The sequence below is a fragment of the Taudactylus pleione genome, unplaced genomic scaffold, assembly GCF_031769625.1.
Source record: "Taudactylus pleione unplaced genomic scaffold, aTauple2 ptg000026l, whole genome shotgun sequence".
NCBI classification, from domain to species: Eukaryota; Metazoa; Chordata; class Amphibia; order Anura; family Myobatrachidae; genus Taudactylus; species Taudactylus pleione.
In genome coordinates, this window is record NW_028284428.1 from 1755775 (window position 1) to 1877670 (window position 121896).

Consider the following 121896-nt stretch of genomic DNA (forward strand, 5'->3'; position numbering starts at 1 on the left):
TTTACCGGGACCCGGCGTGGCTCTCTACGCCCCTGAGTGTATGGCTATGATGTCCTCTGTATTTTGTGGTGGTCGTTGGTGTGCTCTGTATTATATGGCACTCATGGCAATGTTCTTTGTAGTGTATGGTGGTCGCTTGGATGCTTAGGGGAATATCCAATTAGCCGCGGGGTTTCACCCGCGTTTAATTGCCGGGCAAAAGTCCCGCGACGCTGGGATTAGCTATTCAATGAAATAGCTTTTTCCCCGCGTCATTAAAACGGGAGTCAAGCGTGAGAACACACTGATTCCGTGAGAACTGTGGAATCAGTGTGTTATACCCTCTCGCACGAGCCCGAATAGGCCGGCTTCACATGGATTTTACCTCGTAGCTACATGAGGTGCGAGGTAAAGTCTGACAGCGAGGACTCGCGTACCAGATCTAGGGGACACCCGCGTGTGGAATCCCCACTAATTGAATCCCGACCAACGCAATAATTAGCCGCGGGTGATACCCCACGGCTAATTGGATATGCCCCTTAGTGTATTATATGATGGGCAATGATGCACTGTATTATATGGCACTCACCGCGATGCTCTCTGTATTATATGGTGGTCTACTGTAATGCTCTGTATTATATGGTGGTCACTGTAATGCTCTGTATTATATGGCACTCACCGCGATGCTCTCTGTATTATATGGTGGTCTACTGTAATGCTCTGTATTATATGGTGGTCACTGTAATGCTCTGTATTATATGGCACTCACCGCGATGCTCTCTGTATTATATGGTGGTCTACTGTAATGCTCTGTATTATATGGTGGTCACTGTAATGCTCTGTATTATATGGCACTCACCGCGATGCTCTCTGTATTATATGGTGGTCTACTGTAATTCTCTGTATTATATGGTGGTCACTGTGATGCTCTGTATTATATGGCTGTCACTGTGATGCTCTGTATTATATGGCTGTCACTGTGATAGTCTTTGTAACAGAGGCCATGAATTATGAGTTATGACCGATCTGTGTGTAGTTTATATGTCCCCCATTTTCGTTTGTATGGGTTTCGGCCCAGCACTTGTCACCCCCTGCAGCGGCACACAATAGGCCCTTCCTAAATTTCAGCTCCAGGCCCATGTGGACCTTAATCTGGCACTGCAGGGGGGTAGTAGTAAGCATGGAGGAGTCAGAGAGGTAGTGAGTCGCCCAGTAACCCTTGCAATGCTGGCCAGTTGTGGGTAAATGAGACCACGACATATTGTACTAATATATTCATCAGGTCTAACCTTGATGCAGCTGTTGACTTCCTTATGCCTCTTATCTTTCCTCAGGCTCTTCCACAACCAGACATTTTAACAACCTGGACAGGAGAGATCACCGTCATACGCCCTCAACCATTTTATGTGCCATATTCTCTGCTCCGCATATTTTATTTTTTATTATTGATTTTCAGTGATATTTCTCTCCTACACCCTTTCTTCATATATATTCTCTATCCCACCTTTTTTTTAATATAATATTTTAAATGTTTTTACTACACAAAATTGCTTTAGTTTTCAAAGGGAGTTCAATGTTCAACTACTATACATAGACCCATTAATTGCACTGTGTATTTCCTGTGTAAACACACTCCTGATGATTACAGAACATTTTTTACAATTATCTTCCTCGGCCAGTGGTTTGCTCCTGGCCCCCAGCGTGGAGCGCAGAGCGTCCCCCTGCACTCTGTCCCCCCCCCGGTGTGGCACATCGGGGGTTCATCTCCGGCAGCTGCGGCGCTTAATAACAGTCTCCCGGGGTAAGGGAGATGGCACAACGGGCTGTCGCGGCCACCGGCAGAGGGCCCGACCCGCAGCAGCTAAGGCAGGAAAAACTATTCATTTAAAACAATCGGCGCCTAGCGCCACTAATACATTTTAAATATAGCGCCCGTTGTCCATTTAAAAATGGCGCCACAGCACAGGGGTTAACCCCTTCAGTGCCGCGGCCGCCATTCCACACGTGGGGCCGGCCTCCGGCCACACTTCTCCCCCCCACCTCAAGTGGGCCACCAGAGGGCCATGTCCCAACGATTTGGCTCCTGGTCCCGCAGTCTCTTGGGGGGTTAAGGGAAGCTACCTGGGGGGCTTCGGCTCCGGCCTAGACAGTTCATCCATGCTGCAGTGGGCCTCTCCTTGATGGTACACAATGTCCACAAAGTCACACTGAAGTCCAAGGCTCCACCACAACAGTCTGTCCATTTCCCTTTTGTGGGGCCAGTCGCACACTTAGTGCTGAAGGTGGTCCAATGCCCAAAAATTGCCAACCACTGTGTTCCAATTGTGGCATACCCCACCTCCCACCGTAGCAGTAACCTGCTCAAACAAGCCAATGGGTGCTCCTGCCCATATGACTCCTCCTGGCTCTGTACTGCTCCCAGTCCGTGCAATGACACATTAGTTTATACCACAATATCCTGGTTCTGAAATTGCACCATCTGCACTGGAGCTAGTATCAGAGCCTCCTTCAATGACTGGAATGCCAACTCACAAGCGGGTATCCAGTAGACTGACTTGGGAAGTCCCTCCCTGGTCAACTCTGTAAGGGTTGTCACTACAGTACTAAAGTCAGGGACAACTCGTCCGTAGGGCCTTACAGTTACTAAGGTCAGTACCTGTGTTGGGGTTGTGAGCAGACAGTCTCTGGTTGCCTCCACCCCCACTGGTCTGGGCCTACCACCTCTTTCATCTCCACCTGGCATCTGTCTGTACTGTACCTGTCAGACCTGCTCTACAATCCTCCTCCAATGATCTATGACTAGGGGAACCTACCCTGTCACCTAGGTCTTCTCTCAACACCTCGTCCGCTACCTGTTCCACAGTGATGGCGAACTGATCACCAGCCTCTGAGCTCCGTGTGGCATCCACCACGGATAGGCTGCGTGTCTTCCCCGATCTGCTTGGCACAAGCAGGGGACCTTGCTCCCTAACTGGCCTATCCCCTTCTACCTTCCTGGCTAACCTGTATCTTAACCCTTCCCGCCAGGTCACACTCACTGCCGCTATCCCTGAAAGGCCGCTGCCAGCTTGGCACGATATGCCTTCCAGATATCAGTCAGCAAGCTGAGCTTCCCGTTTAATATGTGATGGTAATAAGCCATCACATCCAAAGTTTTAAATAAAAAGAACATTGCAATGATTGGCGCATGCACAAAAAAAAAAGGTCAGCACAAGCTCAAAAGCAAACCACGGCCATTCTCTAGTTAAACAGCTGAAATCAGCTGTATTTAACAAACGAATGGCAATCACTTCCACACCATTTGAAGGTGGCTGCCATCGGAAAGCCAATATGGAATGGAAAAAACACTAACATAAAATATCGATGGTGTTAATCCATTGACATTTAATGTCCATCCCTAGTTAGCTCTATTGTCTCGCTGTGTCGGTCAGAGGATTGGAGCTCAATGCCTGGAGTTCAAGTACTACACGTCCTTCTGTGATCGCGTCCAGGTCAAGCCCCTGACTTCCACTTCTTAAAGCAATCAATCACTGCCGCTATGTGCTGGGTAGGGCCAGTGGCGGTACCCATGAGCGCAGAGAGGGGGGGAGCGGGTACAGTTTACCTGGGCCCGGGCTTGTTAGAGGGGCCCGGCGTCGCCCCTCCCTCACAGCAGCTCAGCACACACTTGTGCTGTTCTGCAGTGCGAGACTGTTCGTGGCTGCTGCAGCAGCCAAAGCAGTCCCCTATGGCTGTGGGGGGGAGCGATCACACTGATCGCACCCCCCCTCCGTTTAGCGCAGGGCTGGGGGGCTTTACAGCACCCCCCTCCCCAGCGCGCAGCACCTCTATGCGGCGCTGTAAAAGTTGTTTTTTTAAGGGGGCGTGGTCATGCCTCCCGCAATTAGGCCACGCCCCCTCCTTTACCCGAGCCCGGTCGGGCTCTCTACTGCCCTGGCGGTACCAGTAGGAAATAGCCGGACTCTGGGTACAGCGAGTGACAGATTCAAATCTGTGTCCACTTTCTATCAATTATTAAAACCTATACTTCCAAGATGTGAATTCTTTCTGTGTATCTAATGTAAATGTGATAGTGTGATTTGATGTGTCTTTATACATCTAATTATGGTATCAATGCTCTTTCATATGATTTCCAAATTACCAAATATATCATCCAGAAGTGGGTAAATTTATAGCAAGATGTGCATTTTTATAGACACAAGGATTTCCCTATAGAACTGAACGTTAATGAATATTGTTGAAATATTTGCATAACTTGGCACCATTTTGGTCTCATACTTGTGTCTTGTTTCTGAATCTAGATATCATTTTGCAATCTAAAAAAATCCATGTCAAACATTTGTAATAATTGTATCAATAAACAAACTTTGATGACAATTATTCTCCTAATAATGCCAGTTTAACACATTTAATCCCCTCTTCATGAAGTATTGATGTATATAAACTCTCCACATCAATACTACTAAATAGTAATTCCAGTCTACTTAATTATTCATTATTTTCCAATTTAACAAAAAAATCTAGTACATCTCTATAACGAGATAGAAGTTTCTGTACAATTGTCTGCACATAATAGTCAATACATTTTGCTCAAGGTTGTAGTAATTAATTATGTCCAGACATAAATGGTTGCCCTAGAGGGTTATGTAAATTTTTATTGAGCTATGGCAAAAAGCATATAATAGGAATTAAAGGATTATCATTAATCAAAAAAACTCTGAGTTTTTGTAATTACACCTTACAACATAGAAAATTCAATATAGTCAATGATTGAGTTTTTTAAAGGTGACAATAAAATCTCTTGTGCATGTGCTAAGTTTAATTTTTAAAGTTGCTAACATAAATAATTTAAATCATGACAGACAGGGACCATTCATGGGAGGCACCTTAAAACAGAGAAAATTCAGTATAGTCATCGATAGTTTTATAAAGGTGACAATAGGATCTCCTATTAACTTTAAAAATAATCTTCTATATTGGAACTCAGGGCCTGATTCAGAGATGGACGCAATGCCTATGTTTATGCAGTTTGAGCGATTATCGTTAATTTGCACATATCTCAAGTTTAATTTTCGGAGTTGCTCACAGAGAGGAGTTATCCGCAAAATGATTGACAGGCAGGAATGTTTGTGGGCGGCAATGGGGAGGTGGCGACTCAAACGTAGACATGTCACAATCGTTTTTGGGGTATGTGTCTGCCTGCAACCCCGTACGCAGTGAAAATGGCTCCGGCACCTTAGTTCCCTAGACCATTCTGCGTGACCATAGGTATTAAAGAAAACAGAATTACCTGCACAGATAAATATATATACACCGTATTGAAGGTCCTTCCTTGTAGTTATCACATCAACATAAATAAATATGGTAGTTTATTAAAAAGAGGTGCACCCTGGAATAAATAAACTTTATATGTAACACCAGAAGAAAAAGTATTCCTAAGTGGGGCACTCTTGAACCAATATTTATACAATGATACAATGGGTGAATGTCTACTGAATTGAGGAATGTTGATATGAAGTAAAAAATAACCTTTATTAGTATTTCTCTAAAATATGTTGCCCGCAAAATATAAAATGTACAATAATATGATCAAAATAAAAAATTGTGTTACAACCTCAAACTATTTGTGTGCTCAATTTAATATTCTCATGATATATCAATAATTCATGATTAATGTGTCTAAGACATTAATCATTAATTATTTATATATCATGAGAATATTAAATTGTATAAATATTGGTTCAAGTCAAGAGTGCCCCACTTAGGAATACTTTTTCTACTGGTGACCATAGGTTTACTCGGAAGATTTATATTCAACTGATCTTTGACCAAGCTGCTTCTTTATATGCAGTCGGTTAGATTTGCAAAGCCGCTGTTGGGCGCCTCAATACAAATCACGGCTGCTGTGGCATTTGCATATTTTCACACAGTTGCTGAATACAAATTTGCAGCTGTGGCAGCATTAGCGTACCTCTCTGAAATAAGCCCTCAGTGCGGATACTAGTGGGATCATAAAGGTGATTTTTAGAGTTTTTAAGTATGATGATATTCTTTTGCGTTCTAACCAATTTGATTCTGGAGGCCAAGGAGTAAATTTACTAAGAATCGTGTCTGGCTGAGTTTTGTACACACTTTGCATCGCAGGGACACAAGTGAGTTTTTCTCAAACATGCTCACAAATTTACAAAATAATCGTGTTTGCCGATAGTGTATGGAATCGTGTTTGATAGTTAGTTCAGTCGTACTGACTGTATAGAACTGCCTGTGAGTTGCGTGGTTAGCAGAGGCACTGCACAGATCACTGTGATCTGTGCAATGCTTCTGTGTGCTATAGGCAGGACTGCCATCAGAAATTGTGGGGCCCAGGACAGACAAAACAGACGGGCCCCCCCCCTCCCCGTGTTTCTGCAACTCCAACCCCAAAATGTCTCCCCAGCCAGCACCCCTTCCGTCTCTCTAGATAGCACCCCTTCTGCCTCTTCAGCCAGCCCCTGCATCCAGCCCCATACAGCCCACAGACACTTACCTTCTCCTGTGTCTTCTGGCTCCTCCTCTTCACACTGCAGCTGGTTCCTCTGTCAGTGGTGTGGCGAACGTGATATCATGACATCACATGTGCCTTGTCTCAATAAGAATCAAAATAAATTTATTGTACCAGGCAGCCACAATCGCCCCGCCTCATTTTTCTCTATGATTCCCCAACATTCCCCTCTCTCAGCATACCACCCATATTCCCCCGTCTCAGTGACACCCCCATACATTTCCCTCTCTCTCTCAACAATCCCCTCATGATTCTCTTCTCTCTCTCTCAGCAATCTCCTCACCCATATTCCCCTCTCTCTCTCAGTGATCCCCTCCACATTCCCTTCTCTCTCTCTCTCTCTCTCTCAGCAATTCCCAGCCACATTCCCCCTCTCTCTCAGCGATCCCCTCTACATTCCCCTCTCTCTCTCAGTGGTCCCCCTTCACATTCCCCTTCTTTCTCAATGATATCCTCCACATTTCCCTGTCTCTCAGCAATCCCCTCCACATTCCCCCTCTCTCTCAGTGATCCCCTCCACATTCCCCTCTCTCTCAGTTATCCCCTCTACATTCCCCTCTCTCTCAGTGATCCCCTCTACATTCCCCTCTCTCACAGTGGTCCCCCTCCACATTTCCCATTCTTTCTCAATGATATCCTCCACATTCCCCTCTCTCTCAGCAATCCCCTCAAAAATTCTGCACTCTCTCATCGATACCCTCCATAATACCCTCTCTCTCAGTGATCCCTCTTTCTCAGTGATCCCCCCACATTACCATTTCTCTCTTTAGCAATCCCCCCAAATTCAACTCTGTGTGTAAGTGACCCTCCACATTCCCCTCTATATGACAGTGACCCCCACACACACACACACATTCCCCCGACGTCTCTCTGTGATCCTCACACACATTGTCCTCTGCCTGTCAGTGACCCCCTACATACACACACATTCCTCTCTACCTGTCAGTGGCAATGCACACACACACATTCCCCTCTGCCTGCCAGTGACCCCTCCCCCACACTATACTTGCCTACTCTCCCAGGAGTCGCGGTAGGCTTCCAATTTTTCTGGTAGCCCCACGCACCCCCGAAAGAGTAGGCAGATCTCCAGCATCCTGCCTACTTCCTAGTGAAGTGGGCAGGATAGGGAGATTTTATGACAAATTTGGGGGTACGTAGGGAGGGGGCAGGGCTAAATTACGCAAATAACAGAGCCGCGAATCACAGGCTTTACCTGTAAATGGAACGGGGCCTAATGATGCCTATAGTCTGGCCCCACCCTCCAAAGCTGTGAGCAGCATCTCATCTTTGGGTTGCTCCCGAAAAGAATTTGTGAAAAGTCAGTAGGTATGCCCCACACGTACACATTGCCTGTCAGTGCCTAGATTACAGAGTAATACAATTACTAAAAATGGGATGACATGGGGATTAGGGGGCTATTTAATAAACATAATTATCAAATTTTTCCAGCATAATAGCTGGAAAATGTGATATTTATGTTTTCTCCATATTTAAGTGTAGTTAAAAGTATGGAGAAATCACTGATGTCACAGACTTTTCACTGTTTCCTGAACACGCTGCCTCCCCATAGAATCTAATAGGGGTTTTATCCTGGTGATATTTATATAAACTGGAGAAAATAAGTAGCCTTTGCCCTTCAGTACCTGCACTGTCGGCTCTACATTCCCATACACATATAATGGGCCTGACTCAGAGGTGCATGTAGCACCCCCGATGTTTTACATCTGCATGTGCATCTGAATCACAATGCGCATATATCCCGATTGTTACTGCCGGTGGACGCAGAACGAATTTGGATGCAGAGGCAATTTTGGGGACATCCTGGGGTGTAACAGGGAGGTGGCTAGTCAGTTGCACTGGCATCAGCGGGCATGATCCAACGGACATTGTGAGCCTCAAAAGGGCTGCTCATGTCCAATATTGCGACAAATAGTACATCGATGCGGATTCTGTGATGCAGCCGGTGGGTGTCTCAGTAGGAAGCTCATTGGCTGTGGCATTAGCATAAAGTCACAGTCACACTGCCGCAAAAGACGCAGCCGGGGTGTTAATGGCACAGCAGGGAGACACAAAGCATGGGGTCTCCCTTCCAAACCATTCTCCAGCCCCAAACTGGTCAGCCCAGGGCTGCCAATCCTCTGAAAGTGGGGCTCCAACCAAAAAAATGGGGTCCCCCCTCTCTAGGATCAACCAGGGCTTCTCCCTGCACCCCTGGTGGCGGTGGTTGCAGGGGTAATGGGTTAAATCAAGGTCTAATATCATTCTCCATAGTGGGGTACAGGTCCCAGCCAGCCTGCCCTGCAACACTTGTAGATCCACAAGTGTCAGCAGGCCACTGGTACCTGTACCCCCATTGTGAAAAAAATATTTTCAAAAACAGTACACACGCACCGAATGTTTTATTATTTTATTATACATTCACTCACTCACTCACTCACTCACACACTCACTCACTCACTCACACTCAACTGGAAGAAGCGTCAGGACAGCCCAGGTTAGTAATGATAAGGAGGAAATGTGGTAGAAGACAAAAGAGTGGCCAGGGACAATCTGTATTCAGGGTCACAAACAGGATATACGTAATATTGGAAAACAATCCAGAGGACTGGCACATGAGAAACCAATTAGGAATAACTCTGAAAGCACTGGAGTAAAGAAGATCTAATACTCTGGCATCAGAGCTGTGCAAATAACTAATTTAAATAGATGAAGCTATTTGAAAAAAATATTGAATATTTGTTTTTATTCACTGACAAATTCTCCATTGTGTCGGCATAAGGTAGGAATCCTTGATACAGAGAGTCCCATTGGTATTCCCTACACTTTTAAATATTCCACCAAATGGAAATATGTAGTGACCATTGTAAGGTTATTTTAGACAATGGGGCTGATGCACATGTTCCTGCACAATGCACATAATTTGCAACTGAAATTGTAAGTAAAATATTATGTTTTTCAGCACATACTGTATATAGAGTGTGAGCTGTATTCTGGTCAGCAACAGGCATACTTACATCCCACTACTGCCCATGTGCTAAGTCTTTTCTTTTTTTTTTAGACATCAATTAGATGACAAAAACATCTCTAATACAGCAGAAACAACTTCCCATCTAGCATATGCAAAAGAAAAAAATAAATATACGCATTTTGCTTCAACATATTCACAAAGGCATAATATATACCTGAGTGAAGAAGAGGAAGAAGAAAGCACCAATCAGCATCAGTGGAGCATTCGTAAAAAGCCAATCACAAGTGATTTGCTAGTCCCAGTGACCATTAATTAATCACCATCGCTATGTGCACCTGCCCTGATCACCTCAAGGTAACACATTTTATGCTGGGCATACTTTTTTACTAGTCTGCATGTGGTCGCAAGTACTTAAACATATAATTTCTGTATATGTTAGAAAGCCCCATTTCACCCATCAAGGTGCAGACATTTGTAATTGGCAGATTCATGCAAAACTATATAGGCACATATTTAAATTTAAAAAGTGATTTTGTACCTCCAATTATAAACCCTGTATTAAACATACATTGCTAGAAGTGGAATTGTTCTGACATTTTGTGAAGTTTTGGTAGAATGTTTTCAGTTTGTGCTTGAAATTAATTATTTTAAATTCCAAAATGACTCCATCTTCATAAATAAAGCACGAGTATGGGACAAAAATAGCCCCAAGTTATGAAAATATTTTTACGTACAACAGAGGAATTTCTAATGTATGTGAACAGAAATAATTAACTTTTTGTATATACAGGTTGTAATAGCTGATAATAAAACGTAATCAGATCAGCATCTTAAACCTACAAATAAAAATAAAGTGTCACGACCAGGGTTTCTCGGCATGGCAGTCGGCAGGTGATACCTGTGAGGACGCTATGGCGAGGGGCATCTGGCGGTGGCGCTGGTGCCTGGTGGGGAGCATTGGCTATGCGTGGTTCTGTGTGGGCATACTGTCACTCTGGTCTGGTTAGGCCTGGTGGTGCTTCCGTTCCATTCTGGCATGAGTGCCACCATCTCGCGTCTGGACATGTGACCTAGTTGCCCTATCCTGGTGTGTCACGTGTTCCTCTCTGACCAGTCACGGCCAGTGCAACGTGTTTCTCAGCTGCGGCTGAGAGAGAGAGTACCTGTGCCTTACCTGCCTGTTTGTATATGCTCCTAGCCTGAACCTTGCCTGCTCCAACCTGCTGGACTTACCCTGCACCCTCCATATACCTTCTTACATGCCTGAGTACCTGAACCTGCTGTTTCCCTGCACCTTGCTTCATTTCACTCCCAGCTGGACTTCACTACCTCTGCCTGCATCAGTTACAGCTCACCAAAACTGCATTCAGTTACAGCTTATCATACCTGCATTCTGTTTTCAGCTCACCATACTTATTTACTGGACTGTTCCTGCCTGTCACTATCTGGACATTTCCCCATTAACCCCCACTACAGTTATCAAGTGCACTTTAGTGCTATACCTGGACTTTTTATTTGCCATTCCCATGTCTTCTAAGTCACTTATTAAAAACTCCACTTTTTCATTTAAGTCTGCTTCTGTGTCTGCTCCTATCACCACCCCGGGTCCACAACAAAATCAGAACCTCATAGTTTGCACTGGCCATGCAAGGGAGCTTTGAACTCCCTTAAATCCCCAGTGCTCAGCCGTGACTGGTCAGAGAGGAGCACGTGACACACCAGGATAGGGCAATAGGTCACATGTCTGGAGGCAAGATGGTGGCGCCCATGCCAGAATGGAACGGAAGCACCACCAGGCCTAACCAGACCAGAGTGACATAAAGATTTGCATCATGATAGCTTTTACCCTCCATAATATTTAAATATTATCTGTTACTGAAATAGGTTACATTTTATGGGAACTTATGTATAGAAACACCATTATTATCATATAAAAGATCTAGTAATATATGTGACATGCTGATTAAAACTGATTTCATTTTCACTGAACCAGCCACTAAAGCAAGATTTTTATCTGCTCCATAATAAGGAACATTTCCATATAGAAACTCTAGACATTTTAATAGTGTTATTAGTGGGAATCGGTATGTATTACCGTCGTCTGCATGGCGGTGGTTCAAATCCCGACGGGTGAAGATCCCGACAGTGGTTTTTGGTAAGTACTTCTAACCCTGCCCCTCCAACCCTCCCTTAGGGATGCCTAACCCTAACCTCCTCCCCTAGTGCCTAGCCCAAAAACTCCCTAAACCTAACCCCCGTCCCCGCAGCCTCAACCTAAGACTCCGGGGGGGGTGAGCCTAACCCTAACCTCCTCCCTTAGTGCCTAACCCAAAAACCCCCTAAGTGCCTAAACCTAACCCCCCCGTCCCCGCAGCCTAAACCTAAGTCTCCGGGAGGGGGGGCTGTGATTGTACTCGATGTTACTGATGGTTTCGCAGTCTTGCTAAACATTACAGATTTTATTAAGTAAGGTGGGGCGTCCTTATGTTGTGCTGCGACGGCATAACGATCACAATGGATTAGCAAATCATCGTAGTCAGACTGCGTGCGTGATTGCTATTGCAATCACAGTTGCGATCTGTAGTGAATCAGGCCCTAGGGTTCTTAGACCCAAGATGCCTGAATAACCAAATTAGCATTAGGCCTTTATGTATTTTTATATAAATACATGCATTATGTAACTCTCATTAATGTATTTACCTGGCGATTACTTGTCGGGCAGAAATGTATTTATTGTATAGATGCATAATAAAAAAATATTTGTTCAAATAAAAAGATACATATGCAATAATTATAACTTTGAATTGGCTATGTCACATGTGGTGGTGTGTTCAGCTATGGCAGCTGGCCTATTTTGAACTTTTACTTTGACAATTTGATCCAGCATTATGGGTCCTGGGTATTTGCAGCCCATGTCCACAGGAGTAGAGGAAAGGATAGAAATGGGTGGAGAGCTGTCAGCACAGGTACAGTGGCTAGTGGTGCTCTTACTCAAAGCTCCACCTTCTGGAATGGGATCTGCATCTGGTGTTCTTTGCTAGGTGATTAATCTTTAGTTCCTGAGAAAATGCTGCGCCATGCTACTCTGTTTGTCTAATGGACAACTTGTGTAACAGATCTCTAGACTTGCTAAATGGACTTGTCTCTGCCTTTTCCTTTGCCTGGCTGCTGACAATCTGTGTAACAGAGACAGTTGCAATTATTAAACACACTTGCTGCTGTTTGACCATATCTGACCTCTACAGTACCATTATATACCGGGGTCCGGCCCTGCTGACAATAACAGTGACTACTTCACACAGGTGGGCAAATAATTACTATTATTGCTTACCATTGTTGTTGCACTGTTGAATATCACTGAAATTGAAAGCAAAACTCATATCATTGCGACAAGCGATATATATGAGGTCATATTCAATGTATCTCATATAAAGGAAAACCAGCACTGCTCTCCCAGAGACAGTCCTGATTTTAAAATAGGGGAAAAAATTGTGTGGGGTTCCCCCTTTTTTTTTTAAAAACCAGCACCGACTCAAATCTAGCCGGGGTGAAATGCCACAGCCAGGGGACTTTATCACTGGGTCTCCCCGGCAAAGCATTAACACTCCAGGCTTACGCTGATGCCCAGGGCTCTTCCCTGCACCTCTGGCCAGTGAGTGCAGGGGTAATAGTGTGAAAATTGTTATTATATTATTGTTTTTTACTACAGGTGCTAGCGTGCCTGCCCGTTGGCACTTGTACCCCCACTGTAAAAAAATAGTAAAAAAAAGGCAGTGCACAGACACCGTAGAATTTTAAAGTTTATTATATACCTAACACACTTATACATACTTACCTTCTACCAGATGTTCACGTCCCCTTCTCCAGTAGAATTCCCATGGGTTTACCTGTGAAAAAAAGAAAAGACTCACCTACCTCCTGGCGTAGCTTCGGTCCCCTTCTCCTGTACGCTTCACGGGACTTGGTACCCGATCCATGATATATGTGTGTTAACGCATACATCTCTACCGTGCTCTCACCCATAATGACAAGCTAAATAGATTTATTAAGGTTTTACCATAATAGTGCCTTCCATTATGCAGTCTGAGAATACAAGAATTCCATGCTGATTAAAAACACCCAGGAAAGGTGGGAGCGCTGCTAATCCAGGTTGAAGGGGTCTCTACCTTAAGTGTACATTCTTATAAACATAATAGGATATATAGGGATATATAGGGCCCTAGACTGCACACCCTAACTTTAATATCTAGTGCGGTTCTACCATGCTGAAGACTTACATTGTCCTACTGTACACAGAAAAAGAAGAAAAGTGCAGGTGCATGTGGTGGGCAGGCTTATATATTTGGTACCTCAGTTTGACTTGAATTGCAGAATTTATTAAAAAAGTGTGCACCTGAACTTTTATTCTTTTTTTGTGTGTGCCAATGTAAGTTTCAAGCATGATAGCACCTCGCTAAATATTAAAGTTAGGATTTCAGTCTATGGCCCCTCCCTATATTGACTAAGGTATTAGCCATTCAGTTAATGCCAAGTCCCACTCCCATTTATCTCACAGCAGTGAATGGCAGTCGCATCCATGGGGTTCCACTTCTGAACAGACTATCCTGGTGACACTCAAGGTGGGAGTATTCATTCAGAGACTTTGTCCTTCCTAATTATTCCCAAGGCCTCCAGAGTGTCCTTAGGTTGCTATGGCTGCAGCAACACAACCCACACATCTACTGGACCATTCCACAGATTCAGGCATGGAGTCCTACTTGCATGGAAAAGTGCCTTCAATATATCTTTCTGCATCGCTCCACCACAACTTTAGATGCTTCTGCCATTTCTTCTCTCTATAAAGAATTCCTGAATGTGTTTAATAAAAAGGCCACAGAGATTTTACTATCTCATAGAGATTGGGACTGTCCTATCGATATTATTCCTTAGAAGACTCTACCATGATGAAGAATGTATTCTCTATCAGTACCTGAAACCCAAGCAATGTCTAATTATATCAAGGAATACCTTAAGAAGGGTTTCTTTCACCCATATTCTTCACCTGCAGGAGCAGTTTATTTTTTCGTAAAGAAAAAAGATGAGAGGATTGCATCCTTGCATTGACTTCTGGGACATCAATGACATCATGGTCAAGCATAGAGATCCATTGCCTCTGATATCCAAACAGAGTGAAGGGCGCAACCATATTCACTAAGTTAGATCCCAGAGGGGCCTACAATCTGATCAGAATTCATGAAATAGACGTATGGAAAAAGGTTTTTAATACTCAGGATGGACTTTGTATTTATCAATGCCATTTGGTCTGAGCAATGCCCCAGCTGTATTCCAGAACTTTGTCGACAAGATTTTCTTCCAATATCTACTGTACATCAATGTTGTGGTGCATTTAGATGACATTCTCATCTTTTCTACTGATGCTCAGGACTTATCATCATCATGTTAAAGAAGTCCTAAAACAGCTCAGAAATAATAAACTGTACTACAAACTATAAAAAGTGCATATTTGAGGTGGAATCCATTCCTTTTTTGGGATGCATCATCTTAGGTCTGGCATGCGTATGGACCCAAATAAAGTTCAAGTTATGTTCAATTAGCCTTAGCCAACTATCTTAAAATCACCCAAGCGATTTTTCAATTATTATCGTAAATTAATTTGGGGGTACTCCATAGTGGTTGCACCACTCACTGCTCTCATGTGAAAAGGGGCCAAACCAGCTAAGTGGTCTAAAAAGTTCGAACCGCTTTCCAGTAGCTAAAACAGGCCTTCATTTTAGCACCCAATCTCAATCAGCTAGATATTGCCAAGCCAATCTTCCTTGAGGTACATGACTCATTTGTTGGTGTATGGATGATGCTTTCACAAAGAACATTGGGTGGACAGCTACAGTATATCTTTGTGGATTCTTCTCATGAAAGCATCTGCCTGCCATCTGAGATAAAGAATTATTAGCTATGAAACTAGCACTTGAGGAGTGGAGGCACCTACTGGAAGGGGCTCGCTATCCAGTGGCCATTTATACCGACCATAAGAACCTACTTTACTTCAGATCAGCACAATGTATGAACCCACATCAAGCCCAATGGCCTTTATTCTTTTCACAATTTGACATTCAAGTAACAATTTGTCCGGATCTAAAGATCAGAAAACTGACACTTTACCTTGTTCCATGGAGTAGGTTAACTGTTCCACAGCACTCGAGCAACATCCCATCATTATCCTTTGTGTATTGCTGCCACTATTCCAGTCATCACCACTTTTCAGAGGAAAACTCTGGTACCTGAAAGTATGCGGAAAAAGTTGCTTTAACTGGCATATTACCCTAGGTTTGCGAGGCATGCAGGTGTCCGGAAGACACAAATGTTAATTCTCAGGAATTACTGGAGGCCCACACTGCTTCAAGATGTGAAACAATTCATTGCAGCCTGTTCTAGATGTGCTCAGCACAAAAGCTCCAGACAAGCTACAACGGGTCAACTTCTGCCACTGCCAGTTCCAAATGCTCCTTGGGCTCATGTTTCAATGGATTTCAATGGATTTTGTGACATCTTCTAATAAATTCACTACAATATGGGTCATAATTTTCAAAAATTACTCACCTTGTTCCTCTTTGTGACCTGCCATCAACTCCAGTATTAGAGATGTTCCATCTTCATAGGCGTACAGTAGCAATGGTATCTGATCGTGTTGTCTAGTTTGTGACCAAGTTCTGGCATTCGTTGTGCAAAGCACTACAGATTAAAGTCAACTTCCCATCAGCCTACCATCCACAGTCCCACGGCCAGAATAAACCAGTTAATCAAGACACTTGCCTTCATCTTTCACTCTGAATTCATCATCTGGGAAGTCCTCCACCACGAACACAATCCAGCAGGTGTCCTATTATATTCTGGAGCTTCATCTACGTCCTACCTTTAGTAATGTTCAGCACATCATGATTCTTTATACTACAGGCTGCCAATGGTACTACACTCCATTGTGGTCACTTCTACTACCTGTCCTGCTTGGCAGTTCCGAGTACTGTACTAATTAAGCTTCATACTTAGTACCAACAGTCTTATTAAGGCCTCAAGTTTCTGTTGGATAAAGCTCATCAAACTTAGTCCACAGGTCCTGATCCAAACCCACGAAACCCTAGGGCCATGACAAAGACCTGACTTTCCACAACACACAGGAGGAAGATAGTGAAGAAGGAAAATAGGGATGCGGTTGGCCAGGTTACTAGAACATGAGAGAGAGTCAAGAGAGGGGCAAGAAGACTGTGAAAGGATGAAAGCTAGAGCTAGTAGAAGAGGGACGACCACCTCTTCTTTTTATGCCTGGTCTCTGCTTCTTCTCTAGAGACTATAAAAAGTAGCCAAGGATGCACTAAAATTACTTGTTCACTATAGGATTTTTTTAGGGCAGGGTGCTGATTACGTAGGAAGGCACACCTACACGCTTCCAAAAAGGGGTGTGGCCTCGCTGGGAGGGACCATAGTCTTGTGACAGCCCCCCTTCACATTTTACTGGGGGCATGCCTAGCCTAGCGGTAACGCTATAGTTCACAGTGGAACATGCTCATGATTAATAAGGGCAATGAGCATCTCCTGCAGTGAGTAGGAGTATTGTAATAGGACATTGTGAGGGGAACAGTAGAGGGTGTGAAGGCAACTTCTGTGCTGGTACATAGCGGGAACAGCCAGGACACATGATGTTGCACTGTGGGCAGGGGTGAGTATAGCCAGGCACCATACACAGAGACCTCATTCCCTATTAGTTTGCAGCAGTGGCTCCCACACCTGGTGTTCACCTCCCTCTAGCAGCTCATGTGTCACAACCCTGGCTAGTTTTTCACCTTTCTGCCTTGAGACTTACCCCTGCCAACTGTCCCATGGATCTGTGTGTAATTCGCCTGGGAGATCTGCTCTAGTCATGCTGGGTGTAACACGTCTGTGTATACATTTGGACTATGCTCTCCTTTCTACAGTGATTATTCACCTGGGTCCTCTTCTGTCTGTGAACACTGCTAGCCTTGATTGAAATCGCAGGTGTAGTTCTGACTCTCAGTACTGCAGATATGATTGCTCCCTCTGTATGTTGTGCTCTCCACCACTCACAGTGCTACTGCCAGACCACCTGATCGTATCCACCAATTCCTAAAAAGACCCAGAGTATATGCATCCTCCTCTGATAGCATTCTGGGCCTGAGTATCTCGTTACTTCCCATGATGTACAGATTGTGCTACTTCTGTCTCCCTGTGTACAAGTGTATCCCAGGCTAATGCTAGTTTCCAGACCAGTTCATCCAGTAATCCTGCTCACAGCTATACCTGGCACATCCGGAAATCCTGCTGGTTCCCAGACCAGTTCATCCAGTAATCCTGCTGACAGCTATACCTGGCACATCCGGAAATCCTGCTGGTTCCCAGACCAGTTCATCCAGTAATCCTGCTGACAGCTATACCTGGCGCATCCGGAAATCCTGCTGGTTCCCAGACCAGTTCATCCAGTTATCCTGCTGACAGCTATACCTGGCGCATCCAGAAATTCTGCTGGTTCTCAGACCAGTTCATTCAGTAATCCTGCTGATAGCTATACCTAGCACATCCGGAAATCCTACTGGTTTCTCAGTCCAATTCTGCAAGCCCACCTACTGGTATCCCGTTCAGCTCAGCAATCCTTTCTGCTGGTCCCAGTCTGCTTAATCCAAGTTATCTACTGGTTCCCAGTCCAGTTCTGCAAGCCTCCCTACTGGTACCCTGTCCAGCTCAGTAGCCTTTCTGCCGGTCCCAGTCCGGTTCCTCCAAGTTTTCTACTGGTTCCACTCCAACGTTACAAGTTTCCTGTTCTTGTCATTTATCATCAAAGGCAGTTCTCACTGCCATACAATTCATATGCAAATAGAGCCATTTACATCAACCATGGTTCCAGTCAAGCCGGTCTCCGCTGAATCCAGTTCAACACCTGAGTCAGGTAAGTCTCAAACACCAACCGTGACATCATGTTCTTGGAATTTCAGAAAGATATGGCGCTGCTCTCATACAATAAACAAATGGTCAGGGATTTCCGACAATGTAATTTTCAACACATTCACAAACGTATTCAGTTTTTTATTATACTTTTCGTATCCAAAACTGAGTAAGTTGTACACACCAGAGGCAGGTGAGAGTAGAGCATTGAATGGTACCTTTAAATCTTATCTTTCGCCTATGATGAATCTCCACTCTGATACTCCCAGATTAGATAGGCGGTGAGTCTGGAGAGATATATCTAAACCTTCACCTTATTTTTTATAATGGACAATATTTTTATACAATATATTGCCATAAGAGAGAAGAATATCCAACAGGATTGTATCCTGGTGGAATCAGTTTTTAATATGAAGAAATTATAATAACATGTAAAGTAACATGTAGCAATACACCTTCCTACTATCCTATATGAATTCTGAGAAATAGGGAATATATAACTTGTACCTGTACCAGAGGGATGTAGTAGGAAAGGAACAGCTGGCGGGCGGTGTACACCACACACAGTAATGCCTCCAATTCCTCTTATTACTAGTCCCAAGTCTCGCTGCACACAGTCAGAGTCAACACATTTCTGTCCTATCTGGACCTTTAAATAGGATTCCCACCTGTAAAGAAAGCCAGGTTGAGAGAAAAAAACTGCTTTGAGGGGCACTTCTATGAATATAGATTCAAACTTAACTTTTAATACTTATTAATGTACACAGACTTACAAGGAAGATAAAACACTTATAGGACCTTTTTCAAGACTAGAGGACAAACAGAAGAGCAACCATGTCCACCACTACCACTGACCCAAAGCAGGGCCAGATTAATGTCCACATGGGCCTGGAGCTGAAATTCATGAAGGGCCTATTGTGTGTCACTGTTAGGGGTGTGACAAGTGCTGCAGTAGTGTGACTGGTGATGTGGGGTCGTGACCAGTGTGGTGTAGGTGTGGTTTACATAGTTGTGTGCCCTGTGCTGTGGGTATGTTTAGTTCCATGGAAGGTATTGCTGGTGCCTACCTTCAACCTAAGTGGCTACTGTTGGAAATCCGCCACTCTCTGTCCTTCCCTCCAAACACCACTCTCAAAATATATATATATATATTATATATATACACACATACATAAAAACTCAGGGGCTAGACATTACACTGACATATGGGAAATTAAGCTGGACCTGCTGGGCTGTGCCTTCTGTCCCGATTCCTGAGCTAGGCGACAGGATGGCGGGCACATCTTTAGAGCAGGACAGTCAGGGGGGAACGGAGCTTCAGACAAGTCGGGGGCGGAGCTTAGGCAGGTCGGAGGTGGGAAGGGCTTCTGTCGGCCGGTCCACCAGCCGAGGGGGGGGGAGGTGGCTAAGGGGGTGTGGGAAAGGGCTAAACTTAGTTATGGGCGGCTGGCGGGAAGAGTTAGCTGGGCTGGTGGTGACAGGAAAAATAAGTATTTTTCCTGTCTGCACCACTGTGTATTTGGGCCTATTTTCAATGGGAGGGCCTGGAGCTGTAGCTCCATCCACCCCATTGTTAATCCGGCCCTGACCCTAAGGATGACAGTTAAGCACAATTTGGAATTAAATAATTTTTGCTGCTTTACTCAATAAAATAAACTTTTGGCCTAGGAGTGTTGTAAAAAACAAATTCTGATACTCTAGGGCGCCGTGATTCAAGAAAGTTTGGAAAGCACTGGATTGCAGCATTACTTAAACAAAATGTATATAGCCTAACATTATTGTTATACATTTTTAATTATCGGTTACACTGTATGCAGATTTATAACATACATGTTAATCCATATGAAACATTTCAAGATGGCTGATTAACCTTTTTTCGGATAGATCACTGTTCAAACAAAATGTGAACAACCTAAAGAATCTATTAAAAATACTCCTTTTACATCTAAGCCCTGGGTCTGACCTAGGATTTGGAACATAGGACCTTATTCAGAGGCGGCCGTACGGTCTACGACCGCCTCGATGTTTTGCCAGTGCGCATGCGCACGAGGGAGCCGGCTCCCTCGTGCACATGCGTGAGACCCGCTACGACCGACAGCGCCGGTCGTAGCGGGTCTCTTTCCAAAGGGGGCGAGCTGTCGATGTTGATTGACAGCTCGCTCCGTTTGGAAGGCGGGCCGGGGGGGTGGCAGACCAAACGGAGGCGTTCCCATGGGAACGCCTGCCGTTTGGGGGAGGCCCCACTGTCATCACTAGTGATGTCAGTGGAGAGCTTCCGGCTCTGACAGAGCCAGAAGCTCTCCGGGGCTTACGACAAGTGAGACCCTACCCTAGGGTCTCGTCGTAAGCCCCGATGGTCTATGACCATCGCGACCATCACCCTAGCTGTCGTTAGAGCTGTGGGTGTTAACCCACAGCCTAACGACCGCAGCAGAGGCGGGCGGTCAGGATGCAAGCGGCCACCCAGTTTCTGAGCGACCGCTTGCATCCTCCGACCGCCTCTGAATGAGGCCCATAGTTCCAAATTTGGTCAAACCCAGGACAGACCCCTTTCACACTGGCACCGACCCGGGTACTGCACTTGAATGTAGTAGAACTCTTCTGCCAGCGCTTGGAGATTACATCATCTCCAAGCGCCGTTAAATCCGGATCTCCTATGCTGCAAACGGATGATTTGTTCCTGTGTTAAACCCTGAAAGTTACTCTGGTTGGGTTGCAGGGTCACTTGATCCGGGAATCCAACCCTGGCCACTTTTACACCTAACAGCAACTGGGTTTTAGCTGCATTGTAAAAGGGGTATTATTTTAAATTATTGAATACATTCTGAGCGACTTTAAATATTCACATAACTCTATATAAAACATAGTTTGTTTCAACAAAACACACCAGCTCTAAGACAGCTGTTTAACTCTTTTTCGGATTGATGAATCATCAAAATGAATCTGCCTGTTTCAAATGACAGAGCCCCTTAGTGCTTATGGTCTGGTGATCACCAGACAAGGCTACCAGGTGCTACAGAAAACATACTTTGTCATATATAGGTGGGAGTGAACTACATGCTCTATCATGCCCATAATTTTGCCTGTACACACGCGGGCACCCACATAAGAAAAAGGGGCATTCCCTCATTCAAATGATGTGTCCCTTTAGCAGGTATTGGCTGGTAATCACCAGAGAGCACCCAGAGCTACAGAAACATTTTGTTTTCAACAGAAATGGGGGGGGGCACATTGTGCTCTGTCTTTTCCGTACTGGCCCTGGGATTTCTATTCCACCTGTAATAAACAATGTTATTTATTATTTTATTACTATTAACCCCACAACCACCGCTACCTTGGTTGAGGGGAATAGCCCTGGGTGTAGTTCCTCAGGAAGGGTAACCCCATTTTCCTAAGAACTCAAGCTCTGGACTGACACGTTTGTGGCTGGTTAATGTGATGACGGGGGACCCCCCTCTCTGTGTCTCCCTGCTATGGCATTAGCCTCCTAGAAACCGCTATTTTCCCATACAAGCCCAGGCTGAGAGGTACTGATTTTGGGAGGAGAGAGGACAGGAACAACACAATTTTGTATTAAATCTTACCCTTTCTTTGGTTTACAGTAACGAAGAATGTGCAGATCATAGCGATCTGTGCCGTGTTTCTATTTGGGTAGATTTGCTGTAATTTTTAACTTTTATTTTCCTTCCGTTTTGAACTAAAGATCAAAACCAACGGCATTTAGAGCTGCAAAAACCGAGTGACATCGACGTCGGGTATCAATTGAAGCTGAAACCCGATGGATGATAGTCGTTTTTTGACAGCAACCCAACGTCAATAACAGTTGGTTTTGGTTTAGAAACAAAACTGACTTTTAGTAAATTTAGCCCTCTGTGTCAATAGTGTAAAGATCAGCTCTTTGGATTTGAATTTAACTTTATGAACAGGTGAAAGCGCTCCAGAATGTCATGCACACAGCATTCTGAGGCGCCAAATAGCAGTGATATCGGCGATCAGAAGGCCTGATTCAGAGATGCACATTCATCCGATAATGAACATACATCTCCCATGGTTAGGGGTCTGTGTCTGTGCAGGACTGTCCTGTGCATGTGCAGAACGGGTCCTGCAATTACGCTCGCAGGTCCCCCCAAGACGCAGCATGTCGTTTCCAGGGCGGAGCTGGGGTGTGGCTGGTGATACATGTCGCCACCGTTCTCCTTGAGGGACTCGTGTGCAGCTCTCCAATTTCATCCATCTCTGAATCAGGGCCAGAGACCACTACATAACTGTCAGGGGACCAGAGGTGAAGGTAGTAATTCATACTACACATGTGCAGAAGGGATTTCCTTTTTTTCAATTTCTTGAAAAAACCCTTTCCTTTGGCCATTTTACTTATTTTTCTTTTTATTTGACGTGTTACAATGAGAAAAAAGACTAATAGGGGTCTATTTATCAAGCAGTGAAAAGTGTGGAGAAGTGAACCAGTGGAGAAGTTGCCCATAGCAACCAATCAGCTTTCAAGTAGCATTAATCAAGTTTAGTCTATAAAATAATAGGTAGGAGCTGATTGGTTGCTATGGGCAACTTCTCCACTGGTACACTTCTTCACAGATCAAAACCAACGGCATTTAGAGCTGCAAAAACCGAGTGACATCGACATCGGGTTTCAATTGAAGCTGAAACCCGATGGGTGATAGTCGTTTTTTGACAGCAACCCAACGTCAATAACAGTTGCACAGGACAGTCCTGCACAGACACAGACCCCTAACCATGGGAGATGTATGTTCATTATCGGATGAATGTGCATCTCTGAATCAGGCCTCCTGATCGCCGATATCACTGCTATTTGGCGCCTCAGAATGCTGTGTGCATGACATTCTGGAGCGCTTTCACCTGTTCATAAAGTTAAATTGAAATCCAAAGAGCTGATCTTTACACTATTGACACAAAGGGGTACATTTATTAAAAGTCAGTTTTGTTTCTAAACCAAAACCAACTGTTATTGACGTTGGGTTGCTGTCAAAAAACGACTATCATCCATCGGGTTTCAGCTTCAATTGAAACCCGATGTCGATGTCACTCGGTTTTTGCAGCTCTAAATGCCGTTGGTTTTGATCTGTGAAGAAGTGTACCAGTGGAGAAGTTGCCCATAGCAACCAATCAGCTCCTACCTATTATTTTATAGACTATACTTGATTAATGCTACTTGAAAGCTGATTGGTTGCTATGGGCAACTTCTCCACTGGTTCACTTCTTCACACTTTTCACTGCTTGATAAATAGACCCCTATTAGTCTTTTTTCTCATTGTAACACGTCAAATAAAAAGAAAAATAAGTAAAATGGCCAAAGGAAAGGGTTTTTTCAAGAAAGTATTTGCCAAAAGTACAAAGTCTGTTACAAAAAGAAATATGCTACTGATGTTGGAATATGATGAGCACAAAATGTCCAAAGCACAGGGGTAAGAAAACCCTCAGTAGAAAAGGGGTTAACATCCGCTTTATGGCAGTGGTTCTCAAAGTTTTTTGAATCTTGGCTCCCTAGAGTATCAGTATTGTTTTCATGGTACCCCATGGCAAAAATTTGTTATTGTTATTGATAAATTCAGAAAAATGTGGTAAGTAGCAAAGTGAAGTAAATTGTGCTTATCTGTTATCCTTACGCTCAGTTATGTGGTGGTGGACAAGTTTGAGCTTCTGTTTATCCACATATTTACATTACATTGACCATAAATAATGTTATTTGGTGCTGGACCACCAACATGAGGAACCCCTGCAAGTGTCCCGAGGCACCAAAGGATGACACAGCGCACAGTTTGGGAACCACTGCTTTATGGTAATTCATATTAACAAAAAAATATATAAAGAAATAACATTGCGAAATATAAAAAAATACATCTACAAGCTTAAATGTAAACATACAGTATACATGGATATGCAAACACTATTTTATAGTGACCCCCAAACACTCAAGTGCACGTTGTCACTGCACACACTGAGAGACTAATGTAAGACAGGGCCGCAACTAGGGGGGGGGCTAGAGGTGCCGGAATGCAGGGGGTGAAAAAAGGCTGACTCACGGTGGCTTGGCTGCAGATTCAGATAACGGCCATCAAAAAATGGCCACCGCCTAGGAGGAGACAGATGCTAGAGGTCCTTTCTGGACCTCTAGTGTCTGTCTCCTCTTTGGCGGCGGCCATTTTCAGCAGATTCCATGCGTACTAAGCATCCGCATGGACTCTGCTGAAAATGGCCATCCAAAAATGACCGCCGCCGAGGAGACAGACACTAGAGGTCCTACTGGACCTCTAGTGTCTGTTAGGCCAGCGCAAGTGTCGGGAGAAGATGCTGAAAGCTGCATCTTCTCCTGTGAAACCCCCTGGCAACGAGCATAAACCCCATGGCAACAAGCGTGAAACCCCCTGGCAACGAGCATGGAACCCCTGACAATGAGCATGGAACCCCTGGCAATGAGCATGGAACCCCTGACAATGAGCATGGAACCCCTGACAATGAGCAGGTGATTTTAAAGTAATTAGAAGCCTTACTGTGGGGCATAAAATGGTGTCGGGCAAATATGTAAGTGGCGCTTTGGTAATAGGCATTACCGTGTGTGGCATAATGTGTAATGGGCATTACAGTGTGTGGTATAATGTGTAATAGGCATTACAGTGTGTGGCATAATGTGTAATGGGCATTACAGTGTGTGGTATAATGTGTAATGGGCATTACAGTGTGTGGTATAATGTGTAATAGGCATTACCGTGTGTGGCATAATGTGTAATGGGCATTACAGGGTGTGGTATAATGTGTAATAGGCATTACAGTGTGTGGCATAATGTGTAAAGGGCATTATGGTGTGTGGAATAATGTAAGTCACTATACCAGGGACGTCTGACTAGTGCACTGCCTTAGGGAGGAGCAAGGACAAAATCCAGGTGCAGGAAGGGAGGGGGCGCAAAATTGCTGCCTTGCACCGGGTGACAGATATCCTAGTTTCGGCCCTGTGTAAGACATATACAGGGGTATTCAATATGAAACGTAAACTTCGCAGTCTATGCGGGCCGTAGTGTTCGCCGCACATCGGAGCTTTTGCCGGCGAAAAAGTATCGGGCGCGCCCCCGATTATACCCGTATTCAATATGAAATTGTCAAAAACGGCACCCGGCGAATGTGAAATCAGCGAAAACTTCGCTGATTTTTGGGGAAATGACCCTAATACCCCCAAAAAGATGGTCTGACATGGGGGATCACTCTGGATACCCCCGATTAGCCCTGCTGAAGGTTTTTGGGGTCTTTAAACGGGTTTGATAGCTGCTATTTTGGGGATTTGGGAAGGTGGTGAAGAATAGTATTTAGAAGTGTTTTTTGCAGAAAATAAGTAGTCCCAGCACATTTTGGGTACTTGAAAATGGGGGTGAGCATATTTAAAAGTTGCTAAAGTGAGGTTTTAAAAAACGTGAAAAATCCACCTGCCGCAAACACCTGCAATGAAAAAAACACCTGGGGCATACTTAGGGACCCCCCTAGATTGTAGTTCGCTAGTTTTTAACTTTGTACCCCCCAATTTTTTTTTTCGATCCCAAAATGAAAGTGCTTTTTTTGGAGTCTTCTGAGGTATTTTTAAAAAATTTTTTGACACAGTTTACCTTTGGGGGACTGTCTGAAGGATGCAGGGTGGTTTCCGAAATGTTGCACCCCAAAACCCCAGTTCTGCACTTTTTTTCGCCACCCGTTCCTTGGTGATACTTTTTCGCAGGGTCGAATGCAATATACTTTTCGCACCGGCGAAGTTTTCAAATTGAATACGGTGTAAAAGTAAAAGCGGCGAAAATGACGTCATCCGAGCGGAAACCTGGCAGAAACTGTGTTTTCGCTCCATATTGAATACCCCTAATAGTATACATCCATTTTTGGGAAGTACAGTAACTATAAAAATTACGAAAATGTAGGGGGGAGGGGGTGTATGTTTTTTATATATATTTTAATGCCTATAAAGTAAAACGATTTGTTCATGGTACTAAAATAAGTCCCCAGGATTACAGCCTCCATGTTACTGCCCTGTGTTCACTGTGCACAACCTTCCACACATATACTGCCCGGCAGCTGCCTGTAATATACACGTATCTGTGTGGAAGTGAGAGCAGCACAGGCAGGGGAGGCTAGTCATGGCTGCTATACTTCCAATGCTGATGCCTGCTGTGGGCTGTGACTGAGGTGTTGTCACTGTGTCATCTCCAGCTCTGCCCGGACCCCTCTGCGCTGTGACCGGTGCCAGCCTGAGACCAAACCATACTATTTGTCACTGTCACCACCTCCTGGAGGCACGCCGTGACGTCATGACGCGGTGATCGGCGGTGGGTGACGTGCTGCTCTGCCATCATTCTGGACTCAGTCGGCACAGCTCAGGGTACGTGACGAACACCTGCTTCTCCGCTGCCCCCGGTGCTCCCCACCCCACCCCTCCCCTGTTGTTCATGTCCGTTATCCTGCCTGGTGCGGTGTGTGATGCTGCTGGGGTAGTAGCACTACTGCCGGATGTGTGCACTGCAGGAGCCTCTGCTAGTCCTTATTATCCGCTGCTACCCATGTGTCTCTCTCTCACCCTACCCCTCCCCGATCTCCAACTGTCTCTGCTCCTCACTACTTGCCTCCCTCCACATCACTATTGGTGTATTTCCAATCAGCCTCCTCTAGTGGCATAAACACCACATATTCGTTTTTTCCTGTCTCTATTGCTGACTGTCTCTATGGAGAGAGAGGGGGGCTTACTAACTAGCTGTCTGTCTATGGGGGCTCCCTTCCTAGCTGTCTGTCTGGGGGCTCCCTTCCTAGCTGTCTGTCTGGGGGCTCCCTTCCTAGCTGTCTCTCAGGGAGGCTCACTTTTTAGCTTTCTCTCTAGGGCTGCCTTCTTAGTTGTCTGTCTAGGGGCTCACTTCATTGCTGCCTAAAGGCCCCCATACATCAGAGGTTGATTGCAGCAATCGTGCAATTTGCAATCGATTGTGTATAAAAATCTTTCTCTTTTTCAACCGATTGCAGAATTGCCACAATCGATTGAAAAAGGGAAAGATTTTTATACACAATCGATTGCAAATTGCACGATTGCTGCAATCAATCTCTGATGTATGGGGGCCTTTAGGCTTTGTTTCAGAGATGGACGGTATTGTAGAGCTGCACAGGAGCAGCTGTGCAATACCATCCAATAAAATTTAAATGCAGCAGGAGAAATAAGACACCTCCTTGCTGCATCTGAGAGATTCGAGTGCAGCATCCGTAGACGCTGCTTTGGCCAGGCTGCATCAGCTGAGACTGGCCAGTTCCTAGCCACTTGAAAGTCCAGGAAATCTGCATCCACTGACGCAGACCCTGGCCTCGTCCCTCCCAGAAAATGGGGGTAACATGCCCCCACTTTCGAAAATGCTGGCCAGGAACACCCCTGCTCATTCGCCTGACAATCAGCCTTCAGCTGGAAGACACTGAGTGGACTCGCAGATGGATGTCTGCACATGCGCAGTCCACCAACAATCGAAGATGTGCTTACTTATACTTTAATTTACAACAGCACATAACACTTGGTTGCTGACACCATGCTGCTTATTTAAGTGTTATGCAGCAATGTTTAGAAATCGTGTATTTGTTCTGCATTATTTGTACTGTCAACTGAATTTCATGTGAGCTCATTAGTTTATGTACTTTGTAAGGCGCTGCGGAACACGTGTGGTGCCATATAAATAAAGGATAATAATAATAATGTGCACCAACCATCGGGTTAGCGTATAGCTTTGATGGCCCTAAATACACAAAACTCCCTGCTTAACTGTCTCCTTCGAAGTTAGGGACGGACATTGAATGATTTATTATCGGTGGGCGGCAGAAGTGTGGGCACTTAACCTTGGAGGGCTAATCAGAATAGGTGGATGGGGCTAAACGCCCTCATACATCAGAGATTGATTGCAGCAATCGTGCAATTTGCAATCGATTGTGTTCAATTGATTGTGGCAATTCTGCAATCGATTGAAAAAGGCAAAGATTTTTATGCACAATCGATTGCAAATTGCACGATTGCTGCAATCAATCTCTGATGTATGGGGGCCTTAAGACTCCACCATAGATGTCAAAACATTGACAATCGGCATCAAACAATCAGTGTTTACTAAACATCAATGGTCAATTGGGATGAATCAGTCTCTGACGGATTTGCATTTGCGGCTGCTAACGTAGCAGCTGTGATAGCACTAATATGGTAATGCAGCAGGAGGCAGCCTCCTGCATACATTACTGATTCGAGCTACGACCATGGACGCAGCATTGGATCATCTGCGTGATCCTCTGCTAGCTGAGTGACCATAGGGCCACTCAAACCGGCGGTCGCAGTTGCTCAAAAGAGGCCAGGAAATCTCCATCAGCCTACGGAGATTCTGGCCTCTTCCCTCCCCCCCCCCCAACAGCAGCGACATGCCTCAGTTTAGGAAAAGGAGGCTGTCGCCGCCATCTCCCTGTCCAGAAACGGCAGCAGACTGTCAATCACTGACCGCCTGCTGCCTATCTGTGTGCGGGATCGTAGTGTTCATTCTAGCACCCTCCACCTGTCACAACCCGTGCAGTTCCTCTTTCCTGTCTGGGGTTTCGCTCTCCTCTGGTGCTTCTAGCACACTCAGCTAATGCAACAATCTGCTGAGGTACACACCAGAGTGTGCTAGAAGCACCAGAGGAGAAAGCAAAACCCCAAGCAGGAAAGATTAACTACATGGGTTGTAACCGGTGCGGGGTGCTAGAATGAAATCTAGGATTGCAGACCCGCACTGCACATGCGCAGTACGGCTAAAATCGGAGATATGCGCTAACCATCGGGTTAGCGTACATCTCTGAGTCAGCCTCAATGTCTATCTGTACTGCAATGGGCTCCCTTCCTAGCTCTCTCCCTCAGGGCCTTCTAACGGTTTTTAAGCATTACACTATGTTTCCAGTTTCGTTTCTCAGTTGTATATTCCCACAACTATATCATCTGTGTTTTCTAGTTGTTTCTTCTTTTGCCAAATCTTTGTTCTTGAAATGTTGTACCCAAGTGTATAACTCTCTAAATTGACGTCATCATAGAGTGTCTTCTACATTGCTGTTACAGGGACATAGGGCCTGATTCTAAGATGTACGCAATGCCAATGTTTACTCAATTTAACGATTATCGGCGGTCTCCGCATGCATCTGAATCGCACATGCGTCGTTTCATTTCTGTTGTTACTCGCAGTGAGGATTTATTCGCGAAGTGGTTTACAGGAAGGGACCATTTGTGGGTGGCAACATGGGGGTGTGTTGTAGTGTGTTTGTGTGACAATGAAAATGCAGGTGTGTCATGACCGTTTTTGGAGAGTGTCTCAGTCTGCGACTGCGATCCTGTACGCAGTAAAAATGGCTCCAGTGTCTTGGTTTCTGCAGCCATTCTACGTGACTATAGAGTTATTCAAAAGTCTGATAATCTACTGATCTGCTACCGATGCTGCGTCTTTCTACGCAGTCAATTGGATTAGCAAAATCGTCAGTGGGTCTCTCATTACAAATTCTGGCATCTGAGATATTTTTTGTACAAATTCGCAGCTGCAGCAGCATGAGCGTACATCTCAGAATCAGGCCCATATTTAGCCTGTCCTGCTAAGTTCCTCTCTGTCACTTATTTCTTTCAACATTTATGACCGTGTACCATCTGCAGGATAGTGTAATGAGGTACATCCACTAGCAGACTTTAAAACGACTGCACGATTCCGACCTTGTAATCGTGCAGTCGTTTCACAGTCTGTGCTGTGCCTACAGTGAACGTTCAGTCGTTCAGTGTAGACACATCAATCATCCCCTAACATAAAACGTCAGGTTGACCAGCATGTTCGGGCGATGATTGATGTCGGAAACAACCAGCGGGAGCGCGCATCGCTGGTCGTTTCCGACATTAATGTGTCCAATTCATGAGCGATTGAACAATATCGTTATTGTTAGAAATCGGCAAGTGGATGTGCGCCTTTACTCCCTCCAGGTAACACCACCCCTCCTTGAAAATATGACATTATTCAGTCTCTAGATGTGAGCTTTTAATATAACTGTTGAATATAATTAAACAGAATAAATCTTTATTTCTCACTTTAGGGGATATGTATCAAAAGTTGGGGAGAGAGATAAAGTGGAGTAGTTGCCTATAATTCGTTTCTATCAATCTTTTATCTAACATATAAAACTACAGTAAGAAGCTGCTTGTTGCTATGGGCAACTTCTCCACTTTATCTCGCTACAAAGTGTAATACATCTTCCCCAATTTGCCATTTTACACATTCTCCAACTGTGTTATGTGCTTAAGGGGCATATCCATTAAGCGACCTGAAAGCGTTCAGTCCTTCAGGTCGCCGTGTGCGGTGCCCGCACTGGACGGCGTTCACTGAACGTCATTCAGTGCAGGAGACCGACCTCCCTATCTGCTAACATGTGGAACCTGACGAGCGTCGTCAGGTTGACCAGCATGTTCGACAGATAGTCAGGGTCGGCAAAGACCCAGCGTGCACGCGCATCGCTGGTCCTTGCCAGCTATACATTACACAACTTTTTGAACAATGCGACCAAAACATCCTGGTTTTGGTCGGATCATTCAAAAAGTCGTGTAATGGATAGGCCCCGTTAGTGTGATTACACACTCCTGGAGAGGCTGGCTAATATGTTGCAACCTGGTCTGTTATGAGGCAATTTGTATACTCCAGTACTATTGCTGCTCAAATATTGAGAAATATCCTGTGCTGTTCTTGAGTTCCATTATTTTACCAGTGTGTAACTGTCCAGTTTTAATTAAGGATGTGCACCGACCCCCGTGTTTTGGATCTGTATCACCTTCAAGGTTTTGGATCTGGAATTGGTTTTGCAAAACCACTCTCTACTGTTTCGGTTTTGGATCTGGTTTTAAAAAAAAATAATAATAGATATAAAGTTTTAAAAACTGCTAAAATCATGTCATTTATGCAATCCAAAACCCAAAATTCGGATTTAAAATCCAAATTCCTAACCACGAAAAGATCAGAACCACGACCCGGATTTACCCGGATCTCCTTAGGAGATCAGAACCGCGACTCGGATTTACCCGGATTCATGAAATTCGGGTGGATTAGGATTTCTGGAGAACCGAACCGCACATCTCTAGTTTTAATGTAGTAGCAGGAGGGTTTTTATATTGTAGGTATACAAACTTGACATCATGTTTTATCCAATATATAAATACAGTTCTAAAACATTAAATCTATTTTGATTATGATTACCCGCTGCCGCCAATTCAATTGCCGGGGTAAACCCGGGCCTTATTTCCAAGAGGTGGAATTTTCCTCGTACCTTTAGGAGCTGTGAGGAAAAGTCAGCAAGAAAAAGACATCATCAGGTATAATATGTCGGGGAAATTAATTGATTCCACAGTTTTGCGGAATCAGTGGGTTTATGCATGTTAACCCTTGATGTACTGCACGTGATAATTAATATTAACAGCTTTTTTTTCAGCACGCCGCGGTAATTAGCCACGGGGTAAACATTGCGGTTATTTGCTGCCTATCTGTGTGCGGGATCGTAGTGTTCATTCTAACATCCTCCACCTGTCACAACCCGTGCAGTTCCTCTTTCCTGTCTGGGGTTTCGCTCTCCTCTGTTGCTTCTAGCACACCCAGCTAATGCAACAAACTGCTGAGGTACACACCAGAGTGTGCTAGAAGCACCAGAGGAGAGAGCAAAACCCCAAGCAGGAAAGATTAACTACATGGGTTGTAACAGGTGCGGGGTGCTAGAATGAAATCTAGGATTGCAGATCCGTACTGCACATGCACAGTACGGGTCCTGCGCCATGGCGCAGAGTGGCTACAATCGGAGATGTGCGCTAACCATCGGGTTAGCGTACATCTCTGAATCAGCCTCAATGTCTATCTGTACTGCAAGGGGCTCCCTTCCTAGCTGTCTCCCTCAGGGCCTTCTAACGGTTTTTAAGCATTACACTATGTTTCCAGTTTCGTTTCTCAGTTGTATATCCCCACAACTATATCATCTGTGTTTTCTAGTTGTTTCTTCTGTTGCCAAATCTTTGTTCTTGAAATGTTTTACCCAAGTGTATAACTCTCTAAATTGACATCTTCATAGAGTGTCTTCTACATTGCTGTTACAGGGACATAGGGCCTGATTCTAAGATGTACGCAATGCCAATGTTTACTCAATTGAACGATTATCGGCGGTCTCCGCATGCATCTGAATCGCACATGCGTCGTTTCTTTTCCCTTGTTGCTCGCAGTGAGGATTTATTCGCGAAGTGGTTTACAGGAAGGGACCATTTGTGGGTGGCAATATGGGGGTGTGTTGTAGTGTGTTTGGTTGACAATGAAAATGCAGGTGTGTCATGACCGTTTTTGGGGAGTGTCTTAGCCTGCGACTGCGATCCTGTACGCAGTAAAAATGGCTCCAGTGTCTTTGTTTCTGCAGCCATTCTACGTGACTATAGAGTTATTCAATAGTCTGATAATCTACTGATCTGCTACCGATGCTGCGTCTTTCTACGCAGTCACTTGGATTAGCAAAATCGTCAGTGGGTCTCTCATTACAAATTCTGGCATCTGAGAAATTTTTTGTACAAATTCGCAGCTGCAGCAGCATGAGCGTACATCTCAGAATCAGGCCCATATTTAGCCTGTCCTGCTAAGTTCCTCTCTGTCACTTATTTCTTTCAACATTTATGACCGTGTACCATCTGCAGGATAGTGTAATGAGGTACATCCACTAGCAGACTTTAAAACGACTGCACGATTCCAACCTTGTAATCGTGCAGTCGTTTCACAGTCTGTGCTGTGCCTACAGTGAACGTTCAGTCGTTCAGTGTAGACACATCAATCATCCCCTAACATAAAACGTCAGGTTGACCAGCATGTTCGGGCGATGATTGATGTCAGAAACAACCAGCGGGAGCGCGCATCGCTGGTCGTTTCCGACATTAATGTGTCTGATTCATGAGCGATTGAACAATATCGTTATTGTTAGAAATCGGCAAGTGGATGTGCGCCTTTACTCCCTCCAGGTAACACCACCCCTCCTTGAAAATATGACATTATTCAGTCTCTAGATGTGAGCTTTTTATATAACTGTTGAATATTATTAAACAGAATAAATCTTTATTTCTCACTTTAGGGGATATGTATCAAAAGTTGGGGAGAGAGATAAAGTGGAGTAGTTGCCTATAATTCGTTTCTATCAATCTTTTATCTAACATATAAAATTACAGTAAGAAGCTGCTTGTTGCTATGGGCAACTTCTCCACTTTATCTCGCTACAAAGTGTAATACATCTTCCCCAATTTGCCATTTTACACATTCTCCAACTGTGTTATGTGCTTAAGGGGCATATCCATTAAGCGACCTGAAAGCGTTCAGTCCTTCAGGTCGCCGTGTGCGGTGCCCGCACTGGACGGCGTTCACTGAACGTCATTCAGTGCAGGAGACCGACCTCCCTATCTGCTAACATGTGGAACCTGACGAGCGTCGTCAGGTTGACCAGCATGTTCGGCAGATAGTCAGGGTCGGCAAAGACCCAGCGTGCACGCGCATCGCTGGTCCTTGCCAGCTATACATTACACAACTTTTTGAACAATGCGACCAAAACATCCTGGTTTTGGTCGGATCATTCAAAAAGTCGTGTAATGGATAGGCCCCGTTAGTGTGATTACACACTCCTGGAGAGGCTGGCTAATATGTTGCAACCTGGTCTGTTATGAGGCAATTTGTATACTCCAGTACTATTGCTGCTCAAATATTGAGAAATATCCTGTGCTGTTCTTGAGTTCCATTATTTTACCAGTGTGTAACTGTCCAGTTTTAATTAAGGATGTGCACCGCCCCCCGTGTTTTGGATCTGTATCACCTTCAAGGTTTTGGATCTGGAATTGGTTTTGCAAAACCACTCTCTACTGTTTCGGTTTTGGATCTGGATTTAAAAAAATAAAAATAATAATAGATATAAAGTTTTAAAAACTGCTAAAATCATGTCATTTATGCAATCCAAAACCCAAAATTCGGATTTAAAATCCAAATTCCTAACCACGAAAAGATCAGAACCACGACCCGGATTTACCCGGATCTCCTTAGGAGATCAGAACCGCGACTCGGATTTACCCGGATTCATGAAATTCGGGTGGATTAGGATTTCTGGAGAACCGAACCGCACATCTCTAGTTTTAATGTAGTAGCAGGAGGGTTTTTATATTGTAGGTATACAAACTTGACATCATGTTTTATCCAATATATAAATACAGTTCTAAAACATTAAATCTATTTTGATTATGATTACCCGCTGCCGCCAATTCAATTGCCGGGGTAAACCCGGGCCTTATTTCCAAGAGGTGGAATTTTCCTCGTACCTTTAGGAGCTGTGAGGAAAAGTCAGCAAGAAAAAGACATCATCGGGTATAATGTGTCGGGGAAATTAATTGATTCCACAGTTTTGCGGAATCAGTGGGTTTATGCATGTTAACCCTTGATGTACTGCACGTGATAATTAATATTAACAGCTTTTTTTCAGCACGCCGCGGTAATTAGCCACGGGGTAAACATTGCGGTTATTTGCTGCCTATCTGTGTGCGGGATCGTAGTGTTCATTCTAACATCCTCCACCTGTCACAACCCGTGCAGTTCCTCTTTCCTGTCTGGGGTTTCGCTCTCCTCTGTTGCTTCTAGCACACCCAGCTAATGCAACAAACTGCTGAGGTACACACCAGAGTGTGCTAGAAGCACCAGAGGAGAGAGCAAAACCCCAAGCAGGAAAGATTAACTACATGGGTTGTAACAGGTGCGGGGTGCTAGAATGAAATCTAGGATTGCAGATCCGTACTGCACATGCACAGTACGGGTCCTGCGCCATGGCGCAGAGTGGCTACAATCGGAGATGTGCGCTAACCATCGGGTTAGCGTACATCTCTGAATCAGCCTCAATGTCTATCTGTACTGCAAGGGGCTCCCTTCCTAGCTGTCTCCCTCAGGGCCTTCTAACGGTTTTTAAGCATTACACTATGTTTCCAGTTTCGTTTCTCAGTTGTATATCCCCACAACTATATCATCTGTGTTTTCTAGTTGTTTCTTCTGTTGCCAAATCTTTGTTCTTGAAATGTTTTACCCAAGTGTATAACTCTCTAAATTGACATCTTCATAGAGTGTCTTCTACATTGCTGTTACAGGGACATAGGGCCTGATTCTAAGATGTACGCAATGCCAATGTTTACTCAATTGAACGATTATCGGCGGTCTCCGCATGCATCTGAATCGCACATGCGTCGTTTCTTTTCCCTTGTTGCTCGCAGTGAGGATTTATTCGCGAAGTGGTTTACAGGAAGGGACCATTTGTGGGTGGCAATATGGGGGTGTGTTGTAGTGTGTTTGGTTGACAATGAAAATGCAGGTGTGTCATGACCGTTTTTGGGGAGTGTCTTAGCCTGCGACTGCGATCCTGTACGCAGTAAAAATGGCTCCAGTGTCTTGGTTTCTGCAGCCATTCTACGTGACTATAGAGTTATTCAATAGTCTGATAATCTACTGATCTGCTACCGATGCTGCGTCTTTCTACGCAGTCACTTGGATTAGCAAAATCGTCAGTGGGTCTCTCATTACAAATTCTGGCATCTGAGAAATTTTTTGTACAAATTCGCAGCTGCAGCAGCATGAGCGTACATCTCAGAATCAGGCCCATATTTAGCCTGTCCTGCTAAGTTCCTCTCTGTCACTTATTTCTTTCAACATTTATGACCGTGTACCATCTGCAGGATAGTGTAATGAGGTACATCCACTAGCAGACTTTAAAACGACTGCACAATTCCAACCTTGTAATCGTGCAGTCGTTTCACAGTCTGTGCTGTGCCTACAGTGAACGTTCAGTCGTTCAGTGTAGACACATCAATCATCCCCTAACATAAAACGTCAGGTTGACCAGCATGTTCGGGCGATGATTGATGTCAGAAACAACCAGCGGGAGCGCGCATCGCTGGTCGTTTCCGACATTAATGTGTCTGATTCATGAGCGATTGAACAATATCGTTATTGTTAGAAATCGGCAAGTGGATGTGCGCCTTTACTCCCTCCAGGTAACACCACCCCTCCTTGAAAATATGACATTATTCAGTCTCTAGATGTGAGCTTTTTATATAACTGTTGAATATTATTAAACAGAATAAATCTTTATTTATCACTTTAGGGGATATGTATCAAAAGTTGGGGAGAGAGATAAAGTGGAGTAGTTGCCTATAATTCGTTTCTATCAATCTTTTATCTAACATATAAAACTACAGTAAGAAGCTGCTTGTTGCTATGGGCAACTTCTCCACTTTATCTCGCTACAAAGTGTAATACATCTTCCCCAATTTGCCATTTTACACATTCTCCAACTGTGTTATGTGCTTAAGGGGCATATCCATTAAGCGACCTGAAAGCGTTCAGTCCTTCAGGTCGCCGTGTGCGGTGCCCGCACTGGACGGCGTTCACTGAACGTCATTCAGTGCAGGAGACCAACCTCCCTATCTGCTAACATGTGGAACCTGACGAGCGTCGTCAGGTTGACCAGCATGTTCGGCAGATAGTCAGGGTTGGCAAAGACCCAGCGTGCACGCGCATCGCTGGTCCTTGCCAGCTATACATTACACAACTTTTTGAACAATGCGACCAAAACATCCTGGTTTTGGTCAGATCATTCAAAAAGTCGTGTAATGGATAGGCCCCGTTAGTGTGATTACACACTCCTGGAGAGGCTGACTAATATGTTGCAACCTGGTCTGTTATGAGGCAATTTGTATACTCCAGTACTATTTCTGCTCAAATATTGAGAAATATCCCGTGCTGTTTTTGAGTTCCATTATTTTACCAGTGTGTAACTGTCCAGTTTTAATTAAGGATGTGCACCGCCCCCCGTGTTTTGGATCTGTATCACCTTCAAGGTTTTGGATCTGGAATTGGTTTTGCAAAACCACTCTCTACTGTTTTGGTTTTGGATCTGGATTTAAAAAAATAGATAAAAAGTTTTAAAAACTGCTAAAATCATGTCATTTATGCAATCCAAAACCCGAAAATTTGGATTTAAAATCCGAATTCCTAACCACAAAAAGATCAGAACCGCGACCCGGATTTACCCAGATTTCCTTAGGAGATCAGAACCGCGACTCGGATTTACCCGGATTCATGAAATTCGGGTGGATTAGGATTTCTGGAGAACCGAACCGCACATCTCTAGTTTTAATGTAGTAGCAGGAGGGTTTTTATATTGTAGGTATACAAACTTGACATTATGTTTTATCCAATATATAAATACAGTTCTAAAACATTAAATCTATTTTGATTCTGATTATTTTTTTTAAATGCTTTTGTAAATTATAGAAAGGAGTGGAGAAGTGCTATGATCTGGATAGGAGGTGATATATTGGGGGGAATTCCCGCAGCTAATTACCCGCTGCCGCCAATTCAATTGCCGGGGTAAACCCGGGCCTTATTTCCAAGAGGTGGAATTTTCCTCATACCTTTAGGAGCTGAGGAAAAGTCCGCAAGAAAAAGACATCATCAGGGGTATAACTAGCCGGGGAAATGAATTGATTCCGCAGTTTCGCGGAATCAGTGGGTTTATGCATGTTAACCCTTGATGTACTGCGAGTGAAAATTAATATTAATAGCTTTTTTCAGCGCTGCGCGGTAATTATCCACGGGGTAAACATTGCGGTTAATTGATTTCCACCCAGTGACTGTAAGAGGGGTGAGTTATATAGATTTGTTCTTATACACTTTTCCTGTTTTCGCCTTATGGCGTAAGACGCCTGGCATGATTCCAGTGCTGTGCAGTTTTTCTTCAATTTTGCATCTTAGTTCGCGTATAGGGCCTGATTCAGATGACGCAATGCCCATATTTACCAAGGGGCTATTGTTGGTGGACTGACATTTAAAGTGACTGACATTCAGGGACCGTTTGGCGGTTACGGGAAGTGGTTGCAAAAACGCAGGCGTTTCACAGCCGTTTTGGGGACATGTCTTAGCATACCGCTGCGATGCCATACGCATAAAGCTTTGCGCCAGTGTCTCAGTTCCCATAGCCGTTCTGCGTGACCATGGGGTTACTCAGATAGTCGATTATTGAAGGATCTGCGATCACCGCTGTGTTTATGTATGCACTTGATTGGATCTGCGAAGTCGCTGATGGGCATCTCAATATATTTCCAGGTGGCTGCATGTATTAGCATATTTTCGCACAGCAGTTGTGATTGTATTAGCATACATATCTGAATCAGACCCAAAGTGCACTAGGTACCTAGGATTAGAGTTTTTATAGCAAATAAATTGGTATAAAGCCACAAATTAAGCATAACAATGCATGGGGGTCACTCGTATCAAACCTTTCTTTTACCTAAGATCGTGTACTACATTTTCCTCAGTTTTACTATACTGTTCTAGTTTAGTTTGCTTATAGGACCTCCTTCAGGGTCTCTTGCTAGATGCGATCGCTCGCGCCCAGCGTATGCAAATTTGTCAAAGTGACGCCACCTGAAGCGATCGCTCGCCAAGGCATAAGCACGCCCACCATGTCTTAGCGAGAGGCCAGCGTACGCCCAATCACACGGAGAGCCGTCCACCAGCACACGTCATCTCCAAGAAGTGTATTAAAACATTGGTACATCGAGGACAATCGGAAGCGATCACAGCGCTTGTGGTTGCCTTACCCTACCACAAGCACTGCGAGGATTTCAGTGTAAAAAACAGGCATGTGACGTGTACTATGATGCTGTCTGTTAATTATGCACACCTCTAAAACAGCGTTGAAACACTCAGGCACGCCTGCGTTCGCACCTCCACTCCCCCGCTATTAGTGTCCTGCCCCTGTTACTACCCACAGACGGTCTCTCCTGTCACTCATTTCACTGGGCTGTCTTTGCTGGGCGAGCAAGTGACCTGCGATTGCACAGAGTAGTTCGCGCACGCGCAGAGTGAAGCATGCGCGTACGCAAACCATCGGACTGCTTGCGAGCACACAGCGCTAGCGAGAGACTCTGAATGAGGTCCATAGTGTACTAGGTATTTAGGATTAGTCTGTGGCGTGTTAAATGGGGCTATTTGGCACGATTTCAGGATAGGTGTTTGTGGATACATCTGTATGTAAAAGCAGTGCCAGTTATGTGTATAATTCACACTATTAGCGGATACCATACAAACATATTTTAATATATTTGTTGAGCACTAATATAGATGACCAGTGCATTGTAATAGGAAAACATGCCATATTCATTTACCATGGTAAAACAAAATTATCTGTAGAAGGCTTTAATGGAACAAGAACCGTAATCCCAATTACAGATGTAGCAAGCATATAAAATTAACCGCAGCAACTGATTGATTGATTGATAGATACTTATGTCAAAACATTGCATCACGTCAAGTGTGTTTTCCATTGCAAAACATTTTTCTGCCACCTGATGTCTTATTATAAATAATGGTGCGTGGGACCTGAAGTAGGGGAGTCACTGAAAAGTGTGATATTTTATTTCCAATGGAACATAATTAGATCTAATATCACACCTTGAATGACCCCATGGCTTTGTCACAATTATTTGTGACTCTGTTACTTGTTGCATGTATATTTCCTATTCAAGGTGGATCATTTTTTATAATCCAGTTGGGTAAAACTGATATATGTTTTGTTCATATGCCAAGTATCAGTAGTCAAGTATATTGAGAGTACTACATGTCAGGTGAATGAAAAGTATGCAGTATGTGCTGAACTTTGTGAATTAGATAACTGGGCCTGAATCAACAAGGATTGCAACTGCAATTACGCACGCAGTCGTCCGATTGTTGCGTTCTGCGTATGCATCGCAGTGTGCATGCGTGAACTCTCCATTACAAACGGGACTGCGATCGCAGTGACTACGCAGACCCATCGCAAAGTGATTGACCGGAAGTACCATTTGGGGGAGGTGACGGGGGGGTGGTTTGCACGTCGTTGCATGGGCATGCATAAATTATCCACTGCTATTCCATATGCAGCTTGTGTACTCACAGTGTGTGACGAGGTTAGCAATTCCTGAGTAAGGTCAGAGTGTGCGTGAGGCTGCGATGGTGCTTGATATTACAGACAGTTTCGCAGTCTTGCTAAGTATTATGGATGTGTGTAAGGTAAGGTTGGTATCCTCATGTGTGCTGTGACGGCATAGCGATCGCAGAGGATTAGCATATCATCGCAGTGGGTAATCGCTATTGCATTCACAGTTATGTTCCGTAATGAATCAGGCCCTATGTTTGTGTCCTGGTTTCAATTAATGATTCAGTAGGTTTTGTGGTCTGTGACTTGCAGAATAAATGTGACTGAATAGTAGAGGATGCCTAATGATTGACAGCTGCCTTTGCTTAGATCACAGATGTTGCAATACATTAGTAAATATAACATAGAGAAGCAAGAACCCACTCCAGATCTTCAAACATGTGCAGCCTAATAGAGTCTGGAATACATGATCTGCCCAATTTATGGCTCCATGAGGAAGGGGCCAAAAAATCGGGTTGGGTATGATATGTCAAAATGATCATAATGTCAGCATTAATCATGTAGACAGTGATTAAATGTTGACATATCATCCCTGGTGGCCCAGTGTTGACTTACCTGCTCCAGTGGCATTTGCCGGGTCCCTGGAGTCATGTGACTTCTGGGTCAGATCTCTGATCATCCGGCGTTTGGGTATTTCTCCCCTAATCATCCCGTCCGCATTCTAGCCAACCCACCCTCGCAGCCTAACTCTAACCCTCTTGCAAGCAGCCTAACCCTTATGTCGACATTCTGACAATGACGACATTTCACCTGTTGACATTCTGGAAATGTTGAAACATTGCCTGTCGACGTTTTAACAATGTCAACATCATAACTATCAACATTATGAATGTTGACATTGTCATTGTCGACCTTTTGTTTATATCCCCCAAAAAACGATGGGCACTTCTGCATTGCAATCTTTAGCCTCCCAGTATAATTAACAGGGGTCCATAAAACTAAACTTTAATTGAATAAATAACCCCACTCCCCCAAGGCTTGGCCTCCATTACATAAAAATATATAAAAAATTCAGTCAAAAGTGCTTTTCTCACCATGACCTCATATCAAAGATAGCAGAGCCGAAAGCTCTCCCACTGACATCACTTGTGATGTCAGTGGGGCCGTCCCCAGACGGTAGGCGTTTCATGGGAACGCCTCCACCTGGGCAGCCACCCCCCCGGCCCGCCCACCAAATGTATTGCAACATCTGTGGTCTCTCCTGCCTATTCTCTATCATGAATCGGTATGTGCTTGTCAGATACAACAAAACTAAAGGGTCTATTTAGCAAGCCCAATTTTACTTAAATCATGCGGTAACTAACATTCCGGCATGATTTAAGTATTCCAGCTATGTAGGGAAGGGTTAACAGTGAAGATAACGCAGTTATCTTCTCTGTTAATGCCCGACTGCTACTACTTCACATTGTAGAGAGGTAATAATTGCTCTTTACAGCGCTTAATGTTTTCTGCTATTTTGATAGCAGAAAAAAGGAAAAAAAAAATGCATAAAGGCTTTCCTTGTATATCGCCACCTGAGACTATGGGGGTCATTCAGACCCACTCGCGAGCGGCAGTACGCTCGCAAGTGGGTCGATGTTCCCCACTGCGCATGCGCATGATGGAGGGAGCTCCGTCGTGCGCATGCGCGAGACCCGGCGAGCGACGGGCTTTCCATCGCTCGGGGTCTCGCACCAAAGGGGGCGTGCTGTCGATGTTGATTGACAGCACGCTCCATTTTAATGGAGGAGGGCCCTGATTCAGAGCGAGCACTCTGGTCAGAGCGTCCGGCTCTGAATCAGGGCCTATATGAAGACATTGTTTTTCTTACATGAAAACTACACTGAAAGATAAACATTTTCTGTCCCTGCCGGCTATTGAAACTCCTCCCACGCTTCTCCCTTCGCCCAGCGTCAATAGTATGTACTGCTCATATTAAAAGTCTTTGGGCCTGATTCAGCAATAGCGATCACAGCTGTGATATCGCACGGAACGCAGCTGCGAAAATATACTAATGCCTGCCAAAGCTCACATGGCATAAAGATGCCCTCTGCTGCTTTCTCATATCTGTCCAATGTCACTCTTCTGCGTAAAGCCCCATCTCACCAAAGCCCCTTGCATCTCATAACAACCTACGCCATTTCACCACAGTCCCCTGCATCTCACCACAACCCCCTGCTTCTCACTCCTGCCCCCTGCATCTGACAAGTGTCACCGCAACCCCCACTGCTGCCGGCCTGCAACTGGCTGGGGCCCGGCCACTGGGATGTGCTGGGAAGGCAGAAGGATAATGGATGAGATATTTGTATTGCAGCTATTGTAAGCATTAATAGCAGCATGTCCCTGGGGCTGGCACACCTGCAGCCTCAGTGCGCAACCTCCCATCTGTCGAATATGGCGATGAGCAATGTCCTCCTTGCACAGTGTACCCTGTATTTTGTGGGCTTCCTGTTGAGCGTCCTCGCCGTGGTGCCCTTGAATAGTGCTAACTTTCATGGGAGGTGCCTCATGTTCACAGATGGCATGTGGCTGAGTGGGAGCATCACACTGGAGAGGGAGCACTTCACGGTGGAGGAGTGGTTGATGCCTGCAGGATCAGGTTAGGGATGTTTATAAGAATCCGATGGTTGCTAACCATCAATGTTTTTTGTTCCGATTGTAGTTTTTTTACCATTTGATGGTGGCTTTTTGATGTTTGCCACCATCGAATGGAAATCATTTGATGCTGTTTTCCGATGGATTTTTGTTTTTTAAATTCCTGATAGATATGCCTCCCCTGGCTCCTTCCTGGCTACTGTGTCTCCATCAGGGCATCTTCCGGGGTTCGTTGGAGGCTGCCTCTCACTCTCTGTGCTGCTGATTGGCTTTCACTGTATCAGAGAGCCAATCAGAGCGCAGCCCTGGGCCCAGCAGCAGCAGTCAGTCACTCACACAAACAGTCCAACAGTTTTTTCTGTGACTTGCTTCATTCCAAGCCTCAGTTTCAGTTGCTGTCTAGCTGTTTCTGTACCGTGGTCAGCCTCTTTACAGTAGCTTGGTGCAAGATTTTTTTTCTGTAACTTTGCTTAATAAAAATCATATCTGTTCGGCTTCCTTTTGTCACAGATGAATGGTTCATACACCTAAACCTTCCTCAACCAGTGCTGTATAGAATAGTGAAAACCCCCTCAAAATCTGTCCAGTGAGTCAAGAGATTAGCCAGAATGAACAGGCAGAGCCCTAAACCTGGGACTTTATTTTATATATATATATATATAGAGAGAGAGAGAGAAAGAATCAATCGACATTCATATTTCATATGTATACACATTCATATATATCTATAGAGAAACTTTTTATTTGTATTTTCAAATTAGCAGTACATAAGCATAAAAACAACAGGAAATGAAAACAAATATATAGAAGCTTTTTAATATGATACTATTGATGCTGGGCACATAAGGAGAGGAGAGTGGGATATCTGTCATTTCTGTTAAGAGTACTGGACCGTGTGCTGTCTTCAGCAACACATGTGTTGATGTAAACATTAGTTCAAAACGATAATAATCGCAATGTTATTGGCCGTAAACATTCGAGCCAATAACTAGATCGTAGCTTGATAGACCCCTAGGGTTGGCATTATTATGTATGCAGATTGGGGTTAGATTTTGGTTGTTTTTTAAGTATAATATACTGTTATTTTTTTAGAAATTGCAGTGTGGGGTTATCAAATAGGGCAGAGTTTCCCACACTCCGCAATTACAGTCCAGGTTTTAAGGATATCCATGCTTGAGTACAGGTGGCTTAATACAATTGATTTAACCATCTGGACTCATGCATGGATATCCTTAAAACCTGAATTGTTGTTTTTGGGAAATAGGAGTAAATTGGACAAATCAACAGTCTAAAGGCCCGCACACACGGTGCGATTTGCAAACGATCCAATGTAATTTGCAATCTCCCTTGAACTCTCTCCGGCATGTGTGTGTGCATATATGTTTAATAAACTTTTACTTTGTACAGTGTTTGTGTCCTGTGTTTATTTTAATATTGCTTTTTCTGTGGAACTACAGGTGCCAGCGGGCCCGTAATGCCCCGCATGCTGGTACTTGTGGTTCTCCTAGTATCAGCATGTGGGGGAGGCTTGCTGGGACCTGCAGTTCCACAGCAAAAGACAATATTTATACATAGGGCAGCACAGACGGTGTAATGGTTAGCATTACTACATCACAGTACTGAGGTCATGGGTTCGATTCCCACCACGGCCCTACCTGTGCGGAGTTTGTATATTCTCCCTGTGCTTGCGTGGGTTTTCTCCGGGTACTCCGGTTTCTACACTCCAAAAATATACTGGTAGTTTAATTGGCTCCCAACACAAACTAACCCTAGTGTGTATGTGTGTGCGCATGTGATAGGGAATATACAGTGTAAGCTCCACTGGGGCAGGGACTGATGTGAATGGCCAAGTATTCTCTGTAAAGCGCTGTGGAATATGTGTGCGCTATATAAATAACTGGTAATAATTAATTAAGTATTTAAACTTCTATATTTTACACCACATTTACACTATCAACCCGGCACCCACCGCCCCAGGGGTGCCGGGGAGAGCCTTTATTGGGGGGGCTCCCCAGGGATCCCCGGCCTGCTTGGGCTGACTAGCGGTCAGGGTTAATGCTTCGGCTGGGGGACCCGGTGAAAGGGCTCCCCTGGCTGTGGCATTAGCCCCCCACTATAAAAAGTCAGGTGCTGGTTCTGGATAATACAGTGGGACCCTACTAATTTTTCCCCCTGTATTTCCAGAGCCAAGACCGGATCAGAGCCCAGGGCTGGTTGCGCAAAATACGGGAGGCCTCTACCTCGGTTGTCCCCTGTATTTTGCACAACCAGCACTGGGTCACTAAAAGCCCGGGACTGGTTGCTCTTTGGCGTGGAGTCCCCTCTTTCAAATAATGCAGCCCCTTAGAAGCTATTGTCTGGTGGTATGCATTGTACATATTGACAGTTAGCGTTCCCGCTAGGCTTCTTCCGCAAGGTGCTGCCCTCTGCCCCTTTTGTAAAAGTTAAAATGCGCCTTGTCTCTTTTACTGCGCCCTGCTGGGATCGCCCCGCTGTCAGGTTTCAGAGCTGTCTCAGCCCCCTTCCGGCTGTCACCTCTTCCTGGATGCATGGCTTCCCTAGCGAGTGAATAGATGCCGTGCGCATGGCATCTATTCACACTGCAGGAGAGCTTGGGGGCAGCCCAGCAGCTCCGTGAGTGCTGGGTACGTCCCCAACAGTGATGTAAATGGGGCGCGTCTCAAAGACACTCCTCCTTTTCTGGTGACCACGCCCCTTTTTCAGGCGCACGCAGCAAAGTGCCCCTGTCTGAAAGCCGCCCTGGCCACCATAGAAGGTACACTGGACAATCATTATATTGCTATCGACACGCAGGAGATTAGCAGAAGTATATCAGCAGAAGTATACTGACAAAGTTAAAATGCAGCTTAAAGCATTTTAAATTAAAATACTTAAGATGCAGTTAAACTTTGGCCCTCATTCAGAGCCGTACGCTCTGAGCAGAGCGCACGCTCTGAATGAGGGCCGGGCTCCATTTTCATGGAGCGTCCTCCTGGACGCTCGTATAGCTGTGGGTCACCACCCACAGGCTATACGAGCGTGCTTTGTGATGGCCGCGATGGTCGAGACCATCGCGACCATCGAATTTGCGAGCCGGAGCCTGCGGTTGAGGTTTTCAACCGCAAGCTCCGGAGTGATTTTGGCTCTATCAGAGCCAAAATCACTCCCACTGACATCACTAGTGATGTCAGTGGGCCGGCTTCTGACGGGAGGCGTTCCCGTGGGAACGCCCCCGTCAGGGAGGCACGCCCCCGGCACGCCCACCAAAGGGGGCGTGCTGTCAATCAACATTGACAGCACGCCCCCTTTGATCGGACACAACGAGCGAAGGACTTTCCTTCGCTCGTCGCGTCTGGCGCATGCGCACGACGGAGCTCCCTCCGTCGTGCGCATGCTCAGTGCATAACATCGACCCACTTGCGAGCGGACAGCCGCTCGCGAGTGGGTCTGAATCAGGCCCTTTGTCTTTATACTGCTGCCGTTCTCCTGCATGCCAACATAATGGTTGTTGAACAAGTGTATATATTTCTGTCTGGTGATCACTAGGCAATATCACCCTGTGTTAAGTAATAATTAAGTTTTCCATAGATGCGAAAATTTGCGATATTGATGTTGAAACCCGACGAGCACAAATGTTGAAAATGTGTTCAACACAAAAGTGAGAGAAATTTAGCAGTGAAGAGGTTCTTTACAGTTGTACATTAGTCCAACTGCCGGTTGTAAAGATATACTGTATCCTATGCAAATGCAGCAAAATACAGAGGGATTCAAATCTACGTATAATTTGCAGTTGTGGTCCCTACATCTAGGGGTATATTTATTAAAGTGAGAGTTTTTAGAAGTGGAGATGTTGCCCATAGCAACCAATAAGATGCTACTTAACATTTAACTAGCACGTTCTAGAAGATAATAGTTAGAATCTCATTGGTTGCTATGGGAAACATCTCCACTTCTAAAACTCTCACTTTAGTAAATTTACCCCACAGAGACACAGATTTGGGTGTTCACATGCAAATAATGTACAATAGGGACATACAAACTAGAGAGAGCCAACGGTGGGGTATCCATCTATGGCACAGAAACCATTGATGGTTTGCACCCCCTTAATGGCCCTCGCTGACGGTGACACGACGTGCCTCCGACCAATCAAAAATGGGGGTGGGGCTTAGTGGCCACTGGGAGGCGGGGCTAAGCTCCGTCCTGAGAAGGAAAAAAAAACACATAGGCTCCTTCTCATCCATCGATGGCGGAGAACCATTGGTTTTCTGTCATCGATACCAAAACTAGTTAACATCGGTTGGACACCATCGATGTTTTGAAAACATTGATGGTCAATGATCATGCCTAATACACGCTTATACTATATAAAAGAGACCACACATCCAGATATGCCTCTTAGGACACTTACAATGCCTTACAAAAGTATTCCCCCCCTTGGCTTTTTACCTTTTTTGTTACATAACCTGTAATTATTTTTTTTTTTTATCTGAATTTTATGTGATGGATCTGCACAAAACAGTCTAATTTGGTGAAGTAAAATGAGAAAAATATATATAAAAAAGAATCTTTAAATAAAATTCTGAAAATTGGCATGTGCATATGTAATCACCCCCTTTGCTATGAAGCCCCTCAAAAGTTCTGGTGCAACCAATTACCTTCAAAAGTCACATAATTAGTGAAATGAAGTCCACCTGTGTGAAATCTAAGTGTCACATGATCTGTCAGTATAAACACACCTTTTCTGAAAGGTCCCAGAGGCTGCAACACCACTAAGCAAGAGGCATCACACCATGAAGACCAAGGAGCTCTCCAGACAAGTCAGGGACAAAGTTGTTGAGAAGTACAACTCTGGGTTGGGTTCTAAAAAATATCCAAATCTTTGATGATCCCCCGGAGCACCATCAAATCCATCATCATCACCCCAAGAACACCATCCCCACAGTAAATCATGGTGGTGGCAGCATCATGCTGTGGGGATGTTTTTCAGCAGCAGGGACTGGGAAACTGATTCGAGTCGAGGGAAAGATGGATGGTGCTAAATACAGGGATATTCTTGAGCAAAACCTGTTTCAGTCTGCCTGTGATTTGAGACTGGCATGGAGGTTCACCTTCGAGCAAGACAATGACCCGAAGCATACTGCTAAAGCAACAATCGAGTGGTTTAAGGGGAAACATTTAAATGTGTTGGAATGGCCTAGTCAAAGCCCAGATCTCAATCCAATTGAAAATCTGTGGTCAGACTTGAAGATTGCTGTTCACAAGCGGAAACCATCCAACATGAAGGACCTGGAGCAGTTTTGCCTTGAGGAATGGGCAAAAATCCCAGGGGCAAGATGTGACAAGCTCATAGAGACTTATCCAAAGCGACTTGCAGTTGTAATTGATGCAAAAGGTGGCTTGACAAAGTACTGACTTTAGGGGGGTGAATAGTTATGCACGCTGAAGTTTTCTGTTATGTTCTCCTAAATGTTGTTTGATTCACAATATAAAAATAACAAAACACAACTTCACAGTTGTAGGCATGTTCTGTGAATGAAATGATGCACACCTTCAAACAATCCATTTTAATTCCAGGATGTGAGGCTGCAAAGGGGGGTGAATACTTTAGCAAGGCACTGTATCTGCTGCTGCCTCCGTTGGCCTGGAATAAAGATATGTACTCATGATGATGATGACATTACCCATACTTAGCTACTTTTGAAAAAGCATTTCAGTGGATTGTGAAAAGCAACACCTGTGAGCGAGTGGTAAAGTGGACGCGTACTGCTACATCTGAGAGGCGTGTCATAAAACTGACTTACATTCAAATATAAACAAGCCCAAAAGCAGTTAGTAAGATCTATTTGTTTAATGAAAACACACTGATACTTTTCAAAAAATCCATGTAGCCATAGGGATCATTGGCCCTCATTCAGAGCCGTACGCTCTGAGCAGAGCGCACGCTCTGAATGAGGGCCGCCCTCCATGAAAATGGAGCGTCCTCCTGGACGCTCGTATAGCTGTGGGTCACCACCCACAGCCTATACGAGCGTGCATTTTGATGGCCGCGATGGTCGTGACCATCGCGACCATCGAATCTGCGTGCCGGAGCCTGCGGTTGAGGTTTTCAACTGCAAGCTCCGGAGTGATTTTGGCTCTATCAGAGCCAAAATCACTCCCACTGACATCACTAGTGATGTCAGTGGGCCGGCTTCTGACGGGAGGCGTTCCCGTGGGAACGCCCCCGTCAGGGAGGCACGCCCCCGGCACGCCTACCAAAGGGGGCGTGGTGTCAATCAACATCGACAGCACGCCCCCTTTGATCAGACACAACGAAGGACTTTCCTTCGCTCGTCGCGTCTGGCGCATGCGCACGACGGAGTTCCCTCCGTCGTGCGCATGCTCAGTCCAGAACATCGACCCACTTGCGAGCGGACAGCCGCTCGCGAGTGGGTCTGAATCAGGCCCATTGTGCCTTATTACCAATGCAGGGAAATTATACTAATGATCTCATTTGAAAGTATATATCTATATTTTATTTTAATATAACAGCTTCATAATAGAGGTAAGGTGCAATCAGGGAGATTGCTAGACTCTTCAGGGAGATTGCTACTTTTCAGTTTCAGCATATTCCTCAATTTCCCACTCACTCTTATTACTGAAGGTGTTAAAGGGGAGGATGTACTTCCAATCCTACACCGGAAGTCACTGTCATTGGGACAGGGCAATTATTTAATCACCAAACTCTGCCAACTGCTATCTCCCCATCCTGGTATCTAGAGACTTAGGGGCACACGTCTTTGAAAGAGAAGAGACCTTTCATTCAAACTTTGATCCTACTTAAACAACCTACACTACAGAAATTATTAAAAAATCTGAGGATTGGGCAGGATTTCCTATTTTGGATTTCAATAACATGGGGTAATCTTTTTTAAATTATTTACTCCCTCTGTAGTTAATGTGATCCCCAGATAACAACACCCTATACCAGTGATCACTTTAATACTTGTACAAGCGTTAGATGTTTAATTGCACTGATTGGCAGTTAATTATACAATGATTTTTTGCATTGTAACATAACTAGCTGCATCCCTAGCAATGCCACATACAGTTGATAGATTCTTTCTCTCAATGCTTCCTGCCAATGTTCAGCCTTTCTTTCTGCTGGTTCCTCGCCTCCTAGCTCAACCTTTCCCTATAAATGTAAAATGCTCTCCAACATAACTCCTTCCATCTGGTACAAAATACTCTGGCCCTGATTCAGAGCCGGACGCTCTGACAGAGCGCTCGCTCTGAATCAGGGCCGTCCCTCTGAATTTAAGAGCGGCCTCCTGGCCGCTCGCATAGCTGTGGGTGACCACCCACAGCTATAGCTAGCGGCCAAAATGATGGTCGCGATGGTCAAAACCATCGGGCTTGCGACGAGACCCTTGCGGTAGGGTCTCGTTGCCGCAAGCCCTGGAGTGCTTTTGGCTCTATCAGAGGCAAAATCACTTGTGATGTCAGTGGGGCCGGCCCCAGACGCTCTCGCGAGCGGGTCTGAATTAGGCCCTCTGTTCCTGGACATCCCACTTAGTGCTCGACCCTATTACAGTAGGTGCAAAGGGGGTGAGTTGACATTGCAACGGCGTGGAAACGGTACTGCAACTCGCCCCACTCACTGCCCGATCTTTGGCTGGACTCACAGATTTTTGCGAGTGCAGAATGGAAATCTCGGGGATAGTAAAGAGCAAACCTGGTCTTTGGGTGAGTGCAGGGGTTTTTGTCTTGATGTGATCTGTTTAATAGTTGTTTCTACAGAGCTTTAACTTGTATCCTGTAAATCAGGGATGGGGAACCTCAGGCCCGGGCGCCATATAAGGCCCGCGGAATCATTTGGTCTGGCCCTCTGAGCTTTTTTCTGCTAGCCTCATCTGGCTAGAAAGGGTGCCTAGAATGGTACCCTGCAGCCAGAATCTATGCAGCAGTGCCGCCTGGAGCATCCTTAAGACGCTTCAGACGGTCACACTGCTGCCCTTCCTACATTGCTGTAATCACTGGCGATTGTGGCCCCGTCCCCGTGTGATGTCACATGGAAGGTGCATGGCCTGTGCCGGGCCTGCAAATAATGTTCTAAATATCGAAATGGCCCTCGGCAGAAAAAACGTTCCCCACCCCTGCTGTAAATGTAGGACAAATGCTTCAAGCATATATTTTATACTGAGTCCTGTTTTAGCAATGATTTAAAGTTATGTGTTATATGTATTATTTTATTTAATTAAATTATTTACTTTTGTATTTGAAATATACAATTGCAAATTTGTGGTTATTTGTGTTGGTGCAGTCTGCTGCAGTCTGAAATGTGTATAGAGCACCTGATGATGGCAAACCTCACGCCGCTGTCCTTGTGTGGCTTGATGTTATTGTTCTGGTGGCCGGGCCTGCCTGGAGCAGGTCGGTAATGGCCATGCGCAGCATTGGGGAGAGTCATGATCAGAGCTGATGCTGATTGTTCAGTCAGTGTGGCATTCCAGAAAAGGGCAGGGAGCATTTTTCCATTTACAAAATGGGCGCAGCGCACTGCTAAAACAACCTAGAGGAAACACTAATTATAATTCAATGGCTATATCTTGAACAAGTTGAGATTTTGATTAATCTACAGTTAGTGGACAGGCTAAGTATTTAATGTAGTAGATGTTATAAAATGATATGCTTTGTTAATTTTGGGCCTTGTTCCTTTAGTCTAATGCGAGTATACGCCTGTATTGTGAGTCCCCAACCCTTCATACTCTATAGCAGCCATCAGTACTACTATCAGCACTTACAACCATGCTCTTTTACGTGCATATGCCAAGGTTGACACCCGGAAACCCCCATTTCACAGATGGAGAGAAGCAGTTGAGTTTGCATCTGACCTAGAATAGCTCGGAGTTATGCAAAGATGCGTCTGTTCACTGTGGTGTTTGCTCTGTCTATAAAAACTGCTATATGCAGCCACCTTTTAGTCTTGTGTGTGACTGACGTCTTTTATACTTTTCTGAAGATTTTTTCAGGCAAAACTGCTCAGAAATTGCCGGGTCCACAGGAGAGTCCGGAAAGTTAGAGGAGATCCGTTCTGCACATGTGTAGAACTAATTTCCTCTTCAAAAACGCACCTTGTCAGCTGAAGCACAGTTGGCTGCGTTTACATCCCATGCCACCACATCAGTTAAGTGGTAAATACAGTGCAAAATACCAAATACACCAAAAATGCATTATTATTTTCAAGTCAAGATTTTGTTATGAAAACTTATAATAGAATCCTGCGTTTTGCAGTTTTAGAAAATGGGTTTAATTTCGAAGTGAGAACCCCACACATTCGCTTTTAGTTTGCTTTATTGTAGTTAAAAAAAAAACACTTATTTGCCCATTTGGATAGGTTTTCTTTACCATGTGAGGAGGTATAAGCAAACTAATGGTGTTGTCTGAAAATGTAAAATCTTCTGAAAAAGAAGAAATAAGATATACTTTTTGCTTGCACTACATAAAAAATACTTATATAGCTGTTGGAATGTGATCAGAAGGGTAATAGTTTAAAGTCATAGAATAATGTACTTATGCTGTATAAGTCTCAGCAAGACCTGGCAGCCAATGATTGTTTAGGCATGCTGAATTAACAGTGCCAGCATGCCCATGTCTGCCAAAGCATGCTGAAGCCTGTGGAACTAGAAGTACCAGCATGACCTGGCAGCCTGGATCATCTAGTAGTTCCACAAAAGTATAGGTTAATAAAAATAAAATAAAAAAAGATGCACACGCTGGGAGCGATTCAATCGTTTTTTAAGGTGCATTTTATGGGTGCCCAATGTTGTGATTCAATTATTTTTGGGCGCCTATTATCACGCTTGTCACGCCCAATTAGACCATGTTTAGCCACGTAGAACGGTTAAACCCATCTAAAGTCCTGGTTAGGGCGCCCAAACCAGGACTTGTCGCACATTTCTGCTCGCCACCTGAGGAGATAGCGAGCGGAAATGCCGGCGCACACAACTGAATTCCCCCAATGAATGTTATCCTGTTTTATTTATATGTTAACCAATCCCTCATTATTATCCACCTACATCTGTAATGAATCTTCTTCTATACACACTGAAAAGTGACAGTAAAATGCTTGAATTACACGTCTATTTCTATAGCATTTGCTGAAGCTCTAGAACCACAGGCAAGGAGACTATTCATCCAGTTATGTCTGCAATGCAGCCTGTGGCCATCTCTGCCCTCAGGATAGGTTTCATCTATCTGCAAACTTTTATCTTGTTAAAACACCCACATCACAATAATCATCTTTTTACCTGGAGCTGCCAATAATCTTATAGAACTGATTGTATTTTTGTCATATCGTTCTGCAGTTGAGATTCCCGTGCAGAATGTGTTGTATTTTTTAGGAAGAGGAGTTCCCAATCTATGCTGCTGGCTGTTTGGAAGCAGAGCCTACTTACTATGCAGAGATAAAGGAAAACACCCAGTAAGAATACATCACCTCATTGTTCTGCCAGCGGCTGCCGTCTCTTCAGTAGCTTGCTGCTTAAGTATCCCTGTCTGGTGACCCCCTCTAGCTAGATGCCTTCTCTCTCTCTGCATAGTAACTCCCACAACCATTCCCCTCCTCACGTGTGTCACAGGGCTGTAACTGGGATCTTGCCAAAGCCATGAATGCAGATAAGCGTCTGGTACAGAACAACCTCTCTATTGTGATGTAGAAATAAAAGCACTGCACGTCCAAGAATATCATTCACATTCAATCGGGTCCTGATACTGGATCAGCGATGCCTCTCGGAAGACAAGTCATGAATATTTTATTGATTTGTATTGATTTTGTTGTAACTGTACCTAGTTATGAGCATGCTATGTGTTTTCTTTTTGTCATTCTCCAAAAATCCCTTCTTGCTGTGTTAAAATGTTTTGTTTTGCCATTTACAGATGCAGTTTATGTTACTCTTCAGCCGTCAGGGGAAGCTGCGGCTTCAGAAGTGGTACGTGCCACTGTCTGACAAGGAAAAGAAGAAAATTACCAGGGAGTTGGTTCAGACTGTATTAGCCCGAAAACCGAAAATGTGCAGCTTCCTGGAATGGAGAGATCTGAAGATCGTATACAAAAGGTGGCTCCTGATTCCCTCTCCTCCCTTCCCTGTTATTAACCCCTGGGATGTAGCACTGCTGTGCACTGATATGTATTCTAGGCCTGTAGGACATGTCATTTAATTAGCAGCCTCCGCTTTGCCAGCCAGCATACCTATTGTCCTTTATAATAGAAAATGTATCTGCAGAAGCTTGATGCAAATGCTTTCACTCATGTTCAGTCATCCATATATTAATCTGCAATGTAACCATTCTGTAGCAGGGTCAGGCAACCCTTCAGGGAGCAAACTGAGCATTATGGGAGATGTGGTTCATATGTAGCTGGAGCCTCCAAGGCTCTCCAAGTCTGAATACAATAATAAGGGCTATTGACATTCATTTAAAATTCAGGCAGTGTGTTAGTGTTTTTTCTTTGGTTTACACCTTGCTGTATGTAAGATATGTGTGTGGTTTATTTATTACACTCATACAAGTTAAACCAATCACACCGTTCACACTATTCTTACGAAGCAAGGCTTCTAGCTGCTTAAAAATACATTTTGTATTCACAGAGATCCATGATATCTATAGTTTCCTTACTCTGTAGTCATTATCTTTTCAAAAAGCTAAAACCACCCGCTATCGCTGATGGCCAATTCATTTGTTGGATTCTGCAAAATATTGAAAAAGCCACTTGTCCTTTTTTTTGTCAGAGTCTTTATAGATTTGTTGTATATTGCCACTAATGCTACCTAACAATGTGACCATCTCTATGCTTCCACTGAAATCTTTTCTAGTTTGATTGTATCTTAGACAATGTCCTCGCAGTCAATGCTCATAACACGTGTGGGTACCTTAAGAGATATAAACAATATTCGGGCATATTTTGGAATGTCGAAGAAACAAAAAATGTAAATACAATTGTACATGATTCAAAGAAAGCAGTTCTGTGATACGACCACTCGAAACGGGATGTAGTCAGGAAGCCGACGGTCTAAATACTGACCGCCGGCCTCCCGACTGATTAATCCCGGCAAGGTACTAATGACAGGCGTGAAAATCCTGACGCCTATCATTAGACCTACGCTGGGAGCCTGACGCCCGGTATACCGAACGAAGGTAAGCCAGGCGCGGATAGCCACGCGGGGGGGGAGGTTTAGGTTTTAGGGCTCCCGGGGGGACTTAGGGTTAGGCACCCCACGGGAGGGTTAGGTTTAGGTTAGGGGAAGGGGGGTTAGGATTAGGCACCCCTGGGGAGAGGTTAGGGTTAGACACCCCCCCGGGAGACTTAGGGTTAGGCTGCGGGTAAGGGGGGGTTAGGTTTAGGCACTTAGAGGGGGGTTAGGGTTAGGCACTTGGGGGGAGGTTAGGGTTAGGCACCCCTAAGGGAGAGTTATGGGGAAAATAGGGTTAGTTATACTTACCTTATTAGCGATCGGGATCTTCACCTCTGCCGGGCTTCTGCTGTCGGGATTTGAACCGCCAGCCACGCAGATGGTGGTAATACTTACTCCACCCGTTATCTTCTGGGGCATAGCTTCTAGGTGTATAACATAGGGGGATTAATTTCCCTGACATTGATGCAATGTGCCATTCCGGAACAGCACATCACATACCCCGACACCAGCAGAGTTGCAATGTCAGCACTACCATAAATGACCTATAAGTGCGCAGAAGGGCGCCATGTCGAAGCCTGATGTAACATAGGACATAATTGAAATGCCCCCCAGAGTTTATAATATGATAAAAGGATAAGAAGTTAAGCTTTCAACTATTCTCTGTCATAATTATTATTGGAGACCAAAGTGCAACTGGAAAGTGTCACACAAGGGAGAGAGTCAATTATAGTACCTCGTCTGATGTGCGGCTGTGCACATTGTGCAAAAACAAGCATGGCTTTCCTACCGTGTAACCCGTATTGTATCGGTATGCAAGGTCCACCACTTTGCTCATTGAATGTGCTCCAAGATGCGTACATACCCCTGTGTAAGGTCCATTCCTCTTTGGTGTATGGACTCACATAGCGTAAATTTGCCTTTTTGGACATGTCATTATTTTGGATGGCACTTTTACTGCTTTCTTTAAATTATCTAATTTAAATATATTTGATAACTGGTGCAGGGGTAAAAAGGTGATGTAACCCCGTCTAACCGTGCCTAGCATAGCAAAGTGACTGAATATCCTGGACCAAAATTCAAGATCCAAGTCTATCTTAGCTACCTTTGCTTCACTTTTCATGACTAATGAATTAAAATAATAATACAGATGTGTCCTCACTCATCTTTGCAGCAGTCGCGTCAAACAGTCCCTCGTGGATCTCTGCTAGCGCCGGGCGTCTTTTTTGCATCGTTTTGTGCCGAAAATGCAGATAAGTCGCAATGTGATGTCACTAGGAAGCACCAGGAGACTGCGCTGATTAATATGTGACACTTGTATATCTGTGTGCGACTTAGCTTTTTTTCACACCAAGTGCCATTTAAATTCTTAGTTGCACACACAAGTGTCACATATCAAATTAAGCAGCACAGCCTCCTGGTGCTTCTTAGTGGCATCGCATTGCAACTTAGATGCACTTTTGGCACAAAAATACACCCGACGCTAGCAGAGTTGCACGGGACCTGGCGGCTCACTCACGCCAGGCATATGCTGCATGGCGTATTGAGGCTAGATGAGCAAGGACACATCTGTAGTTATATATTTACACAAACCCTGCTTATTTCTGGTGTCCCTCAATGATATATGCCAAGCAAATTTCAGTTCCGCATTAAAAAGGTTTTAAAATTAATTCTGTCACATCCTGCGCCTTATTGTGGAAAATGTGACAACATCTCTAAGGCAGCGATAGAGAGGCAGTATGTTGGATCTCTATATATAGGGAGCCACCAATGATCCATCATTTAACAGCTTGGGAACTCTGCTAGAGATTAAATTCTTTTAAATAAAGCAATGTGACCATTCATGCCATATGGAGCTTATGTCCTCTTCATGTTATTTTAGTGCTTACAGTTATGATGTGACCATTGTCTGTTCCACAGTCTTGGCGCAGATGGGCTGTGACATATCCACTTCTACTGCTGTCTAAACTGATGAATATACTGTATGCATATTTCTGAGACAAGAGAGAGAATATGACAGCCTGCCTTTCTTTGTTGGTGTGTAGGTCACATTAGGTCATTTGTTTTTTTATAGTAAGCCTATGCCCCTAAGCACAACTGCTTCATGTTTTACCCTTGTCACACAGTTTCCCGTTTACATTTCAATTATAGTACTGTGTATTTTTTCCTCTCACTCGTGCAGTAAAATGCTACCATCTGTCCTTCTATAATATATCCACAAACGTCTGTGGGGTCATTTCAGAGGGCCATTTACAACCTCATTACCGAAGCAGGGAAAGAAAGCCATACTAATATATGGAAACGTTTCTGAAGACTTTCTACTGCTAATTGTGTGGAAAATATGGTGTTACCCATAGCAACTGGTTTCTGCCATTTATAAGTACAGCTTAGAACAGTGATAAGCAACCTAATACACTTCAGGGGCTGCACTGGGCGGAGCTCTAACCTCCAAAAGGGCAGCACATTACTCTTAATTTCAGTAGTAAGTTAATTTAATATATTTAATCAATAAAAGAGACACTTATCTGTAATAACATATTGCCAGGCCTTTCATACAAGCATCCCATGCTATAGCAAATAAATATGAGTACAAATCAGGAAGGAGCTGGGGGCTGCAAGTGAAGGCTTGGAGGGCCGCACGTGGCCCCATGCCCATCACTGGCTTAGAAAATAAAACATTTGGTTGCTATGGGTAACACAACCTTTTCTGCACAAGTACCTGTGGAACAGTGTTTATATAAATATCCCATTTTGTAATGTTATCTCTATAATTGACTTCAATAGGCAGTTGATACATTACCAGGTTTATTTAATGACATTCTGTAGTTCATAGTAATTAGCTAAACATTAAACCGGTATTCCCACATTTGGGGAATAGCTTTTGTTTCTGTAATGATTGCTGAATTAATTTGTGCACAGTTATAATTTAGAGGATTAATGAACAATACTCACGTTATGTGTTATACAGTGCATCCGGAAAGTATTCACAGCGTGTCACTTTTTCCATATTTTGTTATGTTACAGCCTTATTCCAAAATGGAATAAATTAATTTTTCTCGTGCAAAATTCTACACACAATACCCCGTAATGACAACGTGTAAAAAGTTTTTTAGAGATTTTTGCAAATTTAATAAAAAAAAACAACTAAGAAATCACATGTACATAAGTATTCACAACCTTTGCTCAATGCTTTGTTGTTGCACCTTTGGCAGCAATTACAGCCTCAAGTCTTTTTGAATATGATGCCACAAGCTAGGCACACCTACCTTTGGGCAGTTTCGCCCATTCCTCTTTGCAGCACCTCTCAAGCTCCATCAGTTTGGATGGGAAGCGTCGGTGCACAGGCATTTTCAGATCTCTCCAGAGATGTTCAATCAGATTCAAGTCTGGGCTCTGGCTGGGCCACTCACAGACATTCACAGAGTTGTCCTGAAGCCACTCCTTTGATATCTTGGCTGTGTGCTCAGGGTCGTTGTCCTGCTGAAAGATGAACCGTCGCCCCAGTCTGAGGTCAAGAGCACTCTGGAGCAGGTTTTCATCCAGGATATCTCTGTACATTGCTGCATTCATCTTTCCCTGTATCCCGACTAGTCTCCCAGTTCCTGCCGCTGAAAAACATCCCCACAGCATGATGCTGCCACCACCATGCTTCACTGTAGGGATGGTATTGGCCTGGTGATGAGCGGTGCCTAGTTTCCTCCAAACATAACGCCTGGCATTCATGCCAAAGAGTTCAATCTTTGTCTCATCAGACCAGAGAATTTTGTCAGGTGCATTTTGGCAAACTCCAGGCGGGCTGCCATGTGATTTTTACTAAAACGTGGCCTGTATGGCCACTCTACCATACAGGCCTGATTGGAGGATTGCTGCATAGATGGTTGTCCTTGTGGAAGGTTCTCCTTTCTCCACAGAGGAATGCTGTAGCTCTGACAGAGTGACCATTGGGTTCTTGGTCACCTCCCTGACTAGTGCCCTTCTCCCCTGAGGGAGGCCACTGTGCTCATAGGGACCTTCAAAGGAGCAAATATTTTTCTGTACCCTTCCCCAGATTTTTGCCTCAAGACAATCCTGTCTCAGAGGTCTACAGACAATTCCTTGGACTTCATGCTTGGTTTGTGCTCTGACATGCACTGTCAAGTGTGGGACCTTATATAGACAGGTATATTGCTTTCAAAATCATGTCCAATCAACTGAATTTACCACAGGTAGACTCCAATTAAGCTTTAGGAACATCTCAAGGATGATCAGTGGAAACAGGATGCACCTGAGCTCAATTTTGAGCTTCATAGCAAAGGCTGTGAATACTTATGTACATGTGATTTCTAATTTTTTTTATTTTTATTAAATTTGCAAAAATCTCCGAAAAACTTTTTACATGTTGCCATTATGGGGTATTGTGAGTAGAATTTTGAGGAGAAAAATGAATTTATTCCATTTTGTAATAAGGCTGTAACATAACAAAATGTGGAAAAAGTGACGCGCTGTGAATACTTTCCGGATGCACTGTATAATAGTTACTAGTACCATACACGAATACAAAGTTTTCAATAACCTGTTGAAACAAAATATTTTCAGTTAAGATTGTGCAGGTTATGAAATATCAACCTTCATACTGTATTTGGTTTTGTAGCTCAGAACGTAGAAGTAAACTGCTGTTTAGAAATTACAGTAGACAAGAGCTTCAGGTCATATTGTTATGTCCTTATAAGCACTAGCCACCTTTTCTGCCAATTGAATGGTACAGATGTGTCCACATACATCTATCCTCCGTGCACTGCCAGTCGCCTAACACATAACGCATGAGGGCTGTATGACTCGGTAGCTCCAAGCTTCTTCTCGAGCAACTTTTTACCTTCAGATGTATCGTATTTGCACAACGATGAGAATAGGACGCACAAGCTTCTGCTGATTAAATTGATATGCAGCATGCCTATATTCTTTGTGCAACTGCGAGTGCATCTGCATGCGAAATGCTACATTACAGTGTCAGCAGCTGTGACACTGTAATGTAGCGTTTGCATGCAGATGCAGCCGCAGTCACACACAGAATATAGACATGCCGGATATCATTTTCATCAGCAGTAGATGCTTGTGTGTCCTATTCACATCACTGTGTGAATAAGACACATCTGAAGGTAAAAAGGTCCCTGAAAAGACGCTCTGCACTACCAAGTCACGTCACGGCATGGCGAGACTAGAAAGGCTGTTTAAAGGGGCTAGATGTATGTACATATCTGTAGTATTACCAAATATGCTTTTTGACAAACTCATGATGCACCTTAAATCTCTTAAGTATTTTTGCCAAGAATGTAACATTTTTAAAGTTTAAAATATGTTAATAAATGTATTAGCCTTTTTTATTTCTCAGCTACCTGTGAGTGCTGTATTTTTCTCACAGTGCTCCTGCTATCTCTTTGCTTATTCAGCATTAAGCTTCTCTATTATTCATCTTATAATGATTCTTTATACTCTTGGCTATTTTATATTTTTACCCAGTTTCTTATTCTGACTTCCACTAGTACTAAATATGTGTGATGTGGCGTCAGCTGTAGTACCATTAATTGGGGTCTGAATAAACGGGACCTAATTTACTTGAACGCTATATTGAAATATGTTTGTGAGCTCCACTGGAAAATAACTGATGTACTGGATTGTGTGATTGTATATCACTATGTTCTCTAGAAATACATTTTGAAAATGATAAGATGCCCAAAATGTATTCCCCCTCCCATCCTTCATTTCTTGGTGTGAATGTAGTCGTGGTGACAGGAGATGTCTGGGAGATGAGCAATGACATACTGTAACATGGCAGGCTACTTGGATACAAAATCATGCCCAGATTTTGTTTTCATCTAAATGTTTTCTTAATCATGTTTATCTGTATCCCCTCCCAAGGACAAATTGTACATGTGCGCTCTCTCCAATATTTGAAAAGAGTCTTAATTGCACTAATGTGACATAATAACACTTCCACTAAATCAGACAATTTCTTTCCTTTGTAAAGTAGCGGATAGACTTTTTGGATGCGCGTAGGAGCACTCGGCAAATGCTCCTAATTATCATCTTCTGGAACCTGAAATGCTTCCCCACGGGTCTCACTGCTACCGGTGTCTGACTGTTCTGTGACAGCAACTCAGGAATTAATGTACTGGCAGTTTGAGTTTAATAGTACATTGGTTAGCAAGGGAAGAAATGCTGCTGGGATGCTAGATGGATCAGGTCCAAGAGTATTCAATCAGAGACAATCTTTTAGCAGATTTTTCCTTTTAAGTGTCAGTAATTATATAGCAATGCTGAGGCCGACAGACTTGGAAAGGTTACAGTGTAATAGGTGGTAAAACAAGTTCTTTAAGCCTTTTCCAGTAGTTTCTTCACTTCTGGGAAAACACTAGACAATATGTCGCCCTATCCCGTGGATCGGGCCGACATATTGTACACATCAGCCAGTGTGTACCCACTATGCGTGACCCTGTGCGCTCCCGCGGACCATTCATCGGGTCAGTCCAACGGCCTATATGTAGGGCCGATGGAACGACCCAGATGTCGACGCTGGCATAGTGGATGGAGCCGGTGCCCGACATATTGGGCGGTTGATCACCGCATCGTGCAGTGTGTACCAACCGATCCATATATCGTGTGGTTGAGCGTCACATCGCTGGGCACACACATCAGCAACTGTGTACCCAGCTTAAAAGTGTACTTGTTGTCAATGCATGTTGAAGGTAGACATATTGTGTTCTAGACCAAACTCCAGCCTGTCTATTTACCAGGAACTAGTGTTATCAGAGGGAGGAGGCAAATTGCACTGTCTTTAGAGTTGTTACATGTTTCAGGCTAAACAAGAGAGTGGTCATTTAATTAATTAGCACAGGGTTGGCCAACCAGTCGAGACTCAAAGCGGATATCCACTACATGATATAAATGGATGATTGAATGATAACAACATCGCTATCGTTCGGTCGTTCATTAATCGTGCAGTGAATATGCCGGCAACGACCACCGACGAGCGCTCCCGCTGGTCGTTGTCGACATCTATCATCACCTGAACATACTGCCCAACCTAACGATATCGTCAGGTTGTGCATATTCGGGGATGAGGGAGGGTGCCTGCACTGAACAACATATCGTTCAGTGTGGGCACAATATCCACTGCACAGTATAATGAACAATAACAATGTTTTTATCATACAGTCGTTCATTAGTCGTGTAGTGGATATGCGCCTTGTGAGCCCAACAAGATCTATAGATACCACAAAGACCCATGCCCGCTCAAACTCCCCTACAGGTCCCTTGCAGTATATGCCCTTCAAACCTCTCTACATGCCCCTCACAGGCCCATCAGACACTCCCACATCTGCCCCATTGCCTTGTCACACTTATTTACAGCCCACAGACTCTGCGGCGCAGAGGAAGGTGTGAGACCACATTTCACTCCTTCCTCCTCTGGTTGTACTCCCTCCTACATAGATTGTACATATGCCCCTACCAACAACCAGAGCACATGCAGCTGGGAGCCACATTTACAAGTTCAAAGAGCCGCATAAGGTTCGAGAGCCACAGGTTGGCAACTGCTAACCTAGCACATAGAGGATATTAATGTCTGGTGGCTTAACATCACCTAGAGATCAGGGGAGAGTCTCTGTTAATAAATTTAATCAGGTCACTTGATATATGTAGGATATATCCTCATTTTAAGTAATATTTTGGACCCTTTTTTTAATGTTAATCCCTACTAAAGACGCTTTTCTTTTTAGGTATGCTAGCCTTTACTTTTGTTGTGCCATTGAAGACCAGGACAACGAACTGATCACCCTGGAAATAATTCACCGTTACGTGGAGCTGTTGGACAAGTATTTTGGCAGCGTGAGTTTAATTATGGTCTTTTAAACTAAGTATTGTGTGTGAAGAATATAGTTTTCATTAAATCTTCAAGGGGAGATAAATCATATCAGTTTGGGCAGGTTCCTGTTCCTTTTTAAACACAAGCTATTATTTCCTGTTGGAGTGTGGTGTATTAGCTGAATGCCTTTCACTCATCACCTTTTAGTTATAGAATACATAGAATTATATATGTGCATTTATGCTGCATTGCCTGGAGTAGCTCAGTTTAAATATTCTTTTAATATTTAGTACAATTGTAATGAAGGTGTCTATAACAAGTGCCTGTATTAAACAGGCGTAGAGCAGTTGTCGATGCCTCTCCCCTTGTTCCTGTGAAGGAAGCAAACAGCATTTGTAAAAATGTAAGGCAACACAACTCTCCCAAACACAAGTAACAATTGAGACAGTATGGAGACACTGGTTTTCATTTTCAGTTGTCTTTTGGGTATAAGACCTGAAAGAGAACTTGTACTTTCTGTGACGGGATGTAGTTATGAGTCTCAATCCCGACGCTGGAATCCCAACTAGGAAATTAAGATAGTAGTCGAAATACCAATGCCTATCTTAATCCTGACGCTGGAATTCAGGAGGACGTGTACCAGAATGAGGGTACCCTTAGTATTAGCCGCGGGGGGGAGGGTTAGGTTTAGGTAAGTTAGTGTTAGAGTTTGGGGGGGAGCTAGGGTTAGGCACCCCTAGGGGGGAAGGATAGAGTCAGGCACCACTGGGGGGGGGTTAGGGTTAGGCACTAACGAGGAGGGTTAGGGTGCGTGGTGGGCAGGGTTAGGCTACAAATAGGGAGGGTTAGGGGGTGAAGGGGGGAGGGTAAGTATACTTACCCGACCCCTGTCGGTAAACCAACCATCGGGATGCCGCTGTCGTGACAGGAGGCATCCCGACAGCCGGCATTACATACCCTTTCCTTCTGTGACATGTCTCCTTTTGAAAATGACAGACCTGCTGATCGCTGTCACTGCTGCCCCCTGCTCTATGTCCGTTTTGTAGATCGGGGGAGCACTGGAAGGGAGTAGGGGTCTGCTGGGAGAGAAGAATATTTTGCTTATCAGTTTGAAATGAACAAGTATGCTTTCTATTCTTCATTTTAATTTTTTTGTTAGTAACCTATAGTCAACAGAGATTATAAGTGAGGGTTTCTCACTTTCATCTTTCATTTTATGGTTACTTACTCCCAAGGACTGACTGGCAAATTCTAACCTGGGGAGGCAACTACACAACTCTGGCCTATGAGTAGTGCACCATCGTTAAAAAATGATTTTAGGTTTAGACCATGAACTGATTTATAATTGGGAGAAAATCACTTTTGTGGGAAAAAATGGATGTTTTATCTGACAAAGGGATACCCAGTGTGTTGTGTTAATCCTTCTGCACTTGGAGCCACCTAAAATAATTGTCCTATTAGTGGGAATGTAATAAGCGCCGGCAATTGTGGACTTAGGGCCTGATTCAGCAAGGATTGCAATTGCAAAGCTGAACGCAGACAGCTTTGCAATTGCGATCCTTGCAGATATGGTAATGCAGCAGGGGGCATCACATCTCCTATGCATTACTTATCCGAGCTGCGTTGTCCAATGCACCATAGTATAATCTGCATAACATCGGCCGGCTAAGGCAACCCATGGGGTCACTCAGACGGCCGCCACAGTTGAGAGGATGAGGCCAGGAAGTCTCCGCCGGCTGACTGACACCCTGGCCTCTTACCTTCACCCCCAACGGTGGCGACACACCTCCGTTCAGGAAACAGAGGCCATCGCCGCCCCCTCCCCGCCCCGAAAACGGCAGTAGACTGTCAATCACTGACAGTCTGCTGCCAGTCTGCGAGCAGGATCGCATACCCGTTCTGCACATGTGCAGAATGGGTCATGCGCCTGGTCAGATTCCCAAATATCGTGAATCTGCGTTCAGCACTGCTGAGTCAGGCCCTCAGTAGCTACCATAGGCCCTGATTCAGAGCCGGACGCTCTGACCAGAGCGCTCGCTCTGAATCAGGGCCCACCTCCATTAATATGGAGCGTCCTCCTGGACGCTCGTATAGCTGTGGGTCACCACCCACAGCATATACGAGCGTGCAGGATGATGGTCGCGATGGTCTTGACCATCGCGACCATCGAAACTGCGAGCAGAAGCCTGCGGTTGAGTTTCTCAACCGCAAGGCCAGGAGTGATTTTGGCTCTATCAGAGCCAAAATCACTCCCACTGACATCACTAGTGATGTCAGTGGGGCCGGCTTCAGACGGTAGGCGTTCCCTTGGGAACGCCTCCGTCTGTCAGGCACGCCCACCAAAGGGGGCGTGCTGTCAGTCAACATCGACAGCACGTCCCCTTTGATGAGACACTACGAGCGAAGGAAAGTCCTTCGCTCGTCGCGTCTCGCGCATGCGCTCGACGGAGCTCCCTCCGTCGTGCGCATGCGCAGTGCAGACCATCGACCCACTTGCGAGCGGACAGCCGCTCGCGAGTGGGTCTGAATGAGGGCCATAGTGTGCTCTGTTGCAGTATTATCCAATCGGGGCCAACCCTGCCTATTGGTGGCTGATCCCAATCAGCTTGTCTGCTCCAAATTACAAAAAAAAACCACTGCTACCAAATGTTTTCAGTGTTCTCCACAGAAATTCCCTGACACCGGGCTTCACCATCAGGCAGCCAGGGGGGGAGGGTGTGCAGACCGGGGTGGAGGTTGCCGAAGTGAGTGAAGGGAAATACTATAACCTATGGGCCTCCAGATACTGCATCTTGTTGGTGGGGTTGGAGAACGGGCGGTTGCAACCAGCATATGAAGTGTCAGTGGAGCACAACATTCGCCCGGTCACATTGCTGGACGGCAGGGGAATTTTGCCAGGCGGACCACACAAGAAATAAAGCGTGGGGAGAACATTGCTCTTTGTAGCCATGCAAGTCACATTTAAAAGCTGGAAACTCTAGATGGCCAGAAAGAGCCCCAAAGCTGATACAGAGCCTGGAAGGAATTAAGGTGGTGCCTATATAATGTAACAATTTCACAGCTTATGTGGCCTAACATTTACCTGATACCGGCCTAAGGTATTTAATATATGACCAGCCCGGGGGAATTGGATAGGACTAGTGCGTACTGATAATGATGACAGCTACTCTCACAACTATAAGGTGATGCAGCCATCTGAATATAGTCGGAAATCTGCATTTTTTCATATAAGTGCATTCAAATACGTTTTTCTGCATTAGTTCTAATTATTATATTGCAAGAGTCTAATTTTACTTTTATCACACATATTTATTTAGAATTATTGTTCTATTTGTCAGCTTTCTCTTAGCGATATACAATGACTTTGATTTTCAGGTGTGCGAACTGGACATCATCTTTAATTTTGAGAAGGCCTATTTTATTCTGGATGAATTTCTGTTGGGGGGAGAAGTCCAAGAGACTTCCAAGAAAAATGTTCTGAAAGCCATTGAGCAGGCTGACCTGCTACAGGAGGTAAGGAACATGGAGTTTTCTGTCGCATGCACATTTGTCCGTCTCCTGTTACTAACCACTGATGTAGGGGTGTCTAACGTCACCTGTCCACTCTTTCTCATTATCATTGGGGTGATTATTCCTTTCTATAGTGACCGTGTCCTTTATACACATTCAAGTGGTGGACACATCTGTCTTGTTTTTGTCATGGCCAGCACTTGTATGTAAATGAAGGCCGCATTTATCACACACATCAATGAAACAACCTGATTTTAATATAGAGTACAATATGTAAGCCCTTACATATGTACACTTACTGGAATTGGTGGTTCAACAGTTAGTGGACCTTGTTTGACATCTCTGCATCAGTACTATGTATGTGTTGCATGCAACTCCATCTTCTTGTACAACGTTGTACTCTTTGTACTGTTTTTCTTTAAATTGCTAAATCGATCTGTCCATATGAAATGATTTGTGATATGTCTATATTTTGTCACAATGTATGTTATAAGATCAGAATAATATTTGTTTCACTTTGATTTGGAAACTTTCTAGGCTGCTCCTTGTCAACCTTTATGTCTCTTATTTTACTGATATTAACCTGTTGTGCTTCTCTGCTGTTTCATTGCTGAATTCTAGAAGCTAGACTCTCTTCTTTGAGACTTTTTCAGGTATAGTTAATCACCACTAACTGTTCTAAGACCTATATAGCTATACCACTAACTTACTAAACAAGCACATTAGCACTTGGAGTATATATACACTTTGATTCATAAAACTTCTCTTTTCTAATAAGCTGATATATCAAACTGTTATATCAGCTAGTACCGTACCACAGCTGTACCCAAAAAGCAAGGCTCAAGTTTTCCAGGCAACAGTAGGAACGAATATCCCACATACAAAAATATTTGTAGTGTATGTACAGTATGTACAATATTCTGTTATATGGAAGAATATTTGCCGAAACTCTTTTCCAAGTCTCCATATATGTTAACTTTTAAAGAGGACCTTAACCTCTGGTTTTAGGCTTGCATTTAGCCATGCTCCCAATTAATAGTAGTAGTAGTAGCTAAAATAAATGTAATCCTGCAAACATCATTTTTGTATATGGATCTGAGGACTACATCAAGTAATTTATCATTCCTTTTTTGTCAGGTTGACTATGAAATCCAATTAAGTGACACTAGAGATCAAAGCATGGTCGCTATGCGACAGACAAACTTTGGTTCAGGCTTTACCTTGCTATCATTCATTTATTAAAGTTTGTATTGGGACCTTTTGATAAGTTAGTTACAGTGAATGACTGAAGTAGGGGAAGGGCAGAGACCAGCAAAACTATGATGTCACAGCTGCTAGTGTATTTTAAACGGCATGTAGTTATGATCTCGGCTGTCGGGATGCCAGTGCTCTGAATGCTGGTGCCGGAATCCCGACCGCTGACATCTCAACGGTAAGTATTGGGTTCAGGTGTAGGCTTAGGGTTAGGCACTAGGGGAGGGTTGAGGTTAGGCTGCGGGGAGAGAGGGGTAGGTTTAGTATACTTACCTGGTTGTGTATTGGGATTGTAACCCAGTTGAGATTTTGAGCTCCAGAATCCCGTATCCAACCCTTTTGAACAACTCTAGTACAACAATGTTTTGAGTTTTTTGGATTGGGGTGGTTCTTTGTGCACATGAGAAATCATTCTGGGTTTTGGTTAATGTTTATTATTTATTATTGTATTCTTAAAAAATAATTCAGCATTATCGACTCTTTTTTTTCGGTTTCATTTGTGCGATGTCTCATTGTTCCTGTTTTGCGTTAAAGTACATTATAAATAGCTAGATTGCGAATAGGGGAAAGGATGTAAGGGGTATAAAATATTTGCAAGTGTATTTTGTTTTCTGCAAAAACTTACATCTGTATCTGTATATAACTGTAACCGCTTTAATACCTTGTGAGGTTTAAAGCTTTCACTGGTGTGCCAAATAGCCAGACGTGTGACCAGTTTGATCACTTAGACCCCCATCAGCATGGTCGGCCAATGTTAGGACGTGTCTAATTTTGTGGACATTATTTGAGCTCATTGTTTGTCAAGAATGATTTACATCATTATATTATTATTGTCATTTATTTATAAAGAGCTGACATATTACACAGCGTTGTATATTGTGGACATTATGAAACAAATAACTTACATACAATGACAGTAAAGATGGCCCTGCCCAAATGAGCTTATAGTCTAAGATGTGTGGGGAACATTTGATAGCTAAAGCAGCGGAATAACAATTTTAATTGCTGGTGGGGCTAAAATAAGGCAACAGCATTATCCACCTCTAACAATAAAGCAGTCGTTGGTGACTGGCATGTCTGTGCAGCTAGCCAGCTACAGGTGGTGTAGGATTGATGAGACAGCAGGAGGCACTGACACATAACATGAACCAGTCACTGCAGAAATCCTAAAGCTGTCAGCTGCTGGCAACCATAAATATCCTTCACCATTTATCTTAACTAATCGTCCTTCCTCTGCTAGTTCTAGAGGAGGCTTTTGCTTTCAGACTGTGGTTATGTGTCGGTTTGGAGGAACTGCATAGTGCAGTGTTCTTCTCTAGTATCATGGTCAGTGCTGGGAAAAGAGCCAGGACATGTTCCCCATGTCCAGTGGTAGCTGCTGTCACCAAGGAGGCAATGGAGATTAACAAAGCAGTAATGGAGATGGCAGCATATACATTATAAATAAGTTTGACCAATGTTGGTGACTGGTTGATTATTACACTTAGCTGTTCCATTAGTTTTGGCAAGTTTGATGTAAATGTACCAAATTAGTGGATGAGCACCCCATGTGTGGCAAACTTTACTCCTATTCTCTTAGCGCAAAGACACTAGTAACAAAGATCTGGTAACCAAGAAGCATGTTATAGCCCATCTAGAAGGATTGCGGTTTTATGCTTCAGCTGGAACCTGTTAACTTGTGTATGCTACTTGGGCTTCCTCTTTTTGTAGGCCAGGATGTCAAGGTTGCTGGTGATTTATCTCAAGGTCAAAGCCACTATTGGCGACCAGGTTACTCTCATTCCAGATATCATCCTTTAGCACTTTAGTCCCTTTTGTGTCATATAGGCCTTAGTCTCAGGGCTAAGCACTCTGACTATGCCCAACAAGTTTTTGGAACTATATGTTTGAGTTTGTTAGCTGGTTGTCCTTATAGCTATGTTTAGCCTTTTTTTCAGACCGAGAACAACTTTGGACGAATTTATGCCCTTTTTTTAGTCTGGGAAGTACAGTACACCTGGATTTAACCATCTTTTTGCCCTTTGTACGGTTTTATATTCTTAGGTATTCCTGACCTTTTAAGACAATCTGGGAAGGCAGAACCTTTCAGGGAAGGACTTTTTTTTTATATGGCTTTGTACAGGTCGAGTCTCCCATATCCAAATATTCCGAAACACGGAATATTTTTAGCTTGATTAAGATAGTGAAACCTTTGATTTTTGATGGTTCAATGTACACAAACTTTGTTTAAGGCACAAAATTATTAAAAATAAAGTATAGAATGACCTATAGGCTGTGTGTATAAGGTGTATATGAAACATAAATAAATTTCATGTATGTACACAAACTTTGTTTGAGCCAGAAAATTATTGAAAATATTGTATAAAATGACCTGCAGGCTGTGTGTATAAGGTGTATATAACACATAAATACATTCTGTGTTTAGATTTGGGCCCTATTCCTAAAACATTTCAATATGGTATGCAATTATTCCAAAATACGGAATATTCCGATATCCAAAATACCCCTGGTCCCAAGCATTTTGGATATGGGAGACTCAACCTGTATCTAGTTAGCCCATGAAAAAGGCACAGCAGACACTCGGGCAGTTGTTCAGCCATAACGCTCGCTCTTGTATCTTAGATGTAAACTACTAAATTTCACATCCTGATAACCAAAAGGAAATACAAATGTATCTTGTGCCCCTCTTAAATGCATGGAAGGAACATGAAGCTGAGCTAGGGTACGAATGCATGGCAGTGAGAATGATTATTACCATACAGTGTGTGTGTCGCTGTCTTGCGCTATATATAATAGCTACTGTAAATATTATTGCCCTTATGGTGACCATCACGAATAGTGTTTGCTATGACCCGTTCGTTATTGTTATGATGCTGTTTACCATGTTCCTGCACTTAAACTAATACAGACACGTTTGGGGTACATCTGCGTCCAGAATCCTGACATGATCCTTTCCGTTCATTTGCAGATGTCTCCACATACATCTTGCCTCCTTGCGCGCTAAGCAGCCCGTCTTGTTGCGCCATGCAGTGGCGTGACTCGGTAGCACCGAGCGTCTTTTCATGTGACTTGTTTCCCTTCAATTGCGTCGCATAGTGATGCAAATAGGACGGTAAAGCAGCTTCTGTTGATGAAAATGATATACAGCATGCCTATATTCTATGTCCGATTGCGGCAGCATTTGCATGCAAAATGCTATGTTACTATGTCAGTGGCTGTGACACTGTAACATCGCGTTTCACATGCAGATGCAATTGCACATAGAATATAGGCATGCTGCTTATCATTTTCATCAGCAGAAGCTGCTTGTGCGTCCTATTCACATCGCTGTGCGAATAAGACACAATTTAAGGCAAAAAAACCCACGAAAAGACTCTCGGTGCTACTGATTCACATGGGGCTAACGCGTTTTGTGTAACACGACTTGTAGCGCATGGAGGATACATGTATGTGGACACATCTGTAGTGTTAATTTTAGCACCCTGCACCTGTCACAACCTCTGCAGTTCTTCTTTCCTGCCTGGGATGTTATTCTCTGCTCTGGTGCTTCTAGCACACTCTGGTCTGTATCTCAGAAGTTTGTTGCATCAGCTGAGTGTACTAGAAGCACCAGAGAGTGACACCCCAGGCAGGAAAGAGGAACTGCACGGGTTGCTAGAATGAACACTACAACTGTATTTGTAAGAGTGATAGAACATAACATTGGGATTAATATTTGTTTAGAGGAAAAAAGTGCATAATTTTGATTTGCTGAAAATCTCAGCTTGTCCTCTTTGTAGACTTAATGAACTGAATATGGTTTGTGATTTCCCAAATGAAAGGCTATTGATGTTTGTTTGAAGTCAATTGCCTATGAATAATAATAGGGGAATAGAGTTTAGAGTTTTGGGACTCATTTAAGAACATAAAGAGCACAGGACATTTACACAAATACGCCTATTTATTCGTCTCATAGATGCATAGGTACAAATTCCCACCTCTCCCCATGTTCCTACCCATATTCCTTTTTTTGGTACTCTTCCCAGAAAATCTCTCTGTGCCTAGTATGGCAGCATTTCAGTTCAAACTGCAAATGCACATAGTGGAAACACAAAAACTCTCAATACAGCACTTACAAATCCTCCTTCATAACACTTTAGAACCATCTGCTTGTTAATGTCAACCTTTTTTTAATACTGAAATAGCACTTGGTTAAGCCTCTCTTATGCCTGACATTAATCATGAGTTAGGGTACATTGGAGACTGTCTTTCCCATATGACATGTGCCGGTGTAAAAGGTGTCCCTTTGGAAGTATAAGCCAATGCTCAGTCTCCACTGAGGACACGTACTATACTTTTGGAAGAAATATAGGTTGTTGCACACTGTGTAATGTCAGTTGGTTACTGTCATTTGCAGTTACTACAAGCAAATGTCATACGTTTGTTTCCAAAGAGAACAAGGTAAATGAGTCTATTTATAGTAAAGTCACAACAGAGTTCAACAGGAAATGTGTAATGGACATGTTAATGAATCTTCTTTTTTCAATAGATGATTTTTATTAGCATGTTCAAAATAATGTAAACAACTATCTAATGATCTGCTAAACACTAACTCTTAATGATCTACAATTAAAAAATGTACACACTGTGATGCTGATCCCAAATAACTGGCTCATCACACCTTAAAGTAACCGTACATGCATTAAAATATATTTAAAAAAAATAGCGCTGAGTGTGTTTAACTCTACATCAACAAAAACATGATAAAACATAAAAAATTGTATAAGTCTAGATTATTCTCTTGATTCCTTTTAAACCACTACTTATTTTAGCATCCAAAAGTTCATTGAAGAATAGGTCACGAAAACGTGCTTGTAGCATTTTTCACACCATAATGGTAAGTAATTAATATAATTAGCGTTGTATGCAAATAAGGTAGATTTTCTTTCTTCTTTTTTCTTTCTTTCATATTCTTTTTCCCCTGTGGCTGATGTCTTTCTTTACAAGTTTCCTCAAAAAACTAGCCACCCTCTGTTACCTCTCCCAAACGCTGACAATCACTAAGTTTGCCAGTGAATCCTCTGTGCGAGCGCAATAGCAAACCAATCGCTGCATGTGTGCAGTACGGCTTTCACACATGCGCAATGGTTAGAAATCACTCAATCTACATAAATCTCTGCATCAGGCACCTAGTGCATTATCCTTTTTATTCCATATAACTGTTTAACCCTTAAATAAGGGAAAATATAAAGGGGGAGATGTACTAAGCTCTGGAAAGTGATAAATTAGAGAGTGATAAACGACCAGCCGCTCAGCTCCTAACTGTCATGTTACAGGCTCTGTTTGAAAACTGACAGTAGCTGATTGGTTGGTAGTTTATCACTCTGCAATTTATCACTTTCCAAAGCTTAGTACATCTGCCCCAAAACATGTAAAAAGTGTGTCTTTTCCAAAAAAAACAGCAATGCAAACAACTGCTTAACAGTTTGAGGACAGGGAAGGGCCGGCAAATGGGGGTGTCAGCCCCATTTTCTAGGCATGTCAGGGCCAGTGTCTGCGTCCTTGGATGCAGCAGGAGATCACAGAAGCCGTCAGGAGGCGTCTCTTTACACAAGACGTCTCCTGCAACATAAGCATAATATCGCATCACTCCTATGTATAAAGATATGAAGCATACCAATATTAGTATTGTTCTTTCTCCAAAATGTACTAAAAAGTGCAAATGTTTAAACTAGAAATACAGGACCGTGAACAAATGATCCTGCTTATAGTCACTGTTCATCAAGGAACAATGTACTATATTATATATTTTATATTCTCTTAGGGCAGACGCTTTTAGCAAATTCTCCTTCTTATATTCAGTCTTCATAAAGGCGCAATACGTTTTATTATTTTATAATATTTTTGGTCATACCTATTAAGCAAATGTCTAGCATTTGTATCTTTTCTTGCTTTATGTACAATAATAGCATAGTAAGTATGCAGCTTGTTTGGTATCAGATCCTCGTAGGACCTCTTTGTGTTTATATTCCCCACTGAACTATTGATTGGTACCAAATATTTATCAAAAGGAATTACCCCATGCTGTAAGACTCCTCCCAGGTGTGCGCTCAGTGGAATACAAAGTGAGGCCACAATGTCACCCCAGTGAGCAAAGGTGATGAAGGTGCTAGACAGGGAGGGAAGAGTATTTCATTTACCCTACAGTGTTATGAGTGTTAAACAGTATTGCAGTTAGGCTTTAATTTACTGTTAGAGACAGATTCATTTAGCTATGAAGCGATGACCCTCTGGCAGTGAAAGTCTGCAGGATATCAGAATAAGGAGACTTTGCTCATATTAGTCCTTGTCCCATAGCAGTGCGAGCAGAAGTAAGTATTACAGATATATGCAGGCAGTCGTACATGGCAAGAACCTCTCTGCTAATTGAATCTGCCCTCTAGGGTTCAATTATTTTATGAGTATATATAAGCTACTGCTTCCTAGAAGTTAGGTTCTGCAGCACACATAACAGGCTCCTTCTTTTGGGGTTTATGCTTCCTAGGTCAAAACACCTAATTGATGGACAGCATCTATATCCACAAATACATTGAGCCAAACAGTACATCTTGCCCAGAAAGATTTTACTATTATGACCATTCTCACTTGGAAATGTTATTTTATGAATTCATGTATTTTTCAGAGGGATTGATGTAGAAAGAGAAATGATCTATGCTGAGAATCTTGTTTTCAACATGTGGTTTTATATTTGTAGAGCCAGAATGAAGACTGGGGAGGTTACTCAGAGGACATGCTATGATCATGGCCACCTCTGAGGGCTTAGCTTTCCTGAAATACCAACTAGGCAACTGGTAACTACGCCCTTTTGTGTTCTGGTGGCACGTGTAAAGCTGGTTGCTGTGCAGGGACTACTGCATGATATACTTGTCTTTTGCATTTAAAAAGAGATAACCAATTGGGTGCATAAGGGCAATACAGGTTGAGTCTCCCATATCCGTAATTCTATTAACCGAAATATTCCAAAAACCGAAGTATTTTGTGGCAGCCGTGACGTGACCTGGCGTCATGACGTCACAGATCAATGACCAATCACTAATGGCGTGGTCGTGGTCTATATGCCGCGCTTCCCCCACTGCAGCGCATGCCAGGCACTTTGTGACACCCGTCGGACTCCCACGCAGCACCTGACGGACCCTACTGCTACACCCGCTGGCCCCCCAGTGACACCCGCAGGACCCACCCCCGCCGCACATGACACCTGCCTGACTCCACCCGACACCCGCCTACACCTCGCGGCACTCACCGGACACCCCCGCAGCACACGCCCGGCCTCCTGTGACACCTGCCGGACTCCCCGCAGCACACGCTAGGCCTCCTGTAACACCTGCCAGACCCCTCCGCTGCACACGCCAGGCCTCCTGTGACATCTCCTGGACCCCCCATCCCCACAAGGTATTCTGAAAACTGAAATTATCCAAAATCCGAAATGCTCCTGGTCCTGAGCATTTCAGATATGGGAGACTCAACCTGTACTCATTAGCATGCCAGTACTTGGTGAGTGGGATTTTATTACTCCACATGATGCCTGCTCACACTTCGAGTTAATCCAAGGTGATATGCAAACTATCCCTCCTCCTATTTTATTTCATTCTTTTCTTAATCGTCTTTTCAGTTTCTGCTTTAACCTTTTCACATCTGTTTGTCCCAGCTGCCAATTTATCCATTCTGTAACACAGTGTTGCAGAATTCCTCTATGAATTATACATTCACTCCTCCCTAGAACAATTAGACGAATTATAGAGATTTCCAGACTGCACTATTTGGGAATAGTATGTAAATAAGCCACTACAAAAAGAGAAAGGACATTACCCACAAGCCCTTCTGCCTTCTGTAGAGACTTATTTGCATACATTCTCTCTCCGTTCTGCAGAAAAATCAATGTGTGAGCAGGATCTGTGACTAATGGCTTTGTATTCTACTGGATGCGTGCGGTATGGTCCTGCAGATGTGTTCTAACATTAAATCATATAACATTTGTGTTTAATGAGGGAGTCTTGTGAAGCTTTAACTGAACAATGTTGGTGTCAATTACCTTTTCTTACTTTTTATACATCCCTGCAGTTTAAAGGGGTTTTCTGCCTTTGGTTGATTTTAATTTATATTCTTCTATATGCCTTCATGTATGATAGCTCTTCATCCTGCAGTGGGTATGACTGTGCCCAGATAGCGGCTTTTGGTTGTATCCGAGGCAAATTAAAATAGAAAAAAAGAAAAACCTCTGTCTGCTTATTATTATTGTTGTAGCTTTTTTTATGTCCCACAGTGCTCTGCCGGGCCGGGCAGCAGGGTAGAACATGATATAACATAAAACAGGGACATACAAGGTATTCACAATAATTGTAGCTACTGTATGATAACAAAGGGTAGGGAGGGCCCTGCTCATTGTAATTGAAAGAGGCACAGGTGAAACAAGAGGAGCGAGTCACATGTCAGGACAGCACAGACAGAAGAAATCCTATATTTTATAATTGTATTAGTTACAGGAGGTTGTGTAGAAGCCAATAAATCAGTCACGTCCTGGTAGACAATCTCTATAAGCTTCTTTATTATCTTGTCCTCCCTGCTTGAGAATGCTGTCCACAGGAACAGGGGACCGTCCATCTCCTGACATTTAGTAGATGCTATTACTTATGTCTTGTGTTAAAGTCCTTGGGTCCTCTTTTCTCTACAACGTCTTACCATGTTAAGGGCTCCATTTACAAACGAGTTTCAGGTGTGTTCACCATGCAATCCAGTAGGCTACCCTTATCTATGAACGATCGTTAATGCTAACTTACCGTTTGTTTTCTTAATTTCAACTCTCCATCTGCAGGCTTCTGTTAAGCAGTGCTCACAAGCGCTGTTGTCTGTCCTGTCCATAATTCCCTGGTAAACATCTAAGTAACCTAGCTGCCCTGCCCCCCTCCTCCGTGGATAGCACCCGCCGGTCCCGCCCACCCCCAGTGCACAACAGCCGGCGCACTCCCTCTAGCAGCAGCCAGCGACCCCCCCCTTCCACCCTCCGGCAGCATCCAGAGCCCCCTGCCTCCCACAGCAGCCGGCGGTCCCCTTCCTCTCTCATTCCCACAGTAACTGGTGGCCAAGTTCCTTCCTGCCTCACTCCTCCCACCCTGGGCTGGGAAGGGAGATTGCTGCCACTGCAGGGCAAACAAGAAGGGAGCCAGGTTTTACGGCACATGTGCCCAATATAAAAAAAAAAACAACAACTTCCATTCATCAGCGCTGTTTGGAGAGAAAAACAGCGCTGACAGGTAATTTAGCATTACCGATCGCCGGGGAGCAAACTATTAATAAATTCAAGTAAAGAAAACCTAAAAGCCATGGCGAGCGGTAATGCTAAATAACATACCTACATAGACTCGTTAATAAATGGAGCCCTTGGTAAGAGAAATGCAGAGACCATGATTCTGAGTTGGGAGTAAAGTAATTTAGATCATGTAACTGTGCGCCTTGATAAAACCAATTTTGCTCTGCAGGTGGGCGGATTGAAAATGTGCAGGGATTTAGATTTGAGAGGGGCGTGTCCAAATTCAAATATGTGGGCTTCATGCACAATCAGTCCGTATTTGTCCTGCATGCAAACAAAGAAACAAATAAATGTATTTGCAGCCCTTGCATTGCAACATGGTTAGACCAGGTGCATAGATACTTGTTTTTTTGCTTTACTCCTGACTCAAAATCAGACCCAATGTGAGATTGTGGTGTTAAAGGAAAGAATGTATAGTTGATAAAGGGTGTTGGTGTTGAAATGAATAAATAAAACTAACTGTAACACTGCACACATCTTATATCAGTTACTGTTATCCAATATGCTAGTTGCCCTTTAAAGATCTTAGAGATGCATCAGTTTTCATTACTGAAGGTAACAGCTGAGTACTGGTTTCTAATGGTAATGAATGTTGCATGAGAAATATTCTGTACCTACAGCTTATATATCTTTTTCTAAATGTATGGGAGAGAAAAACAGATGTAATTAGTGGTGCACATGACAACAGTAAGATACAATGTATGAAACAAGCCCAGTACAAGGTAACCTTGGTGAAATGTCATTGAGGGTGTATTAGCGATATTCATTAGTAGTCTGCGGCTATAGTATTTGTCTGTTAGCCTACACTTAAAATTAATGATCATCATGGAATGGGTAAATGGGCTATTGTCAGATGTGTTTCCAGTAGAACCAGCTCTAGGGAAACTGTTACGATTATGGTAATGTCATGCTGGCAGTGCCAGATTAAGGTCCACATGGGCCTGGAGCTGAAATTAATGGTGCATACACATACATATATATATATATACGATCTGTACCACCAATGACTTGAAAGATCACATAACGTGCGCTTATACCGCTTTTGAGCTACATCTCCCCCACTTTCACTTCTCAACCACATACCCCCTCCGAACAATTAACACTCACTCACCAACTGAAATACCTCCTCACTTTCACTTCCTTACCACCCTTCTCAAATGAAACAACCCTCACTCACAACCACTCCCTGACCCTATAACTGACCAACTGACATACCTCTCATTCATCATCATGCCCTGGCACCATACCTCACACATTGAAATACGCCTCATTCACCATCATGCACTGATCTCATAACTGACACACACATACCCCCTCCTCCTTTCTGCATAACCATTGTTGTGATTCCTCTGTCCTCCTCTGTATAGCCATAATTGTGCTCGCATCCTTCCCTGTATAGCTATAATTGTGCCACCTTCTCCTCCCCTGAATTGCCATTATTGTCTTATATCCTTTATTGTTTCCTACACACACACCCCCTCCTCCCCCGCAGGTTTTTTTTTTTGCTTGCACCCTGGAAGTCCGTCCCCATCCCACGCCTGTTGTTATGGCATCGGCGGGTGCAGATAGGACAGTGGAGTGGACCACTTCCACCACGCATGCAATACTAGTGGTGATAACAGGAATTTTTTTTCTTGTCAACACTCTCCCCGGCAGGCTGGCGCTTTATGCTGGTGTGGGCCTATTTACATGGGAGGCCTGGAGCTGCAGCTCCATCTGCCCCTTTGTTAATCTGGCCCTGCATGCTGGTGGCACTCTCTGGAGTCTGGGAGTGGAGAAGTGACACATTATAATACGTATTGTTCGCTGCCAGATATTGAAAGCTGCTGTAGTGGATATCTGTTGTAGACGACTACTTGTGGGAAGTCAAAGGGGAATACTCTAGACCAGTGGTGTCAAACTTACGGCCCTCCAGATGCAGTGGAACTACACATCCAAGCATGCACTGCCACAGTTTTGCTATTAGGGAATGCTAAAACTGTGGCAGGGCATGTGGGGATATGTAGTCCCACAGCAGCTGGATGGCCATGAGTTTGACACCCCTGTCTTAGATGGTATGTTCTTTAATGTTCAACCAAAATTAATTATGCACAAAAAGAACCAAGAAGTCAGACGAAGAACAAATTCAGCCATAAGAGTAGTTTTAATTCCAGATTAGCCATAGTGTGCAATATTTTAGAGGCTCTGCCCCTTCCTCCAGCTACCAGCGAGGAATAGTGACAGCAACAGGTGTAAATATTTAATCAGTCAGTAAGATGAAAATGTGACAAGTATGTATAAAACATTAAGATAAGAATGTAGGTACAATTTTTTCATAAAAAAGTGAAGATAAAATAAAACATTATTGGAAGTTGAATCTTACACATAACTTAATTTATATATTTCTATAAAACAAAAACCTATAGCAATAACAACAAAATATTACCCATGTTGTCAATCAAATCATATAAAGTGCTTAGAGTTTATCACTCAGAATAGCTGTTACCCACACTAGTTCATATAAGGCAGGGCTCGACAATTTTTTGTAAAATCTAGGAGCCATCTTAAAAGTTTAGGAGCCAGACCATCGTCCATTACCAAAATTATGAAAGCTTGTATAGACCACCACACATGCCCTTTCAGTGCCCCTCAACCTAGTAGTAAGCCCCCTGTAATAGTGCCCCCAGTAGTAAGCCCCTTGTAATAGTGCCCACAGTAGTAAGCCCCCTGTAATAGTGCCCCCAGTAGTAAGCTCCCTGTAATAGTGTCCCCAGTAGTAAGCCCCTTGTAATAGTGCCCCCAGTAGTAAGCCCCCTGTAATAGTGCCCCCAGTAGTAAACCCCCTGTAATAGTGCTCCCAGTAGTCAGCCCCCTGTATTATTGCCCCCAGCAGTAAGCTCCTTGTAATAGTGCTCCCAGTAGTAAACCCCCCATAATAATGCCCCCAGTAGTAAGCCCCCTCTAATAACCCCACTAGTAAGCCCACTTTAATAGTACCCCCCAGTAGTTAAGCCCCTTGTAATAGTGCCCCCAGTAGTAAGCCCCCTCTAATAGTACTCCCAGTATTAGTGCCCCCAGTACTAAGCCCCCTGCAATAGTACCCCCAGTACTAAGCCCAGTCTAATAGTGCCCCAGTACTAAGCCCCCTCTTAAGTGTGCCGCGCACACACAAAAAACAGAATACTTACCTTAGGCCAGGATCCTGCGTCCGCTGCCGTCTGCCGCTCTTCGCAACTTTGGGAGAGACGTCAAGACTTCTCTCCCATAGTGCCCGTGGGGGGAGTCGGACGCTAAAGCTCAGGAGTGAGCTCCGGCTGCCCATGCTCCTCGTTACTATGGGAGAGACGTCATGACCCATAGTGCCCGTGGGGAAGCCCGACGCCAAAGCACAGGAGTGAGCTCCAGCTGCGGGGAGTCGGGTGACCGCTGGTAAAATATCAGCGGGCGCCCGACAAATGGAACTTCTCTGCGGCGGTGGTGGGGTGGCTTGGAAATTCCGGTCGCCAGGTCTAAAATCTTAGTCGCCATAGCGACCTGGTGCCCGGGATTTGTCGAGCCCTGATATAAGGGATTATTCTTCATATGAACGTTCCTTTTTACTACCCAATTCCTCTGCAGTAAAAGAAAGTGGGGAGGTCCATATTGTAGACAAATTGTATGTATTATTATCATCTCAACTTAAATTTAATTGTGTAAAAGTAAAAACATTTATTTTTAAGTTGTCAATTATGAATAGAAAATTTGAATGACATGATATAGTGGGATATAGTTATGTTGCGTCCGCCAGTCACAATCCCAACTGCAGGATGCCGGCGAAGGATTTATGATAGGCGTCGAAATACAGACGCTTATCATAATCCCAACGCCGGAATCCAGGACAACGCGTGCCCGAATGAGGTAAGTCCGGGCGCCCGTCTTTTTAGCCGGGAGGGAGGGTTAGGTTTAGGGCAGTTAGCTTGGTTAGCGTTAGGTTTTTGGGGGGGGGTTAGGGATAGACACCTCTAGGGGGGAGGGTTAAGGTGACAAACCTTCTGCTAGGCACTCTATTTATCTGAAGTCCTTTTAAGATAACATTAGTTCAACAGAGCAAATGGTTCTTCTTTAATCAACAAGAAAGGTAGGGAAAATGGTTCTTGGTTTAAAACACTCCTTCTTGGAATAGTCTTCGTATATGATGGATCAATTGATGTATATCTCTTTGTGGATCCTGTTTAAGCATGGATATTCCTAAAACTTGGATTGTTATGGTTTCTTGAGGACGAGGGTGGGGAACCCTGCGCCAGAGACTGTTGTGTGTGAAAGTCCCAGGAGATCAGCAGTTTCTAAGATACTGAGACCTCCCCATCTGGCACCAATGATCACTCCTCGGTCAGATTCACTTAGATCACATTTCTTCCCCATTCTGATGTTTGGAATAAACAACATATTGACCATGTCTGCATTAAATTGCAGACATATGATTGGCTGATTAGATATTTGCACTAACACGCAGGTGCACCCAATAAAATGGCCACTGTATATAGCCCTCAGAATGATTCTGCTGTAAAAATAACTGTGTATTTGCCACAGACAGATTATTTATTTTACTTTATTATGCAAAGTAAAGTAATGAGGAGTTGACAATAAAAAATACAGTACCATTTCCAAAGACAAATTATTTAAAATTATATTTAATGGTGTAGAAGATGAGTAAATTGAGGACTGAAGTAAGGAGGGTTGTCCCTGATAAATGTAATTTGTTGATATGTATGTTCCTTCCTCTTACTAAATATAATTCATTACCTTTCTGGCATCTTTTGCTTATCTGCTATGTATGTAGGGTACTTCATGTAGCATTATTATTAATTTTGTTACCCTGGTGGATATCCTTAAACTGGTCTCATAATACAGTTGTATCCATTGCTGAAAGCACAGTATGGGGGTGTCGTATCCAAGGGCAATATGAGTATACATCACTGCCTGATGATGGCAGAAAAGTGCTGAAGGAGTCAAGAAAGATAAAGCCATTATTATAGTTAGTAAAAAGCTGTATGAACGAACGTACACGCCAGTAAAGTAGACTGAAGTAGAAAAGACCTCTGAAGTATGTGTGTATGCTTTATTTTAGGGATACTTTGATCACATTGTCAGCCCATCGCTCTTGATTAAGAAATGGACACATTAGAAAATTTGTTGTCAACCTTTTTCCACTGTGCCTCACACACACAAGTCCTCCGTGACCCCCACCCCCACCCCATTGTCTTGTTCATCTGTGCAATTGGGGCATGTTTAAGACCTTATAATAAAACTACTACCTTAGGATAAAAAATAATAATGTGTGCAGTTACAGCATTTTGGGGAAAGCGAGTGTGTGCATAAACTCATAATAACATTGATAACAAATCCTTTTAACCACCAATCAATATAATGAATTTAACCTACATGTTAGAATTATTAGTGCATTTCTGGCTTGTCCAGTGCCATCTATTCATTTATTCTTTCTCATTGATTTTCTTCATGCACAGTCTCTCGCTGTGTATCAATCTCCCACTGGTTTATGTTGCATTTGAACCTGCATTTCTTTTGTAGCCTCGCCATGAGTACTTTAATGTGCCAGTGTATTAAATGACTGCACTCTTCATGCATGCAGACTATCAGAGGACTTTGAGTTGGATACATCATGGCAGAAAATGTCCTTGAAATGGTGAAAACATCCATCTGCCTGAGAGCAATATTTATCATACATATACAGCGTTTGTGTTTTGTGTCTGCTCCAACTGTATATTTCATACTTTGATTCAATGTGTTACATTTTTTTGTTCTTGTTGATGTATTCTATTGTTACCAAATGTTCATTAAACGTAAACTTTTAAAGAGCGCATGTTGCAATTCATGGAAAACATTAATACATTTAACCTTTTTTTTCTACCATTATTATGCAGTATGAAGCTTAAAGCTGCTCTACTTACTGCTGTAAAATGTTACTAATGTGATGCTTTCCCTAACCGGAGCCCAGGGGTTTTTAGAAGTGGAGATTTTGCCCATAGCAACCAATTAGATTCTATTTAGCATTTATCTAGTACCTTAAAAGAAGGTTTTGAAACCTCCACGAGAATACTCTTTGTGATTTTATTGCAGATTCTCATGTATGCACTAGAAGAATGTTCTGTCCTTATGAAGTCTATAGTACTAGTTATTATAGTATAGTCTATAGCTACCACTAAAGCTGACTTTATGGTGGGTTTAGATGTACTCTACATGGAAGCATGTTTAGTGGTAGGAATGGAATTACTGTATTACTCCTTATTTACTACTACATAAAACTCTGAAATATACTAGTACTTAAAGTAAAGTAATGATCCTGTTTATCTTCCTGTTCTTGCGATTACATTTTTAGTGCTTATTTTTAATTTTCCCAAAATGTTAATTGCATGGCAAGTATGCCTCAATTTTTCTGTATTTTTTTTCTTTTTGCAAAAATGCTATATTTACAGCATCTATTTTAGTTCATAAAGATATTTTATAACTATGCACAATTCACCAGCACAAAAAGACACTCTGTTTACTTGGATTGCTCTTTGTGGACCATCCCTAATGGGAACGAACAGTAGTTATTAGGTGACTATGAATATATGTGCGCACTCATGGACTCTAGTCTGAGTCCCTTGTTCTGTGTAGTGATGGCTGGATGGTGTAGTGCTGGAGCCAGGGGATCATGGAAGTGTTATCGTAGATGAGTAGGTTGTATGCAGACTGCCAGTGGGCACAAGAATGAAGTGCTGGGAAAGGTGTAGAGAATAAAGTGTACGCTCAAATTAAGGGATACTAATGGGGGAATCATAGTAAATCTGTGGGGTGGGGATGGTTAGCAAATAGGATGCGGTTAATATATAGCATAGTACGTACGCGACACAGTACAAGACACAAAAATATTAATAGAAATATATTAAATAAAAGTGTTTATTTTAGGTAATACTGTGAATATAGTTGATGCCTTAGGACAAATTATGGTCAAGAATTTTCATAAGAATGTCAAGGGAATAAGTCATAATCTGTAATATGGTGAATCTGTTTTTTTAAGGTAAAACCAGGTTGGTTTAAATCTCACCGTTCAATTGTCAGAACATTGTCACTTTCTACAACCCACAGGCTGTTACATTTGGCCCCCGGTGTTTAAAAAATGCAGAACGCTGGCTCTATTTTACGCCTAGCAGCGCTACTGAGGACATCAAGGCACTCAATGCAGTGCTCTGTGGTGTCACGGATAAATATATTTATCATTTACAAGATGGCAGACACCATGTTTTGGAGTGCAGACACATTCTAACTCGCACTACAACTAAGGGCATTTAGTGTATATGAAATATATATGTGTTGCAAATACTTGGTGATAATGTAGCCAGGCCACTTCCAGTGACTTATGTACAGCATCTGCAAGCACTGGGGTCTTCCTCTTCTGCTACAGTGGAGAGTTGGTGGGTTTGTACACTTGAGTTATAAGAAGGAGTGTCCACAATAGAGTAATTCTTTTGTGAGGAAATAAGTTACATAGGGCAAGCCTCTTTACAATATTTATTCCTATAAAATACATTCTACAAAGTACCAGACTTTTAAAAAAATTTATTTGTGCATTCATTTTCCGCAATAACTATAAAACATTTTGTTAATGGTTTGTAACAGTATCGACTGTATTCTCTTTATATAGTCGATGATAGACAAAGTGTTTCACTTGCTTCACAGTCAATAGAGCAAAACATGTAATGTCCTTGAAATATGCCAATACATGAAGCAGTGATGCATAATACTTCTAGTATGTGTTAGCCTTCAAAATTCTGACAGTAATTCCAATTTAATGTACAGTACACATAGCAGTCTCCACCTGATTGTTTGATCGCCAGCACTGATTAATAATGTACTTTAATTAGTAGGGATTTTTTTTTGTATGTATTACCATACATCTCAGCCAGACTTTATTTAATAAATGAACATGTTGCTGCACCCTATAGTGTCTGGTAATCCTCTAAATTAAAGAAGTCTGTAAACAAAAAATAAAAAAAGGAAGAAAGAACACCCCCTCCTTTCTACATATTGTGTAACACTCCATACCTGCTCTCAGCTCGTAGTGCAACATCTGCTTTTAGGAGTTATTGTATGTAAGTTTTAGTAAATATCCTCAGCACTTGTATCGTACATGTGAATGAGGCTTGCTATGACACATTTCATGTTTTATACATTAAAATGAGCAATAAGTGTGATCTCATTCGACCGCAGGTCGAAATTCAGCCACATTATGAATGTAAATGGATTGCTCATAGAATGCTAATGCGACTGTACGTATATTGTAATGCGCACGCATCGCACCACCCATATTTTTCTGGCAGCTAGCAAAGCCATCATCGCTAGTATTGGCACTTACATCTACCCCATGCTAGGTGCAAGAAATTGGCATCCCCTTGGCATAGAAACAACTCAGAATAAGGCGTAAAGCTGGCTAATTGCCTATGAGATGGTCCTTTCCCAGGTGTACGCCCGGTTGCCACCCAGAATTACCCATTTCACTAATGGAGAGAAACAACCCTATAAAATAAAGCAGCCTATGTTTGCTACATCACAGTTTGCTGAAGCCAGCAGGATGCGGTACATTCGGACATATAACGCAAAAACAGGCCCAATGTTGATGAGATCACTATTTGCCACTATTTCACATCTTTTAGGCTCTACATTTACAATTAAGTACTAGTCCTAATTTGTAATAGAGTAAAAAGAAAGATATCCTGCATGACCTTATGACCACACCTGCTAGTAAAATAGTAAATCAGCGCTTGCATAGCACCAGGGGCGTATCAACACCTAAAAGGACCTGTGTGCAGTGTGCCCCCTTCTCTGAGAGCAGTCCCATCCTTCCTACCTTATGCCGGCAAGCAGGTTCCCCTTCTCCGCAGCGCCATTTCCCAATGATATTCCATTTTCAATAGCAAAGGCTCTAGCACAGTGCCCCTCGACATTTGTGTTAGGGAAAACCTTCCCCCACTACTGTAGTGGTCAAAATTTCAGGACCCAAGCTATCCACAATCATGGGGCCCTCTGGTTCCTGCTTTCTTAATGCCAGCGCCGCACGCACAGTCAGCGCAACGTCACACTATCGGAAAAGCGCAGGTGCTAATAAACAGCTACACACATGGCAGAGTTCTTCAGGACAGTTGAGGCTGTGCTGGTAAATGACAGGAACTCTCCCCATTGTGTTGATGGAGGTGGTGCAACTTTTTAAAAATACAACATTTTTATTATTTTACCTTTTTCTAGTGCTACTTGTATAATTAAATCTACCACATTTGATATAAAACTTATTTTGGCTTTTAGATAAGAAGGATTAAAAGTAACAAAATAAAGAGTTTATTTACCTATTTTATGGACACAGATGAAACAACAGTGCTGTTTGTATGGTTACAAATTCCAGCTGTAATAACTTGGCTGTGATACAATACACAGCCAAACAATAATGATTATTTTTCCGGTTATAGAGGGCCTTGTGTTTGGCTGAGCTCCCCTAGTTCTTTGTGCTGTTCGTTGAACTTCGTAGTAACATTTTTATCTGAACTATGCATACAAAGCACATGCTTTTGTTGGCATGTGTAAAAATAAAATCATGTTTACTTCTAAAATTTATTTGATTTAATTTTTTTTTTTACTCGTCTTTTTTTTCCCCCTTGTGGTGTATGCATTGAACAGATAAAGTATTTGACACATGCATTCTCATTAGTTCCTTCTACTGATTTACAGGTGACCTATAACAATGGAAAAAGCTAAAACTACAAACATAATGTAGTTCTAAACTATAATATAGAGTTTAATCTATATATAGCTGTGTTTGTGTTTCCGCAGTCTCATAGAAACTTTGTTAAACTAGAAATTGCACATAATTTTTTTTTCTTTTAAATATGCATGTGATAATTTTCCAAATCTCTCTGGAATGTCTGCCAGGCACAGAGCCACACATATGAGGTAGAAGATGAAGGGGGAGGATATCACAGTACAGAGAGCAGGCAAAACTTCAGAGTGGTGCACCAAAGCACCTCTGCTCCTTGGCAAAGAACTCTTCAGTCTGTTTGCGGACAACTTTAGGCCTTTACTCCAAACTCTTCGGTCCAAGCTAAGAAATTTGAGTGCAAAAACCTTTTCTTGGTTAGGACAGGTCAGTGTTATGAAAATTAATATTCTAGCTAGAGTCTTATATTTACTGCAGGCTCTTCCTTTTCATGTCCCTAAGCAGTGGGACATAATTTGGTGTGAGAATTTGTCTGGGGGGAGGGGCAAAACAACTTGTTTTAAGCATTCCATTCTGTTCAGACGTAAGCATATGGGGGTACTTCAACTGCTGCACCTTTCCATATATTACGATGCTATTATGCTTGGAAGAATAATGAACTGGTCGAGGCACAGTGATGCAAGACAGTGGGTTCAGTTAGAGAACCATTCCGCCTCTTGCTGCTCTTTCACTATACACGTGGAAATCCAAAGTGCCTAATTTAACGCATCCGACGATAAGACCTACCTTGGTGAGATGGAACAAACTGAAGAGACACACATAGATCACTTCTCCCTTTTCACCTTGAACCCCTCTCTTCGGCAACACCGACTTCCCCCTAGGGGCATCTGGGGTCCTCTTTCGTATTTGATCACAGCAGGGTGTCTCACGGGTCGGCCAGCTGGTGGATTCTGGGAGGATCTTGCCTTTTGGTTCTCTACAGTCTGAATGGGCATTGCCGGATGCTGAGGTTTGGCATAATTTACAACTCAAGCACTTTGTTCAAAGCTGTGAAATACGATTGGCCTGCAGCAGACCATTGACCCTTTATGAGGGCATGTGTCTGGCACCTACAATCCCATCACTACATGTTATAAATTATTAATTGAACATATATACTCCGAACTCCCCAAATTTCTTGTGATTGGGAACGTTATTTACAGGTCTCTTTTAGTCCCCAGTATTGCTATAAGATTTTTGCTAACTCTTTTGCTAGTTCGGTTAGCTACTCAGTTATTGAGACACAATGTAAGGTGGTATCACGTTGGTATAGATGCCCCCAAATTTAAGCAAAAATGTTTCCTAATGTGTCTAATAGCTGCTGGCGTTGCAACTCCGTGGAAGGTTCACCTTTACACATCTGGAGGGAATGTCCGGCCCTATGCCCCTTTTGGGACAAAGTTATTATTCTCTCTGCATCAGTTTTGGGTTGTGAAGTCCCCTCTGACCCCTCCTTTTGGATGTTAAATCTATACCTTGGCCCCCTAGCGACTTACAAAAAAATCTCTACTTAAATTCCACATTTGCGCTGCAAAGGCGGTTATCCCTGTCCATTGGAAGTCCATAGAACCACCCTCTGTAAAGGAATGGTTTACTAGAATAGATCTATATATGGATATGGAAGATCTCCGTCTCGGAGTGGAGCAAAATAAGGAATTCTGCTCTACCTGGTGCTCTTGGCTTGAGTTTAAATAGTCTGTGGCTTATAGTTCAGCATTGGTTTGAGTTCTTGGCGTATTAGGTAGGTTACCTACCCTCCTCCCCGCCCTCCTCTCCCTTCTTCTTCTCTTGTGTTTCATCCTGTCTCTGTAGTCTGTGTTTTTGTTTTTCTTTATTTATATATTATATGTTGTCAATTCATCATTGATATTTAGTTGCTACCAATTTATTTTGATATCTATATTTGATTGTATTATACAAGGTAATATTCTGATGATATTGGATGTTTGTCTGTTGCTATGATTTTTGTTTACTTCGGTAAAATCAATAAATATATATTGCAAAAAAAAAATCCTTATTGTAAAAATTATTTTAAAACCATTGCTTTATTTCTTACAAAGCCTTTGCTTTATTTCTTACAAAACCATTGTTTTTTCTTACAAAATCATGACTTTATTTCTTACAAAACCATTGCTTTTTCTTACAAAACCATTACTTTATTTCTTAAAAATCATTACTTTAGTTCTTAAAAAAAACCATTGCTTTATTTCTTACAAAGCCTTTGCTTTATTCCTTACAAAACCATTGATTTTTCTTACAAAACCATTGCTTTATTCCTTACAAATTCATTACTTTATTTCATTGTTGCCAAATATCATTTCATTAAGCTATTTATGGCTGTGTGATTAACGAAAAAGATGTTTTAACTCTTTTTGATGTCAGATTATTTCAACATAATACTAGAGAGAGAGCACTGGGAGATTTTTCTTGTCAATGCTTCTATTCAGCTGCTTCACAGATTGCTAGTGTATTTTTCATTTCCCATTTTATTTGTGCAATTTCAATAAGAGCATACTGTATATCATCTCTTTGTTAAATCTCTTATTCAGCTCTTGCTGTATTACATTTCTATTAAAGTCAACCTATCAGACTTAACTTGCTGAAATTTCATTTAAATGTACACATTTCTTATGTGCCAGTCACACTGTGCTTATTCCTAATGCCATTACCTCAGCTATATAGACAGTCGGGCGTCCTAGCAGTCTGTCAGATGGCATCTCTACAAAGTACGTGTCTCTTATAGCTGTTCTAACAGTGTAGCATTACCACCATTGCACAGGTAACTTTTGATTTGGATTTATAACTGTTTGCCTTGAAAACATAGGTTTTTTTAGTGTGTGCTCAACTCCTATGTTTGCAACTGGCAGAAATATGGCGGGCTGACCAGTGCGGGGTACATTGTAACTGAGAGGATCTAAGTTTCAAATATGGTATAAATCAAATATAGTGTTCACTCTAGCTCCGGCGGCAGGCAGGGCGCCAGAGCTAGAGAGGGCAACTTTTGCACCCGAAAAAGGGGCGTGTCTATAAGACGCGTCCCCTTTTCGTCATACTTGGGGGCGTGCCCGGCACTTACGGACACACCGGGCAGCCCCCAAGCGCTGCAGACAGTGAGAATGGATGCCGGGTGCATGCGCCCGGCGTCTATTCTCCGGCAGTGACCGGGTCACCGCGCATTTCTCCACCTGCGGGACACTGCGACCCGCAGGTCAAGACGGCACCCGCAGGCTGTGAGGGCAGGGCGCTTTTTGCCTTCCTTCTGGAGGGCAGGGTGCTTTTTGCCCTCCAGAAGGAGGACAGAGCGGCGCGCCCCGCTAAAACAGCCTAGCGGGAACGCTACAAATACAAGTACTGTATATGGAGTCCCAGAGTCTAGAACCTAAAACAAAAAAATATTGGTGCTGGCCTGTAACCATGAAACTGAATTTTGATAGACAACGTATTTGATCAAATAGCGTTATTATAGAGGTTACAATAAGATTAAAAAAAAGGGCAGACTAGATGGCCTAAGTGGTCCTTATCTGGCGTCAAATTGTATGTTTCTGTTTCTAACATCAGCAAGCTCCTCCTCCTACAGTCACATTCTGTTTTGGAATTCGCATTCGCTCATAATAAAGGTAATGGTGAGAAAAACAACATACAGGGTACTCCCTCCTTTTGTCACTGTGAGGGGCATTGGAACACACAGTAAAGAAGAAATGGATGCCATACAAACAGATATGATCACAAAGCACCTCCTCCTATAGTCACTGTAAGTAGTACTGGTACATAGAATAATGAGGAAAGGAATACCATACAGACAGATATATCACATAGCACTTCCTCCTACAGTCGCTGTGAGGAGTACTGGTACATAGAATAATGAGGAAAGGAATACCATACAGACAGATATGATCACATAGCACCTCCTCCTACAATTACTGTAAGGAGTACTGGTACATAGAATAATGAGGAAAGGAATACCATACAGACAGATATGATCACATAGCACTTCCTCCTACAATAACTGTAAGCAGTACTGGTACATAGAATAATGAGGAAAGGAATACTATGCAGACAGATATGATCACATAGCACTTCCTCCTACAGTCACTGTAAGGAGTACTGGTACATAGAATAATGAGGAAAGGAATACCATACAGACAGATATGATCACAGAGCACTTCCTCCTACAATCACTGTAAGCAGTACTGGTATAGAACAATGAGGAAAGGAATACTATACAGACAGATATGATAACATAGCCCTTCCTCCTACAATCACTGTAAGGATTACTGGTACATAGAATAATGAGGAAAGGAATACTATACAGACAGATATGATCACATAGCACCTACTCATATAGTCACTGTAAGGAGTACTGGTACATAGAATAATGAGGAAAGGAATACCATACAGACAGATATGATAACATAGCCCTTCCTCCTACAATCACTGTAAGGAGTACTGGTACATAGAATAATGAGGAAAGGAATACCATACAGACAGATATGATCACAGAGCACTTCCTCCTACAATCACTGTAAGCAGTACTGGTACATAGAACAATGAGGAAAGGAATACTATACAGACAGATATGATAACATAGCCCTTCCTCCTACAATCACTGTAAGGAGTACTGGTACATAAAATAATGAGGAAAGGAATACTATACAGACATGATAACATAGAACTTCCTCCTACAATCACTGTAAGGAGTACTGGTACATAGAATAATGAGGAAAGGAATACCATACAGACAGATATGATCACATAGCACTTCCTCCTACAATCACTGTAAGTAGTACTGGTACATAGAATAATGAAAGGAATACCATACAGACAGATATGATCACATAGCACTTCCTCCTACAATCACTGTAAGGAGTACTGGTACATAGAATAATGAGGAAAGGAATACCATACAGACAGATATGATAACATAGAACTTCCTTCTACAATCACTGTAAGGAGTACTGGTACATAGAATAATGAGGAAAGGAATACCATACAGACAGATATGATCACATAGCACTTCCTCCTACAATCACTGTAAGGAGTACTGGTACATAGAACAATGAGGAAAGGAATACCATACAGACAGATATGATCACATAGAACTTCCTCCTACAATCACTGTAAGCAGTACTGGTACATAGAATAATGAGGAAAGGAATACCATACAGACAGATATGATAACATAGCCCTTCCTCCTACAATCACTGTAAGGAGTACTGGTACATAGAATAATGAGGAAAGGAATACCATACAGACAGACATGATCACATAGAACTTCCTCCTACAATCACTGTAAGGAGTACTGGTACATAGAATAATGAGGAAAGGAATACCATACAGACAGATATGATAACATAGAACTTCCTCCTACAATCACTGTAAGGAGTACTGGTACATAGAATAATGAGGAAAGGAATACCATACAGACAGATATGATCACATAGCACTTCCTCCTACAATCACTGTGAGGAGTACTGGTACATAGAACAATGAGGAAAGGAATACCATACAGACAGATATGATAACATAGCACTTCCTCCTACAATCACTGTAAGGAGTACTGATAAATAGAACAATGAGGAAAGGAATACCATACAGACAGATATGATAACATAGCCCTTCCTCCTACAATCACTGTAAGGAGTACTGGTACATAGAATAATGAGGAAAGGAATACCATACAGACAGATATGATAACATAGAACTTCCTCCTACAATCACTGTAAGGAGTACTGGTACATAGAATAATGAGGAAAGGAATACCATACAGACAGATATGATCACATAGCACTTCCTCCTACAATCACTGTAAGGAGTACTGGTACATAGAATAATGAGGAAAGGAATACCATACAGACAGATATGATCACATAGCACTTCCTCCTACAATCACTGTGAGGAGTACTGGTACATAGAATAATGAGGAAAGGAATACCATACAGACAGATATGATCACATAGCACTTCCTCCTACAATCACTGTGAGGAGTACTGCTACACAGTAACAAGGACATGAATCAGTACCTGTGAGTAGTATTGGTAGATAGAATAATGAGGAAAGGAATGTCACACAAATAGATAATGTCCTTACATGTACAGTGAGGAGTTGCTGGGCTGACATTAATTATAGTCCATGTCATGGCTCTTGGCCTATTAAGTGGAATGGATTAATGACTTTCACTTATTTATTCAAATTCTCCAAATACCACTGGTTGGGAATTCACAGTCACGACTTCGGATGAGCGGACGCGGCACTTTCCACCTCTGAATCAGGTTGTAGTCTGTTTTGATGCTGTAAAGCTCCAGGGCCTGTTAAACACTTGTGCTCATTTTTAAGTTAATTTGTTTCCTCATTGTAAGGTGTGAACAATGAGATGTTTTACCATTGATCCACTCAACAACGTCCTTCAGTATCATTAGCTTACAAAATGTGCATTTACAATAAGCTTCGACTATAGATATGTCTATCTATATACATATTACTTTGGTTGGGGATCATAAGGTGATTTACTACAGTGGTCTTGGGAAAGAGAGATGTTAAGGTATTAAAGGCTAATGTACATTTTCATAAACATGGTTTCCCACTTTTATTATAAGTCTTAAAGAGCTATTTATAAAATGTAAGACCCATCATTAGACCACTGATCACGAAGTCAAGCAATTATTTGCCACTGTGCATGTGCGAAATGTCCACCTGTGCAGTCCCACATTGGTCACTATTGACCAATGTGTTCGGAACTGCGCATGTGCTGTGATTCTGCTACGGTCGCAGTTTGGGAAAGCTGCAGCTTGATTGACAGGCTGCGCCCGCATGGGGGGGGGCGATGGGGAGGAGCGCCTGAAACACAGGTGGGATGCTGGCCTTTTAATGGTGCGCAGAAGCCAATGACTGTGTCTTCGGACACATCTTCACCTACCTCAGCCGCTGGACATTCTGAGCAACCTTAGGGTTGCACAGATGTCCGATGGTCCGGCCGATGTTCGCTACGGCAGATTCATTGCTGCGTTTTCGAGCACAGGCAGCGGATATCAGATTTCGACAGTGGGCGCTTTTTGCAAAAGACTCCTCCTTCTGCATTAACATAACTTCTTGGATCCGCTGCACAGATCGCTACTCTGTCCATCTCTGAATCAGGCCCAAAGAATGTGATCAGGGCAGATGGTATCAGAAATTGGGCCGCCAGGTGATGGCTGTTCCTGGGTGGTGACTAGGAGGTGACCTGAAGTGAGCAGAAAAAAAAGTCTGTCTTATGGGTGTGTTATGTTAGTGTCGCAGGTGTGTCAGTGAAAGCGGCTGTGTTCTCAGACGCAGAACAGAGGTCATGTTCAGATGGAGAAACTGCATCTGCCATAGGGCTGGTGCAAGTGATGATAGTGCACCGATGGTGGTGTGTCAAGAATCACTGGCGGTGTTACAGCGTGCAGAGATGCTGGACGTTGGCATTTCAGGGGTTGCTCACTCAGATGCTGGCTACCACACCAGGGGACGGCTGATACTAGCATTTGCATATTATCACAGTCACGACTTCGTATGAGTGGACGTGGCACTTTCCACCTCTGTAGTGTTCGCTTTAGCTCCGGCGGCAGGCAGGAGCTAAAGGGGGCGTGGCCATTGAAAAGGGGGGGTGTCTAAAAGACGCGTCCCCTTGTCACTCTTGGGGGCGTGCCCGGCACTTACGAACACGCTGGGCAGCCCCCAAGCGCTGCAGACAGGGAGAATAGATGCCGGGCACATGCGCCCGGCATCTATTCTTCGGCGGTGACCGGATCACTGCACATTTCTCCACCCGCGGGGACACTGCGACCCATGGGTGAAGACGGCACCCGCAGGCTGTGAGGGCAGGGAGCTTTTTGCCCTCCAGAAAGAGGGCAGGATGCTTTTTGCCCTCCAGAAGGAGGGCAGGGCGCCGCGCCCCGCTAAAACAGCCTAGCGGGAATGCTACCTCTGAATCAGGTTGTAGTCTGTTTTGAGGCTGTAAAGCTCCAGGGCCTGTTAAATACTTGTGCTCATTTTTAAGTTAATTTGTTTCCTCATTGTAGGATGTGTACAATGAGATGTTTTACCATTGATCCACTCGACAACGTCCTTCAGAATCATTAGCTTACACCAGTTACACCAACGGATACAAAATGTGCATTTACAATAAGCTTCGACTATAGATATGTGTATTTATATACATATGTACTCTGGTGCAATTGTAGTGCTTCCAAAGGGGTGTCTGCATAGGGCATATATCATCCCAAGCTACAGCCACTTTTATTTCCTACCAATTTGACAGCTAGAAATGTGCTGTAGTGAAGCAAATCCTGGACATTATTAATTTCACACCCATGTAAAGTTCAGTGTGAGTAGAATTATTCAAATTATTTCTGTTTAATTTCAATTAAACAGCAAATCACTTGTGTGAGTCTCCTCCAATAGCCTTACTGTGTCCATTAAGCATCACTAATACAAATTAGACTGTAAAATGTTCCTATTTATACAAAGCTGTATCTTGTTTTGCATTCTGCTAATTGGCCCTAATATTGAGCTGATAGAATTGACTAAAAGTGATTGGCTGGACATAGAATTGCATCTGCTCCATCATGCCATACAGTGACATATTTACTAAAATAGGTGCTAGTATGCAATACATCAGTGCGACCAATCAGAAATGAGCTTTTATTAGTCCTAAATGTTTTAGGGCCTGATTCAGAGATGCACGCCAATGCAATCGTATCTGCGATTTTGCGTGAACGCAGCTGCAAAAATATACTGTTTCCAAAGCATAGGGATACCCACTGCTGCCTTCTCATATCTGATGTAACGCACCATCTGTAACGATATTTAAACGGTAAGACAGCCTGCTTTTGCCTGACCACCCCTCATTACCACCTCCAAATGTTGACTGCCTGTCACTCACTTTGCAAATAAATCCTCTGTGCGAGCGTAATTGCAAAACATTGGCTACGTATGTTCATTGCAGCTTACACGCATGCACAATGGCAAACAATCGCTCGGTCTGCGTAAATATCGTCATTGCGTTCCATCTCTGAATCCGGCTCTTAGACTCATCAGGGTTTATTGCTGATTGGTTCATATATCTTAACTGCAAAAACGCAAACCCGTTTGTGCTTATTTTGTTATGCTGTGAATGAAAAGCTCAGACTTGAGGCCTGATTCAGAGATGGATGTTACTGCAGCCACAATTGCAACTTTTTGAGAGGCACAATGGCGGTAATATGTAAATGCTAGTTTCAGCATTCCCCTTGTGTACTAGCATTCGCCAGAATGTGCAAGCCCTGGGACGTCCAACTTCAAGGACTGTGGACGATGCAACTCCGCTGGTGGTCCTGATCACTCCACCATCGGCACACCATCGACCCTTGCACCAGTGTCTCCTTCTGAAATTCATATGAACATGGCCTCTGTGACTGCAGCTCTGCATATGAGAATGCAGCCGATGTCACTGACATGCCCACGTACACATACAGTAAACACCCATGAGATGGCATTTATTTGTGTTCACTTCAGGTCACCACCCAGGAACGCCCATGGTTTTGCCTTGCGGGTACCTAATGCCAGCGTTCCTGTACACAATAGCGTGCACTCAGTGAAAGGCATGCTCCATAGGGGTATTCAGTATTTTTTGCGCAACTTCACAAACATTGGCATTACATCCACCTTAATCAGATCCTTGGTCCGATATGTCTGTATCAGCACTAATGAGTCATCTGTCACACAAAATACATTTATTCAATATCTCAGCTTTGAATCCATAGACTTGTGGCATCCTACATTAAGTTACATTGCAATTTACAGACATCCTATGACAGTAGAGGTCATTTTGTCCCTGTCGGATGTAATTGTCAAGTCCCTGAAGACACATTTTTCAAGGTAATTATTGTGTCTGATTAATAGAAAACGATTAGCTGTCTACATAATTCTACTTATGACATAGCATTATAATATGTTGTACCAGTAGCAGACATCATTTAGAATCAATGAATAATGCAATGATTGCTCCATCTTTAGATGACTTTGGCTTGTACATTTCCTTCTGCAACTTTGACTTAAACAATGTTGTTTATCTTTATTGTCCCTTGGATACAACACAAAAGCTGCTCTCTAATTTTTATCCGACAGAAACAGAGCTGTTCTCCTCCTTCATTATGGTTTGGTACTATATGTCGACAAGAACATTCCAGACAATGTTCTTGTTAGCACCATAATCCCGGCACCACAATCTCGATCTCGTTAAAATTCTAATTAAAAGCATTTTAATGCTGTTGGCAGTATAACTAAACATTCTGCTTTAACAGCATATGTTCTTGTCAAAATTCCAACCACATGCCCTTTATCACTGCAAATCACATCGCCATAGCCCTGCCCCTGCTGTGCGATCACTCGTTACCACAGCCCTGCTGCGCAATGACTCATCACCATAGCCCTGCTGTGCGATCACTCGTTACCACAGCCCTGCTGCGCGATGACCCTACTGTGCGATGACTCATCACCATAGCCCTACTGTGCGATGACTCATCACCATAGTTCTGCTGTGCGATGACTCATCACCATAGCCCTGCTGTGCGATGACTCATCACCATAGCCCTGCTGTGCGATGACTCATCACCATAGACCTGCCCCCTGTTGTGTGATTACTTGTCATCATAGCCCTGCTATGTGCTGACTCGTCACCACAGCCCTGCCCCCTGCTGTGCAATAACTGATCACCACAGCCCTGCCCCCTGCTGTGCGATAACTGATCACCATAGTCCTGCCCCCTGTTGCGAGATTACTAGTCACCATAGCCCTGCTATGTGCTGACTCGTCACCACAGCCCTACCCCCTGCTGTGCAATAACTGATCACCATAGTCCTGCCCTCTGCTGTGCGATAACTGATCACCATAGTCCTGCCCCCTGCTGTGCGATAACTGATCACCATAGTCCTGCCCCCTGCTGTGCGATAACTGATCACCATAGTCCTGCCCCCTGTTGCGAGATTACTAGTCACCATAGCCCTGCTATGTGCTGACTCGCCACCACAGCTCTGCCCCCTGCTATGCAATAACTGATCACCATAGTCCTGCAGCCTGTTACACAATGAATAATGAAAAGGGGGGACAGGGCCAGGATGATGAACTTGCCCTTTCAACTTCCATTTTGGGGACGTAATTTATGGGGCCAATACATCAGCAATCATAAAAAAACCGATGCAATGATTCTGCGTTTTCTTTACCTTGATTTCATGAGTCTCCAATCCTCCAATATGCACCCATATATTACAGATAGTTTTCAGTGATTTGCAGATCACTTTCAGCAAATAACAGATCTGCCAGTCAGGAAAGGCTCATAATTTTACTAGTAATGGTCGGCAAGTCGGCTGATCGTTACCATACACGTGCAATATACGGCCCCGATTGGTCAGTGAATATGTTGGAAAACCTGATTTACCAATCCCAAACTATTTTTGGTCAGAATCAACAATCGGTGAACCTCATACGTGCCTACTCTCCCGGAAGTTGCGGGAGGCGACCAATTTTTCACCCTTCCCACCAAACCCCTGGAAGAGTGGCCAGATCTTCCGCATCTCGCCCACTTCCTAGTAAAGTGGACAGAATGGGGGAGCTGAAAACGTGAATCGCCCTGTCATTTGGCCCCGCCCCCTCTCCACGGACCCACAAATCGCAGCATTTTGCAGTGACGGCTAATCATGTCAGAGCTGGTCCCACCTCCTGAAGTAGCAAGCTGCATCTCCTCTCCGGGCTTATCCCACAGAGGAGATGAAAACAGTAGGTAAGTATGGTGAACCCCATACTTCGCAGATATTTTTACACAATAATCTGCAACAGGGAATTGCCAATTGATTGCTGATGTATGGCCCCACTTACTTTTTATCAGACTGCTGTGGAATGTCAGTGTAACACTGGTTTTAAAATGTTATTACAGTCCTTCAAAAAAAATGTATGTACAGTATTTTGCATAGCTTTTGAATTATGCATAGTCCCACAAAGGGAATACCCAGGATTCAGTGGCATAGACCTGGAGGTAGAGATATTTTTTGTAGAAGAGTATTAACTATATTGTCTTGCCTTCATTAGTGTTTATAGTTGCTTAGTGTTCATTGCCATATTTATATGAAAGTCCATACAACTGCCTAGCTAAGAGCAACAATAGCTACAGAAGACATTTTCAAGCCTCTGTACTCATTTTAAATTCAATTATCCTGTGCTATTTATTTCTCTCTGCATATATTCTCAATGTGTTTTTACTTTTTGGTTACCCATCATTGAAGAAGAAAACCACCTCCATGAAATAAATTGCATTTGTATTCAGTATATTCTTCTGTATTTTTTTTTTGCCAGTACAATGTCCTAACTTCCTTCTACTGTAATACAGGTACAAACAGCTCTTGTAACTGCAGCTAATACCCTGGCTTACAAATTATATACATTACAAGGTTGATTTTGCAGGGATGGGAAGATGTGTAAGCGAATCTTTGGCAGAGTGGAGGAATTTGAAAGGAGTGCAGGAGAGGTGGGAAAATTTTAAAAGTGCAATATTAAAGGCAACAAACCTTTGTATCAAAAGGGTTAGGAAAACCACAAGGAAAAGGAAGCCAGTGTGGTTTGGGAAAGAGGTAGCAAGTATTGTGAAAGCAAAAAAGATGGCCTTTAGGAAATACAAGCAGACGCAAAATAATGAGGACAAAGAGGTGTATCTTGTAAAACAGAAGGAGGCTAAGAAAGTAATCAGATGTGCAAAGGCAAAAGCTGAGGAGAAGATGGCATAGTCGGTGGGTAAAGGGGGCAAAACTTTTTTTTAAGTATATAAGCGAAAGGAGAAAAACAAAAGGTGGAAGAAAAAGACTAAAGACAGAAAGAGGGAGTCTTGTTGAGGGAGACAATGTAATAGCTGTTCATCTTAATAATTATTTTTGTTCAGTATTCACTACTGAGAGAGAGGGCAAGGGGCCACAGTTAAGTTGCAGATGTAATCAGAAAAATGAGGTAGGAACAAGCACATTTACAGAGGAGAAGATCCTAAAAACTCTTAAAACTGAAAGTGGATAAATCAATGGGGCCAGATGGGATACATCCAAGGATACTAAATGAGCTTAAAGGGGTGCTGGTAACACCATTAACAGAATTATTCAACCAGTCACTAGCTGCTGGAGTAATTCCAGAGGGCTGGAAAAGAGCAAACATTGTCCCACTGCACAAAAGTGGAAGCAAGGAGGAGGCAAGCAACTACTGACCAGTGACCCTTACATCAGTAGTAGGGAAATTGATGGAAACACTCTTAAAAGAAAGAGTCATAGATGATCTGAAATCCAGCAATTTGCAGGATCCTGAACAGCATGGATTTACTGGGGGGAGATCATGCCAAACAAATCTTATTTACTTTTTTGACTGGGTGACTAAGGAAATAGATTTAAGGGGCATAGATATAGCTTATCTAGACTTTAGTAAGGCTTTTGACACTGTTCCACATCGCACACTGTTAAATAAACTGGAAAGCATGGGATTGGATACAAAGATAGTTGAATGGATAAGATCATGGCTGCAGGATAGGAAACAGAGAGTTGTAGTAAATGGAGTGCAGTCTCAAGAGGGAAATGTTACCAGTGGAGTACCTCAGGGATCTGTACTTGGACCAGTGCTTTTTAATATCTTTATTTGTGACATTGCAAATGGTATTGAAGGAAAACTACGCCTTTTTGCAGATGACACAAAGGTATGTAACAGGAGGGGTAAAACAAATGATTGATGATCTAGGTAGACTAGAGGAATGGTCAAGAACGTGGCAACTACAGTTTAATGCCAAAAAATGCAAGATCATGCACTTGGGTCTCAAAAATCCAAAGGCTAAATATAGTATTAATGGCACTATACTGGAAACTACTGAAGAGGAAAGGGATCTAGGAGTCACTATTTCAGGTGACTTTAAGGCAAGCAAACAGTGTAACAAAGCAATGAGGAAGGCAAGTCAGATGCTTGGTTGCATAGGGAGAGGAATCAGTAGCAGAAAGAAAGAAGTGATAATACCGCTGTATAGGTCATTGGTACATCCTCATCTCGAATACTGTGTTCAGTTCTGAAGGCCATATCTCCAGAATGATATTAATACATTAGAGACTGTACAAAGAAGGGCAACTAAAATGGTGCAAGGTTTACACCACAAAACGTACCAGGAAAGACTAAAAGATCTTAATATGTATAGTTTGGAGCAGAGAAGGGAAAGGGGGGACATGATAGAAACTTTCAAATATATAAAGGGTTTTAACAAGGTAAAGGAAGGAGACATTCTTCAAAGAAAGAGAAGTATTAGAACAAGAGGACATGTTCTGAAACTGGAGGGTGGTAGTTTCAGGGGAAATTTGAGGAAAAATTACTTCACAGCAAGGGTAGTGGACAGTGGAATAGCCTCCCATCAGAGGTGGTAGAGGCTAAGACAGTAGATCAATTTAAACATGCATGGGATAGACATAAGGATATCCTTCAGAAGTACGGATCAATAAGGGTTGAGGTAACAATATGTTTAAAAATGGGGCAGACTAGATGGACCAAGTGGTTCTTATCCGCCATCAATGCTATGTTTCTATCTCTAACTTTGCGCAGTGGCATAGTGGATAGCATTACTGCCTCACAGCACTGAGGTCATAGGTTCAGTTCTTGAACAGGATCTACCTGTGTGGATTTGTATGCTCTGCCCGGGTTTTTATTAAGTTCTCCTGGGTGCTCCGATTTCTTTCCACACGCCAAAAAGATACTAGTAGATTTAATTGCTTCTGACAAAATAAACCCTAGTATGTATGTGTGTTTGCGTGTGCTTGTATGTTAGGAAATTTAGATTGTAAGCGCCAATGGGGAAGGGACTGATATGAACGACTGATAATCTTTGTATAGAGGCCCTGATTCAGAGCCGGACGCTCTAACAGAGCGCTCGGTCTGAATTAGGGCGTTTTTTTTTTATGGAGCGGCCTTCTGGGCTTGCGACTAGACCCTTGTGGTAGGGTCTCGTGGCCGCAAGCCCCAGAGAGCTTTCGGCTCTAACAGAGCCGAAAGCTCTCCCACTGACATCAGTTGTGATGTCAGTGGGGCTGCCCCCAAAGGTAGGCGTTCCCATGGGAACGCCTCCGTCTGGGCAGCCACCCTCAGACCCGCCCACCAAAGGGGGCGTGCTGTCACTCAACATCGACAGCATGGCCCCTTTGGTGTGAGACCCGGAGCGACGGATTGCCCGTCGCTATCCGGGTCTTGCGCATGCGCATGACGGAGCCGGCTCCGTCGTGCGCGTGCGCCGTGGGCCACCATCGACCCGGTTGTGAGCGCTCAGTGCTTGCGACCGGGTCAAAATCAGGCCCAGAGCTTCATAAATTGGTGGCGCTATAAATAGACAATAATAATAGCTTTTATACACGAAGATGGTGGCAATGTTTTGGCAAAAACTAACAAACCAGACTATAGACAGATTTCACTTGTTTTTTATTTTTTTCATAAAGTGTCATTCTCCTTTAAATCACATTGATCAGCATAATACTGTGAGTTCTGGATTCTTACAGGAATAAAACACTTGCAGGTTAATACTGATCTGCTTCTAAAGACAAACCCCACTCTTCAGGCAACTTGACATATATTGTAGCTGAGACGGCATCTAATGAATGGCTTTTTGTTACTGTAGTTGGTCGGATAAACATTTTTCGGAGGATCAAAGATTTTACTCTGTGTGAAGTTCTGCTAAATATTTAGTGTACTAATGCATTGTTCTATATTTAGCTTAGTAATGCGAATTCCCGGCATGTAACACCTAAAACATAGTTGCACAGTGGGATATTCCTGGGAACACTAAGATTCATCTTTATATTCTAAAAAGTATTTGCAACCTGTTTGTTGATTGAAAGAGAATGAAAGATTACCACTCATAGATCATTAAGCTTTCTGGAAATCAGCATCATGTGATCCCACAAACATAATGACCAATAGCTAGTGCTGCGTCAGTGAAATCTTACATTGTATTTGTGTTGAGTTAAGTTAGTGACAGACCAAGTCGCATTGGAAGTGGCCTGGCCTAACAAAATGTTATGGGTTATGTTTTCTGAACCAAGGGCTTTATTTACAGGTGGCGTCTTCTGTAAGCTGATGTTTCCTGGTGGGTTGGAGGTGAAAATTTCAAACAGCATTCGCAGTCAGTGTGAAGCCCGGCGTGCTCTAGACTGACTGCGAGTGTATTTTCAAATTTTCGCCTCCAACCCCCAAGGAAGCGGCAGCTTACAGAAGCCGCCACCTGTAAATAAAAGCCCCAAGTCTCAATTAATTTTGTGGGCGAGTGATCACTTTAGACAGCATTTATTTTAGGAGTAGCTCTAATTGCCTGTTGTCACCGCAATTATAGAAGTGTACGTCGCTAGGTCAGGGGTTAGGAAGGTTGTATGTTGTGTGCTATTTGGCGAGTGGCGGGAAGGACGATTTTGCAAGGGTGATTTTGTGATTTGATAGTGTATATGATTGTTAGTGAAGTGGTGTTGACTTGTATATTGACATAGCAGTGTGCCCACTTTTCTAAACTTCTACAGAAATGATACCTTTAGAATCATAGGGGTCTATTAACTAATCAGTGTTAAGAGACAGAGTGAAAAGTGATAAGGAGCCAGCCAATCAGCTCCCAACTGTCATTTTTGAAACACAGCCTGTGAGATGGCAGTTAGGAGCTGATTGGCTTATCACTTTTCACTCTGTCTCCTAACACTGCTTAGTAAATAGACCCCATAATATTGTGTGTACAACTTGAAATGAGCGCATCACATCTATGTGTGTCACACAATCCAATGTAAGACACAATTGCTTTCATACTTATGGTATATATACCCTTAATATTTACTACCCTCATTTTGATATTAAGTGGTAGAACTATATTTTAAATTATGAAATCTTTAGTTTGAATATGATCTTTGTACATGATATAAATCTTAATGCTGTATTTTGTAACTGGTTATTTATACACGTTTTGATATTATTGCTTACAAATATTTGCTATTTTAATATAATCTTTTTTCCCTTTCATTTCTGTATGCCCTTCCTTGTATTAGGATGCTAAAGTAAGTCTTCATTTCATTGTTAATTTAACAATTATACATATACATAACATTTTTAATTATATTATTCATTTTTGCTGTAGTACCCCTTCATTGGTACTAATTCATGAATATGGGCCAGATATTAGGTTATTTATAGGCTCAAAAGAATTAATTTGGGCTAGAAATCAGACTATTTATTGACATTAAGGGGTATATTTACTAAGATGGGAGTTCTATTTGAGAAGTGATGTTGCCCATAGCAACCAATCAGATACCACTTCTCATTTATCTAGCACCTCCTAGAAGATAATACATGGAATCTGATTGGTTGCTATCTGCAACATCACTTCTTAATAGAACTCCCATCTTAGTAAATTTACCCCTAAGGGTTGAATATGGATCAGACATTCAACTATTTATTGATATTAAGTGGTGATTAAGGGCAGACATTTAGCATGTTTTTGCCTTTAAAAACACTGCCATTTGGGGGGGTTATGTACTAATAACTGCGGATCAGCTGCAAATTGTATGTATCCATATCGCATGTGATATTTTCATTGTTAATGAAAATATCCCTGCTATGTACAAAGGGGAACATTCAAGGGCAGCTGTAGCGGTATTCGCTGTCCCTGCAAGTTATATCTCCAGCATTTAGTAGAAGTCTTTCACAGAAGTGAAAGGCTGCTTCTGTGGTAGCTAACACTGTGCATACACACAGTGTCAGCTTCCGGAGCCAGCCGGGGAATGTGAGAAAGAGAGAGAAAAATGTATCTCTGAAGATGGTGTAAACTACTGGGGCCAAACTCCCAAAAGCTTCACTTTTTGGAGTTTGGTACTGTACATAGGTGTCAGATCCTAGTTCCCATTGATAATAATGGGGACTGTGGTCTGTAGTACTAACTAGCACTTTTCCGGAGATTTCTGTGTAATATCCTGCATTGTGCCATTAGTACATAGGTACCATACATACAATTATGCATAAACCGCAGTTTCTACATAATTTTATGTAAAAAACAGCTTAATACATAGGTCCTTTAGATTGCAATCTGGTGAATATCGGTTCAGCCCATAAAATAGCTGCCTATTCTTTGAGTAGGTAATAGGTGCAGTTGAAATGTTTTTATATATGTTATAATAAATGACATGTATAAAAACAATATTGTTCATGTATTTTCAAATGGAGGCAAAGATGTGGGGTGCTACAACTATCTTCAATTTATGTTTCTGCTAAATACTGTTTAAATAAAACACATGACTTAAAATGTAAATTGTAATGACCTAATGTACACGTACTTACATTCCAGATATTGTCACTGTGTAAATGTTTACCTGAGAACTGTATGACTTTTCACTTTCAAATTGTGAATTAATTTAAGACACTTGATTCTTCTACCCGGAATTCCTCTATAATTGTATTACCGTCATAGTTATTTGCTAAAATCACGACCAGAAACCTGCTGCTCTCAGATGCGAATAGAAATTAATTCTCCAAGTAGAAATTTTTTAGACCTTAGGAAATATTGAGCCAGACAAATGTTTAAAAAGGGATCTGCATCTTATGTTTAAACCCTACAATATTGTCGCCATTAGCAGTAAGACTTTTAATTGCATCCCTACTCATCTCCTACTGAAACAGCTCTATTCTTTCAATAAACACAAGACACAATTCAAGTAGTGGGTCTGTAATAGGTTTGCAGGTTATTTTTCTGCATGATGTGTAGGTAGGTAGGTAATAATCTTCATTTGCGTTCTAGCAAAAATTAGGGATATTATCATTATAGTGATTATTCTAATTGATGTTTTGTGTGCATAAACAATGCACAAGGCTACTAAAGAAACTCACAGTTTCCTGAATTGTTCACACACTATCTGCCAATCAGATGGTGCCTTGCATATACAGCTGCACTCCTGAATGGTGCACATTTACAGGGAGAGTAACTTTTTAGACGAGCTGGCAATATGATTGCTTGCTGCTGTTTATAGCAAAAGAATCAAGCAGTTTCAGTCAAGGTAAGTACCTCAGGCCAGGGAGAGCAGAACAGAAATATTTTTATATTTATTATTTTCATATTTTTATTAGTGCTACAGTTCATCATGCATCAGAGCATCTTGTGGAGCGAAGTATTTGTAGGTAGTTTTGATTATTAGTAGTTAGCTCTCAGAATAGACCTGTGTTTATCCCAACTACCAAATGTGGAGACTTGTACTACGTTTTCAGTAGCATTACCTCTGAGTGTTATGCCTTAGCTCTGCATACTCTAGAAAAGACTTGCCTCCTAAACCTTGCATAATGCCTTAGTGTACTTAAAGGATTATTTTTCTTTTAGGCAATCCAACCTTTTTGCTCCAATATTCATTAAACAAGGCACCATCTGGTTCCCAAACTTAATCAGCTATTTCACCTCTAAGATGTAGCTTTCCCTGGTTACCAGGGGCAAACATTCATAACTTTGGGTAAAGAATATATGGTGTACGTACACACCCACCCGTACTCCCATCATTATCAATATATTATGATGCATTTTCAGTATTTCATTGTTCTTAAAATACGTTTGTCAGAGCCAGGTCACAAATCATGGCCCCTGCTGGACTAAGGGAGTAAAAGCAAGATGGAAACGGGCTAAAATATATTTCCATTAAGTAACTCTTACAGAGGCTTATTTCATTATTCAGTAAACCCAGCAGCTCCACCTCAGTATTCCTGATAAGCTTAAAATGATTTGAATGCTTCTTGGTAAAAGTGTTATTATTCACACCTGGATTTAATAAAACAAAACATTCAATGTTAATCTTAGTGAATGTTATTTTATATCTGGCAGAGATATATTATATATACCTGAAGGTTTTACATACATCACCGATGGTGTGAGAGACAGATGCCGTACTGCAATCGCCAGCGTTCTTGAAAACGGGCACGTCCAGGCCAGTGTCTGTGTCTTCTGACAGCTTCACTCACCACGGTAGCGTGAAAACTCAGGTCATCCTGAGTAATCTAAGGGTCACTCATATAGATGTTCACGCAGATTATCCAATGCTGCGTCTTCAAGCACAGCAGCAAATCACAGAAGCCGGCAGAAGGCGTTTATTTACACAAGACACCTCCTGCGGCAATTGCATATTATTGCACGGTTGCTGCGTACAAAGGGCCTGATTCAGAGATGGACAGAACTGCACACAAGCGGCTGTGCAATTCCGTCCATTTAAAATGCAAATGCAGAAATGCATGTGCGTGATCCCAGCGCTGCGACCCGGGTCGCAGCCTGGGGTCACCATCGAAACATTGTTGTTGATGTTCCATTGACCAGGCTGCGGGAGCTAAAGCTGGCAGCTTGCGAAGCCAGGAATTCTGCTTGCACCCATGCAGACCCTGGCCTCGTCCTCCCGGAAAATGGGGGCGACACGCCCCCGTTTCCGGGAACGTTGCCATGGAACGCCGCCGCCCAAATGCCGCAGCCTGTCAATCAGGCTGCGGCTGGGACACACTGCGAGCGGGCTCGCAGTCGGAGGACTACATATGCGCAGTACACCTGCTGCGCATGTGCAGTCCTCCAAACATCAGAGATGTAGGTTAGCATACATATCTGAATCAGGCCCAAAGCCGCATCAGCTGTGCAATAGCGTACAACTCTGAATTAGGCCCTGTGTTTGGAGAGGTTACTGTGAGCATACAGGACTGTTATTTCCTTTTATCACAATGATCTAAATCCTTTATTTTATCAGTCATTTCCCTTTTAATTACTGCCATTCAGTATATTTCATACATTAGTATATGACCTGGCTATTTAAAACTTAGAAATATACAATATAACAGTAGAAAAATATTAACCTGCCCATCTGGATTGGCAACTCCACACATCCCCCTTCAACAATAAAAGTCAATGTCGGAGTGACTTTTGTCTTATACTTTTGAATTTCTTAGTTTATATGACATCTATTTTAATAAATACACATTCTAAAAAGTGAAAGCAATCCCTCAATATTGTAACAGACCCCAATTGTGGAGAGAAGTTGGTAACCGGTTGTTACCATTCTGAAGAATACTCTGAATTTAGAGATTCTGGTGAAGGATATTGAGTAAAAACACTCTTGTATTATAAATTATATACAGGTAACATTTTTAAGATTGATCTTATTTACATATTCTCAAATGCTGGTGTGAAATCTGGAGATATCTGAAGTTTATTTCAGTTTTCCAAATTATCTTAATTAGTAAATATGGAGTTTAATAAAAAGTGATGTTCACGCCATTTTTGATCTAACTGCATCTTTATGAATTTGGTTAATTATGCAAACGGTCACAAAGCAAACATCTACAATTATGTTCTACCCATTTTTTATTATTGGTTTTCCTTAGCAATAATATATCAGTCACCCCAATAGTTTTCTCTCATAAATACCAGTAGGGTGTCCAGTATAAGAGGGACAGGGGACATGAAACATAACAGGAATGGACAAAGGCTAAGACAATATTAGATAATACAGATGTGTCCTCATACACTACTGCTGCCTGTCCCATGCATCACTGCTGGAGCTGAGTGTAATTGTTACATCTTGTACGCCCTGCAGCACAACTGATGCAGATATATTTTGCAGCCCGTACACTTGCTGCAGGGACCACCGACACGGACATCTCAACTGGGTGGGAAAATGTAAATGTTTGCCCAGTTGTGGTGTCAGGCCAGGCATATTGAGCAGCAGATTGGTATCCTGCTTGGTGCTTTTAAATAACCTTTTCTCAGGTTAGGTTATACTCTATATAGATCTTTATGAAGAAGCCTGTGTTGGGATATGCACTAACCAACCATGTGACCTTTTGCATTAGACCCTACCAGCTATCACAGCTGGAGACTGCCTTTTCTTCTTTCCAATATTACTGAAGCTCCATCAAGTTGGATGTGGACTGCTGTTGAACAGCAATATCAAAATCATTCCTCTGATTATAAATGGGTTTGATTCCTGGACTATGATACTCCAGGACAGAGTTTCCCAAACTCTGCCATTACAGAACAGGTTTTAAGGATATCCATGCTTGAGCACAAGTGACTTAGGGCCTGATTCTGTAAGGATCGTAATTACAAAGCTGAACGCAGGCAGCTTTGCAGTTGCGATCCTTGCAGATATGGTAATGCAGCAGGAGGAATCACGCCCCCTGTGCATTACTTAACCGAGCTGCGTTGTTCAACGCAGCATCGGTTATCCTACGTACCATCGGCCGGCTGCGGTGACCCATGGGGTTCCGCAGCTGGCCTCCGCAGTTTAGGGGAAAAAGCCTGGAAATCTCCGTCAGCGACAGAGATCCTGGCTTTTTCCCTCCCCCGTTACAGCAGCAACACGCCTCAGTTTCAGGAAAAGAAGGGCATCGCCGCCCCCTCCCCACCCACAAACAACAGCAGACTGTCAATCACTGACAGTCTGCTGGCAGTTTGCGTGCGGCCTCGCAGGCCCGTTCTGCACATCTGGCGCCTGCGCAGATTCCCAAACATCGGGCACTGCTGAATCAGGCCCTTAATTAGTACCTCAGTCAATTTGATTTAACCATCTGGACTCAAGCATGAATATCCTTAAACTGCTCCAGGACATTGGGTGTTTTTTTTTTTAGTAATGAAGTCACGCCAGTGTGGTGTCTGCTGTATAAGGTTATTGTCCTGCTGTAATGTAAATGTATTCTCAAGTATATTCATTTTTTTATTCTTTTAAGATTTGTTTAAATATTGTCATCTTTTTGACAAAGCAGTACCCTCAGCATCAAGCTCCCTTGCATTGTTAGGATGATACAGTGGAGGAGATGTTCTCAAGCCTTCTAAAGAATAGAGGTTATCTGTAGCAACCTATCAGCTTCAACCTATCATTGTATAGAATGCACTTGATATATGCTAGCTAGAAGCTGATTGATTGCTATGGGCACCGTCTCCACTCTGTAGAAGGCTTGGTACATCTCCAGCTTGCACCAAAAATAGTTCTAAGGCCAAGAAGTAAAATTTTGGTCTCAGTCCATAGAATCTTCTTCCGATTTCCAGTAAATAGAGCCATATTTTTTTAATGGACTTGATTGTGCTGCAGGGAATATTAAAAGTCTTTAAATCTTCTAATATCCTTATGCTGCCCATCCATTACACAATGCGGGGACAATGGCACTATTACGACGCCGTCGTCTCCCGCAGGGTGAAGTGCATGCACTGAACGTTCAGATGTTCAGTGTATGCAGATCAATTATCCCCGAACATGGCAACCTGACGGCGGTCGTCAGGTTGGCCGTCATGTTCGGGCGATGATTGATGTTAAAAACGACCAGCAGGCGCGCGCATCGCTGGTCGTTTTAACCTTTTACTGCCCGATTTACCTAGTGGATGGGCAGCATTACCCTGTTTGGTGCTTTTAAATAACCTTTCTCAGGTTAGGTTATACTCTATATAGATCTTTATGAAGAAGCCTGTGTTGGAATATGCACTAACCAACCATGGGACCTCTTGCATACAGGTGTATTAATTTTAAAAACTATTGAATCACTTGAATTATACATAGGTGACTTTCAATCAGTTGTGGAATCCTGGGGACAGGGTTTATTTAATTATTAATGAGCAAAGGGTGCAAGCATTTGTATCTTTATTTTATTATTAATGTCAAAAAGCTTTACAGCTTAGAGTTGTTGTTTTCTTCTTTTTTTTTTTAAATACTATTCCCCAAAAATCCATTATGGTTCTATGATGTAATAAAATAGAAAGTGGGAAATATAGAAGGAAAATAACTTTTATAACCATTGTTTATGTGATGATTTTTATTAAACAATACAGCAAAACTTATGTTAATACAAAATAATATATTGCCTACACAATGCTTTATAAATGCTGCTTGTAACTATGGTGAGAACCACTTTGTTAGGACGATTACATTAACATGTTTTCTTTTGCTGGAACCTAGAGGCAGAATATGGATATACTGCATGTGTTCAAAGGAAGGCATTGTGTAAAGCAGTATAAAATGTTTTTTAATGCACGGAAGGAATCCACTTAGGAAAACACTCCACTTACTGTATTACTCTTCGTCTAGAGCCTCGCTCCCCAGGTAGACTCTGTAAGTGTATTGCGGCATCTGTGTTGCATTCTGGCTCACTCAACATCGGAATGTCTTTGTAAGCACGTTCTCGTTCTGAGTGGTACAGCAATTACATTGTATTGATTTGTTTAAGTATTTGCTATGCCATATGTGCAAGCATGCAGTTTATGTTCATTAGACAAGACAAAAATATTGTTTGTTTAACAGCTTAAAGTTGAAGGACTAAGGGCCTGTTTCTGAGTTTTGCGCTAATGCCGCAAAGAAGCTGGAAAAGCTCTTCTCTCACTGTGAATACATACCTTGTGCATGGCATATATTCACTGGCAGTGAGCGCTGCACCACAATTATTCCCTCGGCGGGATACTGCGGCCCGCGGGTAGGGATGGCACCAGGCACACCCAGGAAGCTGCTTCAGTAGGGTGCCGTAATGTACTGCAAGGCGCATTTTGCCATTTTAAAATTAGACAGGGTGTCCTGCTAAAATAGCCTAGCAGTAAGACTAGTGGTGATTCAGAGATGGACGCAGTTGCAGTATCGGCTGCAACTTTTGTCACAGCTGGCTGCTAGTGCGCCTTTCTTTTAATGCCGCGGCCGATGAGTATTCTGTTGAGATGCCCACTGGCAGCGGAGCAAATCTGTGAACAAAGGGCCTGATTCAGAGACGGAGGCTAATGCGATCACAACTGCGCTCCTGTACACAACACAGTTGCGAAAATATGCAAATGTCAGCAAAGATCACCTGAGCATCAAGATGCCCACTGCTGCCTGCTCACCTGCGTGCGAGTACGCATACTTGCGTAAACATCGGTAACATCGAAGTACATCTGCGGCCATCTTAACCTTGCGGAAGGTCAGACCTGCCGCAGCCATGGGTGCTGGCTAATTTATGCACACCGGACAGACACGCCGGCGTTTTTGTGATCAATCCCCATTACCACCTCCAAACGCTGGCAGTCTGTCACTTACTTGGCGACATATATTCCTCTGCATGTGCGTGATCACACACGCAGTATGGTGCGTGTGCAATGGCAAACAATTGCTCGATTTGCGAGAAAATTGCATTAGCGTCCATCTCTGAATCAGGCCCAAAGACACACTATCATCAGACCATCAAACATTGCACATGCCTATGACCGCTGGTGACAGTGAAACTGTGTCTTTAGACGCAGTCTGACACCGACACGCCACAACTTGTTGTCCCTCCCCACCCCATAGAATGTGGCTCTATGTCTTTTTAGGCACAACTCAGACAATTAGGAGTGTTTGCACAATGTAAGCTGCTCTTTGCACTCTATGAATAACTCTATCCTTTACACCCGTAGCATGTCAAATATATGTACAGACTAAGGGGGTAAATTTACTAAAGTGAGAGTTTTTAGAAGTGGAGATTTTGCCCATAGCAACCAATCAGATTCTAGCTATTATCTTCTAGAACAGGGATGGTGAACCTCCTGCCCGGGGGCCGTATAAGGCCCCCGGAATCATTTGGTCTGGCCCTCTGAGCTTTTTCCAGCTAGCCTCATCTGGCTACAGGGTGCCTAGAATGGCACCCTGCAGCCATAATCTATGCAGCAGTGCTGCCTGGAGCGTCCTTAGGACACTTCAGACTGTCACATCGCTGACCTTACAGCTCCCCCGAGCATCCTCAGGATGCTCCGGGCATTGCTGTAATCACTAACAATTGTGGCCCAGCTCTGTGTGACGTCACGCGGAGGGTGCGTGGCCTGCATCGGGCCCGTATATAATGTTATATATATCAAAATGGCCCTCGGCAGAAAAAAGGTTACCCACCCCTGTTCTAGAAGGTGCTAGTTAAATGTTAAGTAGAATCTGATTGGTTGCTATGGACAACATCTCCACTTCTAAAAACTATCACCTTAGTAAATTTACCCCTAGTAATCTGAATTGTGAAAAAAATAACTTTGCTCCAAATGGAAGGCTTCCAGACTTTTATTTGAAATATGGTGTTTAACCTAAAGACAAAGGTTTCCAGATGTAACAAACGACGGTGCTGGGTGTAAAGGAGACCATTGCACTTAGACTAGTAGAATCCTGTAGGTCATACTTCCCAATCATCCCCATAATATGCACACGGCATTGACTAGCGTGCGAAGGGGAGGTGGCTAATGGTCATCACACTTCAGGGGCGTTACCACATCCCCATCGTACTGAAGTCCCGCCCGATATAAAAATAGGGGAAGAGATATTGGACAGAGAGTTTATCTAAAACGTTTAGAAATTAGTTATGGTTTTTGGGAGGTAAAAGATAAAAGGCTTAATAAATATTGTATTCTGACAACCATTGATATATTAAGTTATCTTCTCTATAACATATTTAAAATACTATTATTTATTATTATTTTCAGTTTAGAATTTTTTTTGTAATTATCTTATTTTTATACTTTTGTGTTTATGACAGCACAGGGTATCCGCAGCACCATACAAGGAATACACAGAGTGAAAGTACAACTTGACATATCAGAAGTACAGTAAATGTCAGTTGGCAAATCTCAGGAAAAACACAGTGCACTAAGCAGTAGCTTAAGTAGGTAGGCAAGGGTAGGGCAACTCGCTGGGCTCAATTCAATTAGCCGTGAGGTGGACGAATCGATGTGGAATCTCTGTCAACGGCACCTCCTCTAGCTGCCCGTTCTCAACTCACTGATATTTTTGACACAGCCCTATGGGACTGCAAACAAAAATCATTGAGTCCGGAGTGCGGCATATAGCTGTACTTACTCGCACAGACTTCCGGCGGCGAGTTCATTGAATCAACCCCACTGTGTTTTGAATGGCGAGCTGAGGTAAGTCACAGGGAGGAGAAAGCACTTCAGCTCTTGATGAGCCTGTACCCAACATAACGGCAAGTATACAGTATCAGAGTCACTGAGTGGGACTTGGAGACCATGAGCACTGGTGGCATAGATAGTGGTAGGGGTAGAACTTGAGAAAGGAGGGCTCTGCCTATGAGAGCTTACATGTTATGGGTGACCATCCTTTTTTGAACAAGATTTACTAATCCACCGATTCTCTGCAGTTTTGTCCCTGAAATGTAAAAGTGCAATAATATTAAATGTACAACCAGGCGAGTCTTGCATTTAACATAATTGCTATTTTAAACTTTGCTGGCCCTCAGTGTTCACTTCACTTTAATGTGTGGACGTAAGGAAAACCATTGTTTGATTAAAAAAAATAGTTTTACCATTTTTTACTAAGAATCTTAACTGTTATCCAGTTTGGGCTAATTTTTGTTCACAATTTTGATGTATAAAAATCTAAAGAGTTGATGAGTTTGCCATTGTGTGGTAGACAACAGCGGCCCTCTGATAAACCAGATCTTTCTGTTGTGTCCATCACATGTCTCCGACTAGAAGTAAATATTATGACCAACATATAAATTACCTTCTTGGAAATTGAAGAGTTAAAAGGAGGCCAGATTTCCATTTAAAACTGAAAATACCATTAAAGTTAGATGGGTTTCTGAATGCTGTCAAAATGCTTCTGCTCATGCAGTTTAGCTATTCCGTAACTTACTTTTAACATAACATCGTGATTCGATGCAGCTGTTGTAGACTGGATCTGATTCCCACATATCTTGTGTTACCTCCACAGGAAGCAGAGACACCGCGAAGCGTCCTGGAAGAAATTGGACTGACATAAACCCCTGGCTCCCGTCACCGATGTCTCTGTGTTGTCACATCAATACTCACTGCCTTCACCTCAGTGTTAAACTAATAGTGTAAGATGCTGTCTGTCAGTATTAATGTACTGCTAAGCTGCTTTAGTTGAGCCCTCAATGAAAAATTCATCTTATATCAATGTCAACATACTTGTCAGAAACTGTACCGACATAAAGGGACTTGGACATTTGAATTTGTAGCACATTTACAACACATTTCAAGAAAACACTTGATACTTTTTTTTCTTATAAAAAAAAGTAAGTAGGTTTCCATGCCGATAAAGAGGAATATTCACATATATTAGACCTCTGGTTCTGATACTGCTTATAAAACAGTGTGTGTGTGTGTGTGTGAAAGAGTTTTCCCAACAAAGTGAACAGCATAACTTAATTTTAACAACCAAAGACTGTGCCCTTATTTATAACTGGCCATTTTATAATACATAAAGGGATTAAGAACACGGTGTACCACTTTTTTTTCTCAAATAAACCAAAGAATTTGTGTGAAACTCTGCAGAAAAGGTTGATAAAATATATCCCTCAGGTCTGATGAGAACTGTGACTACTATACAGGAATAGCTTCAAAGTGCAGACTTCCACAGAGGAACAGACAGTTCTAATTCTATGTGAACATTAAAGCCATGGCCATTGTTAACTAGACATGAAACAATTTAGCCTACACTTACTTTATTTCAATACAGATTTCTCTCGCTCATCTATTACCTGCAGACGTGGACCTTTGCTAGCTCACTGTAGCCCTGCACTAATGTCCAGCCTCTCAATTCACTGGTGATATCATTTCATACCTCATAACTTCTTATTAATTCGGCAGCTCATAGAATAGATGGCTAAATGGAGTATAGGTGATGAATATATATTAAAGTGGTGTCTGTGACCATATAATCTCCAGGATTATATAAAAAAAAAAATCATATATTACCCTGCCAATCAGGAAATAGAATGGTATGTCTGTATAAGCTTAACACTGCAGTCTGATCCATCATTTGCATGTACAACTAATGAGTGTTTGGGTCAGACGGGAGCAGTGTTTGTTTCTGGACATTAATCCAGATTTGCAGAGGAACCATTATTGTTAGTAAGTGCACCAAGTATAACTTTATTTAGTTATGTGTCCAGTGTCTCACAGGATGACCACATAAAGATTTAGCTCCATAACTACCTTAATATCTGCATTTTCAGTGGAGAGGAGGCATGCCTACATATGACTGCAGCCATTTTCTGGGCTGAACCAATATTCATTGAAATGTAGCTCATCACTTAACTAGGAATTACTGTAGTTACACAGAAAGCCCATAAAATGCAGTTTTGATAATTGCCCTGTTTTGTTATTATCTACGTCCTAAAAGAGGTCAATTATTAAGATTTATTTTCTGTATAAGCAATGACATTTTTTTGCATTAGCAAAACGTTTTGTTCAATGGATTAGTGCGTTATAACCTTACCTTTAGTATGCTCCAATCTGTAGGTGCTCAGTCATAGGAAAAAGGGGGCTTGCCTATTCCAGTTACTGCCCAATCAGATTTAACATGGGGTATTATAGCAGAAATTAGTATGGACACTCAAGGTCTCTGGTTTTGAGATTTAATCTGATCTTTAAAATGAAAATCTTGAAATAAAGTAAATAATTTCCTATCTGTGCAGGAATGAGAACACATACAGTGAGGATAAAAGGTAAAAACATGAGAGCGATAGAATGCAAATACAGATAGAGATCAGCTCACCGTGAGTCATTGTAACATAATCAACATCTAGGAATACAATTTAGCAAATAGTTCTACCTATATATTTGTGATAACTGCTCCTCTATTCATTATTGAACAGATGCACAGTAGGTCTTAGAAGTTATATATATATATATATATATATATATATATATATATATATATATCTTGTTGCACTTACCTTTGGATCCATCCATTGTTTGTATTCCATTTGGTTACTGCCAGGACAAACAGTTGCCCTGGCATCTGATATGTGCTGTAAACCGACATCTCAGTATACAGCACAAGTCAGATGCTGGGGTTACAGTGCAGGAGCCTGGCGGTCGCTGACCGGAAGCACAGAGGAGCTCACCGGATCAGCGATCACCGGGCAGGCTACTGTCAGATTAGTGCGGAAGAGGAAGAAGTGGGGGGGGGGGGGTACAGCGGCGCATGCGCAGAACCACTCTCAGGGCATTTTTTGCAAAAAGTACCCTGTGAAAAGTTCAGAGAGTATTTGCATTTCTCACAAGCTCTGTCCCCGCATGCGATATTTGATACATCCTTGCAATGTATTCAAATATCGCATTGCGAATCCTGGCAAATTTATCTCATCACATCTGATATGCCAAGTGTGATAAATAGGGCCCTTACAGTGGAAGTAAATTGCACAATTGATATTTCTGAGTGGTATCACAAAGTTGTAATGTCTAGAACTATTGGTTGTCTTTAGAGCGGTGAATGACTGTAATAAACATGTAGTCAGGCATAGGTTAAATACATACATACTATACATCATTCCTGCCAACATTTCCGTTTTCCGCAGTACCATCCCAAACCCATTGGGGGGGGGGGGGCAGTATTTTTCCAATTTTTAATTCAGAGACAACAGCTATGGAATATTATCAAACTTGGGAAGTCCAAACCCTTTTTGTAATTACTGACATTTTTCATGCTGAACCAATGTCATTTGGATACATAAATCATAGTTATTTGATTTGAATACAGGTGTTTATCAAGTCATGTCGCTGAATTTATTTAGTATCCGTCTTCTTATCACAAACATATTTTATCCTTTTTATATACAACATATTCAGTATCACTGGATGACACTTTTCTTTATTTTAGTTTTTATTATTTTCTTTTTTAACATAAGGACAAGTCTTGAATTATTGGTTAGTAACTTTCATTAGTTGACAAACTTCTGCGATTTTGTGAAATAGATTTCTGAAAGCCATAGATCTTTGCTCTTAATGAAAAATGATTACTGTAAAGTAAATACTTGAATTAAAGACATGACATATCCAATTAAAATGCTCCTTTCGCATACACCCGCTGTTAAACAAGGTCTATTAGATACAAAATTAACATTAACTCAGCCCACAAAATGCCTACATTCTAAGGGTGATATTATTAAATAATTCACTGTATAGAGTAATAATCCCTTTAGCATAGTGAATATTTATCTGTATTATTGTATGTAGAGGGACAGTTCTTAACAAATGTAATATTACTAAATTATTAATGGCAAATTAAAATGTTCCTCTGCAAATAAAAACAACAAATTGAATGTTTGCATGAGTTTGTTGTGAAAGGAAAAATCAAACACAGTATATTAGTCATTTAGTAGGTTACAGAGATATTCATCCATATTTTTGGTCATTAATACATTAATCTAATACATACTCCCCATTATGAGCACAACCTCACCCTAAATACCAAATTGACTATAATAATGTTCAGTAACCATAAAGACGGGCCTATGGTTTGAGAAATTGTGCTATTTACTGGCACTAGTCATTAGTTAGGCAAAAAAATATAGAAAACACCTAAAATATATTAGAAAATGAAGGTGGTGGCCATTTACTATAACGGATGGTAGGTACATTGGGCAATATACTGTACGGATTATTATTCAGTGTTTTGATGCACAATTACCCTGACACCACCAAGATGTCAGTGTATTTGCTGCAATATGTAGGTCAACATATTGCTCATTAGCTTCTTGCAGAGTCTTTGGATGTGAACTCGCACATGTATTAAAAGGTGTAGCCAATACACAATCAAGTAAAAAATACTAATAATGTCAACCTACCAAAATGTTTACAGTATCTATCATGTACCGCTTTTCCCCTAACAACTATAGTAAATTCTGCCCTATTAGTTATGTTTTGTCTGTGATTCAATGAGGCAGAAAAATGCCAGATATTTGTCCTCTACATTCCGTCTCTTCAGGAACACGGAGCAGGTTGCATCTGTCTGCTCTTATGTAATCTGTTTATTTACTCATATCTGTTGCGTGCTATAAATGTATTTTAGGGAACAATCCTTTTTGTGTTTGCTGTACAATAATATTCTCTAAATGATGCTACAGCTTGGCCAAGGATTTTAACTGGCATCTTTAAAAGCCATATACAAGCACCACTAAGTATTTATGCAGCAGGGACAATATTTATATAGCGGAAATACGTGGTTGTATGGAGCAAACAAGACACCAGGAGGGGGAGTGGGATTGTATATTCAAAGCTCCAAATTGACATTGAACATTGTTATTTCACAAACTGTTGTATTCTATTGACAAACAAAAAATGGCAACTGCTCAAACAATATGGCAGTATTATTCAGGTGCATGAAAGGAAGGGGTCATAACAGTTAGAAAAAGGGGGGGGGGTTTAACCCCCTATTGTTCCTCAGCACACTGAATCATACTTACAACAATATATGAAGACTATATAGTAATAGGAATTTAGAGATATTAGTTGCATGCATTTGCAAATACATGGGAAGCTGCTAGGCCACGTCACGGCTTCTCTGCCACTAGCAGTCCCTAACACTAAGGGGTTCACATACGGGGAGCAGGGCAAAAGTACATGAATAAAAGACAAACATTAAAAGTGATGTGAAAAGTAACTATGTGTATTAAATGGTGATGCCATGAGGAGGCCCAGCCAGAGTAGCCTCAGGGGCCCCATGCCCAAACGCTCACCCCAAATGTAATATATATCAATTGATAATAGACATAGTTACTTTTCACATCACTTTTAATGTTTGTCTTTTATTCTAGTAATTTTTCACATATATTTTAACCCCTTTTTCAACACTTATTAGTCTTACACATCTATACGTTACACTTCACTGTCACCCTTCTTCCTTTTTTCATGTGATGCCCTGGGGGTGCCCTGCTCCCCGGACATGAACCCCTTAGTGTTAGGGACTGCTAGTGAGAGAAGCCATGACGCGGCCTAGCAGCTTCCCATGTATTTGCAAATGCATGCAACTAATATCTCTGATTTCCTATTACTATATAGTCTTCATATATTGTTGCAAGTATGATTCAGTGTGCTGAGGAACAATAGGGTATTCTATTGACACCAAGCAACATGGGCAGGAAGTGAGAACACAAATATTCACAGTGAATGTGATACACAAGGAGATATTTATAAAAGCTGGTGCACAGATAACTTTCCTAATTGTGTGGAGTTACCAGAAAATAGCTTTTTATTTTATATGCCATACTATAAAATAAGTTATATTCAAGCGGATTGCTATAGTGAACAGTATTTTTTGTGCACCAGTATTCATAAATGTCCCAAACTACCTCTTATACTGGCGTTACAACTGTTACATAATGCATTATTGTATAACTTAGACCCCCTTTTCATTAACCCTATTAAAATGCAAGGCATTATAGGTTTAACCGTGTTTATATATAACATTGACATGGCCAGGATCAACTAATATATTATAAACAAGCAAATTAACCATTTCAGTATTGCAGGGGAAACATTGGCAGGGTCTTAAATACAAAGACTAGACTGTCTAATACTCTGACAGTAATTAAAATGCACAATTATACATACTTTTGGTCCCTTGGTGGCACTACGAATTCATGGTGACCACTACAGGGCGGGCTCATCTGGAAGAACATTCGTAGTGCAGCAGTGAGTTTGTATTACAACATTTTGGTTTATTTTTGAATTGTCTTTATTATTTTTCATCTGTGTGCGCTTTGCTGGACTAAGCTTTGTTGTAACTGTGACCAATAACCTGTGTGACCATTGTCTGTGTTATATGTCATTTCATTTATAATAAATGAAAAGTTTTTATTCCAGTTGGGGTCTTATTTTACTCTATTTCTAACATGAAGAAATGACATGTTGATGTTTTCCTTAGGAAAGGTTATGACAGTGTTGCCCAACTCCAGTCGCCAGGGACCCCTAACAGTGCATGTTTTACAGATCTCCTCAGTATCACAAGTGAGATAATTAGCTCCACCTGTGAATCTTTTAAAATGTGTCAGCTAGTAATGACTACACCTGGGCACCTGCTAGGAAATATGTAAAACATGCACTGTTAAGGCACACATCCATTAGACCATGGGTCTTCAATCTTGGCCCTCCAGCTGCTGTGGAACTACACATCCCAGTATGCCTTGCCACCGTTTTGATATAACAGCATGCTAAAACTGTGGCAGGGCATCCTGGGATCTGTAATTCCATTGCAGCTGGAGGGCCAAGGTTGAAGACCCATGCACTAGACGATTAAATTGAACGATAACGAAATCGTTCATTAATCGTTTGCAAATCATTTAGAGAAATTTCTAAAACGACCAGTGATGCGCGCTACCGCTGGTCGTTTAGACATCTATCACCAGGCAAACATTTTGGACAACCTGACGATAATGTCAGGTTCAGCATGTTAGGAGATGATTGATGTGCCTACACTGAATGACTGCTCGTTCAATGTAGGCACATCACAGACTGACGAATGACTGTACAATTACAATGTCGTAATCGTGCAGTCGTATTGATGTCTTTAGGAGTCTCTAAGGACTGGAGGAGGGAAACACTGGTATATGAAATGAGATCTAAAGGGGAATTGTATCAAGCCTTCTAAAGCAGTGATTCCCAACCTCGGCCCTCAAGGTACACTTATACTCCTTTTACACCAGAGCAAAAACCTGGGTTTTTGCTGGGTCTACCCGGGTCGCAGCTCAGTGTAAAAGGGTCCCTGAAAAATAACCCAGGTCAAGTGACCCAGCAATCCAACCCAGGTAGTTACCAGGGTTGGACCCAGGATGGACCCAGGTAATTGTGCAGTGTAAACGGTGCAACCAGAGTTATCTGACCTGGGTCATGTCTAAAATGAGCTGATTGGTGGTTGTGGAACATTCACCTCCCACTTTTTATGACCTCAGAGGTTTAGCAGGGCTGACCTGGGAGTAACCCAGATCGAAAGTGCAGTATAAATGGGTCTGACCAGGGTTGGAACCATGTCCAAAAACCCAGGTCAGACCTGGGTTTTTGGTGGAAAAGAGGTATAACAGTCCTGGTTTTAGTAATATCTTTGCTTGAGCACAGATGGCTAAATCAAAATAACTGAGGTACTAATTGTCACTTGTGCTCAAGTATGGCT

At 42.7% G+C, this 121896-nt stretch overlaps 1 protein-coding gene across 5 annotated transcripts; it reads left to right on the forward strand.

Annotated features, from left to right (window-relative positions):
* The first annotated feature begins 26683 nt into the window (after positions 1-26683).
* Positions 26684-119192, forward strand: AP1S2 (adaptor related protein complex 1 subunit sigma 2). Of its 5 annotated transcripts, XM_088451572.1 has the most exons (6): positions 53698-53758; positions 54009-54187; positions 63016-63124; positions 66477-66614; positions 74599-74695; positions 82759-83046. In XM_088451572.1, exons 1-5 carry the CDS (start codon positions 53738-53740, stop codon positions 74641-74643), a joined length of 492 nt encoding a protein of 163 aa, XP_088307698.1. In that variant the 5' UTR covers positions 53698-53737; the 3' UTR covers positions 74644-74695; positions 82759-83046. The 5 variants fall into 5 exon arrangements, with proteins under 5 accessions (XP_088307700.1, XP_088307698.1, XP_088307695.1 ...); XM_088451574.1 differs by lacking the exons at positions 53698-53758; positions 74599-74695; positions 82759-83046 and adding exons at positions 26684-26823; positions 114694-119192; XM_088451569.1 differs by lacking the exons at positions 74599-74695; positions 82759-83046 and adding an exon at positions 114694-119192.
* Positions 119193-121896: the final 2704 nt, after the last annotated feature.

What these genes read in the sequence shown, in the direction of transcription:
- AP1S2 (XM_088451569.1), top strand. Translation starts at nt 53,738, where the DNA reads ATGAATGCAGATAAGCGTCTG. An exon ending in TGGACAAGTATTTTGGCAGC is followed by an intron (nt 63,125 to 66,476) that starts GTGAGTTTAATT and finishes TTTGATTTTCAG; the next exon opens with GTGTGCGAACTGGACATCAT. An exon ending in AGGCTGACCTGCTACAGGAG is followed by an intron (nt 66,615 to 114,693) that starts GTAAGGAACATG and finishes TTACCTCCACAG; the next exon opens with GAAGCAGAGACACCGCGAAG.